Source organism: Pelophylax lessonae, assembly GCF_965119305.1.
Source record: "Pelophylax lessonae genome assembly, chromosome: 7".
In the NCBI taxonomy this organism is placed as follows: Eukaryota; Metazoa; Chordata; class Amphibia; order Anura; family Ranidae; genus Pelophylax; species Pelophylax lessonae.
Window position 1 is genome coordinate 257672537 of NC_138774.1, and position 144179 is coordinate 257816715.

A 144179-nucleotide genomic window follows, 5' to 3' on the forward strand; every position below is an offset into this window, starting at 1 on the left:
CGCATGTAACGAAGGAGCAGTGTGCTCCGAATTAAATGCGATCTCCGCAGCCGCACGAGTGTGAACGGGCACTTTAAAAGCTTTGAAATTACCTGGGAAACTGGCATTGTCTGAAACCGGAAGTGGCAAACCGGAAGTGACCTCCTTAAATCCGGAAGTGACATTAAAACACTTTTCTCCTTGACATTTTGGGCTTTAAAGTGTTGTTGTATCCGTTTTGGGGACTTTTGATCCCGTTTTGACACATTTTCTGCCTCCCTAAGCTTTTGGCCAAAGATGTGAACATTTTAAGGGCAAAACCCCCAAAATATGCAAAATTTAATTTTGGGACCATTTTACCTGTGTTTGCTTCCTTTTACCAAGAAATGACCAGAGAGATGAAAAATGACTGGATTTCAGTCTTAGGCTCGGTTCACACTTGTGCGATGCGGGAACGCTGCCAATATGCAGCGTGTTACCGCATCGCATCCACACATCTGGCAGTTCCCCCTGCCATATGCGATACGCAGGGGGTGTCAATTAAACGTTAACGACACCCCCAGTTTGATTGCATATCGCAGTGCGATCTGCAAGTACGCACAGAATCGCATCGCACAAGTGTGAACCACTGTGCGATTTGATTTTGATGCGGCTCAAAAAATGCCTCCTGTGCGTCTTTGGTGCGGATGCAGTGCGAATTCAGCCATACAAAGTGTATGGCTGAAATTCGCACCGCGCATGAGATCGCATGTAATCAAGGAGCAGTGCGCTCCGAATTAAATGCGATCTCCGCAGCCGCACAAGTGTGAACCAGCACTTAAAAAGCTTTGAAATTACCTGGGAAACTGGCATTTTCTGAACCCGTAAGTGGCAAACCGGAAGTGACCTCCTTAAAACCGGAAGTGGCATTAAAACACTTTTCTCCTTGACATTTTGGGCTTTAAAGTGTTGTTGTATCCGTTTTGGGGACTTTTGATCCCGTTTTGACACATTTTCTGCCTCCCTAAGCCTTTGGCCAAAGATGTGAACATTTTAAGGGCAAAACCCCCAAAATATGCAAAATTTAATTTTGGGACCATTTTACCTGTGTTTTCTTCCTTTTACCAAGAAATGACCAGAGAGATGAAAAATGACTGGATTTCAGTCTTAGGCTCGGTTCACACTTGTGCAATGCGGGAACGCTGCCAATATGCAGCGTGTTACCGCATCGCATCAACGCATCTAGCAGTTCCCACTGCCATATGCTATACGCAGGGGGTGTCAATTAAAAGTTAACGACACCCCCAGTTTGATTGCATATCGCAGTGCGATCTGCAAGTAAGCACAGAATCGGATCGCACAAGTGTGAGCCACTGTGCGATTTGATTTTGATGCGACTCAAAAAATGCCTCCTGTGCGTCTTTGGTGCGGATGCAGTGCGAATTTAGCCATACAAAGTGTATGGCTGAAATTCGCACCGCACATGAGATCGCATGTAATGAAGGAGCAGTGCGCTCCGAATTAAATGCGATCTCCGCAGCCGCATGAGTGTGAACGGGCACTTAAAAAGCTTTGAAATTACCTGGGAAACTGGCATTGTCTGAAACCGGAAATGGCAAACCGGAAGTGACCTCCTTAAAACCGGAAGTGGCATTAAAACACTTTTATCCTTGACATTTTGGGCTTTAAATTGTTGTTGTATCCGTTTTGGGGACTTTTGATCCCGTTTTGACACATTTTCTGCCTCCCTAAGCCTTTGGCCAAAGATGTGAACATTTTAAGGGCAAAACCCCCAAAATATGCAAAATTTAATTTTGGGACCATTTTACCTGTGTTTGCTTCCTTTTACCAAGAAATGACCAGAGAGATGAAAAATGACTGGATTTCAGTCTTAGGCTCGGTTCACACTTGTGCGATGCGGGAACGCTGCCAATATGCAGCGTGTTACCGCATCGCATCCACACATCTGGCAGTTCCCACTGCCATATGCGATACGCAGGGGGTGTCAATTAAACGTTAACGACACCCCCAGTTTGATTGCATATCGCAGTGCGATCTGCAAGTACGCACAGAATCGCATCGCACAAGTGTGAACCACTGTGTGCGATTTGATTTTGATGCGACTCAAAAAATGCCTCCTGTGCGTCTTTGGTGCGGATGCAGTGCGAATTTAGCCATAGAAAGTGTATGGCTGAAATTCGCACCGCACATGAGATCGCATGTAACGAAGGAGCAGTGTGCTCCGAATTAAATGCGATCTCCGCAGCCGCACGAGTGTGAATGGGCACTTTAAAAGCTTTGAAATTACCTGGGAAACTGGCATTGTCTGAAACCGGAAGTGGCAAACCGGAAGTGACCTCCTTAAAACCGGAAGTGACATTAAAACACTTTTCTCCTTGACATTTTGGGCTTTAAAGTGTTGTTGTATCCGTTTTGGGGACTTTTGATCCCGTTTTGACACATTTTCTGCCTCCCTAAGCCTTTGGCCAAAGATGTGAACATTTTAAGTGCAAAACCCCCAAAATATGCAAAATTTAATTTTGGGACCATTTTACCTGTGTTTGCTTCCTTTTACCAAGAAATGACCAGAGATGAAAAATGACTGGATTTCAGTCTTAGGCTCGGTTCCCACTTGTGCGATGCGGGAACGCTGCGAATATGCAGCGTGTTACCGCATCGCATCCACACATCTGGCAGTTCCCACTGCCATATGCGATACGCAGGGGGTGTCAATTAAACGTTAACGACACCCCCAGTTTGATTGCATTTTGCAGTGCGATCTGAGAGTACGCACAGAATCGCATCGCACAAGTGTGAACCACTGTGCGATTTGATTTTGATGCGGCTCAAAAAATGCCTCCTGTGCGTCTTTGGTGCGGATGCAGTGCGAATTCAGCCATACAAAGTGTATGGCTGAAATTAGCACCGCACATGAGATCGCATGTAATGAAGGAGCAGTGCGCTCCGAATTAAATGCGATCTCCGCAGCCGCACGAGTGTGAACGGGCACTTAAAAAGCTTTGAAATTACCTGGGAAACTGGCATTGTCTGAAACCGGAAATGGCAAACCGGATGTGACCTCCTTAAAACCGGAAGTGACATTAAAACACTTTTCTCCTTGACATTTTGGGCTTTAAAGTGTTGTTGTATCCGTTTTGGGGACTTTTGATCCCGTTTTGACACATTTTCTGCCTCCCTAAGCTTTTGGCCAAAGATGTGAATATTTTAAGGGCAAAACCCCCAAAATATGCAAAATTTAATTTTGGGACCATTTTACCTGTGTTTTCTTCCTTTTACCAAGAAATGACCAGAGAGATGAAAAATGACTGGATTTCAGTCTTAGGCTCGGTTCACACTTGTGCAATGCGGGAACGCTGCGAATATGCAGCGTGTTACCGCATCGCATCCACACATCTGGCAGTTCCCACTGCCATAAGCGATACGCAGGGGGTGTCAATTAAACGTTAACGACACCCCCAGTTTGATTGCATTTTGCAGTGCGATCTGCAAGTACGCACAGAATCGCATCGCACAAGTGTGAACCACTGTGCGATTTGATATTGATGCGGCTCAAAAAATGCCTCCTGTGCGTCTTTGGTGCGGATGCAGTGCGAATTCAGCCATAGAAAGTGTATGGCTGAAATTCGCACCGCACATGAGATCGCATGTAACGAAGGAGCAGTGTGCTCCGAATTAAATGCGATCTCCGCAGCCGCACGAGTGTGAACGGGCACTTTAAAAGCTTTGAAATTACCTGGGAAACTGGCATTGTCTGAAACCGGAAGTGGCAAACCGGAAGTGACCTCCTTAAAACCGGAAGTGACATTAAAACACTTTTCTCCTTGACATTTTGGGCTTTAAAGTGTTGTTGTATCCGTTTTGGGGACTTTTGATCCCGTTTTGACACATTTTCTGCCTCCCTAAGCTTTTGGCCAAAGATGTGAATATTTTAAGGGCAAAACCACCAAAATATGCAAAATTTAATTTTGGGACCATTTTACCTGTGTTTGCTTCCTTTTACCAAGAAATGACCAGAGAGATGAAAAATGACTGGATTTCAGTCTTAGGCTCGGTTCACACTTGTGCGATGCGGGAACGCTGCCAATATGCAGCGTGTTACCGCATCGCATCCACACATCTGGCAGTTCCCCCTGCCATATGCGATACGCAGGGGGTGTCAATTAAACGTTAACGACACCCCCAGTTTGATTGCATATCGCAGTGCGATCTGCAAGTACGCACAGAATCGCATCGCACAAGTGTGAACCACTGTGCGATTTGATTTTGATGCGGCTCAAAAAATGCCTCCTGTGCGTCTTTGGTGCGGATGCAGTGCGAATTCAGCCATACAAAGTGTATGGCTGAAATTCGCACCGCACATGAGATCGCATGTAATGAAGGAGCAGTGCGCTCCGAATTAAATGCGATCTCCGCAGCCGCACAAGTGTGAACCAGCACTTAAAAAGCTTTGAAATTACCTGGGAAACTGGCATTGTCTGAAACCGGAAGTGGCAAACCGGAAGTGACCTCCTTAAAACCGGAAGTGGCATTAAAACACTTTTCTCCTTGACATTTTGGGCTTTAAAGTGTTGTTGTATCCGTTTTGGGGACTTTTGATCCCGTTTTGACACATTTTCTGCCTCCCTAAGCCTTTGGCCAAAGATGTGAACATTTTAAGGGCAAAACCCCCAAAATATGCAAAATTTAATTTTGGGACCATTTTACCTGTGTTTTCTTCCTTTTACCAAGAAATGACCAGAGAGATGAAAAATGACTGGATTTCAGTCTTAGGCTCGGTTCACACTTGTGCAATGCGGGAACGCTGCGAATATGCAGCGTGTTACCGCATCGCATCCACACATCTGGCAGTTCCCACTGCCATATGCGATACGCAGGGGGTGTCAATTAAACGTTAACGACACCCCCAGTTTGATTGCATTTTGCAGTGCGATCTGCAAGTACGCACAGAATCGCATCGCACAAGTGTGAACCACTGTGCGATTTGATATTGATGCGGCTCAAAAAATGCCTCCTGTGCGTCTTTGGTGCGGATGCAGTGCGAATTCAGCCATAGAAAGTGTATGGCTGAAATTCGCACCGCACATGAGATCGCATGTAACGAAGGAGCAGTGTGCTCCGAATTAAATGCGATCTCCGCAGCCGCACGAGTGTGAACGGGCACTTTAAAAGCTTTGAAATTACCTGGGAAACTGGCATTGTCTGAAACCGGAAGTGGCAAACCGGAAGTGACCTCCTTAAAACCGGAAGTGACATTAAAACACTTTTCTCCTTGACATTTTGGGCTTTAAAGTGTTGTTGTATCCGTTTTGGGGACTTTTGATCCCGTTTTGACACATTTTCTGCCTCCCTAAGCCTTTGGCCAAAGATGTGAACATTTTAAGTGCAAAACCCCCAAAATATGCAAAATTTAATTTTGGGACCATTTTACCTGTGTTTGCTTCCTTTTACCAAGAAATGACCAGAGATGAAAAATGACTGGATTTCAGTCTTAGGCTCGGTTCCCACTTGTGCGATGCGGGAACGCTGCGAATATGCAGCGTGTTACCGCATCGCATCCACACATCTGGCAGTTCCCACTGCCATATGCGATACGCAGGGGGTGTCAATTAAACGTTAACGACACCCCCAGTTTGATTGCATTTTGCAGTGCGATCTGAGAGTACGCACAGAATCGCATCGCACAAGTGTGAACCACTGTGCGATTTGATTTTGATGCGCCTCAAAAAATGCCTCCTGTGCGTCTTTGGTGCGGATGCAGTGCGAATTCAGCCATACAAAGTGTATGGCTGAAATTCGCACCACACATGAGATCGCATGTAATGAAGGAGCAGTGCGCTCCGAATTAAATGCGATCTCCGCAGCCGCACGAGTGTGAACGGGCACTTAAAAAGCTTTGAAATTACCTGGGAAACTGGCATTGTCTGAAACCGGAAATGGCAAACCGGAAGTTACCTCCTTAAAACCGGAAGTGACATTAAAACACTTTTCTCCTTGACATTTTGGGCTTTAAAGTGTTGTTGTTTCCGTTTTGGGGACTTTTGATCCCGTTTTGACACATTTTCTGCCTCCCTAAGCTTTTGGCCAAAGATGTGAACATTTTAAGGGCAAAACCCCCAAAATATGCAAAATTTAATTTTGGGACCATTTTACCTGTGTTTGCTTCCTTTTACCAAGAAATGACCAGAGAGATGAAAAATGACTGGATTTCAGTCTTAGGCTCGGTTCACACTTGTGCGATGCGGGAACGCTGCCAATATGCAGCTTGTTACCGCATCGCATCCACACATCTGGCAGTTCCCCCTGCCATATGCGATACGCAGGGGGTGTCAATTAAACGTTAACGACACCCCCAGTTTGATTGCATATCGCAGTGCGATCTGCAAGTACGCACAGAATCGCATCGCACAAGTGTGAACCACTGTGCGATTTGATTTTGATGCGGCTCAAAAAATGCCTCCTGTGCGTCTTTGGTGCGGATGCAGTGCGAATTCAGCCATACAAAGTGTATGGCTGAAATTCGCACCGCACATGAGATCGCATGTAATGAAGGAGCAGTGCGCTCCGAATTAAATGCGATCTCCGCAGCCGCACAAGTGTGAACCAGCACTTAAAAAGCTTTGAAATTACCTGGGAAACTGGCATTGTCTGAAACCGGAAGTGGCAAACCGGAAGTGACCTCCTTAAAACCGGAAGTGGCATTAAAACACTTTTCTCCTTGACATTTTGGGCTTTAAAGTGTTGTTGTTTCCGTTTTGGGGACTTTTGATCCCGTTTTGACACATGTTCTGCCTCCCTAAGCTTTTGGCCAAAGATGTGAACATTTTAAGGGCAAAACCCCCAAAATATGCAAAATTTTATTTTGGGACCATTTTACCTGTGTTTGCTTCCTTTTACCAAGAAATGACCAGAGAGATGAAAAATGACTGGATTTCAGTCTTAGGCTCGTTACCCACTTGTGCGATGCGGGAACGCTGCCAATATGCAGCGTGTTACCGCATCGCATCCACACATCTGGCAGTTCCCCCTGCCATATGCGATACGCAGGGGGTGTCAATTAAACGTTAACGACACCCCCAGTTTGATTGCATATCGCAGTGCGATCTGCAAGTACGCACAGAATCGCATCGCACAAGTGTGAACCACTGTGCGATTTGATTTTGATGCGGCTCAAAAAATGCCTCCTGTGCGTCTTTGGTGCGGATGCAGTGCGAATTCAGCCATACAAAGTGTATGGCTGAAATTAGCACCGCACATGAGATCGCATGTAATGAAGGAGCAGTGCGCTCCGAATTAAATGTGATCTCCGCAGCCGCACGAGTGTGAACGGGCACTTAAAAAGCTTTGAAATCACCTGGGAAACTGGCATTGTCTGAGACCGGAAATGGCAAACCGGAAGTGACCTCCTTAAAACCGGAAGTGACATTAAAACACTTTTCTCCTTGACATTTTGGGCTTGAAAGTGTTGTTGTTTCCGTTTTGGGGAGTTTTGTTCCCGTTTTGACACATTTTCTGCCTCCCTAAGCCTTTGGCCAAAGATGTGAACATTTTAAGTGCAAAACCCCCAAAATATGCAAAATTTAATTTTGGGACCATTTTACCTGTGTTTGCTTCCTTTTACCAAGAAATGACCAGAGATGAAAAATGACTGGATTTCAGTCTTAGGCTCGGTTCCCACTTGTGCGATGCGGGAACGCTGCGAATATGCAGCGTGTTACCGCATCGCATCCACACATCTGGCAGTTCCCACTGCCATATGCGATACGCAGGGGGTGTCAATTAAACGTTAACGACACCCCCAGTTTGATTGCATTTTGCAGTGCGATCTGAGAGTACGCACAGAATCGCATCGCACAAGTGTGAACCACTGTGCGATTTGATTTTGATGCGGCTCAAAAAATGCCTCCTGTACGTCTTTGGTGCGGATGCAGTGCGAATTCAGCCATACAAAGTGTATGGCTGAAATTAGCACCGCACATGAGATCGCATGTAATGAAGGAGCAGTGCGCTCCGAATTAAATGCGATCTCCGCAGCCGCACGAGTGTGAACGGGCACTTAAAAAGCTTTGAAATTACCTGGGAAACTGGCATTGTCTGAAACCGGAAATGGCAAACCGGAAGTGACCTCCTTAAAACCGGAAGTGACATTAAAACACTTTTCTCCTTGACATTTTGGGCTTGAAAGTGTTGTTGTATCCGTTTTGGGGAGTTTTGTTCCCGTTTTGACACATTTTCTGCCTCCCTAAGCCTTTGGCCAAAGATGTGAACATTTTAAGTGCAAAACCCCCAAAATATGCAAAATTTAATTTTGGGACCATTTTACCTGTGTTTGCTTCCTTTTACCAAGAAATGACCAGAGATGAAAAATGACTGGATTTCAGTCTTAGGCTCGGTTCCCACTTGTGCGATGCGGGAACGCTGCGAATATGCAGCGTGTTACCGCATCGCATCCACACATCTGGCAGTTCCCACTGCCATATGCGATACGCAGGGGGTGTCAATTAAACGTTAACGACACCCCCAGTTTGATTGCATTTTGCAGTGCGATCTGAGAGTACGCACAGAATCGCATCGCACAAGTGTGAACCACTGTGCGATTTGATTTTGATGCGGCTCAAAAAATGCCTCCTGTGCGTCTTTGGTGCGGATGCAGTGCGAATTCAGCCATACAAAGTGTATGGCTGAAATTAGCACCGCACATGAGATCGCATGTAATGAAGGAGCAGTGCGCTCCGAATTAAATGCGATCTCCGCAGCCGCACGAGTGTGAACGGGCACTTAAAAAGCTTTGAAATTACCTGGGAAACTGGCATTGTCTGAAACCGGAAATGGCAAACCGGAAGTGACCTCCTTAAAACCGGAAGTGACATTAAAACACTTTTCTCCTTGACATTTTGGGCTTTAAAGTGTTGTTGTATCCGTTTTGGGGACTTTTGATCCCGTTTTGACACATTTTCTGCCTCCCTAAGCTTTTGGCCAAAGATGTGAATATTTTAAGGGCAAAACCACCAAAATATGCAAAATTTAATTTTGGGACCATTTTACCTGTGTTTGCTTCCTTTTACCAAGAAATGACCAGAGAGATGAAAAATGACTGGATTTCAGTCTTAGGCTCGGTTCACACTTGTGCGATGCGGGAACGCTGCCAATATGCAGCGTGTTACCGCATCGCATCCACACATCTGGCAGTTCCCCCTGCCATATGCGATACGCAGGGGGTGTCAATTAAACGTTAACGACACCCCCAGTTTGATTGCATATCGCAGTGCGATCTGCAAGTACGCACAGAATCGCATCGCACAAGTGTGAACCACTGTGCGATTTGATTTTGATGCGGCTCAAAAAATGCCTCCTGTGCGTCTTTGGTGCGGATGCAGTGCGAATTCAGCCATACAAAGTGTATGGCTGAAATTCGCACCGCACATGAGATCGCATGTAATGAAGGAGCAGTGCGCTCCGAATTAAATGCGATCTCCGCAGCCGCACAAGTGTGAACCAGCACTTAAAAAGCTTTGAAATTACCTGGGAAACTGGCATTGTCTGAAACCGGAAGTGGCAAACCGGAAGTGACCTCCTTAAAACCGGAAGTGGCATTAAAACACTTTTCTCCTTGACATTTTGGGCTTTAAAGTGTTGTTGTATCCGTTTTGGGGACTTTTGATCCCGTTTTGACACATTTTCTGCCTCCCTAAGCCTTTGGCCAAAGATGTGAACATTTTAAGGGCAAAACCCCCAAAATATGCAAAATTTAATTTTGGGACCATTTTACCTGTGTTTTCTTCCTTTTACCAAGAAATGACCAGAGAGATGAAAAATGACTGGATTTCAGTCTTAGGCTCGGTTCACACTTGTGCAATGCGGGAACGCTGCCAATATGCAGCGTGTTACCGCATCGCATCAACGCATCTAGCAGTTCCCACTGCCATATGCGATACGCAGGGGGTGTCAATTAAAAGTTAACGACACCCCCAGTTTGATTGCATATCGCAGTGCGATCTGCAAGTAAGCACAGAATCGGATCGCACAAGTGTGAGCCACTGTGCGATTTGATTTTGATGCGACTCAAAAAATGCCTCCTGTGCGTCTTTGGTGCGGATGCAGTGCGAATTTAGCCATACAAAGTGTATGGCTGAAATTCGCACCGCACATAAGATCGCATGTAATGAAGGAGCAGTGCGCTCCGAATTAAATGCGATCTCCGCAGCTGCACGAGTGTGAACGGCACTTAAAAAGCTTTGAAATTACCTGGGAAAGTGGCATTGTCTGAAACCGGAAATGGCAAACCGGAAGTGACCTCCTTAAAACCGGAAGTGGCATTAAAACACTTTTCTCCTTGACATTTTGGGCTTTAAAGTGTTGTTGTATCCGTTTTGGGGACTTTTGATCCCGTTTTGACACATTTTGTGCCTCCCTAAGCTTTTGGCCAAAGATGTGAACATTTTAAGGGCAAAACCCCCAAAATATGCAAAATTTTATTTTAGGACCATTTTACCTGTGTTTGCTTCCTTTTACCAAGAAATGACCAGAGAGATGAAAAATGACTGGATTTCAGTCTTAGGCTCGGTTCACACTTGTGCGATGCGGGAACGCTGCCAATATGCAGCGTGTTACCGCATCGCATCCACACATCTGGCAGTTCCCACTGCCATATGCGATACGCAGGGGGTGTCAATTAAACGTTAACGACACCCCCAGTTTGATTGCATATCGCAGTGCGATCTGCAAGTACGCACAGAATCGCATCGCACAAGTGTGAACCACTGTGCGATTTGATTTTGATGCGACTCAAAAAATGCCTCCTGTGCGTCTTTGGTGCGGATGCAGTGCGAATTTAGCCATACAAAGTGTATGGCTGAAATTCGCACCGCACATAAGATCGCATGTAATGAAGGAGCAGTGCGCTCCAAATTAAATGCGATCTCCGCAGCCGCACAAGTGTGAACCGCCACATAAAAAGCTTTGAAATTACCTGGGAAACTGGCATTGTCTGAAACCGGAAGTGGCAAACCGGAAGTGACCTCCTTAAAACCGGAAGTGGCATTAAAACACTTTTCTCCTTGACATTTTGGGCTTTAAAGTGTTGTTGTATCCGTTTTGGGGACTTTTGATCCCGTTTTGACACATTTTCTGCCTCCCTAAGCCTTTGGCCAAAGATGTGAACATTTTAAGTGCAAAACCCCCAAAATATGCAAAATTTAATTTTGGGACCATTTTACCTGTGTTTGCTTCCTTTTACCAAGAAATGACCAGAGATGAAAAATGACTGGATTTCAGTCTTAGGCTCGGTTCCCACTTGTGCGATGCGGGAACGCTGCGAATATGCAGCGTGTTACCGCATCGCATCCACACATCTGGCAGTTCCCACTGCCATATGCGATACGCAGGGGGTGTCAATTAAACGTTAACGACACCCCCAGTTTGATTGCATTTTGCAGTGCGATCTGAGAGTACGCACAGAATCGCATCGCACAAGTGTGAACCACTGTGCGATTTGATTTTGATGCGGCTCAAAAAATGCCTCCTGTACGTCTTTGGTGCGGATGCAGTGCGAATTCAGCCATACAAAGTGTATGGCTGAAATTAGCACCGCACATGAGATCGCATGTAATGAAGGAGCAGTGCGCTCCGAATTAAATGCGATCTCCGCAGCCGCACGAGTGTGAACGGGCACTTAAAAAGCTTTGAAATTACCTGGGAAACTGGCATTGTCTGAAACCGGAAATGGCAAACCGGAAGTGACCTCCTTAAAACCGGAAGTGACATTAAAACACTTTTCTCCTTGACATTTTGGGCTTGAAAGTGTTGTTGTATCCGTTTTGGGGAGTTTTGTTCCCGTTTTGACACATTTTCTGCCTCCCTAAGCCTTTGGCCAAAGATGTGAACATTTTAAGTGCAAAACCCCCAAAATATGCAAAATTTAATTTTGGGACCATTTTACCTGTGTTTGCTTCCTTTTACCAAGAAATGACCAGAGATGAAAAATGACTGGATTTCAGTCTTAGGCTCGGTTCCCACTTGTGCGATGCGGGAACGCTGCGAATATGCAGCGTGTTACCGCATCGCATCCACACATCTGGCAGTTCCCACTGCCATATGCGATACGCAGGGGGTGTCAATTAAACGTTAACGACACCCCCAGTTTGATTGCATTTTGCAGTGCGATCTGAGAGTACGCACAGAATCGCATCGCACAAGTGTGAACCACTGTGCGATTTGATTTTGATGCGACTCAAAAAATGCCTCCTGTGCGTCTTTGGTGCGGATGCAGTGCGAATTCAGCCATACAAAGTGTATGGCTGAAATTAGCACCGCACATGAGATCGCATGTAATGAAGGAGCAGTGCGCTCCGAATTAAATGCGATCTCCGCAGCCGCACGAGTGTGAACGGGCACTTAAAAAGCTTTGAAATTACCTGGGAAACTGGCATTGTCTGAAACCGGAAATGGCAAACCGGAAGTGACCTCCTTAAAACCGGAAGTGACATTAAAACACTTTTCTCCTTGACATTTTGGGCTTTAAAGTGTTGTTGTATCCGTTTTGGGGACTTTTGATCCCGTTTTGACACATTTTCTGCCTCCCTAAGCTTTTGGCCAAAGATGTGAATATTTTAAGGGCAAAACCACCAAAATATGCAAAATTTAATTTTGGGACCATTTTACCTGTGTTTGCTTCCTTTTACCAAGAAATGACCAGAGAGATGAAAAATGACTGGATTTCAGTCTTAGGCTCGGTTCACACTTGTGCGATGCGGGAACGCTGCCAATATGCAGCGTGTTACCGCATCGCATCCACACATCTGGCAGTTCCCCCTGCCATATGCGATACGCAGGGGGTGTCAATTAAACGTTAACGACACCCCCAGTTTGATTGCATATCGCAGTGCGATCTGCAAGTACGCACAGAATCGCATCGCACAAGTGTGAACCACTGTGCGATTTGATTTTGATGCGGCTCAAAAAATGCCTCCTGTGCGTCTTTGGTGCGGATGCAGTGCGAATTCAGCCATACAAAGTGTATGGCTGAAATTCGCACCGCACATGAGATCGCATGTAATGAAGGAGCAGTGCGCTCCGAATTAAATGCGATCTCCGCAGCCGCACAAGTGTGAACCAGCACTTAAAAAGCTTTGAAATTACCTGGGAAACTGGCATTGTCTGAAACCGGAAGTGGCAAACCGGAAGTGACCTCCTTAAAACCGGAAGTGGCATTAAAACACTTTTCTCCTTGACATTTTGGGCTTTAAAGTGTTGTTGTATCCGTTTTGGGGACTTTTGATCCCGTTTTGACACATTTTCTGCCTCCCTAAGCCTTTGGCCAAAGATGTGAACATTTTAAGGGCAAAACCCCCAAAATATGCAAAATTTAATTTTGGGACCATTTTACCTGTGTTTTCTTCCTTTTACCAAGAAATGACCAGAGAGATGAAAAATGACTGGATTTCAGTCTTAGGCTCGGTTCACACTTGTGCAATGCGGGAACGCTGCCAATATGCAGCGTGTTACCGCATCGCATCAACGCATCTAGCAGTTCCCACTGCCATATGCGATACGCAGGGGGTGTCAATTAAACGTTAACGACACCCCCAGTTTGATTGCATATCGCAGTGCGATCTGCAAGTAAGCACAGAATCGGATCGCACAAGTGTGAGCCACTGTGCGATTTGATTTTGATGCGACTCAAAAAATGCCTCCTGTGCGTCTTTGGTGCGGATGCAGTGCGAATTTAGCCATACAAAGTGTATGGCTGAAATTCGCACCGCACATAAGATCGCATGTAATGAAGGAGCAGTGCGCTCCGAATTAAATGCGATCTCCGCAGCTGCACGAGTGTGAACGGCACTTAAAAAGCTTTGAAATTACCTGGGAAAGTGGCATTGTCTGAAACCGGAAATGGCAAACCGGAAGTGACCTCCTTAAAACCGGAAGTGGCATTAAAACACTTTTCTCCTTGACATTTTGGGCTTTAAAGTGTTGTTGTATCCGTTTTGGGGACTTTTGATCCCGTTTTGACACATTTTGTGCCTCCCTAAGCTTTTGGCCAAAGATGTGAACATTTTAAGGGCAAAACCCCCAAAATATGCAAAATTTTATTTTAGGACCATTTTACCTGTGTTTGCTTCCTTTTACCAAGAAATGACCAGAGAGATGAAAAATGACTGGATTTCAGTCTTAGGCTCGGTTCACACTTGTGCGATGCGGGAACGCTGCCAATATGCAGCGTGTTACCGCATCGCATCCACACATCTGGCAGTTCCCACTGCCATATGCGATACGCAGGGGGTGTCAATTAAACGTTAACGACACCCCCAGTTTGATTGCATATCGCAGTGCGATCTGCAAGTACGCACAGAATCGCATCGCACAAGTGTGAACCACTGTGCGATTTGATTTTGATGCGACTCAAAAAATGCCTCCTGTGCGTCTTTGGTGCGGATGCAGTGCGAATTTAGCCATACAAAGTGTATGGCTGAAATTCGCACCGCACATAAGATCGCATGTAATGAAGGAGCAGTGCGCTCCAAATTAAATGCGATCTCCGCAGCCGCACAAGTGTGAACCGCCACATAAAAAGCTTTGAAATTACCTGGGAAACTGGCATTGTCTGAAACCGGAAGTGGCAAACCGGAAGTGACCTCCTTAAAACCGGAAGTGGCATTAAAACACTTTTCTCCTTGACATTTTGGGCTTTAAAGTGTTGTTGTATCCGTTTTGGGGACTTTTGATCCCGTTTTGACACATTTTCTGCCTCCCTAAGCCTTTGGCCAAAGATGTGAACATTTTAAGGGCAAAACCCCCAAAATATGCAAAATTTAATTTTGGGACCATTTTACCTGTGTTTGCTTCCTTTTACCAAGAAATGACCAGAGAGATGAAAAATGACTGGATTTCAGTCTTAGGCTCGGTTCACACTTGTGCGATGCGGGAACGCTGCCAATATGCAGCGTGTTACCGCATCGCATCCACACATCTGGCAGTTCCCACTGCCATATGCGATACGCAGGGGGTGTCAATTAAACGTTAACGACACCCCCAGTTTGATTGCATATCGCAGTGCGATCTGCAAGTACGCACAGAATCGCATCGCACAAGTGTGAACCACTGTGCGATTTGATTTTGATGCGGCTCAAAAAATGCCTCCTGTGCGTCTTTGGTGCGGATGCAGTGCGAATTCAGCCATACAAAGTGTATGGCTGAAATTCGCACCGCACATGAGATCGCATGTAATGAAGGAGCAGTGCGCTCCGAATTAAATGCGATCTCCGCAGCCGCACAAGTGTGAACCAGCACTTAAAAAGCTTTGAAATTACCTGGGAAACTGGCATTGTCTGAAACCGGAAGTGGCAAACCGGAAGTGACCTCCTTAAAACCGGAAGTGGCATTAAAACACTTTTCTCCTTGACATTTTGGGCTTTAAAGTGTTGTTGTATCCGTTTTGGGGACTTTTGATCCCGTTTTGACACATTTTCTGCCTCCCTAAGCCTTTGGCCAAAAATGTGAACATTTTAAGGGCAAAACCCCCAAAATATGCAACATTTTATTTTGGGACCATTTTACCTGTGTTTGCTTCCTTTTACCAAGAAATGACCAGAGAGATGAAAAATGACTGGATTTCAGTCTTAGGCTCGGTTCCCACTTGTGCGATGCGGGAACGCTGCCAATATGCAGCGTGTTACCGCATCGCATCCACACATCTGGCAGTTCCCACTGCCATATGCGATACGCAGGGGGTGTCAATTAAACGTTAACGACACCCCCAGTTTGATTGCATATCGCAGTGCGATCTGCAAGTAAGCACAGAATCGGATCGCACAAGTGTGAGCCACTGTGCGATTTGATTTTGATGCGACTCAAAAAATGCCTCCTGTGCGTCTTTGGTGCGGATGCAGTGCGAATTTAGCCATACAAAGTGTATGGCTGAAATTCGCACCGCACATAAGATCGCATGTAATGAAGGAGCAGTGCGCTCCGAATTAAATGCGATCTCCGCAGCTGCACGAGTGTGAACGGCACTTAAAAAGCTTTGAAATTACCTGGGAAAGTGGCATTGTCTGAAACCGGAAATGGCAAACCGGAAGTGACCTCCTTAAAACCGGAAGTGGCATTAAAACACTTTTCTCCTTGACATTTTGGGCTTTAAAGTGTTGTATCCGTTTTGGGGACTTTTGATCCCGTTTTGACACATTTTGTGCCTCCCTAAGCTTTTGGCCAAAGATGTGAACATTTTAAGGGCAAAACCCCCAAAATATGCAAAATTTTATTTTAGGACCATTTTACCTGTGTTTGCTTCCTTTTACCAAGAAATGACCAGAGAGTTGAAAAATGACTGGATTTCAGTCTTAGGCTCGGTTCACACTTGTGCGATGCGGGAACGCTGCCAATATGCAGCGTGTTACCGCATCGCATCCACACATCTGGCAGTTCCCACTGCCATATGCGATACGCAGGGGGTGTCAATTAAACGTTAACGACACCCCCAGTTTGATTGCATATCGCAGTGCGATCTGCAAGTACGCACAGAATCGCATCGCACAAGTGTGAACCACTGTGCGATTTGATTTTGATGCGACTCAAAAAATGCCTCCTGTGCGTCTTTGGTGCGGATGCAGTGCGAATTTAGCCATACAAAGTGTATGGCTGAAATTCGCACCGCACATAAGATCGCATGTAATGAAGGAGCAGTGCGCTCCAAATTAAATGCGATCTCCGCAGCCGCACAAGTGTGAACCGCCACATAAAAAGCTTTGAAATTACCTGGGAAACTGGCATTGTCTGAAACCGGAAGTGGCAAACAGGAAGTGACCTCCTTAAAACCGGAAGTGGCATTAAAACACTTTTCTCCTTGACATTTTGGGCTTTAAAGTGTTGTTGTATCCGTTTTGGGGACTTTTGATCCCGTTTTGACACATTTTCTGCCTCCCTAAGCCTTTGGCCAAAGATGTGAACATTTTAAGGGCAAAACCCCCAAAATATGCAAAATTTAATTTTGGGACCATTTTACCTGTGTTTGCTTCCTTTTACCAAGAAATGACCAGAGAGATGAAAAATGACTGGATTTCAGTCTTAGGCTCGGTTCACACTTGTGCGATGCGGGAACGCTGCCAATATGCAGCGTGTTACCGCATCGCATCCACACATCTGGCAGTTCCCACTGCCATATGCGATACGCAGGGGGTGTCAATTAAACGTTAACGACACCCCCAGTTTGATTGCATATCGCAGTGCGATCTGCAAGTACGCACAGAATCGCATCGCACAAGTGTGAACCACTGTGCGATTTGATTTTGATGCGACTCAAAAAATGCCTCCTGTGCGTCTTTGGTGCGGATGCAGTGCGAATTTAGCCATAGAAAGTGTATGGCTGAAATTCGCACCGCACATGAGATCGCATGTAACGAAGGAGCAGTGTGCTCCGAATTAAATGCGATCTCCGCAGCCGCACGAGTGTGAACGGGCACTTTAAAAGCTTTGAAATTACCTGGGAAACTGGCATTGTCTGAAACCGGAAGTGGCAAACCGGAAGTTACCTCCTTAAAACCGGAAGTGACATTAAAACACTTTTCTCCTTGACATTTTGGGCTTTAAAGTGTTGTTGTATCCGTTTTGGGGACTTTTGATCCCGTTTTGACACATTTTCTGCCTCCCTAAGCCTTTGGCCAAAGATGTGAACATTTTAAGTGCAAAACCCCCAAAATATGCAAAATTTAATTTTGGGACCATTTTACCTGTGTTTGCTTCCTTTTACCAAGAAATGACCAGAGATGAAAAATGACTGGATTTCAGTCTTAGGCTCGGTTCCCACTTGTGCGATGCGGGAACGCTGCGAATATGCAGCGTGTTACCGCATCGCATCCACACATCTGGCAGTTCCCACTGCCATATGCGATACGCAGGGGGTGTCAATTAAACGTTAACGACACCCCCAGTTTGATTGCATTTTGCAGTGCGATCTGAGAGTACGCACAGAATCGCATCGCACAAGTGTGAACCACTGTGCGATTTGATTTTGATGCGGCTCAAAAAATGCCTCCTGTGCGTCTTTGGTGCGGATGCAGTGCGAATTCAGCCATACAAAGTGTATGGCTGAAATTCGCACCGCACATGAGATCGCATGTAATGAAGGAGCAGTGCGCTCCGAATTAAATGCGATCTCCGCAGCCGCACAAGTGTGAACCAGCACTTAAAAAGCTTTGAAATTACCTGGGAAACTGGCATTGTCTGAAACCGGAAGTGGCAAACCGGAAGTGACCTCCTTAAAACCGGAAGTGGCATTAAAACACTTTTCTCCTTGACATTTTGGGCTTTAAAGTGTTGTTGTATCCGTTTTGGGGACTTTTGATCCCGTTTTGACACATTTTCTGCCTCCCTAAGCCTTTGGCCAAAGATGTGAACATTTTAAGGGCAAAACCCCCAAAATATGCAACATTTTATTTTGGGACCATTTTACCTGTGTTTGCTTCCTTTTACCAAGAAATGACCAGAGAGATGAAAAATGACTGGATTTCAGTCTTAGGCTCGGTTCCCACTTGTGCGATGCGGGAACGCTGCCAATATGCAGCGTGTTACCGCATCGCATCCACACATCTGGCAGTTCCCACTGCCATATGCGATACGCAGGGGGTGTCAATTAAACGTTAACGACACCCCCAGTTTGATTGCATATCGCAGTGCGATCTGCAAGTACGCACAGAATCGCATCGCACAAGTGTGAACCACTGTGCGATTTGATTTTGATGCGGCTCAAAAAATGCCTCCTGTGCGTCTTTGGTGCGGATGCAGTGCGAATTCAGCCATACAAAGTGTATGGCTGAAATTCGCACCGCACATGAGATCGCATGTAATGAAGGAGCAGTGCGCTCCGAATTAAATGTGATCCCCGCAGCCGCACGAGTGTGAACGGGCACTTAAAAAGCTTTGAAATCACCTGGGAAACTGGCATTGTCTGAAACCGGAAATGGCAAACCGGAAGTGACCTCCTTAAAACCGGAAGTGACATTAAAACACTTTTCTCCTTGACATTTTGGGCTTTAAAGTGTTGTTGTATCCGTTTTGGGGACTTTTGATCCCGTTTTGACACATTTTCTGCCTCCCTAAGCTTTTGGCCAAAGATGTGAACATTTTAAGGGCAAAACCCCCAAAATATGCAAAATTTAATTTTGGGACCATTTTACCTGTGTTTGCTTCCTTTTACCAAGAAATGACCAGAGAGATGAAAAATGACTGGATTTCAGTCTTAGGCTCGGTTCACACTTGTGCGATGCGGGAACGCTGCCAATATGCAGCTTGTTACCGCATCGCATCCACACATCTGGCAGTTCCCCCTGCCATATGCGATACGCAGGGGGTGTCAATTAAACGTTAACGAGACCCCCAGTTTGATTGCATATCGCAGTGCGATCTGCAAGTAAGCACAGAATCGGATCGCACAAGTGTGAGCCACTGTGCGATTTGATTTTGATGCGACTCAAAAAATGCCTCCTGTGCGTCTTTGGTGCGGATGCAGTGCGAATTTAGCCATACAAAGTGTATGGCTGAAATTCGCACCGCACATAAGATCGCATGTAATGAAGGAGCAGTGCGCTCCGAATTAAATGCGATCTCCGCAGCTGCACGAGTGTGAACGGCACTTAAAAAGCTTTGAAATTACCTGGGAAAGTGGCATTGTCTGAAACCGGAAATGGCAAACCGGAAGTGACCTCCTTAAAACCGGAAGTGGCATTAAAACACTTTTCTCCTTGACATTTTGGGCTTTAAAGTGTTGTATCCGTTTTGGGGACTTTTGATCCCGTTTTGACACATTTTGTGCCTCCCTAAGCTTTTGGCCAAAGATGTGAACATTTTAAGGGCAAAACCCCCAAAATATGCAAAATTTTATTTTAGGACCATTTTACCTGTGTTTGCTTCCTTTTACCAAGAAATGACCAGAGAGTTGAAAAATGACTGGATTTCAGTCTTAGGCTCGGTTCACACTTGTGCGATGCGGGAACGCTGCCAATATGCAGCGTGTTACCGCATCGCATCCACACATCTGGCAGTTCCCACTGCCATATGCGATACGCAGGGGGTGTCAATTAAACGTTAACGACACCCCCAGTTTGATTGCATATCGCAGTGCGATCTGCAAGTACGCACAGAATCGCATCGCACAAGTGTGAACCACTGTGCGATTTGATTTTGATGCGACTCAAAAAATGCCTCCTGTGCGTCTTTGGTGCGGATGCAGTGCGAATTTAGCCATACAAAGTGTATGGCTGAAATTCGCACCGCACATAAGATCGCATGTAATGAAGGAGCAGTGCGCTCCAAATTAAATGCGATCTCCGCAGCCGCACAAGTGTGAACCGCCACATAAAAAGCTTTGAAATTACCTGGGAAACTGGCATTGTCTGAAACCGGAAGTGGCAAACAGGAAGTGACCTCCTTAAAACCGGAAGTGGCATTAAAACACTTTTCTCCTTGACATTTTGGGCTTTAAAGTGTTGTTGTATCCGTTTTGGGGACTTTTGATCCCGTTTTGACACATTTTCTGCCTCCCTAAGCCTTTGGCCAAAGATGTGAACATTTTAAGGGCAAAACCCCCAAAATATGCAAAATTTAATTTTGGGACCATTTTACCTGTGTTTGCTTCCTTTTACCAAGAAATGACCAGAGAGATGAAAAATGACTGGATTTCAGTCTTAGGCTCGGTTCACACTTGTGCGATGCGGGAACGCTGCCAATATGCAGCGTGTTACCGCATCGCATCCACACATCTGGCAGTTCCCACTGCCATATGCGATACGCAGGGGGTGTCAATTAAACGTTAACGACACCCCCAGTTTGATTGCATATCGCAGTGCGATCTGCAAGTACGCACAGAATCGCATCGCACAAGTGTGAACCACTGTGCGATTTGATTTTGATGCGACTCAAAAAATGCCTCCTGTGCGTCTTTGGTGCGGATGCAGTGCGAATTTAGCCATAGAAAGTGTATGGCTGAAATTCGCACCGCACATGAGATCGCATGTAACGAAGGAGCAGTGTGCTCCGAATTAAATGCGATCTCCGCAGCCGCACGAGTGTGAACGGGCACTTTAAAAGCTTTGAAATTACCTGGGAAACTGGCATTGTCTGAAACCGGAAGTGGCAAACCGGAAGTTACCTCCTTAAAACCGGAAGTGACATTAAAACACTTTTCTCCTTGACATTTTGGGCTTTAAAGTGTTGTTGTATCCGTTTTGGGGACTTTTGATCCCGTTTTGACACATTTTCTGCCTCCCTAAGCCTTTGGCCAAAGATGTGAACATTTTGAGTGCAAAACCCCCAAAATATGCAAAATTTAATTTTGGGACCATTTTACCTGTGTTTGCTTCCTTTTACCAAGAAATGACCAGAGATGAAAAATGACTGGATTTCAGTCTTAGGCTCGGTTCCCACTTGTGCGATGCGGGAACGCTGCGAATATGCAGCGTGTTACCGCATCGCATCCACACATCTGGCAGTTCCCACTGCCATATGCGATACGCAGGGGGTGTCAATTAAACGTTAACAACACCCCCAGTTTGATTGCATTTTGCAGTGCGATCTGAGAGTACGCACAGAATCGCATCGCACAAGTGTGAACCACTGTGCGATTTGATTTTGATGCGGCTCAAAAAATGCCTCCTGTGCGTCTTTGGTGCGGATGCAGTGCGAATTCAGCCATACAAAGTGTATGGCTGAAATTCGCACCGCACATGAGATCGCATGTAATGAAGGAGCAGTGCGCTCCGAATTAAATGCGATCTCCGCAGCCGCACAAGTGTGAACCAGCACTTAAAAAGCTTTGAAATTACCTGGGAAACTGGCATTGTCTGAAACCGGAAGTGGCAAACCGGAAGTGACCTCCTTAAAACCGGAAGTGGCATTAAAACACTTTTCTCCTTGACATTTTGGGCTTTAAAGTGTTGTTGTATCCGTTTTGGGGACTTTTGATCCCGTTTTGACACATTTTCTGCCTCCCTAAGCCTTTGGCCAAAGATGTGAACATTTTAAGGGCAAAACCCCCAAAATATGCAACATTTTATTTTGGGACCATTTTACCTGTGTTTGCTTCCTTTTACCAAGAAATGACCAGAGAGATGAAAAATGACTGGATTTCAGTCTTAGGCTCGGTTCCCACTTGTGCGATGCGGGAACGCTGCCAATATGCAGCGTGTTACCGCATCGCATCCACACATCTGGCAGTTCCCACTGCCATATGCGATACGCAGGGGGTGTCAATTAAACGTTAACGACACCCCCAGTTTGATTGCATATCGCAGTGCGATCTGCAAGTACGCACAGAATCGCATCGCACAAGTGTGAACCACTGTGCGATTTGATTTTGATGCGGCTCAAAAAATGCCTCCTGTGCGTCTTTGGTGCGGATGCAGTGCGAATTCAGCCATACAAAGTGTATGGCTGAAATTAGCACCGCACATGAGATCGCATGTAATGAAGGAGCAGTGCGCTCCGAATTAAATGCGATCTCCGCAGCCGCACGAGTGTGAACGGGCACTTAAAAAGCTTTGAAATTACCTGGGAAACTGGCATTGTCTGAAACCGGAAATGGCAAACCGGAAGTGACCTCCTTAAAACCGGAAGTGACATTAAAACACTTTTCTCCTTGACATTTTGGGCTTTAAAGTGTTGTTGTATCCGTTTTGGGGACTTTTGATCCCGTTTTGACACATTTTCTGCCTCCCTAAGCTTTTGGCCAAAGATGTGAATATTTTAAGGGCAAAACCACCAAAATATGCAAAATTTAATTTTGGGACCATTTTACCTGTGTTTGCTTCCTTTTACCAAGAAATGACCAGAGAGATGAAAAATGACTGGATTTCAGTCTTAGGCTCGGTTCACACTTGTGCGATGCGGGAACGCTGCCAATATGCAGCGTGTTACCGCATCGCATCCACACATCTGGCAGTTCCCCCTGCCATATGCGATACGCAGGGGGTGTCAATTAAACGTTAACGACACCCCCAGTTTGATTGCATATCGCAGTGCGATCTGCAAGTACGCACAGAATCGCATCGCACAAGTGTGAACCACTGTGCGATTTGATTTTGATGCGGCTCAAAAAATGCCTCCTGTGCGTCTTTGGTGCGGATGCAGTGCGAATTCAGCCATACAAAGTGTATGGCTGAAATTCGCACCGCACATGAGATCGCATGTAATGAAGGAGCAGTGCGCTCCGAATTAAATGCGATCTCCGCAGCCGCACAAGTGTGAACCAGCACTTAAAAAGCTTTGAAATTACCTGGGAAACTGGCATTGTCTGAAACCGGAAATGGCAAACCGGAAGTGACCTCCTTAAAACCGGAAGTGACATTAAAACACTTTTCTCCTTGACATTTTGGGCTTTAAAGTGTTGTTGTTTCCGTTTTGGGGACTTTTGATCCCGTTTTGACACATGTTCTGCCTCCCTAAGCTTTTGGCCAAAGATGTGAACATTTTAAGGGCAAAACCCCCAAAATATGCAAAATTTTATTTTGGGACCATTTTACCTGTGTTTGCTTCCTTTTACCAAGAAATGACCAGAGAGATGAAAAATGACTGGATTTCAGTCTTAGGCTCGGTTCCCACTTGTGCGATGCGGGAACGCTGCGAATATGCAGCGTGTTACCGCATCGCATCCACACATCTGGCAGTTCCCACTGCCATATGCGATACGCAGGGGGTGTCAATTAAACGTTAACGACACCCCCAGTTTGATTGCATTTTGCAGTGCGATCTGCAAGTACGCACAGAATCGCATCGCACAAGTGTGAACCACTGTGCGATTTGATATTGATGCGGCTCAAAAAATGCCTCCTGTGCGTCTTTGGTGCGGATGCAGTGCGAATTCAGCCATAGAAAGTGTATGGCTGAAATTCGCACCGCACATGAGATCGCATGTAACGAAGGAGCAGTGTGCTCCGAATTAAATGCGATCTCCGCAGCCGCACGAGTGTGAACGGGCACTTTAAAAGCTTTGAAATTACCTGGGAAACTGGCATTGTCTGAAACCGGAAATGGCAAACCGGAAGTGACCTCCTTAAATCCGGAAGTGACATTAAAACACTTTTCTCCTTGACATTTTGGGCTTTAAAGTGTTGTTGTATCCGTTTTGGGGACTTTTGATCCCGTTTTGACACATTTTCTGCCTCCCTAAGCTTTTGGCCAAAGATGTGAACATTTTAAGGGCAAAACCCCCAAAATATGCAAAATTTAATTTTGGGACCATTTTACCTGTGTTTGCTTCCTTTTACCAAGAAATGACCAGAGAGATGAAAAATGACTGGATTTCAGTCTTAGGCTCGGTTCACACTTGTGCGATGCGGGAACGCTGCCAATATGCAGCTTGTTACCGCATCGCATCCACACATCTGGCAGTTCCCCCTGCCATATGCGATACGCAGGGGGTGTCAATTAAACGTTAACGACACCCCCAGTTTGATTGCATATCGCAGTGCGATCTGCAAGTACGCACAGAATCGCATCGCACAAGTGTGAACCACTGTGCGATTTGATTTTGATGCGGCTCAAAAAATGCCTCCTGTGCGTCTTTGGTGCGGATGCAGTGCGAATTTAGCCATACAAAGTGTATGGCTGAAATTCGCACCGCACATAAGATCGCATGTAATGAAGGAGCAGTGCGCTCCGAATTAAATGCGATCTCCGCAGCTGCACGAGTGTGAACGGCACTTAAAAAGCTTTGAAATCACCTGGGAAACTGGCATTGTCTGAGACCGGAAATGGCAAACCGGAAGTGACCTCCTTAAAACCGGAAGTGACATTAAAACACTTTTCTCCTTGACATTTTGGGCTTGAAAGTGTTGTTGTATCCGTTTTGGGGACTTTTGTTCCCGTTTTGACACATTTTCTGCCTCCCTAAGCCTTTGGCCAAAGATGTGAACATTTTAAGTGCAAAACCCCCAAAATATGCAAAATTTAATTTTGGGACCATTTTACCTGTGTTTGCTTCCTTTTACCAAGAAATGACCAGAGATGAATAATGACTGGATTTCAGTCTTAGGCTCGGTTCCCACTTGTGCGATGCGGGAACGCTGCGAATATGCAGCGTGTTACCGCATCGCATCCACACATCTGGCAGTTCCCACTGCCATATGCGATACGCAGGGGGTGTCAATTAAACGTTAACGACACCCCCAGTTTGATTGCATTTTGCAGTGCGATCTGAGAGTACGCACAGAATCGCATCGCACAAGTGTGAACCACTGTGCGATTTGATTTTGATGCGGCTCAAAAAATGCCTCCTGTGCGTCTTTGGTGCGGATGCAGTGCGAATTCAGCCATACAAAGTGTATGGCTGAAATTCGCACCACACATGAGATCGCATGTAATGAAGGAGCAGTGCGCTCCGAATTAAATGCGATCTCCGCAGCCGCACGAGTGTGAACGGGCACTTAAAAAGCTTTGAAATTACCTGGGAAACTGGCATTGTCTGAAACCGGAAATGGCAAACCGGAAGTGACCTCCTTAAAACCGGAAGTGACATTAAAACACTTTTCTCCTTGACATTTTGGGCTTTAAAGTGTTGTTGTATCCGTTTTGGGGACTTTTGATCCCGTTTTGACACATTTTCTGCCTCCCTAAGCTTTTGGCCAAAGATGTGAACATTTTAAGGGCAAAACCCCCAAAATATGCAAAATTTAATTTTGGGACCATTTTACCTGTGTTTGCTTCCTTTTACCAAGAAATGACCAGAGAGATGAAAAATGACTGGATTTCAGTCTTAGGCTCGGTTCACACTTGTGCAATGCGGGAACGCTGCCAATATGCAGCGTGTTACCGCATCGCATCAACGCATCTAGCAGTTCCCACTCTCATATGCGATACGCAGGGGGTGTCAATTAAACGTTAACGACACCCCCAGTTTGATTGCATATCGCAGTGCGATCTGCAAGTAAGCACAGAATCGGATCGCACAAGTGTGAGCCACTGTGCGATTTGATTTTGATGCGACTCAAAAAATGCCTCCTGTGCGTCTTTGGTGCGGATGCAGTGCGAATTTAGCCATACAAAGTGTATGGCTGAAATTCGCACCGCACATAAGATCGCATGTAATGAAGGAGCAGTGCGCTCCGAATTAAATGCGATCTCCGCAGCTGCACGAGTGTGAACGGCACTTAAAAAGCTTTGAAATTACCTGGGAAAGTGGCATTGTCTGAAACCGGAAATGGCAAACCGGAAGTGACCTCCTTAAAACCGGAAGTGGCATTAAAACACTTTTCTCCTTGACATTTTGGGCTTTAAAGTGTTGTTGTATCCGTTTTGGGGACTTTTGATCCCGTTTTGACACATTTTGTGCCTCCCTAAGCTTTTGGCCAAAGATGTGAACATTTTAAGGGCAAAACCCCCAAAATATGCAAAATTTTATTTTAGGACCATTTTACCTGTGTTTGCTTCCTTTTACCAAGAAATGACCAGAGAGATGAAAAATGACTGGATTTCAGTCTTAGGCTCGGTTCACACTTGTGCGATGCGGGAACGCTGCCAATATGCAGCGTGTTACCGCATCGCATCCACACATCTGGCAGTTCCCACTGCCATATGCGATACGCAGGGGGTGTCAATTAAACGTTAACGACACCCCCAGTTTGATTGCATATCGCAGTGCGATCTGCAAGTACGCACAGAATCGCATCGCACAAGTGTGAACCACTGTGCGATTTGATTTTGATGCGACTCAAAAAATGCCTCCTGTGCGTCTTTGGTGCGGATGCAGTGCGAATTTAGCCATACAAAGTGTATGGCTGAAATTCGCACCGCACATAAGATCGCATGTAATGAAGGAGCAGTGCGCTCCAAATTAAATGCGATCTCCGCAGCCGCACAAGTGTGAACCGCCACATAAAAAGCTTTGAAATTACCTGGGAAACTGGCATTGTCTGAAACCGGAAGTGGCAAACCGGAAGTGACCTCCTTAAAACCGGAAGTGGCATTAAAACACTTTTCTCCTTGACATTTTGGGCTTTAAAGTGTTGTTGTATCCGTTTTGGGGACTTTTGATCCCGTTTTGACACATTTTCTGCCTCCCTAAGCCTTTGGCCAAAGATGTGAACATTTTAAGGGCAAAACCCCCAAAATATGCAAAATTTAATTTTGGGACCATTTTACCTGTGTTTGCTTCCTTTTACCAAGAAATGACCAGAGAGATGAAAAATGACTGGATTTCAGTCTTAGGCTCGGTTCACACTTGTGCGATGCGGGAACGCTGCCAATATGCAGCGTGTTACCGCATCGCATCCACACATCTGGCAGTTCCCACTGCCATATGCGATACGCAGGGGGTGTCAATTAAACGTTAACGACACCCCCAGTTTGATTGCATATCGCAGTGCGATCTGCAAGTACGCACAGAATCGCATCGCACAAGTGTGAACCACTGTGCGATTTGATTTTGATGCGGCTCAAAAAATGCCTCCTGTGCGTCTTTGGTGCGGATGCAGTGCGAATTCAGCCATACAAAGTGTATGGCTGAAATTCGCACCGCACATGAGATCGCATGTAATGAAGGAGCAGTGCGCTCCGAATTAAATGCGATCTCCGCAGCCGCACAAGTGTGAACCAGCACTTAAAAAGCTTTGAAATTACCTGGGAAACTGGCATTGTCTGAAACCGGAAGTGGCAAACCGGAAGTGACCTCCTTAAAACCGGAAGTGGCATTAAAACACTTTTCTCCTTGACATTTTGGGCTTTAAAGTGTTGTTGTATCCGTTTTGGGGACTTTTGATCCCGTTTTGACACATTTTCTGCCTCCCTAAGCCTTTGGCCAAAGATGTGAACATTTTAAGGGCAAAACCCCCAAAATATGCAACATTTTATTTTGGGACCATTTTACCTGTGTTTGCTTCCTTTTACCAAGAAATGACCAGAGAGATGAAAAATGACTGGATTTCAGTCTTAGGCTCGGTTCCCACTTGTGCGATGCGGGAACGCTGCCAATATGCAGCGTGTTACCGCATCGCATCCACACATCTGGCAGTTCCCACTGCCATATGCGATACGCAGGGGGTGTCAATTAAACGTTAACGACACCCCCAGTTTGATTGCATATCGCAGTGCGATCTGCAAGTACGCACAGAATCGCATCGCACAAGTGTGAACCACTGTGCGATTTGATTTTGATGCGGCTCAAAAAATGCCTCCTGTGCGTCTTTGGTGCGGATGCAGTGCGAATTCAGCCATACAAAGTGTATGGCTAAAATTCGCACCGCACATGAGATCGCATGTAATGAAGGAGCAGTGCGCTCCGAATTAAATGTGATCCCCGCAGCCGCACGAGTGTGAACGGGCACTTAAAAAGCTTTGAAATCACCTGGGAAACTGGCATTGTCTGAAACCGGAAATGGCAAACCGGAAGTGACCTCCTTAAAACCGGAAGTGACATTAAAACACTTTTCTCCTTGACATTTTGGGCTTTAAAGTGTTGTTGTATCCGTTTTGGGGACTTTTGATCCCGTTTTGACACATTTTCTGCCTCCCTAAGCCTTTGGCCAAAGATGTGAACATTTTAAGGGCAAAACCCCCAAAATATGCAAAATTTAATTTTGGGACCATTTTACCTGTGTTTGCTTCCTTTTACCAAGAAATGACCAGAGAGATGAAAAATGACTGGATTTCAGTCTTAGGCTCGGTTCACACTTGTGCGATGCGGGAACGCTGCCAATATGCAGCGTGTTACCGCATCGCATCCACACATCTGGCAGTTCCCACTGCCATATGCGATACGCAGGGGGTGTCAATTAAACGTTAACGACACCCCCAGTTTGATTGCATATCGCAGTGCGATCTGCAAGTACGCACAGAATCGCATCGCACAAGTGTGAACCACTGTGCGATTTGATTTTGATGCGACTCAAAAAATGCCTCCTGTGCGTCTTTGGTGCGGATGCAGTGCGAATTTAGCCATAGAAAGTGTATGGCTGAAATTCGCACCGCACATGAGATCGCATGTAACGAAGGAGCAGTGTGCTCCGAATTAAATGCGATCTCCGCAGCCGCACGAGTGTGAACGGGCACTTTAAAAGCTTTGAAATTACCTGGGAAACTGGCATTGTCTGAAACCGGAAGTGGCAAACCGGAAGTTACCTCCTTAAAACCGGAAGTGACATTAAAACACTTTTCTCCTTGACATTTTGGGCTTTAAAGTGTTGTTGTATCCGTTTTGGGGACTTTTGATCCCGTTTTGACACATTTTCTGCCTCCCTAAGCCTTTGGCCAAAGATGTGAACATTTTGAGTGCAAAACCCCCAAAATATGCAAAATTTAATTTTGGGACCATTTTACCTGTGTTTGCTTCCTTTTACCAAGAAATGACCAGAGATGAAAAATGACTGGATTTCAGTCTTAGGCTCGGTTCCCACTTGTGCGATGCGGGAACGCTGCGAATATGCAGCGTGTTACCGCATCGCATCCACACATCTGGCAGTTCCCACTGCCATATGCGATACGCAGGGGGTGTCAATTAAACGTTAACGACACCCCCAGTTTGATTGCATTTTTCAGTGCGATCTGAGAGTACGCACAGAATCGCATCGCACAAGTGTGAACCACTGTGCGATTTGATTTTGATGCGGCTCAAAAAATGCCTCCTGTGCGTCTTTGGTGCGGATGCAGTGCGAATTCAGCCATACAAAGTGTATGGCTGAAATTCGCACCGCACATGAGATCGCATGTAATGAAGGAGCAGTGCGCTCCGAATTAAATGCGATCTCCGCAGCCGCACAAGTGTGAACCAGCACTTAAAAAGCTTTGAAATTACCTGGGAAACTGGCATTGTCTGAAACCGGAAGTGGCAAACCGGAAGTGACCTCCTTAAAACCGGAAGTGGCATTAAAACACTTTTCTCCTTGACATTTTGGGCTTTAAAGTGTTGTTGTATCCGTTTTGGGGACTTTTGATCCCGTTTTGACACATTTTCTGCCTCCCTAAGCCTTTGGCCAAAGATGTGAACATTTTAAGGGCAAAACCCCCAAAATATGCAACATTTTATTTTGGGACCATTTTACCTGTGTTTGCTTCCTTTTACCAAGAAATGACCAGAGAGATGAAAAATGACTGGATTTCAGTCTTAGGCTCGGTTCCCACTTGTGCGATGCGGGAACGCTGCCAATATGCAGCGTGTTACCGCATCGCATCCACACATCTGGCAGTTCCCACTGCCATATGCGATACGCAGGGGGTGTCAATTAAACGTTAACGACACCCCCAGTTTGATTGCATATCGCAGTGCGATCTGCAAGTACGCACAGAATCGCATCGCACAAGTGTGAACCACTGTGCGATTTGATTTTGATGCGGCTCAAAAAATGCCTCCTGTGCGTCTTTGGTGCGGATGCAGTGCGAATTCAGCCATACAAAGTGTATGGCTGAAATTAGCACCGCACATGAGATCGCATGTAATGAAGGAGCAGTGCGCTCCGAATTAAATGCGATCTCCGCAGCCGCACGAGTGTGAACGGGCACTTAAAAAGCTTTGAAATTACCTGGGAAACTGGCATTGTCTGAAACCGGAAATGGCAAACCGGAAGTGACCTCCTTAAAACCGGAAGTGACATTAAAACACTTTTCTCCTTGACATTTTGGGCTTTAAAGTGTTGTTGTATCCGTTTTGGGGACTTTTGATCCCGTTTTGACACATTTTCTGCCTCCCTAAGCTTTTGGCCAAAGATGTGAATATTTTAAGGGCAAAACCACCAAAATATGCAAAATTTAATTTTGGGACCATTTTACCTGTGTTTGCTTCCTTTTACCAAGAAATGACCAGAGAGATGAAAAATGACTGGATTTCAGTCTTAGGCTCGGTTCACACTTGTGCGATGCGGGAACGCTGCCAATATGCAGCGTGTTACCGCATCGCATCCACACATCTGGCAGTTCCCCCTGCCATATGCGATACGCAGGGGGTGTCAATTAAACGTTAACGACACCCCCAGTTTGATTGCATATCGCAGTGCGATCTGCAAGTACGCACAGAATCGCATCGCACAAGTGTGAACCACTGTGCGATTTGATTTTGATGCGGCTCAAAAAATGCCTCCTGTGCGTCTTTGGTGCGGATGCAGTGCGAATTCAGCCATACAAAGTGTATGGCTGAAATTCGCACCGCACATGAGATCGCATGTAATGAAGGAGCAGTGCGCTCCGAATTAAATGCGATCTCCGCAGCCGCACAAGTGTGAACCAGCACTTAAAAAGCTTTGAAATTACCTGGGAAACTGGCATTGTCTGAAACCGGAAATGGCAAACCGGAAGTGACCTCCTTAAAACCGGAAGTGACATTAAAACACTTTTCTCCTTGACATTTTGGGCTTTAAAGTGTTGTTGTATCCGTTTTGGGGACTTTTGATCCCGTTTTGACACATTTTCTGCCTCCCTAAGCTTTTGGCCAAAGATGTGAACATTTTAAGGGCAAAACCCCCAAAATATGCAAAATTTAATTTTGGGACCATTTTACCTGTGTTTGCTTCCTTTTACCAAGAAATGACCAGAGAGATGAAAAATGACTGGATTTCAGTCTTAGGCTCGGTTCACACTTGTGCGATGCGGGAACGCTGCCAATATGCAGCTTGTTACCGCATCGCATCCACACATCTGGCAGTTCCCCCTGCCATATGCGATACGCAGGGGGTGTCAATTAAACGTTAACGACACCCCCAGTTTGATTGCATATCGCAGTGCGATCTGCAAGTACGCACAGAATCGCATCGCACAAGTGTGAACCACTGTGCGATTTGATTTTGATGCGGCTCAAAAAATGCCTCCTGTGCGTCTTTGGTGCGGATGCAGTGCGAATTTAGCCATACAAAGTGTATGGCTGAAATTCGCACCGCACATAAGATCGCATGTAATGAAGGAGCAGTGCGCTCCGAATTAAATGCGATCTCCGCAGCTGCACGAGTGTGAACGGCACTTAAAAAGCTTTGAAATCACCTGGGAAACTGGCATTGTCTGAGACCGGAAATGGCAAACCGGAAGTGACCTCCTTAAAACCGGAAGTGACATTAAAACACTTTTCTCCTTGACATTTTGGGCTTGAAAGTGTTGTTGTATCCGTTTTGGGGACTTTTGTTCCCGTTTTGACACATTTTCTGCCTCCCTAAGCCTTTGGCCAAAGATGTGAACATTTTAAGTGCAAAACCCCCAAAATATGCAAAATTTAATTTTGGGACCATTTTACCTGTGTTTGCTTCCTTTTACCAAGAAATGACCAGAGATGAATAATGACTGGATTTCAGTCTTAGGCTCGGTTCCCACTTGTGCGATGCGGGAACGCTGCGAATATGCAGCGTGTTACCGCATCGCATCCACACATCTGGCAGTTCCCACTGCCATATGCGATACGCAGGGGGTGTCAATTAAACGTTAACGACACCCCCAGTTTGATTGCATTTTGCAGTGCGATCTGAGAGTACGCACAGAATCGCATCGCACAAGTGTGAACCACTGTGCGATTTGATTTTGATGCGGCTCAAAAAATGCCTCCTGTGCGTCTTTGGTGCGGATGCAGTGCGAATTCAGCCATACAAAGTGTATGGCTGAAATTCGCACCACACATGAGATCGCATGTAATGAAGGAGCAGTGCGCTCCGAATTAAATGCGATCTCCGCAGCCGCACGAGTGTGAACGGGCACTTAAAAAGCTTTGAAATTACCTGGGAAACTGGCATTGTCTGAAACCGGAAATGGCAAACCGGAAGTGACCTCCTTAAAACCGGAAGTGACATTAAAACACTTTTCTCCTTGACATTTTGGGCTTTAAAGTGTTGTTGTATCCGTTTTGGGGACTTTTGATCCCGTTTTGACACATTTTCTGCCTCCCTAAGCTTTTGGCCAAAGATGTGAACATTTTAAGGGCAAAACCCCCAAAATATGCAAAATTTAATTTTGGGACCATTTTACCTGTGTTTGCTTCCTTTTACCAAGAAATGACCAGAGAGATGAAAAATGACTGGATTTCAGTCTTAGGCTCGGTTCACACTTGTGCAATGCGGGAACGCTGCCAATATGCAGCGTGTTACCGCATCGCATCAACGCATCTAGCAGTTCCCACTCTCATATGCGATACGCAGGGGGTGTCAATTAAACGTTAACGACACCCCCAGTTTGATTGCATATCGCAGTGCGATCTGCAAGTACGCACAGAATCGCATCGCACAAGTGTGAGCCACTGTGCGATTTGATTTTGATGCGACTCAAAAAATGCCTCCTGTGCGTCTTTGGTGCGGATGCAGTGCGAATTTAGCCATACAAAGTGTATGGCTGAAATTCGCACCGCACATAAGATCGCATGTAATGAAGGAGCAGTGCGCTCCGAATTAAATGCGATCTCCGCAGCTGCACGAGTGTGAACGGCACTTAAAAAGCTTTGAAATTACCTGGGAAAGTGGCATTGTCTGAAACCGGAAATGGCAAACCGGAAGTGACCTCCTTAAAACCGGAAGTGGCATTAAAACACTTTTCTCCTTGACATTTTGGGCTTTAAAGTGTTGTTGTATCCGTTTTGGGGACTTTTGATCCCGTTTTGACACATTTTGTGCCTCCCTAAGCTTTTGGCCAAAGATGTGAACATTTTAAGGGCAAAACCCCCAAAATATGCAAAATTTTATTTTAGGACCATTTTACCTGTGTTTGCTTCCTTTTACCAAGAAATGACCAGAGAGATGAAAAATGACTGGATTTCAGTCTTAGGCTCGGTTCACACTTGTGCGATGCGGGAACGCTGCCAATATGCAGCGTGTTACCGCATCGCATCCACACATCTGGCAGTTCCCACTGCCATATGCGATACGCAGGGGGTGTCAATTAAACGTTAACGACACCCCCAGTTTGATTGCATATCGCAGTGCGATCTGCAAGTACGCACAGAATCGCATCGCACAAGTGTGAACCACTGTGCGATTTGATTTTGATGCGACTCAAAAAATGCCTCCTGTGCGTCTTTGGTGCGGATGCAGTGCGAATTTAGCCATACAAAGTGTATGGCTGAAATTCGCACCGCACATAAGATCGCATGTAATGAAGGAGCAGTGCGCTCCAAATTAAATGCGATCTCCGCAGCCGCACAAGTGTGAACCGCCACATAAAAAGCTTTGAAATTACCTGGGAAACTGGCATTGTCTGAAACCGGAAGTGGCAAACCGGAAGTGACCTCCTTAAAACCGGAAGTGGCATTAAAACACTTTTCTCCTTGACATTTTGGGCTTTAAAGTGTTGTTGTATCCGTTTTGGGGACTTTTGATCCCGTTTTGACACATTTTCTGCCTCCCTAAGCCTTTGGCCAAAGATGTGAACATTTTAAGGGCAAAACCCCCAAAATATGCAAAATTTAATTTTGGGACCATTTTACCTGTGTTTGCTTCCTTTTACCAAGAAATGACCAGAGAGATGAAAAATGACTGGATTTCAGTCTTAGGCTCGGTTCACACTTGTGCGATGCGGGAACGCTGCCAATATGCAGCGTGTTACCGCATCGCATCCACACATCTGGCAGTTCCCACTGCCATATGCGATACGCAGGGGGTGTCAATTAAACGTTAACGACACCCCCAGTTTGATTGCATATCGCAGTGCGATCTGCAAGTACGCACAGAATCGCATCGCACAAGTGTGAACCACTGTGCGATTTGATTTTGATGCGGCTCAAAAAATGCCTCCTGTGCGTCTTTGGTGCGGATGCAGTGCGAATTCAGCCATACAAAGTGTATGGCTGAAATTCGCACCGCACATGAGATCGCATGTAATGAAGGAGCAGTGCGCTCCGAATTAAATGCGATCTCCGCAGCCGCACAAGTGTGAACCAGCACTTAAAAAGCTTTGAAATTACCTGGGAAACTGGCATTGTCTGAAACCGGAAGTGGCAAACCGGAAGTGACCTCCTTAAAACCGGAAGTGGCATTAAAACACTTTTCTCCTTGACATTTTGGGCTTTAAAGTGTTGTTGTATCCGTTTTGGGGACTTTTGATCCCGTTTTGACACATTTTCTGCCTCCCTAAGCCTTTGGCCAAAGATGTGAACATTTTAAGGGCAAAACCCCCAAAATATGCAACATTTTATTTTGGGACCATTTTACCTGTGTTTGCTTCCTTTTACCAAGAAATGACCAGAGAGATGAAAAATGACTGGATTTCAGTCTTAGGCTCGGTTCCCACTTGTGCGATGCGGGAACGCTGCCAATATGCAGCGTGTTACCGCATCGCATCCACACATCTGGCAGTTCCCACTGCCATATGCGATACGCAGGGGGTGTCAATTAAACGTTAACGACACCCCCAGTTTGATTGCATATCGCAGTGCGATCTGCAAGTACGCACAGAATCGCATCGCACAAGTGTGAACCACTGTGCGATTTGATTTTGATGCGGCTCAAAAAATGCCTCCTGTGCGTCTTTGGTGCGGATGCAGTGCGAATTCAGCCATACAAAGTGTATGGCTGAAATTCGCACCGCACATGAGATCGCATGTAATGAAGGAGCAGTGCGCTCCGAATTAAATGTGATCCCCGCAGCCGCACGAGTGTGAACGGGCACTTAAAAAGCTTTGAAATCACCTGGGAAACTGGCATTGTCTGAAACCGGAAATGGCAAACCGGAAGTGACCTCCTTAAAACCGGAAGTGACATTAAAACACTTTTCTCCTTGACATTTTGGGCTTTAAAGTGTTGTTGTATCCGTTTTGGGGACTTTTGATCCCGTTTTGACACATTTTCTGCCTCCCTAAGCTTTTGGCCAAAGATGTGAACATTTTAAGGGCAAAACCCCCAAAATATGCAAAATTTAATTTTGGGACCATTTTACCTGTGTTTGCTTCCTTTTACCAAGAAATGACCAGAGAGATGAAAAATGACTGGATTTCAGTCTTAGGCTCGGTTCACACTTGTGCGATGCGGGAACGCTGCCAATATGCAGCTTGTTACCGCATCGCATCCACACATCTGGCAGTTCCCCCTGCCATATGCGATACGCAGGGGGTGTCAATTAAACGTTAACGACACCCCCAGTTTGATTGCATATCGCAGTGCGATCTGCAAGTAAGCACAGAATCGGATCGCACAAGTGTGAGCCACTGTGCGATTTGATTTTGATGCGACTCAAAAAATGCCTCCTGTGCGTCTTTGGTGCGGATGCAGTGCGAATTTAGCCATACAAAGTGTATGGCTGAAATTCGCACCGCACATAAGATCGCATGTAATGAAGGAGCAGTGCGCTCCGAATTAAATGCGATCTCCGCAGCTGCACGAGTGTGAACGGCACTTAAAAAGCTTTGAAATTACCTGGGAAAGTGGCATTGTCTGAAACCGGAAATGGCAAACCGGAAGTGACCTCCTTAAAACCGGAAGTGGCATTAAAACACTTTTCTCCTTGACATTTTGGGCTTTAAAGTGTTGTTGTATCCGTTTTGGGGACTTTTGATCCCGTTTTGACACATTTTGTGCCTCCCTAAGCTTTTGGCCAAAGATGTGAACATTTTAAGGGCAAAACCCCCAAAATATGCAAAATTTTATTTTAGGACCATTTTACCTGTGTTTGCTTCCTTTTACCAAGAAATGACCAGAGAGATGAAAAATGACTGGATTTCAGTCTTAGGCTCGGTTCACACTTGTGCGATGCGGGAACGCTGCCAATATGCAGCGTGTTACCGCATCGCATCCACACATCTGGCAGTTCCCACTGCCATATGCGATACGCAGGGGGTGTCAATTAAACGTTAACGACACCCCCAGTTTGATTGCATATCGCAGTGCGATCTGCAAGTACGCACAGAATCGCATCGCACAAGTGTGAACCACTGTGCGATTTGATTTTGATGCGACTCAAAAAATGCCTCCTGTGCGTCTTTGGTGCGGATGCAGTGCGAATTTAGCCATACAAAGTGTATGGCTGAAATTCGCACCGCACATAAGATCGCATGTAATGAAGGAGCAGTGCGCTCCAAATTAAATGCGATCTCCGCAGCCGCACAAGTGTGAACCGCCACATAAAAAGCTTTGAAATTACCTGGGAAACTGGCATTGTCTGAAACCGGAAGTGGCAAACAGGAAGTGACCTCCTTAAAACCGGAAGTGGCATTAAAACACTTTTCTCCTTGACATTTTGGGCTTTAAAGTGTTGTTGTATCCGTTTTGGGGACTTTTGATCCCGTTTTGACACATTTTCTGCCTCCCTAAGCCTTTGGCCAAAGATGTGAACATTTTAAGGGCAAAACCCCCAAAATATGCAAAATTTAATTTTGGGACCATTTTACCTGTGTTTGCTTCCTTTTACCAAGAAATGACCAGAGAGATGAAAAATGACTGGATTTCAGTCTTAGGCTCGGTTCACACTTGTGCGATGCGGGAACGCTGCCAATATGCAGCGTGTTACCGCATCGCATCCACACATCTGGCAGTTCCCACTGCCATATGCGATACGCAGGGGGTGTCAATTAAACGTTAACGACACCCCCAGTTTGATTGCATATCGCAGTGCGATCTGCAAGTACGCACAGAATCGCATCGCACAAGTGTGAACCACTGTGCGATTTGATTTTGATGCGACTCAAAAAATGCCTCCTGTGCGTCTTTGGTGCGGATGCAGTGCGAATTTAGCCATAGAAAGTGTATGGCTGAAATTCGCACCGCACATGAGATCGCATGTAACGAAGGAGCAGTGTGCTCCGAATTAAATGCGATCTCCGCAGCCGCACGAGTGTGAACGGGCACTTTAAAAGCTTTGAAATTACCTGGGAAACTGGCATTGTCTGAAACCGGAAGTGGCAAACCGGAAGTTACCTCCTTAAAACCGGAAGTGACATTAAAACACTTTTCTCCTTGACATTTTGGGCTTTAAAGTGTTGTTGTATCCGTTTTGGGGACTTTTGATCCCGTTTTGACACATTTTCTGCCTCCCTAAGCCTTTGGCCAAAGATGTGAACATTTTAAGTGCAAAACCCCCAAAATATGCAAAATTTAATTTTGGGACCATTTTACCTGTGTTTGCTTCCTTTTACCAAGAAATGACCAGAGATGAAAAATGACTGGATTTCAGTCTTAGGCTCGGTTCCCACTTGTGCGATGCGGGAACGCTGCGAATATGCAGCGTGTTACCGCATCGCATCCACACATCTGGCAGTTCCCACTGCCATATGCGATACGCAGGGGGTGTCAATTAAACGTTAACGACACCCCCAGTTTGATTGCATTTTGCAGTGCGATCTGAGAGTACGCACAGAATCGCATCGCACAAGTGTGAACCACTGTGCGATTTGATTTTGATGCGGCTCAAAAAATGCCTCCTGTGCGTCTTTGGTGCGGATGCAGTGCGAATTCAGCCATACAAAGTGTATGGCTGAAATTCGCACCGCACATGAGATCGCATGTAATGAAGGAGCAGTGCGCTCCGAATTAAATGCGATCTCCGCAGCCGCACAAGTGTGAACCAGCACTTAAAAAGCTTTGAAATTACCTGGGAAACTGGCATTGTCTGAAACCGGAAGTGGCAAACCGGAAGTGACCTCCTTAAAACCGGAAGTGGCATTAAAACACTTTTCTCCTTGACATTTTGGGCTTTAAAGTGTTGTTGTATCCGTTTTGGGGACTTTTGATCCCGTTTTGACACATTTTCTGCCTCCCTAAGCCTTTGGCCAAAGATGTGAACATTTTAAGGGCAAAACCCCCAAAATATGCAACATTTTATTTTGGGACCATTTTACCTGTGTTTGCTTCCTTTTACCAAGAAATGACCAGAGAGATGAAAAATGACTGGATTTCAGTCTTAGGCTCGGTTCCCACTTGTGCGATGCGGGAACGCTGCCAATATGCAGCGTGTTACCGCATCGCATCCACACATCTGGCAGTTCCCACTGCCATATGCGATACGCAGGGGGTGTCAATTAAACGTTAACGACACCCCCAGTTTGATTGCATATCGCAGTGCGATCTGCAAGTACGCACAGAATCGCATCGCACAAGTGTGAACCACTGTGCGATTTGATTTTGATGCGGCTCAAAAAATGCCTCCTGTGCGTCTTTGGTGCGGATGCAGTGCGAATTCAGCCATACAAAGTGTATGGCTAAAATTCGCACCGCACATGAGATCGCATGTAATGAAGGAGCAGTGCGCTCCGAATTAAATGTGATCCCCGCAGCCGCACGAGTGTGAACGGGCACTTAAAAAGCTTTGAAATCACCTGGGAAACTGGCATTGTCTGAAACCGGAAATGGCAAACCGGAAGTGACCTCCTTAAAACCGGAAGTGACATTAAAACACTTTTCTCCTTGACATTTTGGGCTTTAAAGTGTTGTTGTATCCGTTTTGGGGACTTTTGATCCCGTTTTGACACATTTTCTGCCTCCCTAAGCCTTTGGCCAAAGATGTGAACATTTTAAGGGCAAAACCCCCAAAATATGCAAAATTTAATTTTGGGACCATTTTACCTGTGTTTGCTTCCTTTTACCAAGAAATGACCAGAGAGATGAAAAATGACTGGATTTCAGTCTTAGGCTCGGTTCACACTTGTGCGATGCGGGAACGCTGCCAATATGCAGCGTGTTACCGCATCGCATCCACACATCTGGCAGTTCCCACTGCCATATGCGATACGCAGGGGGTGTCAATTAAACGTTAACGACACCCCCAGTTTGATTGCATATCGCAGTGCGATCTGCAAGTACGCACAGAATCGCATCGCACAAGTGTGAACCACTGTGCGATTTGATTTTGATGCGACTCAAAAAATGCCTCCTGTGCGTCTTTGGTGCGGATGCAGTGCGAATTTAGCCATAGAAAGTGTATGGCTGAAATTCGCACCGCACATGAGATCGCATGTAACGAAGGAGCAGTGTGCTCCGAATTAAATGCGATCTCCGCAGCCGCACGAGTGTGAACGGGCACTTTAAAAGCTTTGAAATTACCTGGGAAACTGGCATTGTCTGAAACCGGAAGTGGCAAACCGGAAGTTACCTCCTTAAAACCGGAAGTGACATTAAAACACTTTTCTCCTTGACATTTTGGGCTTTAAAGTGTTGTTGTATCCGTTTTGGGGACTTTTGATCCCGTTTTGACACATTTTCTGCCTCCCTAAGCCTTTGGCCAAAGATGTGAACATTTTGAGTGCAAAACCCCCAAAATATGCAAAATTTAATTTTGGGACCATTTTACCTGTGTTTGCTTCCTTTTACCAAGAAATGACCAGAGATGAAAAATGACTGGATTTCAGTCTTAGGCTCGGTTCCCACTTGTGCGATGCGGGAACGCTGCGAATATGCAGCGTGTTACCGCATCGCATCCACACATCTGGCAGTTCCCACTGCCATATGCGATACGCAGGGGGTGTCAATTAAACGTTAACGACACCCCCAGTTTGATTGCATTTTTCAGTGCGATCTGAGAGTACGCACAGAATCGCATCGCACAAGTGTGAACCACTGTGCGATTTGATTTTGATGCGGCTCAAAAAATGCCTCCTGTGCGTCTTTGGTGCGGATGCAGTGCGAATTCAGCCATACAAAGTGTATGGCTGAAATTCGCACCGCACATGAGATCGCATGTAATGAAGGAGCAGTGCGCTCCGAATTAAATGCGATCTCCGCAGCCGCACAAGTGTGAACCAGCACTTAAAAAGCTTTGAAATTACCTGGGAAACTGGCATTGTCTGAAACCGGAAGTGGCAAACCGGAAGTGACCTCCTTAAAACCGGAAGTGGCATTAAAACACTTTTCTCCTTGACATTTTGGGCTTTAAAGTGTTGTTGTATCCGTTTTGGGGACTTTTGATCCCGTTTTGACACATTTTCTGCCTCCCTAAGCCTTTGGCCAAAGATGTGAACATTTTAAGGGCAAAACCCCCAAAATATGCAACATTTTATTTTGGGACCATTTTACCTGTGTTTGCTTCCTTTTACCAAGAAATGACCAGAGAGATGAAAAATGACTGGATTTCAGTCTTAGGCTCGGTTCCCACTTGTGCGATGCGGGAACGCTGCCAATATGCAGCGTGTTACCGCATCGCATCCACACATCTGGCAGTTCCCACTGCCATATGCGATACGCAGGGGGTGTCAATTAAACGTTAACGACACCCCCAGTTTGATTGCATATCGCAGTGCGATCTGCAAGTACGCACAGAATCGCATCGCACAAGTGTGAACCACTGTGCGATTTGATTTTGATGCGGCTCAAAAAATGCCTCCTGTGCGTCTTTGGTGCGGATGCAGTGCGAATTCAGCCATACAAAGTGTATGGCTGAAATTAGCACCGCACATGAGATCGCATGTAATGAAGGAGCAGTGCGCTCCGAATTAAATGCGATCTCCGCAGCCGCACGAGTGTGAACGGGCACTTAAAAAGCTTTGAAATTACCTGGGAAACTGGCATTGTCTGAAACCGGAAATGGCAAACCGGAAGTGACCTCCTTAAAACCGGAAGTGACATTAAAACACTTTTCTCCTTGACATTTTGGGCTTTAAAGTGTTGTTGTATCCGTTTTGGGGACTTTTGATCCCGTTTTGACACATTTTCTGCCTCCCTAAGCTTTTGGCCAAAGATGTGAATATTTTAAGGGCAAAACCACCAAAATATGCAAAATTTAATTTTGGGACCATTTTACCTGTGTTTGCTTCCTTTTACCAAGAAATGACCAGAGAGATGAAAAATGACTGGATTTCAGTCTTAGGCTCGGTTCACACTTGTGCGATGCGGGAACGCTGCCAATATGCAGCGTGTTACCGCATCGCATCCACACATCTGGCAGTTCCCCCTGCCATATGCGATACGCAGGGGGTGTCAATTAAACGTTAACGACACCCCCAGTTTGATTGCATATCGCAGTGCGATCTGCAAGTACGCACAGAATCGCATCGCACAAGTGTGAACCACTGTGCGATTTGATTTTGATGCGGCTCAAAAAATGCCTCCTGTGCGTCTTTGGTGCGGATGCAGTGCGAATTCAGCCATACAAAGTGTATGGCTGAAATTCGCACCGCACATGAGATCGCATGTAATGAAGGAGCAGTGCGCTCCGAATTAAATGCGATCTCCGCAGCCGCACAAGTGTGAACCAGCACTTAAAAAGCTTTGAAATTACCTGGGAAACTGGCATTGTCTGAAACCGGAAATGGCAAACCGGAAGTGACCTCCTTAAAACCGGAAGTGACATTAAAACACTTTTCTCCTTGACATTTTGGGCTTTAAAGTGTTGTTGTATCCGTTTTGGGGACTTTTGATCCCGTTTTGACACATTTTCTGCCTCCCTAAGCTTTTGGCCAAAGATGTGAACATTTTAAGGGCAAAACCCCCAAAATATGCAAAATTTAATTTTGGGACCATTTTACCTGTGTTTGCTTCCTTTTACCAAGAAATGACCAGAGAGATGAAAAATGACTGGATTTCAGTCTTAGGCTCGGTTCACACTTGTGCGATGCGGGAACGCTGCCAATATGCAGCTTGTTACCGCATCGCATCCACACATCTGGCAGTTCCCCCTGCCATATGCGATACGCAGGGGGTGTCAATTAAACGTTAACGACACCCCCAGTTTGATTGCATATCGCAGTGCGATCTGCAAGTACGCACAGAATCGCATCGCACAAGTGTGAACCACTGTGCGATTTGATTTTGATGCGGCTCAAAAAATGCCTCCTGTGCGTCTTTGGTGCGGATGCAGTGCGAATTTAGCCATACAAAGTGTATGGCTGAAATTCGCACCGCACATAAGATCGCATGTAATGAAGGAGCAGTGCGCTCCGAATTAAATGCGATCTCCGCAGCTGCACGAGTGTGAACGGCACTTAAAAAGCTTTGAAATCACCTGGGAAACTGGCATTGTCTGAGACCGGAAATGGCAAACCGGAAGTGACCTCCTTAAAACCGGAAGTGACATTAAAACACTTTTCTCCTTGACATTTTGGGCTTGAAAGTGTTGTTGTATCCGTTTTGGGGACTTTTGTTCCCGTTTTGACACATTTTCTGCCTCCCTAAGCCTTTGGCCAAAGATGTGAACATTTTAAGTGCAAAACCCCCAAAATATGCAAAATTTAATTTTGGGACCATTTTACCTGTGTTTGCTTCCTTTTACCAAGAAATGACCAGAGATGAATAATGACTGGATTTCAGTCTTAGGCTCGGTTCCCACTTGTGCGATGCGGGAACGCTGCGAATATGCAGCGTGTTACCGCATCGCATCCACACATCTGGCAGTTCCCACTGCCATATGCGATACGCAGGGGGTGTCAATTAAACGTTAACGACACCCCCAGTTTGATTGCATTTTGCAGTGCGATCTGAGAGTACGCACAGAATCGCATCGCACAAGTGTGAACCACTGTGCGATTTGATTTTGATGCGGCTCAAAAAATGCCTCCTGTGCGTCTTTGGTGCGGATGCAGTGCGAATTCAGCCATACAAAGTGTATGGCTGAAATTCGCACCACACATGAGATCGCATGTAATGAAGGAGCAGTGCGCTCCGAATTAAATGCGATCTCCGCAGCCGCACGAGTGTGAACGGGCACTTAAAAAGCTTTGAAATTACCTGGGAAACTGGCATTGTCTGAAACCGGAAATGGCAAACCGGAAGTGACCTCCTTAAAACCGGAAGTGACATTAAAACACTTTTCTCCTTGACATTTTGGGCTTTAAAGTGTTGTTGTATCCGTTTTGGGGACTTTTGATCCCGTTTTGACACATTTTCTGCCTCCCTAAGCTTTTGGCCAAAGATGTGAACATTTTAAGGGCAAAACCCCCAAAATATGCAAAATTTAATTTTGGGACCATTTTACCTGTGTTTGCTTCCTTTTACCAAGAAATGACCAGAGAGATGAAAAATGACTGGATTTCAGTCTTAGGCTCGGTTCACACTTGTGCAATGCGGGAACGCTGCCAATATGCAGCGTGTTACCGCATCGCATCAACGCATCTAGCAGTTCCCACTCTCATATGCGATACGCAGGGGGTGTCAATTAAACGTTAACGACACCCCCAGTTTGATTGCATATCGCAGTGCGATCTGCAAGTACGCACAGAATCGCATCGCACAAGTGTGAGCCACTGTGCGATTTGATTTTGATGCGACTCAAAAAATGCCTCCTGTGCGTCTTTGGTGCGGATGCAGTGCGAATTTAGCCATACAAAGTGTATGGCTGAAATTCGCACCGCACATAAGATCGCATGTAATGAAGGAGCAGTGCGCTCCGAATTAAATGCGATCTCCGCAGCTGCACGAGTGTGAACGGCACTTAAAAAGCTTTGAAATTACCTGGGAAAGTGGCATTGTCTGAAACCGGAAATGGCAAACCGGAAGTGACCTCCTTAAAACCGGAAGTGGCATTAAAACACTTTTCTCCTTGACATTTTGGGCTTTAAAGTGTTGTTGTATCCGTTTTGGGGACTTTTGATCCCGTTTTGACACATTTTGTGCCTCCCTAAGCTTTTGGCCAAAGATGTGAACATTTTAAGGGCAAAACCCCCAAAATATGCAAAATTTTATTTTAGGACCATTTTACCTGTGTTTGCTTCCTTTTACCAAGAAATGACCAGAGAGATGAAAAATGACTGGATTTCAGTCTTAGGCTCGGTTCACACTTGTGCGATGCGGGAACGCTGCCAATATGCAGCGTGTTACCGCATCGCATCCACACATCTGGCAGTTCCCACTGCCATATGCGATACGCAGGGGGTGTCAATTAAACGTTAACGACACCCCCAGTTTGATTGCATATCGCAGTGCGATCTGCAAGTACGCACAGAATCGCATCGCACAAGTGTGAACCACTGTGCGATTTGATTTTGATGCGACTCAAAAAATGCCTCCTGTGCGTCTTTGGTGCGGATGCAGTGCGAATTTAGCCATACAAAGTGTATGGCTGAAATTCGCACCGCACATAAGATCGCATGTAATGAAGGAGCAGTGCGCTCCAAATTAAATGCGATCTCCGCAGCCGCACAAGTGTGAACCGCCACATAAAAAGCTTTGAAATTACCTGGGAAACTGGCATTGTCTGAAACCGGAAGTGGCAAACCGGAAGTGACCTCCTTAAAACCGGAAGTGGCATTAAAACACTTTTCTCCTTGACATTTTGGGCTTTAAAGTGTTGTTGTATCCGTTTTGGGGACTTTTGATCCCGTTTTGACACATTTTCTGCCTCCCTAAGCCTTTGGCCAAAGATGTGAACATTTTAAGGGCAAAACCCCCAAAATATGCAAAATTTAATTTTGGGACCATTTTACCTGTGTTTGCTTCCTTTTACCAAGAAATGACCAGAGAGATGAAAAATGACTGGATTTCAGTCTTAGGCTCGGTTCACACTTGTGCGATGCGGGAACGCTGCCAATATGCAGCGTGTTACCGCATCGCATCCACACATCTGGCAGTTCCCACTGCCATATGCGATACGCAGGGGGTGTCAATTAAACGTTAACGACACCCCCAGTTTGATTGCATATCGCAGTGCGATCTGCAAGTACGCACAGAATCGCATCGCACAAGTGTGAACCACTGTGCGATTTGATTTTGATGCGGCTCAAAAAATGCCTCCTGTGCGTCTTTGGTGCGGATGCAGTGCGAATTCAGCCATACAAAGTGTATGGCTGAAATTCGCACCGCACATGAGATCGCATGTAATGAAGGAGCAGTGCGCTCCGAATTAAATGCGATCTCCGCAGCCGCACAAGTGTGAACCAGCACTTAAAAAGCTTTGAAATTACCTGGGAAACTGGCATTGTCTGAAACCGGAAGTGGCAAACCGGAAGTGACCTCCTTAAAACCGGAAGTGGCATTAAAACACTTTTCTCCTTGACATTTTGGGCTTTAAAGTGTTGTTGTATCCGTTTTGGGGACTTTTGATCCCGTTTTGACACATTTTCTGCCTCCCTAAGCCTTTGGCCAAAGATGTGAACATTTTAAGGGCAAAACCCCCAAAATATGCAACATTTTATTTTGGGACCATTTTACCTGTGTTTGCTTCCTTTTACCAAGAAATGACCAGAGAGATGAAAAATGACTGGATTTCAGTCTTAGGCTCGGTTCCCACTTGTGCGATGCGGGAACGCTGCCAATATGCAGCGTGTTACCGCATCGCATCCACACATCTGGCAGTTCCCACTGCCATATGCGATACGCAGGGGGTGTCAATTAAACGTTAACGACACCCCCAGTTTGATTGCATATCGCAGTGCGATCTGCAAGTACGCACAGAATCGCATCGCACAAGTGTGAACCACTGTGCGATTTGATTTTGATGCGGCTCAAAAAATGCCTCCTGTGCGTCTTTGGTGCGGATGCAGTGCGAATTCAGCCATACAAAGTGTATGGCTGAAATTCGCACCGCACATGAGATCGCATGTAATGAAGGAGCAGTGCGCTCCGAATTAAATGTGATCCCCGCAGCCGCACGAGTGTGAACGGGCACTTAAAAAGCTTTGAAATCACCTGGGAAACTGGCATTGTCTGAAACCGGAAATGGCAAACCGGAAGTGACCTCCTTAAAACCGGAAGTGACATTAAAACACTTTTCTCCTTGACATTTTGGGCTTTAAAGTGTTGTTGTATCCGTTTTGGGGACTTTTGATCCCGTTTTGACACATTTTCTGCCTCCCTAAGCTTTTGGCCAAAGATGTGAACATTTTAAGGGCAAAACCCCCAAAATATGCAAAATTTAATTTTGGGACCATTTTACCTGTGTTTGCTTCCTTTTACCAAGAAATGACCAGAGAGATGAAAAATGACTGGATTTCAGTCTTAGGCTCGGTTCACACTTGTGCGATGCGGGAACGCTGCCAATATGCAGCTTGTTACCGCATCGCATCCACACATCTGGCAGTTCCCCCTGCCATATGCGATACGCAGGGGGTGTCAATTAAACGTTAACGACACCCCCAGTTTGATTGCATATCGCAGTGCGATCTGCAAGTAAGCACAGAATCGGATCGCACAAGTGTGAGCCACTGTGCGATTTGATTTTGATGCGACTCAAAAAATGCCTCCTGTGCGTCTTTGGTGCGGATGCAGTGCGAATTTAGCCATACAAAGTGTATGGCTGAAATTCGCACCGCACATAAGATCGCATGTAATGAAGGAGCAGTGCGCTCCGAATTAAATGCGATCTCCGCAGCTGCACGAGTGTGAACGGCACTTAAAAAGCTTTGAAATTACCTGGGAAAGTGGCATTGTCTGAAACCGGAAATGGCAAACCGGAAGTGACCTCCTTAAAACCGGAAGTGGCATTAAAACACTTTTCTCCTTGACATTTTGGGCTTTAAAGTGTTGTTGTATCCGTTTTGGGGACTTTTGATCCCGTTTTGACACATTTTGTGCCTCCCTAAGCTTTTGGCCAAAGATGTGAACATTTTAAGGGCAAAACCCCCAAAATATGCAAAATTTTATTTTAGGACCATTTTACCTGTGTTTGCTTCCTTTTACCAAGAAATGACCAGAGAGATGAAAAATGACTGGATTTCAGTCTTAGGCTCGGTTCACACTTGTGCGATGCGGGAACGCTGCCAATATGCAGCGTGTTACCGCATCGCATCCACACATCTGGCAGTTCCCACTGCCATATGCGATACGCAGGGGGTGTCAATTAAACGTTAACGACACCCCCAGTTTGATTGCATATCGCAGTGCGATCTGCAAGTACGCACAGAATCGCATCGCACAAGTGTGAACCACTGTGCGATTTGATTTTGATGCGACTCAAAAAATGCCTCCTGTGCGTCTTTGGTGCGGATGCAGTGCGAATTTAGCCATACAAAGTGTATGGCTGAAATTCGCACCGCACATAAGATCGCATGTAATGAAGGAGCAGTGCGCTCCAAATTAAATGCGATCTCCGCAGCCGCACAAGTGTGAACCGCCACATAAAAAGCTTTGAAATTACCTGGGAAACTGGCATTGTCTGAAACCGGAAGTGGCAAACAGGAAGTGACCTCCTTAAAACCGGAAGTGGCATTAAAACACTTTTCTCCTTGACATTTTGGGCTTTAAAGTGTTGTTGTATCCGTTTTGGGGACTTTTGATCCCGTTTTGACACATTTTCTGCCTCCCTAAGCCTTTGGCCAAAGATGTGAACATTTTAAGGGCAAAACCCCCAAAATATGCAAAATTTAATTTTGGGACCATTTTACCTGTGTTTGCTTCCTTTTACCAAGAAATGACCAGAGAGATGAAAAATGACTGGATTTCAGTCTTAGGCTCGGTTCACACTTGTGCGATGCGGGAACGCTGCCAATATGCAGCGTGTTACCGCATCGCATCCACACATCTGGCAGTTCCCACTGCCATATGCGATACGCAGGGGGTGTCAATTAAACGTTAACGACACCCCCAGTTTGATTGCATATCGCAGTGCGATCTGCAAGTACGCACAGAATCGCATCGCACAAGTGTGAACCACTGTGCGATTTGATTTTGATGCGACTCAAAAAATGCCTCCTGTGCGTCTTTGGTGCGGATGCAGTGCGAATTTAGCCATAGAAAGTGTATGGCTGAAATTCGCACCGCACATGAGATCGCATGTAACGAAGGAGCAGTGTGCTCCGAATTAAATGCGATCTCCGCAGCCGCACGAGTGTGAACGGGCACTTTAAAAGCTTTGAAATTACCTGGGAAACTGGCATTGTCTGAAACCGGAAGTGGCAAACCGGAAGTTACCTCCTTAAAACCGGAAGTGACATTAAAACACTTTTCTCCTTGACATTTTGGGCTTTAAAGTGTTGTTGTATCCGTTTTGGGGACTTTTGATCCCGTTTTGACACATTTTCTGCCTCCCTAAGCCTTTGGCCAAAGATGTGAACATTTTAAGTGCAAAACCCCCAAAATATGCAAAATTTAATTTTGGGACCATTTTACCTGTGTTTGCTTCCTTTTACCAAGAAATGACCAGAGATGAAAAATGACTGGATTTCAGTCTTAGGCTCGGTTCCCACTTGTGCGATGCGGGAACGCTGCGAATATGCAGCGTGTTACCGCATCGCATCCACACATCTGGCAGTTCCCACTGCCATATGCGATACGCAGGGGGTGTCAATTAAACGTTAACGACACCCCCAGTTTGATTGCATTTTGCAGTGCGATCTGAGAGTACGCACAGAATCGCATCGCACAAGTGTGAACCACTGTGCGATTTGATTTTGATGCGGCTCAAAAAATGCCTCCTGTGCGTCTTTGGTGCGGATGCAGTGCGAATTCAGCCATACAAAGTGTATGGCTGAAATTCGCACCGCACATGAGATCGCATGTAATGAAGGAGCAGTGCGCTCCGAATTAAATGCGATCTCCGCAGCCGCACAAGTGTGAACCAGCACTTAAAAAGCTTTGAAATTACCTGGGAAACTGGCATTGTCTGAAACCGGAAGTGGCAAACCGGAAGTGACCTCCTTAAAACCGGAAGTGGCATTAAAACACTTTTCTCCTTGACATTTTGGGCTTTAAAGTGTTGTTGTATCCGTTTTGGGGACTTTTGATCCCGTTTTGACACATTTTCTGCCTCCCTAAGCCTTTGGCCAAAGATGTGAACATTTTAAGGGCAAAACCCCCAAAATATGCAACATTTTATTTTGGGACCATTTTACCTGTGTTTGCTTCCTTTTACCAAGAAATGACCAGAGAGATGAAAAATGACTGGATTTCAGTCTTAGGCTCGGTTCCCACTTGTGCGATGCGGGAACGCTGCCAATATGCAGCGTGTTACCGCATCGCATCCACACATCTGGCAGTTCCCACTGCCATATGCGATACGCAGGGGGTGTCAATTAAACGTTAACGACACCCCCAGTTTGATTGCATATCGCAGTGCGATCTGCAAGTACGCACAGAATCGCATCGCACAAGTGTGAACCACTGTGCGATTTGATTTTGATGCGGCTCAAAAAATGCCTCCTGTGCGTCTTTGGTGCGGATGCAGTGCGAATTCAGCCATACAAAGTGTATGGCTGAAATTCGCACCGCACATGAGATCGCATGTAATGAAGGAGCAGTGCGCTCCGAATTAAATGTGATCCCCGCAGCCGCACGAGTGTGAACGGGCACTTAAAAAGCTTTGAAATCACCTGGGAAACTGGCATTGTCTGAAACCGGAAATGGCAAACCGGAAGTGACCTCCTTAAAACCGGAAGTGACATTAAAACACTTTTCTCCTTGACATTTTGGGCTTTAAAGTGTTGTTGTATCCGTTTTGGGGACTTTTGATCCCGTTTTGACACATTTTCTGCCTCCCTAAGCTTTTGGCCAAAGATGTGAACATTTTAAGGGCAAAACCCCCAAAATATGCAAAATTTAATTTTGGGACCATTTTACCTGTGTTTGCTTCCTTTTACCAAGAAATGACCAGAGAGATGAAAAATGACTGGATTTCAGTCTTAGGCTCGGTTCACACTTGTGCGATGCGGGAACGCTGCCAATATGCAGCTTGTTACCGCATCGCATCCACACATCTGGCAGTTCCCCCTGCCATATGCGATACGCAGGGGGTGTCAATTAAACGTTAACGACACCCCCAGTTTGATTGCATATCGCAGTGCGATCTGCAAGTACGCACAGAATCGCATCGCACAAGTGTGAACCACTGTGCGATTTGATTTTGATGCGGCTCAAAAAATGCCTCCTGTGCGTCTTTGGTGCGGATGCAGTGCGAATTCAGCCATACAAAGTGTATGGCTGAAATTCGCACCGCACATGAGATCGCATGTAATGAAGGAGCAGTGCGCTCCGAATTAAATGTGATCTCCGCAGCCGCACGAGTGTGAACGGGCACTTAAAAAGCTTTGAAATCACCTGGGAAACTGGCATTGTCTGAGACCGGAAATGGCAAACCGGAAGTGACCTCCTTAAAACCGGAAGTGACATTAAAACACTTTTCTCCTTGACATTTTGGGCTTGAAAGTGTTGTTGTATCCGTTTTGGGGACTTTTGTTCCCGTTTTGACACATTTTCTGCCTCCCTAAGCCTTTGGCCAAAGATGTGAACATTTTAAGTGCAAAACCCCCAAAATATGCAAAATTTAATTTTGGGACCATTTTACCTGTGTTTGCTTCCTTTTACCAAGAAATGACCAGAGATGAAAAATGACTGGATTTCAGTCTTAGGCTCGGTTCCCACTTGTGCGATGCGGGAACGCTGCGAATATGCAGCGTGTTACCGCATCGCATCCACACATCTGGCAGTTCCCACTGCCATATGCGATACGCAGGGGGTGTCAATTAAACGTTAACGACACCCCCAGTTTGATTGCATTTTGCAGTGCGATCTGAGAGTACGCACAGAATCGCATCGCACAAGTGTGAACCACTGTGCGATTTGATTTTGATGCGGCTCAAAAAATGCCTCCTGTGCGTCTTTGGTGCGGATGCAGTGCGAATTCAGCCATACAAAGTGTATGGCTGAAATTAGCACCGCACATGAGATCGCATGTAATGAAGGAGCAGTGCGCTCCGAATTAAATGCGATCTCCGCAGCCGCACGAGTGTGAACGGGCACTTAAAAAGCTTTGAAATTACCTGGGAAACTGGCATTGTCTGAAACCGGAAATGGCAAACCGGAAGTGACCTCCTTAAAACCGGAAGTGACATTAAAACACTTTTCTCCTTGACATTTTGGGCTTTAAAGTGTTGTTGTATCCGTTTTGGGGACTTTTGATCCCGTTTTGACACATTTTCTGCCTCCCTAAGCCTTTGGCCAAAGATGTGAACATTTTAAGGGCAAAACCCCCAAAATATGCAAAATTTAATTTTGGGACCATTTTACCTGTGTTTTCTTCCTTTTACCAAGAAATGACCAGAGAGATGAAAAATGACTGGATTTCAGTCTTAGGCTCGGTTCACACTTGTGCAATGCGGGAACGCTGCCAATATGCAGCGTGTTACCGCATCGCATCAACGCATCTAGCAGTTCCCACTGCCATATGCGATACGCAGGGGGTGTCAATTAAAAGTTAACGACACCCCCAGTTTGATTGCATATCGCAGTGCGATCTGCAAGTAAGCACAGAATCGGATCGCACAAGTGTGAGCCACTGTGCGATTTGATTTTGATGCGACTCAAAAAATGCCTCCTGTGCGTCTTTGGTGCGGATGCAGTGCGAATTTAGCCATACAAAGTGTATGGCTGAAATTCGCACCGCACATGAGATCGCATGTAATGAAGGAGCAGTGCGCTCCGAATTAAATGCGATCTCCGCAGCCGCATGAGTGTGAACGGGCACTTAAAAAGCTTTGAAATTACCTGGGAAACTGGCATTGTCTGAAACCGGAAATGGCAAACCGGAAGTGACCTCCTTAAAACCGGAAGTGACATTAAAACACTTTTCTCCTTGACATTTTGGGCTTTAAAGTGTTGTTGTTTCCGTTTTGGGGACTTTTGATCCCGTTTTGACACATGTTCTGCCTCCCTAAGCTTTTGGCCAAAGATGTGAACATTTTAAGGGCAAAACCCCCAAAATATGCAAAATTTTATTTTGGGACCATTTTACCTGTGTTTGCTTCCTTTTACCAAGAAATGACCAGAGAGATGAAAAATGACTGGATTTCAGTCTTAGGCTCGGTTCCCACTTGTGCGATGCGGGAACGCTGCGAATATGCAGCGTGTTACCGCATCGCATCCACACATCTGGCAGTTCCCACTGCCATATGCGATACGCAGGGGGTGTCAATTAAACGTTAACGACACCCCCAGTTTGATTGCATTTTGCAGTGCGATCTGCAAGTACGCACAGAATCGCATCGCACAAGTGTGAACCACTGTGCGATTTGATATTGATGCGGCTCAAAAAATGCCTCCTGTGCGTCTTTGGTGCGGATGCAGTGCGAATTCAGCCATAGAAAGTGTATGGCTGAAATTCGCACCGCACATGAGATCGCATGTAACGAAGGAGCAGTGTGCTCCGAATTAAATGCGATCTCCGCAGCCGCACGAGTGTGAACGGGCACTTAAAAAGCTTTGAAATTACCTGGGAAACTGGCATTGTCTGAAACCGGAAATGGCAAACCGGAAGTGACCTCCTTAAAACCGGAAGTGACATTAAAACACTTTTCTCCTTGACATTTTGGGCTTTAAAGTGTTGTTGTATCCGTTTTGGGGACTTTTGATCCCGTTTTGACACATTTTCTGCCTCCCTAAGCTTTTGGCCAAAGATGTGAACATTTTAAGGGCAAAACCCCCAAAATATGCAAAATTTAATTTTGGGACCATTTTACCTGTGTTTGCTTCCTTTTACCAAGAAATGACCAGAGAGATGAAAAATGACTGGATTTCAGTCTTAGGCTCGGTTCACACTTGTGCGATGCGGGAACGCTGCGAATATGCAGCGTGTTACCGCATCGCATCCACACATCTGGCAGTTCCCACTGCCATATGCGATACGCAGGGGGTGTCAATTAAACGTTAACGACACCCCCAGTTTGATTGCATTTTGCAGTGCGATCTGAGAGTACGCACAGAATCGCATCGCACAAGTGTGAACCACTGTGCGATTTGATTTTGATGCGGCTCAAAAAATGCCTCCTGTGCGTCTTTGGTGCGGATGCAGTGCGAATTCAGCCATACAAAGTGTATGGCTGAAATTCGCACCACACATGAGATCGCATGTAATGAAGGAGCAGTGCGCTCCGAATTAAATGCGATCTCCGCAGCCGCACGAGTGTGAACGGGCACTTAAAAAGCTTTGAAATTACCTGGGAAACTGGCATTGTCTGAAACCGGAAATGGCAAACCGGAAGTGACCTCCTTAAAACCGGAAGTGACATTAAAACACTTTTCTCCTTGACATTTTGGGCTTTAAAGTGTTGTTGTTTCCGTTTTGGGGACTTTTGATCCCGTTTTGACACATGTTCTGCCTCCCTAAGCTTTTGGCCAAAGATGTGAACATTTTAAGGGCAAAACCCCCAAAATATGCAAAATTTTATTTTGGGACCATTTTACCTGTGTTTGCTTCCTTTTACCAAGAAATGACCAGAGAGATGAAAAATGACTGGATTTCAGTCTTAGGCTCGGTTCCCACTTGTGCGATGCGGGAACGCTGCGAATATGCAGCGTGTTACCGCATCGCATCCACACATCTGGCAGTTCCCACTGCCATATGCGATACGCAGGGGGTGTCAATTAAACGTTAACGACACCCCCAGTTTGATTGCATTTTGCAGTGCGATCTGCAAGTACGCACAGAATCGCATCGCACAAGTGTGAACCACTGTGCGATTTGATATTGATGCGGCTCAAAAAATGCCTCCTGTGCGTCTTTGGTGCGGATGCAGTGCGAATTCAGCCATAGAAAGTGTATGGCTGAAATTCGCACCGCACATGAGATCGCATGTAACGAAGGAGCAGTGTGCTCCGAATTAAATGCGATCTCCGCAGCCGCACGAGTGTGAACGGGCACTTAAAAAGCTTTGAAATTACCTGGGAAACTGGCATTGTCTGAAACCGGAAATGGCAAACCGGAAGTGACCTCCTTAAAACCGGAAGTGACATTAAAACACTTTTCTCCTTGACATTTTGGGCTTTAAAGTGTTGTTGTATCCGTTTTGGGGACTTTTGATCCCGTTTTGACACATTTTCTGCCTCCCTAAGCTTTTGGCCAAAGATGTGAACAATTTAAGGGCAAAACCCCCAAAATATGCAAAATTTTATTTTGGGACCATTTTACCTGTGTTTGCTTCCTTTTACCAAGAAATGACCAGAGAGATGAAAAATGACTGGATTTCAGTCTTAGGCTCGGTTCCCACTTGTGCGATGCGGGAACGCTGCGAATATGCAGCGTGTTACCGCATCGCATCCACACATCTGGCAGTTCCCACTGCCATATGCGATACGCAGGGGGTGTCAATTAAACGTTAACGACACCCCCAGTTTGATTGCATTTTGCAGTGCGATCTGCAAGTACGCACAGAATCGCATCGCACAAGTGTGAACCACTGTGCGATTTGATATTGATGCGGCTCAAAAAATGCCTCCTGTGCGTCTTTGGTGCGGATGCAGTGCGAATTCAGCCATAGAAAGTGTATGGCTGAAATTCGCACCGCACATGAGATCGCATGTAACGAAGGAGCAGTGTGCTCCGAATTAAATGCGATCTCCGCAGCCGCACGAGTGTGAACGGGCACTTTAAAAGCTTTGAAATTACCTGGGAAACTGGCATTGTCTGAAACCGGAAATGGCAAACCGGAAGTGACCTCCTTAAAACCGGAAGTGACATTAAAACACTTTTCTCCTTGACATTTTGGGCTTTAAAGTGTTGTTGTATCCGTTTTGGGGACTTTTGATCCCGTTTTGACACATTTTCTGCCTCCCTAAGCTTTTGGCCAAAGATGTGAACATTTTAAGTGCAAAACCCCCAAAATATGCAAAATTTAATTTTGGGACCATTTTACCTGTGTTTGCTTCCTTTTACCAAGAAATGACCAGAGATGAAAAATGACTGGATTTCAGTCTTAGGCTCGGTTCCCACTTGTGCGATGCGGGAACGCTGCGAATATGCAGCGTGTTACCGCATCGCATCCACACATCTGGCAGTTCCCACTGCCATATGCGATACGCAGGGGGTGTCAATTAAACGTTAACGACACCCCCAGTTTGATTGCATTTTGCAGTGCGATCTGAGAGTACGCACAGAATCGCATCGCACAAGTGTGAACCACTGTGCGATTTGATTTTGATGCGGCTCAAAAAATGCCTCCTGTGCGTCTTTGGTGCGGATGCAGTGCGAATTCAGCCATACAAAGTGTATGGCTGAAATTAGCACCGCACATGAGATCGCATGTAATGAAGGAGCAGTGCGCTCCGAATTAAATGCGATCTCCGCAGCCGCACGAGTGTGAACGGGCACTTAAAAAGCTTTGAAATTACCTGGGAAACTGGCATTGTCTGAAACCGGAAATGGCAAACCGGAAGTGACCTCCTTAAAACCGGAAGTGACATTAAAACACTTTTCTCCTTGACATTTTGGGCTTTAAAGTGTTGTTGTATCCGTTTTGGGGACTTTTGATCCCGTTTTGACACATTTTCTGCCTCCCTAAGCCTTTGGCCAAAGATGTGAACATTTTAAGGGCAAAACCCCCAAAATATGCAAAATTTAATTTTGGGACCATTTTACCTGTGTTTTCTTCCTTTTACCAAGAAATGACCAGAGAGATGAAAAATGACTGGATTTCAGTCTTAGGCTCGGTTCACACTTGTGCAATGCGGGAACGCTGCCAATATGCAGCGTGTTACCGCATCGCATCAACGCATCTAGCAGTTCCCACTGCCATATGCGATACGCAGGGGGTGTCAATTAAAAGTTAACGACACCCCCAGTTTGATTGCATATCGCAGTGCGATCTGCAAGTAAGCACAGAATCGGATCGCACAAGTGTGAGCCACTGTGCGATTTGATTTTGATGCGACTCAAAAAATGCCTCCTGTGCGTCTTTGGTGCGGATGCAGTGCGAATTTAGCCATACAAAGTGTATGGCTGAAATTCGCACCGCACATGAGATCGCATGTAATGAAGGAGCAGTGCGCTCCGAATTAAATGCGATCTCCGCAGCCGCATGAGTGTGAACGGGCACTTAAAAAGCTTTGAAATTACCTGGGAAACTGGCATTGTCTGAAACCGGAAATGGCAAACCGGAAGTGACCTCCTTAAAACCGGAAGTGACATTAAAACACTTTTCTCCTTGACATTTTGGGCTTTAAAGTGTTGTTGTTTCCGTTTTGGGGACTTTTGATCCCGTTTTGACACATGTTCTGCCTCCCTAAGCTTTTGGCCAAAGATGTGAACATTTTAAGGGCAAAACCCCCAAAATATGCAAAATTTTATTTTGGGACCATTTTACCTGTGTTTGCTTCCTTTTACCAAGAAATGACCAGAGAGATGAAAAATGACTGGATTTCAGTCTTAGGCTCGGTTCCCACTTGTGCGATGCGGGAACGCTGCGAATATGCAGCGTGTTACCGCATCGCATCCACACATCTGGCAGTTCCCACTGCCATATGCGATACGCAGGGGGTGTCAATTAAACGTTAACGACACCCCCAGTTTGATTGCATTTTGCAGTGCGATCTGCAAGTACGCACAGAATCGCATCGCACAAGTGTGAACCACTGTGCGATTTGATATTGATGCGGCTCAAAAAATGCCTCCTGTGCGTCTTTGGTGCGGATGCAGTGCGAATTCAGCCATAGAAAGTGTATGGCTGAAATTCGCACCGCACATGAGATCGCATGTAACGAAGGAGCAGTGTGCTCCGAATTAAATGCGATCTCCGCAGCCGCACGAGTGTGAACGGGCACTTAAAAAGCTTTGAAATTACCTGGGAAACTGGCATTGTCTGAAACCGGAAATGGCAAACCGGAAGTGACCTCCTTAAAACCGGAAGTGACATTAAAACACTTTTCTCCTTGACATTTTGGGCTTTAAAGTGTTGTTGTATCCGTTTTGGGGACTTTTGATCCCGTTTTGACACATTTTCTGCCTCCCTAAGCTTTTGGCCAAAGATGTGAACATTTTAAGGGCAAAACCCCCAAAATATGCAAAATTTAATTTTGGGACCATTTTACCTGTGTTTGCTTCCTTTTACCAAGAAATGACCAGAGAGATGAAAAATGACTGGATTTCAGTCTTAGGCTCGGTTCACACTTGTGCGATGCGGGAACGCTGCGAATATGCAGCGTGTTACCGCATCGCATCCACACATCTGGCAGTTCCCACTGCCATATGCGATACGCAGGGGGTGTCAATTAAACGTTAACGACACCCCCAGTTTGATTGCATTTTGCAGTGCGATCTGAGAGTACGCACAGAATCGCATCGCACAAGTGTGAACCACTGTGCGATTTGATTTTGATGCGGCTCAAAAAATGCCTCCTGTGCGTCTTTGGTGCGGATGCAGTGCGAATTCAGCCATACAAAGTGTATGGCTGAAATTCGCACCACACATGAGATCGCATGTAATGAAGGAGCAGTGCGCTCCGAATTAAATGCGATCTCCGCAGCCGCACGAGTGTGAACGGGCACTTAAAAAGCTTTGAAATTACCTGGGAAACTGGCATTGTCTGAAACCGGAAATGGCAAACCGGAAGTGACCTCCTTAAAACCGGAAGTGACATTAAAACACTTTTCTCCTTGACATTTTGGGCTTTAAAGTGTTGTTGTTTCCGTTTTGGGGACTTTTGATCCCGTTTTGACACATGTTCTGCCTCCCTAAGCTTTTGGCCAAAGATGTGAACATTTTAAGGGCAAAACCCCCAAAATATGCAAAATTTTATTTTGGGACCATTTTACCTGTGTTTGCTTCCTTTTACCAAGAAATGACCAGAGAGATGAAAAATGACTGGATTTCAGTCTTAGGCTCGGTTCCCACTTGTGCGATGCGGGAACGCTGCGAATATGCAGCGTGTTACCGCATCGCATCCACACATCTGGCAGTTCCCACTGCCATATGCGATACGCAGGGGGTGTCAATTAAACGTTAACGACACCCCCAGTTTGATTGCATTTTGCAGTGCGATCTGCAAGTACGCACAGAATCGCATCGCACAAGTGTGAACCACTGTGCGATTTGATATTGATGCGGCTCAAAAAATGCCTCCTGTGCGTCTTTGGTGCGGATGCAGTGCGAATTCAGCCATAGAAAGTGTATGGCTGAAATTCGCACCGCACATGAGATCGCATGTAACGAAGGAGCAGTGTGCTCCGAATTAAATGCGATCTCCGCAGCCGCACGAGTGTGAACGGGCACTTAAAAAGCTTTGAAATTACCTGGGAAACTGGCATTGTCTGAAACCGGAAATGGCAAACCGGAAGTGACCTCCTTAAAACCGGAAGTGACATTAAAACACTTTTCTCCTTGACATTTTGGGCTTTAAAGTGTTGTTGTATCCGTTTTGGGGACTTTTGATCCCGTTTTGACACATTTTCTGCCTCCCTAAGCTTTTGGCCAAAGATGTGAACATTTTAAGGGCAAAACCCCCAAAATATGCAAAATTTTATTTTGGGACCATTTTACCTGTGTTTGCTTCCTTTTACCAAGAAATGACCAGAGAGATGAAAAATGACTGGATTTCAGTCTTAGGCTCGGTTCCCACTTGTGCGATGCGGGAACGCTGCGAATATGCAGCGTGTTACCGCATCGCATCCACACATCTGGCAGTTCCCACTGCCATATGCGATACGCAGGGGGTGTCAATTAAACGTTAACGACACCCCCAGTTTGATTGCATTTTGCAGTGCGATCTGCAAGTACGCACAGAATCGCATCGCACAAGTGTGAACCACTGTGCGATTTGATATTGATGCGGCTCAAAAAATGCCTCCTGTGCGTCTTTGGTGCGGATGCAGTGCGAATTCAGCCATAGAAAGTGTATGGCTGAAATTCGCACCGCACATGAGATCGCATGTAACGAAGGAGCAGTGTGCTCCGAATTAAATGCGATCTCCGCAGCCGCACGAGTGTGAACGGGCACTTTAAAAGCTTTGAAATTACCTGGGAAACTGGCATTGTCTGAAACCGGAAATGGCAAACCGGAAGTGACCTCCTTAAAACCGGAAGTGACATTAAAACACTTTTCTCCTTGACATTTTGGGCTTTAAAGTGTTGTTGTATCCGTTTTGGGGACTTTTGATCCCGTTTTGACACATTTTCTGCCTCCCTAAGCTTTTGGCCAAAGATGTGAACATTTTAAGGGCAAAACCCCCAAAATATGCAAAATTTAATTTTGGGACCATTTTACCTGTGTTTGCTTCCTTTTACCAAGAAATGACCAGAGAGATGAAAAATGACTGGATTTCAGTCTTAGGCTCGGTTCCCACTTGTGCGATGCGGGAACGCTGCGAATATGCAGCGTGTTACCGCATCGCATCCACACATCTGGCAGTTCCCACTGCCATATGCGATACGCAGGGGGTGTCAATTAAACGTTAACGACACCCCCAGTTTGATTGCATTTTGCAGTGCGATCTGCAAGTACGCACAGAATCGCATCGCACAAGTGTGAACCACTGTGCGATTTGATATTGATGCGGCTCAAAAAATGCCTCCTGTGCGTCTTTGGTGCGGATGCAGTGCGAATTCAGCCATAGAAAGTGTATGGCTGAAATTCGCACCGCACATGAGATCGCATGTAACGAAGGAGCAGTGTGCTCCGAATTAAATGCGATCTCCGCAGCCGCACGAGTGTGAACGGGCACTTTAAAAGCTTTGAAATTACCTGGGAAACTGGCATTGTCTGAAACCGGAAATGGCAAACCGGAAGTGACCTCCTTAAAACCGGAAGTGACATTAAAACACTTTTCTCCTTGACATTTTGGGCTTTAAAGTGTTGTTGTATCCGTTTTGGGGACTTTTGATCCCGTTTTGACACATTTTCTGCCTCCCTAAGCTTTTGGCCAAAGATGTGAACATTTTAAGGGCAAAACCCCCAAAATATGCAAAATTTAATTTTGGGACCATTTTACCTGTGTTTGCTTCCTTTTACCAAGAAATGACCAGAGAGATGAAAAATGACTGGATTTCAGTCTTAGGCTCGGTTCACACTTGTGCGATGCGGGAACGCTGCCAATATGCAGCTTGTTACCGCATCGCATCCACACATCTGGCAGTTCCCCCTGCCATATGCGATACGCAGGGGGTGTCAATTAAACGTTAACGACACCCCCAGTTTGATTGCATATCGCAGTGCGATCTGCAAGTACGCACAGAATCGCATCGCACAAGTGTGAACCACTGTGCGATTTGATTTTGATGCGGCTCAAAAAATGCCTCCTGTGCGTCTTTGGTGCGGATGCAGTGCGAATTTAGCCATACAAAGTGTATGGCTGAAATTCGCACCGCACATAAGATCGCATGTAATGAAGGAGCAGTGCGCTCCGAATTAAATGCGATCTCCGCAGCTGCACGAGTGTGAACGGCACTTAAAAAGCTTTGAAATCACCTGGGAAACTGGCATTGTCTGAGACCGGAAATGGCAAACCGGAAGTGACCTCCTTAAAACCGGAAGTGACATTAAAACACTTTTCTCCTTGACATTTTGGGCTTGAAAGTGTTGTTGTATCCGTTTTGGGGACTTTTGTTCCCGTTTTGACACATTTTCTGCCTCCCTAAGCCTTTGGCCAAAGATGTGAACATTTTAAGTGCAAAACCCCCAAAATATGCAAAATTTAATTTTGGGACCATTTTACCTGTGTTTGCTTCCTTTTACCAAGAAATGACCAGAGATGAATAATGACTGGATTTCAGTCTTAGGCTCGGTTCCCACTTGTGCGATGCGGGAACGCTGCGAATATGCAGCGTGTTACCGCATCGCATCCACACATCTGGCAGTTCCCACTGCCATATGCGATACGCAGGGGGTGTCAATTAAACGTTAACGACACCCCCAGTTTGATTGCATTTTGCAGTGCGATCTGAGAGTACGCACAGAATCGCATCGCACAAGTGTGAACCACTGTGCGATTTGATTTTGATGCGGCTCAAAAAATGCCTCCTGTGCGTCTTTGGTGCGGATGCAGTGCGAATTCAGCCATACAAAGTGTATGGCTGAAATTCGCACCACACATGAGATCGCATGTAATGAAGGAGCAGTGCGCTCCGAATTAAATGCGATCTCCGCAGCCGCACGAGTGTGAACGGGCACTTAAAAAGCTTTGAAATTACCTGGGAAACTGGCATTGTCTGAAACCGGAAATGGCAAACCGGAAGTGACCTCCTTAAAACCGGAAGTGACATTAAAACACTTTTCTCCTTGACATTTTGGGCTTTAAAGTGTTGTTGTATCCGTTTTGGGGACTTTTGATCCCGTTTTGACACATTTTCTGCCTCCCTAAGCTTTTGGCCAAAGATGTGAACATTTTAAGGGCAAAACCCCCAAAATATGCAAAATTTAATTTTGGGACCATTTTACCTGTGTTTGCTTCCTTTTACCAAGAAATGACCAGAGAGATGAAAAATGACTGGATTTCAGTCTTAGGCTCGGTTCACACTTGTGCAATGCGGGAACGCTGCCAATATGCAGCGTGTTACCGCATCGCATCAACGCATCTAGCAGTTCCCACTCTCATATGCGATACGCAGGGGGTGTCAATTAAACGTTAACGACACCCCCAGTTTGATTGCATATCGCAGTGCGATCTGCAAGTAAGCACAGAATCGGATCGCACAAGTGTGAGCCACTGTGCGATTTGATTTTGATGCGACTCAAAAAATGCCTCCTGTGCGTCTTTGGTGCGGATGCAGTGCGAATTTAGCCATACAAAGTGTATGGCTGAAATTCGCACCGCACATAAGATCGCATGTAATGAAGGAGCAGTGCGCTCCGAATTAAATGCGATCTCCGCAGCTGCACGAGTGTGAACGGCACTTAAAAAGCTTTGAAATTACCTGGGAAAGTGGCATTGTCTGAAACCGGAAATGGCAAACCGGAAGTGACCTCCTTAAAACCGGAAGTGGCATTAAAACACTTTTCTCCTTGACATTTTGGGCTTTAAAGTGTTGTTGTATCCGTTTTGGGGACTTTTGATCCCGTTTTGACACATTTTGTGCCTCCCTAAGCTTTTGGCCAAAGATGTGAACATTTTAAGGGCAAAACCCCCAAAATATGCAAAATTTTATTTTAGGACCATTTTACCTGTGTTTGCTTCCTTTTACCAAGAAATGACCAGAGAGATGAAAAATGACTGGATTTCAGTCTTAGGCTCGGTTCACACTTGTGCGATGCGGGAACGCTGCCAATATGCAGCGTGTTACCGCATCGCATCCACACATCTGGCAGTTCCCACTGCCATATGCGATACGCAGGGGGTGTCAATTAAACGTTAACGACACCCCCAGTTTGATTGCATATCGCAGTGCGATCTGCAAGTACGCACAGAATCGCATCGCACAAGTGTGAACCACTGTGCGATTTGATTTTGATGCGACTCAAAAAATGCCTCCTGTGCGTCTTTGGTGCGGATGCAGTGCGAATTTAGCCATACAAAGTGTATGGCTGAAATTCGCACCGCACATAAGATCGCATGTAATGAAGGAGCAGTGCGCTCCAAATTAAATGCGATCTCCGCAGCCGCACAAGTGTGAACCGCCACATAAAAAGCTTTGAAATTACCTGGGAAACTGGCATTGTCTGAAACCGGAAGTGGCAAACCGGAAGTGACCTCCTTAAAACCGGAAGTGGCATTAAAACACTTTTCTCCTTGACATTTTGGGCTTTAAAGTGTTGTTGTATCCGTTTTGGGGACTTTTGATCCCGTTTTGACACATTTTCTGCCTCCCTAAGCCTTTGGCCAAAGATGTGAACATTTTAAGGGCAAAACCCCCAAAATATGCAAAATTTAATTTTGGGACCATTTTACCTGTGTTTGCTTCCTTTTACCAAGAAATGACCAGAGAGATGAAAAATGACTGGATTTCAGTCTTAGGCTCGGTTCACACTTGTGCGATGCGGGAACGCTGCCAATATGCAGCGTGTTACCGCATCGCATCCACACATCTGGCAGTTCCCACTGCCATATGCGATACGCAGGGGGTGTCAATTAAACGTTAACGACACCCCCAGTTTGATTGCATATCGCAGTGCGATCTGCAAGTACGCACAGAATCGCATCGCACAATTGTGAACCACTGTGCGATTTGATTTTGATGCGGCTCAAAAAATGCCTCCTGTGCGTCTTTGGTGCGGATGCAGTGCGAATTCAGCCATACAAAGTGTATGGCTGAAATTCGCACCGCACATGAGATCGCATGTAATGAAGGAGCAGTGCGCTCCGAATTAAATGCGATCTCCGCAGCCGCACAAGTGTGAACCAGCACTTAAAAAGCTTTGAAATTACCTGGGAAACTGGCATTGTCTGAAACCGTAAGTGGCAAACCGGAAGTGACCTCCTTAAAACCAGAAGTGGCATTAAAACACTTTTCTCCTTGACATTTTGGGCTTTAAAGTGTTGTTGTATCCGTTTTGGGGACTTTTGATCCCGTTTTGACACATTTTCTGCCTCCCTAAGCCTTTGGCCAAAGATGTGAACATTTTAAGGGCAAAACCCCCAAAATATGCAACATTTTATTTTGGGACCATTTTACCTGTGTTTGCTTCCTTTTACCAAGAAATGACCAGAGAGATGAAAAATGACTGGATTTCAGTCTTAGGCTCGGTTCCCACTTGTGCGATGCGGGAACGCTGCCAATATGCAGCGTGTTACCGCATCGCATCCACACATCTGGCAGTTCCCACTGCCATATGCGATACGCAGGGGGTGTCAATTAAACGTTAACGACACCCCCAGTTTGATTGCATATCGCAGTGCGATCTGCAAGTACGCACAGAATCGCATCGCACAAGTGTGAACCACTGTGCGATTTGATTTTGATGCGGCTCAAAAAATGCCTCCTGTGCGTCTTTGGTGCGGATGCAGTGCGAATTCAGCCATACAAAGTGTATGGCTGAAATTCGCACCGCACATGAGATCGCATGTAATGAAGGAGCAGTGCGCTCCGAATTAAATGTGATCCCCGCAGCCGCACGAGTGTGAACGGGCACTTAAAAAGCTTTGAAATCACCTGGGAAACTGGCATTGTCTGAAACCGGAAATGGCAAACCGGAAGTGACCTCCTTAAAACCGGAAGTGACATTAAAACACTTTTCTCCTTGACATTTTGGGCTTTAAAGTGTTGTTGTATCCGTTTTGGGGACTTTTGATCCCGTTTTGACACATTTTCTGCCTCCCTAAGCTTTTGGCCAAAGATGTGAACATTTTAAGGGCAAAACCCCCAAAATATGCAAAATTTAATTTTGGGACCATTTTACCTGTGTTTGCTTCCTTTTACCAAGAAATGACCAGAGAGATGAAAAATGACTGGATTTCAGTCTTAGGCTCGGTTCACACTTGTGCGATGCGGGAACGCTGCCAATATGCAGCTTGTTACCGCATCGCATCCACACATCTGGCAGTTCCCCCTGCCATATGCGATACGCAGGGGGTGTCAATTAAACGTTAACGACACCCCCAGTTTGATTGCATATCGCAGTGCGATCTGCAAGTAAGCACAGAATCGGATCGCACAAGTGTGAGCCACTGTGCGATTTGATTTTGATGCGACTCAAAAAATGCCTCCTGTGCGTCTTTGGTGCGGATGCAGTGCGAATTTAGCCATACAAAGTGTATGGCTGAAATTCGCACCGCACATAAGATCGCATGTAATGAAGTAGCAGTGCGCTCCGAATTAAATGCGATCTCCGCAGCTGCACGAGTGTGAACGGCACTTAAAAAGCTTTGAAATTACCTGGGAAAGTGGCATTGTCTGAAACCGGAAATGGCAAACCGGAAGTGACCTCCTTAAAACCGGAAGTGGCATTAAAACACTTTTCTCCTTGACATTTTGGGCTTTAAAGTGTTGTTGTATCCGTTTTGGGGACTTTTGATCCCGTTTTGACACATTTTGTGCCTCCCTAAGCTTTTGGCCAAGATGTGAACATTTTAAGGGCAAAACCCCCAAAATATGCAAAATTTTATTTTAGGACCATTTTACCTGTGTTTGCTTCCTTTTACCAAGAAATGACCAGAGAGATGAAAAATGACTGGATTTCAGTCTTAGGCTCGGTTCACACTTGTGCGATGCGGGAACGCTGCCAATATGCAGCGTGTTACCGCATCGCATCCACACATCTGGCAGTTCCCACTGCCATATGCGATACGCAGGGGGTGTCAATTAAACGTTAACGACACCCCCAGTTTGATTGCATATCGCAGTGCGATCTGCAAGTACGCACAGAATCGCATCGCACAAGTGTGAACCACTGTGCGATTTGATTTTGATGCGACTCAAAAAATGCCTCCTGTGCGTCTTTGGTGCGGATGCAGTGCGAATTTAGCCATACAAAGTGTATGGCTGAAATTCGCACCGCACATAAGATCGCATGTAATGAAGGAGCAGTGCGCTCCAAATTAAATGCGATCTCCGCAGCCGCACAAGTGTGAACCGCCACATAAAAAGCTTTGAAATTACCTGGGAAACTGGCATTGTCTGAAACCGGAAGTGGCAAACAGGAAGTGACCTCCTTAAAACCGGAAGTGGCATTAAAACACTTTTCTCCTTGACATTTTGGGCTTTAAAGTGTTGTTGTATCCGTTTTGGGGACTTTTGATCCCGTTTTGACACATTTTCTGCCTCCCTAAGCCTTTGGCCAAAGATGTGAACATTTTAAGGGCAAAACCCCCAAAATATGCAAAATTTAATTTTGGGACCATTTTACCTGTGTTTGCTTCCTTTTACCAAGAAATGACCAGAGAGATGAAAAATGACTGGATTTCAGTCTTAGGCTCGGTTCACACTTGTGCGATGCGGGAACGCTGCCAATATGCAGCGTGTTACCGCATCGCATCCACACATCTGGCAGTTCCCACTGCCATATGCGATACGCAGGGGGTGTCAATTAAACGTTAACGACACCCCCAGTTTGATTGCATATCGCAGTGCGATCTGCAAGTACGCACAGAATCGCATCGCACAAGTGTGAACCACTGTGCGATTTGATTTTGATGCGACTCAAAAAATGCCTCCTGTGCGTCTTTGGTGCGGATGCAGTGCAAATTTAGCCATAGAAAGTGTATGGCTGAAATTCGCACCGCACATGAGATCGCATGTAACGAAGGAGCAGTGTGCTCCGAATTAAATGCGATCTCCGCAGCCGCACGAGTGTGAACGGGCACTTTAAAAGCTTTGAAATTACCTGGGAAACTGGCATTGTCTGAAACCGGAAGTGGCAAACCGGAAGTTACCTCCTTAAAACCGGAAGTGACATTAAAACACTTTTCTCCTTGACATTTTGGGCTTTAAAGTGTTGTTGTATCCGTTTTGGGGACTTTTGATCCCGTTTTGACACATTTTCTGCCTCCCTAAGCCTTTGGCCAAAGATGTGAACATTTTAAGTGCAAAACCCCCAAAATATGCAAAATTTAATTTTGGGACCATTTTACCTGTGTTTGCTTCCTTTTACCAAGAAATGACCAGAGATGAAAAATGACTGGATTTCAGTCTTAGGCTCGGTTCCCACTTGTGCGATGCGGGAACGCTGCGAATATGCAGCGTGTTACCGCATCGCATCCACACATCTGGCAGTTCCCACTGCCATATGCGATACGCAGGGGGTGTCAATTAAACGTTAACGACACCCCCAGTTTGATTGCATTTTGCAGTGCGATCTGAGAGTACGCACAGAATCGCATCGCACAAGTGTGAACCACTGTGCGATTTGATTTTGATGCGGCTCAAAAAATGCCTCCTGTGCGTCTTTGGTGCGGATGCAGTGCGAATTCAGCCATACAAAGTGTATGGCTGAAATTCGCACCGCACATGAGATCGCATGTAATGAAGGAGCAGTGCGCTCCGAATTAAATGCGATCTCCGCAGCCGCACAAGTGTGAACCAGCACTTAAAAAGCTTTGAAATTACCTGGGAAACTGGCATTGTCTGAAACCGGAAGTGGCAAACCGGAAGTGACCTCCTTAAAACCGGAAGTGGCATTAAAACACTTTTCTCCTTGACATTTTGGGCTTTAAAGTGTTGTTGTATCCGTTTTGGGGACTTTTGATCCCGTTTTGACACATTTTCTGCCTCCCTAAGCCTTTGGCCAAAGATGTGAACATTTTAAGGGCAAAACCCCCAAAATATGCAACATTTTATTTTGGGACCATTTTACCTGTGTTTGCTTCCTTTTACCAAGAAATGACCAGAGAGATGAAAAATGACTGGATTTCAGTCTTAGGCTCGGTTCCCACTTGTGCGATGCGGGAACGCTGCCAATATGCAGCGTGTTACCGCATCGCATCCACACATCTGGCAGTTCCCACTGCCATATGCGATACGCAGGGGGTGTCAATTAAACGTTAACGACACCCCCAGTTTGATTGCATATCGCAGTGCGATCTGCAAGTACGCACAGAATCGCATCGCACAAGTGTGAACCACTGTGCGATTTGATTTTGATGCGGCTCAAAAAATGCCTCCTGTGCGTCTTTGGTGCGGATGCAGTGCGAATTCAGCCATACAAAGTGTATGGCTGAAATTCGCACCGCACATGAGATCGCATGTAATGAAGGAGCAGTGCGCTCCGAATTAAATGTGATCCCCGCAGCCGCACGAGTGTGAACGGGCACTTAAAAAGCTTTGAAATCACCTGGGAAACTGGCATTGTCTGAAACCGGAAATGGCAAACCGGAAGTGACCTCCTTAAAACCGGAAGTGACATTAAAACACTTTTCTCCTTGACATTTTGGGCTTTAAAGTGTTGTTGTATCCGTTTTGGGGACTTTTGATCCCGTTTTGACACATTTTCTGCCTCCCTAAGCTTTTGGCCAAAGATGTGAACATTTTAAGGGCAAAACCCCCAAAATATGCAAAATTTAATTTTGGGACCATTTTACCTGTGTTTGCTTCCTTTTACCAAGAAATGACCAGAGAGATGAAAAATGACTGGATTTCAGTCTTAGGCTCGGTTCACACTTGTGCGATGCGGGAACGCTGCCAATATGCAGCTTGTTACCGCATCGCATCCACACATCTGGCAGTTCCCCCTGCCATATGCGATACGCAGGGGGTGTCAATTAAACGTTAACGACACCCCCAGTTTGATTGCATATCGCAGTGCGATCTGCAAGTACGCACAGAATCGCATCGCACAAGTGTGAACCACTGTGCGATTTGATTTTGATGCGGCTCAAAAAATGCCTCCTGTGCGTCTTTGGTGCGGATGCAGTGCGAATTCAGCCATACAAAGTGTATGGCTGAAATTCGCACCGCACATGAGATCGCATGTAATGAAGGAGCAGTGCGCTCCGAATTAAATGTGATCTCCGCAGCCGCACGAGTGTGAACGGGCACTTAAAAAGCTTTGAAATCACCTGGGAAACTGGCATTGTCTGAGACCGGAAATGGCAAACCGGAAGTGACCTCCTTAAAACCGGAAGTGACATTAAAACACTTTTCTCCTTGACATTTTGGGCTTTAAAGTGTTGTTGTATCCGTTTTGGGGACTTTTGTTCCCGTTTTGACACATTTTCTGCCTCCCTAAGCCTTTGGCCAAAGATGTGAACATTTTAAGTGCAAAACCCCCAAAATATGCAAAATTTAATTTTGGGACCATTTTACCTGTGTTTGCTTCCTTTTACCAAGAAATGACCAGAGATGAAAAATGACTGGATTTCAGTCTTAGGCTCGGTTCCCACTTGTGCGATTCGGGAACGCTGCGAATATGCAGCGTGTTACCGCATCGCATCCACACATCTGGCAGTTCCCACTGCCATATGCGATACGCAGGGGGTGTCAATTAAACGTTAACGACACCCCCAGTTTGATTGCATTTTGCAGTGCGATCTGAGAGTACGCACAGAATCGCATCGCACAAGTGTGAACCACTGTGCGATTTGATTTTGATGCGGCTCAAAAAATGCCTCCTGTGCGTCTTTGGTGCGGATGCAGTGCGAATTCAGCCATACAAAGTGTATGGCTGAAATTAGCACCGCACATGAGATCGCATGTAATGAAGGAGCAGTGCGCTCCGAATTAAATGCGATCTCCGCAGCCGCACGAGTGTGAACGGGCACTTAAAAAGCTTTGAAATTACCTGGGAAACTGGCATTGTCTGAAACCGGAAATGGCAAACCGGAAGTGACCTCCTTAAAACCGGAAGTGACATTAAAACACTTTTCTCCTTGACATTTTGGGCTTTAAAGTGTTGTTGTATCCGTTTTGGGGACTTTTGATCCCGTTTTGACACATTTTCTGCCTCCCTAAGCTTTTGGCCAAAGATGTGAACATTTTAAGGGCAAAACCCCCAAAATATGCAAAATTTAATTTTGGGACCATTTTACCTGTGTTTGCTTCCTTTTACCAAGAAATGACCAGAGAGATGAAAAATGACTGGATTTCAGTCTTAGGCTCGGTTCCCACTTGTGCGATGCGGGAACGCTGCGAATATGCAGCGTGTTACCGCATCGCATCCACACATCTGGCAGTTCCCACTGCCATATGCGATACGCAGGGGGTGTCAATTAAACGTTAACGACACCCCCAGTTTGATTGCATTTTGCAGTGCGATCTGCAAGTACGCACAGAATCGCATCGCACAAGTGTGAACCACTGTGCGATTTGATATTGATGCGGCTCAAAAAATGCCTCCTGTGCGTCTTTGGTGCGGATGCAGTGCGAATTCAGCCATAGAAAGTGTATGGCTGAAATTCGCACCGCACATGAGATCGCATGTAACGAAGGAGCAGTGTGCTCCGAATTAAATGCGATCTCCGCAGCCGCACGAGTGTGAACGGGCACTTTAAAAGCTTTGAAATTACCTGGGAAACTGGCATTGTCTGAAACCGGAAATGGCAAACCGGAAGTGACCTCCTTAAAACCGGAAGTGACATTAAAACACTTTTCTCCTTGACATTTTGGGCTTTAAAGTGTTGTTGTATCCGTTTTGGGGACTTTTGATCCCGTTTTGACACATTTTCTGCCTCCCTAAGCTTTTGGCCAAAGATGTGAACATTTTAAGGGCAAAACCCCCAAAATATGCAAAATTTAATTTTGGGACCATTTTACCTGTGTTTGCTTCCTTTTACCAAGAAATGACCAGAGAGATGAAAAATGACTGGATTTCAGTCTTAGGCTCGGTTCACACTTGTGCGATGCGGGAACGCTGCCAATATGCAGCTTGTTACCGCATCGCATCCACACATCTGGCAGTTCCCCCTGCCATATGCGATACGCAGGGGGTGTCAATTAAACGTTAACGACACCCCCAGTTTGATTGCATATCGCAGTGCGATCTGCAAGTACGCACAGAATCGCATCGCACAAGTGTGAACCACTGTGCGATTTGATTTTGATGCGGCTCAAAAAATGCCTCCTGTGCGTCTTTGGTGCGGATGCAGTGCGAATTTAGCCATACAAAGTGTATGGCTGAAATTCGCACCGCACATAAGATCGCATGTAATGAAGGAGCAGTGCGCTCCGAATTAAATGCGATCTCCGCAGCTGCACGAGTGTGAACGGCACTTAAAAAGCTTTGAAATCACCTGGGAAACTGGCATTGTCTGAGACCGGAAATGGCAAACCGGAAGTGACCTCCTTAAAACCGGAAGTGACATTAAAACACTTTTCTCCTTGACATTTTGGGCTTGAAAGTGTTGTTGTATCCGTTTTGGGGACTTTTGTTCCCGTTTTGACACATTTTCTGCCTCCCTAAGCCTTTGGCCAAAGATGTGAACATTTTAAGTGCAAAACCCCCAAAATATGCAAAATTTAATTTTGGGACCATTTTACCTGTGTTTGCTTCCTTTTACCAAGAAATGACCAGAGATGAATAATGACTGGATTTCAGTCTTAGGCTCGGTTCCCACTTGTGCGATGCGGGAACGCTGCGAATATGCAGCGTGTTACCGCATCGCATCCACACATCTGGCAGTTCCCACTGCCATATGCGATACGCAGGGGGTGTCAATTAAACGTTAACGACACCCCCAGTTTGATTGCATTTTGCAGTGCGATCTGAGAGTACGCACAGAATCGCATCGCACAAGTGTGAACCACTGTGCGATTTGATTTTGATGCGGCTCAAAAAATGCCTCCTGTGCGTCTTTGGTGCGGATGCAGTGCGAATTCAGCCATACAAAGTGTATGGCTGAAATTCGCACCACACATGAGATCGCATGTAATGAAGGAGCAGTGCGCTCCGAATTAAATGCGATCTCCGCAGCCGCACGAGTGTGAACGGGCACTTAAAAAGCTTTGAAATTACCTGGGAAACTGGCATTGTCTGAAACCGGAAATGGCAAACCGGAAGTGACCTCCTTAAAACCGGAAGTGACATTAAAACACTTTTCTCCTTGACATTTTGGGCTTTAAAGTGTTGTTGTATCCGTTTTGGGGACTTTTGATCCCGTTTTGACACATTTTCTGCCTCCCTAAGCTTTTGGCCAAAGATGTGAACATTTTAAGGGCAAAACCCCCAAAATATGCAAAATTTAATTTTGGGACCATTTTACCTGTGTTTGCTTCCTTTTACCAAGAAATGACCAGAGAGATGAAAAATGACTGGATTTCAGTCTTAGGCTCGGTTCACACTTGTGCAATGCGGGAACGCTGCCAATATGCAGCGTGTTACCGCATCGCATCAACGCATCTAGCAGTTCCCACTCTCATATGCGATACGCAGGGGGTGTCAATTAAACGTTAACGACACCCCCAGTTTGATTGCATATCGCAGTGCGATCTGCAAGTAAGCACAGAATCGGATCGCACAAGTGTGAGCCACTGTGCGATTTGATTTTGATGCGACTCAAAAAATGCCTCCTGTGCGTCTTTGGTGCGGATGCAGTGCGAATTTAGCCATACAAAGTGTATGGCTGAAATTCGCACCGCACATAAGATCGCATGTAATGAAGGAGCAGTGCGCTCCGAATTAAATGCGATCTCCGCAGCTGCACGAGTGTGAACGGCACTTAAAAAGCTTTGAAATCACCTGGGAAACTGGCATTGTCTGAGACCGGAAATGGCAAACCGGAAGTGACCTCCTTAAAACCGGAAGTGACATTAAAACACTTTTCTCCTTGACATTTTGGGCTTGAAAGTGTTGTTGTATCCGTTTTGGGGACTTTTGTTCCCGTTTTGACACATTTTCTGCCTCCCTAAGCCTTTGGCCAAAGATGTGAACATTTTAAGTGCAAAACCCCCAAAATATGCAAAATTTAATTTTGGGACCATTTTACCTGTGTTTGCTTCCTTTTACCAAGAAATGACCAGAGATGAATAATGACTGGATTTCAGTCTTAGGCTCGGTTCCCACTTGTGCGATGCGGGAACGCTGCGAATATGCAGCGTGTTACCGCATCGCATCCACACATCTGGCAGTTCCCACTGCCATATGCGATACGCAGGGGGTGTCAATTAAACGTTAACGACACCCCCAGTTTGATTGCATTTTGCAGTGCGATCTGAGAGTACGCACAGAATCGCATCGCACAAGTGTGAACCACTGTGCGATTTGATTTTGATGCGGCTCAAAAAATGCCTCCTGTGCGTCTTTGGTGCGGATGCAGTGCGAATTCAGCCATACAAAGTGTATGGCTGAAATTCGCACCACACATGAGATCGCATGTAATGAAGGAGCAGTGCGCTCCGAATTAAATGCGATCTCCGCAGCCGCACGAGTGTGAACGGGCACTTAAAAAGCTTTGAAATTACCTGGGAAACTGGCATTGTCTGAAACCGGAAATGGCAAACCGGAAGTGACCTCCTTAAAACCGGAAGTGACATTAAAACACTTTTCTCCTTGACATTTTGGGCTTTAAAGTGTTGTTGTATCCGTTTTGGGGACTTTTGATCCCGTTTTGACACATTTTCTGCCTCCCTAAGCTTTTGGCCAAAGATGTGAACATTTTAAGGGCAAAACCCCCAAAATATGCAAAATTTAATTTTGGGACCATTTTACCTGTGTTTGCTTCCTTTTACCAAGAAATGACCAGAGAGATGAAAAATGACTGGATTTCAGTCTTAGGCTCGGTTCACACTTGTGCAATGCGGGAACGCTGCCAATATGCAGCGTGTTACCGCATCGCATCAACGCATCTAGCAGTTCCCACTCTCATATGCGATACGCAGGGGGTGTCAATTAAACGTTAACGACACCCCCAGTTTGATTGCATATCGCAGTGCGATCTGCAAGTAAGCACAGAATCGGATCGCACAAGTGTGAGCCACTGTGCGATTTGATTTTGATGCGACTCAAAAAATGCCTCCTGTGCGTCTTTGGTGCGGATGCAGTGCGAATTTAGCCATACAAAGTGTATGGCTGAAATTCGCACCGCACATAAGATCGCATGTAATGAAGGAGCAGTGCGCTCCGAATTAAATGCGATCTCCGCAGCTGCACGAGTGTGAACGGCACTTAAAAAGCTTTGAAATTACCTGGGAAAGTGGCATTGTCTGAAACCGGAAATGGCAAACCGGAAGTGACCTCCTTAAAACCGGAAGTGGCATTAAAACACTTTTCTCCTTGACATTTTGGGCTTTAAAGTGTTGTTGTATCCGTTTTGGGGACTTTTGATCCCGTTTTGACACATTTTGTGCCTCCCTAAGCTTTTGGCCAAAGATGTGAACATTTTAAGGGCAAAACCCCCAAAATATGCAAAATTTTATTTTAGGACCATTTTACCTGTGTTTGCTTCCTTTTACCAAGAAATGACCAGAGAGATGAAAAATGACTGGATTTCAGTCTTAGGCTCGGTTCACACTTGTGCGATGCGGGAACGCTGCCAATATGCAGCGTGTTACCGCATCGCATCCACACATCTGGCAGTTCCCACTGCCATATGCGATACGCAGGGGGTGTCAATTAAACGTTAACGACACCCCCAGTTTGATTGCATATCGCAGTGCGATCTGCAAGTACGCACAGAATCGCATCGCACAAGTGTGAACCACTGTGCGATTTGATTTTGATGCGACTCAAAAAATGCCTCCTGTGCGTCTTTGGTGCGGATGCAGTGCGAATTTAGCCATACAAAGTGTATGGCTGAAATTCGCACCGCACATAAGATCGCATGTAATGAAGGAGCAGTGCGCTCCAAATTAAATGCGATCTCCGCAGCCGCACAAGTGTGAACCGCCACATAAAAAGCTTTGAAATTACCTGGGAAACTGGCATTGTCTGAAACCGGAAGTGGCAAACCGGAAGTGACCTCCTTAAAACCGGAAGTGGCATTAAAACACTTTTCTCCTTGACATTTTGGGCTTTAAAGTGTTGTTGTATCCGTTTTGGGGACTTTTGATCCCGTTTTGACACATTTTCTGCCTCCCTAAGCCTTTGGCCAAAGATGTGAACATTTTAAGGGCAAAACCCCCAAAATATGCAAAATTTAATTTTGGGACCATTTTACCTGTGTTTGCTTCCTTTTACCAAGAAATGACCAGAGAGATGAAAAATGACTGGATTTCAGTCTTAGGCTCGGTTCACACTTGTGCGATGCGGGAACGCTGCCAATATGCAGCGTGTTACCGCATCGCATCCACACATCTGGCAGTTCCCACTGCCATATGCGATACGCAGGGGGTGTCAATTAAACGTTAACGACACCCCCAGTTTGATTGCATATCGCAGTGCGATCTGCAAGTACGCACAGAATCGCATCGCACAATTGTGAACCACTGTGCGATTTGATTTTGATGCGGCTCAAAAAATGCCTCCTGTGCGTCTTTGGTGCGGATGCAGTGCGAATTCAGCCATACAAAGTGTATGGCTGAAATTCGCACCGCACATGAGATCGCATGTAATGAAGGAGCAGTGCGCTCCGAATTAAATGCGATCTCCGCAGCCGCACAAGTGTGAACCAGCACTTAAAAAGCTTTGAAATTACCTGGGAAACTGGCATTGTCTGAAACCGTAAGTGGCAAACCGGAAGTGACCTCCTTAAAACCAGAAGTGGCATTAAAACACTTTTCTCCTTGACATTTTGGGCTTTAAAGTGTTGTTGTATCCGTTTTGGGGACTTTTGATCCCGTTTTGACACATTTTCTGCCTCCCTAAGCCTTTGGCCAAAGATGTGAACATTTTAAGGGCAAAACCCCCAAAATATGCAACATTTTATTTTGGGACCATTTTACCTGTGTTTGCTTCCTTTTACCAAGAAATGACCAGAGAGATGAAAAATGACTGGATTTCAGTCTTAGGCTCGGTTCCCACTTGTGCGATGCGGGAACGCTGCCAATATGCAGCGTGTTACCGCATCGCATCCACACATCTGGCAGTTCCCACTGCCATATGCGATACGCAGGGGGTGTCAATTAAACGTTAACGACACCCCCAGTTTGATTGCATATCGCAGTGCGATCTGCAAGTACGCACAGAATCGCATCGCACAAGTGTGAACCACTGTGCGATTTGATTTTGATGCGGCTCAAAAAATGCCTCCTGTGCGTCTTTGGTGCGGATGCAGTGCGAATTCAGCCATACAAAGTGTATGGCTGAAATTCGCACCGCACATGAGATCGCATGTAATGAAGGAGCAGTGCGCTCCGAATTAAATGTGATCCCCGCAGCCGCACGAGTGTGAACGGGCACTTAAAAAGCTTTGAAATCACCTGGGAAACTGGCATTGTCTGAAACCGGAAATGGCAAACCGGAAGTGACCTCCTTAAAACCGGAAGTGACATTAAAACACTTTTCTCCTTGACATTTTGGGCTTTAAAGTGTTGTTGTATCCGTTTTGGGGACTTTTGATCCCGTTTTGACACATTTTCTGCCTCCCTAAGCTTTTGGCCAAAGATGTGAACATTTTAAGGGCAAAACCCCCAAAATATGCAAAATTTAATTTTGGGACCATTTTACCTGTGTTTGCTTCCTTTTACCAAGAAATGACCAGAGAGATGAAAAATGACTGGATTTCAGTCTTAGGCTCGGTTCACACTTGTGCGATGCGGGAACGCTGCCAATATGCAGCTTGTTACCGCATCGCATCCACACATCTGGCAGTTCCCCCTGCCATATGCGATACGCAGGGGGTGTCAATTAAACGTTAACGACACCCCCAGTTTGATTGCATATCGCAGTGCGATCTGCAAGTAAGCACAGAATCGGATCGCACAAGTGTGAGCCACTGTGCGATTTGATTTTGATGCGACTCAAAAAATGCCTCCTGTGCGTCTTTGGTGCGGATGCAGTGCGAATTTAGCCATACAAAGTGTATGGCTGAAATTCGCACCGCACATAAGATCGCATGTAATGAAGTAGCAGTGCGCTCCGAATTAAATGCGATCTCCGCAGCTGCACGAGTGTGAACGGCACTTAAAAAGCTTTGAAATTACCTGGGAAAGTGGCATTGTCTGAAACCGGAAATGGCAAACCGGAAGTGACCTCCTTAAAACCGGAAGTGGCATTAAAACACTTTTCTCCTTGACATTTTGGGCTTTAAAGTGTTGTTGTATCCGTTTTGGGGACTTTTGATCCCGTTTTGACACATTTTGTGCCTCCCTAAGCTTTTGGCCAAGATGTGAACATTTTAAGGGCAAAACCCCCAAAATATGCAAAATTTTATTTTAGGACCATTTTACCTGTGTTTGCTTCCTTTTACCAAGAAATGACCAGAGAGATGAAAAATGACTGGATTTCAGTCTTAGGCTCGGTTCACACTTGTGCGATGCGGGAACGCTGCCAATATGCAGCGTGTTACCGCATCGCATCCACACATCTGGCAGTTCCCACTGCCATATGCGATACGCAGGGGGTGTCAATTAAACGTTAACGACACCCCCAGTTTGATTGCATATCGCAGTGCGATCTGCAAGTACGCACAGAATCGCATCGCACAAGTGTGAACCACTGTGCGATTTGATTTTGATGCGACTCAAAAAATGCCTCCTGTGCGTCTTTGGTGCGGATGCAGTGCGAATTTAGCCATACAAAGTGTATGGCTGAAATTCGCACCGCACATAAGATCGCATGTAATGAAGGAGCAGTGCGCTCCAAATTAAATGCGATCTCCGCAGCCGCACAAGTGTGAACCGCCACATAAAAAGCTTTGAAATTACCTGGGAAACTGGCATTGTCTGAAACCGGAAGTGGCAAACAGGAAGTGACCTCCTTAAAACCGGAAGTGGCATTAAAACACTTTTCTCCTTGACATTTTGGGCTTTAAAGTGTTGTTGTATCCGTTTTGGGGACTTTTGATCCCGTTTTGACACATTTTCTGCCTCCCTAAGCCTTTGGCCAAAGATGTGAACATTTTAAGGGCAAAACCCCCAAAATATGCAAAATTTAATTTTGGGACCATTTTACCTGTGTTTGCTTCCTTTTACCAAGAAATGACCAGAGAGATGAAAAATGACTGGATTTCAGTCTTAGGCTCGGTTCACACTTGTGCGATGCGGGAACGCTGCCAATATGCAGCGTGTTACCGCATCGCATCCACACATCTGGCAGTTCCCACTGCCATATGCGATACGCAGGGGGTGTCAATTAAACGTTAACGACACCCCCAGTTTGATTGCATATCGCAGTGCGATCTGCAAGTACGCACAGAATCGCATCGCACAAGTGTGAACCACTGTGCGATTTGATTTTGATGCGACTCAAAAAATGCCTCCTGTGCGTCTTTGGTGCGGATGCAGTGCGAATTTAGCCATAGAAAGTGTATGGCTGAAATTCGCACCGCACATGAGATCGCATGTAACGAAGGAGCAGTGTGCTCCGAATTAAATGCGATCTCCGCAGCCGCACGAGTGTGAACGGGCACTTTAAAAGCTTTGAAATTACCTGGGAAACTGGCATTGTCTGAAACCGGAAGTGGCAAACCGGAAGTTACCTCCTTAAAACCGGAAGTGACATTAAAACACTTTTCTCCTTGACATTTTGGGCTTTAAAGTGTTGTTGTATCCGTTTTGGGGACTTTTGATCCCGTTTTGACACATTTTCTGCCTCCCTAAGCCTTTGGCCAAAGATGTGAACATTTTAAGTGCAAAACCCCCAAAATATGCAAAATTTAATTTTGGGACCATTTTACCTGTGTTTGCTTCCTTTTACCAAGAAATGACCAGAGATGAAAAATGACTGGATTTCAGTCTTAGGCTCGGTTCCCACTTGTGCGATGCGGGAACGCTGCGAATATGCAGCGTGTTACCGCATCGCATCCACACATCTGGCAGTTCCCACTGCCATATGCGATACGCAGGGGGTGTCAATTAAACGTTAACGACACCCCCAGTTTGATTGCATTTTGCAGTGCGATCTGAGAGTACGCACAGAATCGCATCGCACAAGTGTGAACCACTGTGCGATTTGATTTTGATGCGGCTCAAAAAATGCCTCCTGTGCGTCTTTGGTGCGGATGCAGTGCGAATTCAGCCATACAAAGTGTATGGCTGAAATTCGCACCGCACATGAGATCGCATGTAATGAAGGAGCAGTGCGCTCCGAATTAAATGCGATCTCCGCAGCCGCACAAGTGTGAACCAGCACTTAAAAAGCTTTGAAATTACCTGGGAAACTGGCATTGTCTGAAACCGGAAGTGGCAAACCGGAAGTGACCTCCTTAAAACCGGAAGTGGCATTAAAACACTTTTCTCCTTGACATTTTGGGCTTTAAAGTGTTGTTGTATCCGTTTTGGGGACTTTTGATCCCGTTTTGACACATTTTCTGCCTCCCTAAGCCTTTGGCCAAAGATGTGAACATTTTAAGGGCAAAACCCCCAAAATATGCAACATTTTATTTTGGGACCATTTTACCTGTGTTTGCTTCCTTTTACCAAGAAATGACCAGAGAGATGAAAAATGACTGGATTTCAGTCTTAGGCTCGGTTCCCACTTGTGCGATGCGGGAACGCTGCCAATATGCAGCGTGTTACCGCATCGCATCCACACATCTGGCAGTTCCCACTGCCATATGCGATACGCAGGGGGTGTCAATTAAACGTTAACGACACCCCCAGTTTGATTGCATATCGCAGTGCGATCTGCAAGTACGCACAGAATCGCATCGCACAAGTGTGAACCACTGTGCGATTTGATTTTGATGCGGCTCAAAAAATGCCTCCTGTGCGTCTTTGGTGCGGATGCAGTGCGAATTCAGCCATACAAAGTGTATGGCTGAAATTCGCACCGCACATGAGATCGCATGTAATGAAGGAGCAGTGCGCTCCGAATTAAATGTGATCCCCGCAGCCGCACGAGTGTGAACGGGCACTTAAAAAGCTTTGAAATCACCTGGGAAACTGGCATTGTCTGAAACCGGAAATGGCAAACCGGAAGTGACCTCCTTAAAACCGGAAGTGACATTAAAACACTTTTCTCCTTGACATTTTGGGCTTTAAAGTGTTGTTGTATCCGTTTTGGGGACTTTTGATCCCGTTTTGACACATTTTCTGCCTCCCTAAGCTTTTGGCCAAAGATGTGAACATTTTAAGGGCAAAACCCCCAAAATATGCAAAATTTAATTTTGGGACCATTTTACCTGTGTTTGCTTCCTTTTACCAAGAAATGACCAGAGAGATGAAAAATGACTGGATTTCAGTCTTAGGCTCGGTTCACACTTGTGCGATGCGGGAACGCTGCCAATATGCAGCTTGTTACCGCATCGCATCCACACATCTGGCAGTTCCCCCTGCCATATGCGATACGCAGGGGGTGTCAATTAAACGTTAACGACACCCCCAGTTTGATTGCATATCGCAGTGCGATCTGCAAGTACGCACAGAATCGCATCGCACAAGTGTGAACCACTGTGCGATTTGATTTTGATGCGGCTCAAAAAATGCCTCCTGTGCGTCTTTGGTGCGGATGCAGTGCGAATTCAGCCATACAAAGTGTATGGCTGAAATTCGCACCGCACATGAGATCGCATGTAATGAAGGAGCAGTGCGCTCCGAATTAAATGTGATCTCCGCAGCCGCACGAGTGTGAACGGGCACTTAAAAAGCTTTGAAATCACCTGGGAAACTGGCATTGTCTGAGACCGGAAATGGCAAACCGGAAGTGACCTCCTTAAAACCGGAAGTGACATTAAAACACTTTTCTCCTTGACATTTTGGGCTTTAAAGTGTTGTTGTATCCGTTTTGGGGACTTTTGTTCCCGTTTTGACACATTTTCTGCCTCCCTAAGCCTTTGGCCAAAGATGTGAACATTTTAAGTGCAAAACCCCCAAAATATGCAAAATTTAATTTTGGGACCATTTTACCTGTGTTTGCTTCCTTTTACCAAGAAATGACCAGAGATGAAAAATGACTGGATTTCAGTCTTAGGCTCGGTTCCCACTTGTGCGATGCGGGAACGCTGCGAATATGCAGCGTGTTACCGCATCGCATCCACACATCTGGCAGTTCCCACTGCCATATGCGATACGCAGGGGGTGTCAATTAAACGTTAACGACACCCCCAGTTTGATTGCATTTTGCAGTGCGATCTGAGAGTACGCACAGAATCGCATCGCACAAGTGTGAACCACTGTGCGATTTGATTTTGATGCGGCTCAAAAAATGCCTCCTGTGCGTCTTTGGTGCGGATGCAGTGCGAATTCAGCCATACAAAGTGTATGGCTGAAATTAGCACCGCACATGAGATCGCATGTAATGAAGGAGCAGTGCGCTCCGAATTAAATGCGATCTCCGCAGCCGCACGAGTGTGAACGGGCACTTAAAAAGCTTTGAAATTACCTGGGAAACTGGCATTGTCTGAAACCGGAAATGGCAAACCGGAAGTGACCTCCTTAAAACCGGAAGTGACATTAAAACACTTTTCTCCTTGACATTTTGGGCTTTAAAGTGTTGTTGTATCCGTTTTGGGGACTTTTGATCCCGTTTTGACACATTTTCTGCCTCCCTAAGCCTTTGGCCAAAGATGTGAACATTTTAAGGGCAAAACCCCCAAAATATGCAAAATTTAATTTTGGGACCATTTTGCCTGTGTTTTCTTCCTTTTACCAAGAAATGACCAGAGAGATGAAAAATGACTGGATTTCAGTCTTAGGCTCGGTTCACACTTGTGCAATGCGGGAACGCTGCCAATATGCAGCGTGTTACCGCATCGCATCAACGCATCTAGCAGTTCCCACTGCCATATGCGATACGCAGGGGGTGTCAATTAAAAGTTAACGACACCCCCAGTTTGATTGCATATCGCAGTGCGATCTGCAAGTAAGCACAGAATCGGATCGCACAAGTGTGAGCCACTGTGCGATTTGATTTTGATGCGACTCAAAAAATGCCTCCTGTGCGTCTTTGGTGCGGATGCAGTGCGAATTTAGCCATACAAAGTGTATGGCTGAAATTCGCACCGCACATGAGATCGCATGTAATGAAGGAGCAGTGCGCTCCGAATTAAATGCGATCTCCGCAGCCGCATGAGTGTGAACGGGCACTTAAAAAGCTTTGAAATTACCTGGGAAACTGGCATTGTCTGAAACCGGAAATGGCAAACCGGAAGTGACCTCCTTAAAACCGGAAGTGACATTAAAACACTTTTCTCCTTGACATTTTGGGCTTTAAAGTGTTGTTGTTTCCGTTTTGGGGACTTTTGATCCCGTTTTGACACATGTTCTGCCTCCCTAAGCTTTTGGCCAAAGATGTGAACATTTTAAGGGCAAAACCCCCAAAATATGCAAAATTTTATTTTGGGACCATTTTACCTGTGTTTGCTTCCTTTTACCAAGAAATGACCAGAGAGATGAAAAATGACTGGATTTCAGTCTTAGGCTCGGTTCCCACTTGTGCGATGCGGGAACGCTGCGAATATGCAGCGTGTTACCGCATCGCATCCACACATCTGGCAGTTCCCACTGCCATATGCGATACGCAGGGGGTGTCAATTAAACGTTAACGACACCCCCAGTTTGATTGCATTTTGCAGTGCGATCTGCAAGTACGCACAGAATCGCATCGCACAAGTGTGAACCACTGTGCGATTTGATATTGATGCGGCTCAAAAAATGCCTCCTGTGCGTCTTTGGTGCGGATGCAGTGCGAATTCAGCCATAGAAAGTGTATGGCTGAAATTCGCACCGCACATGAGATCGCATGTAACGAAGGAGCAGTGTGCTCCGAATTAAATGCGATCTCCGCAGCCGCACGAGTGTGAACGGGCACTTAAAAAGCTTTGAAATTACCTGGGAAACTGGCATTGTCTGAAACCGGAAATGGCAAACCGGAAGTGACCTCCTTAAAACCGGAAGTGACATTAAAACACTTTTCTCCTTGACATTTTGGGCTTTAAAGTGTTGTTGTATCCGTTTTGGGGACTTTTGATCCCGTTTTGACACATTTTCTGCCTCCCTAAGCTTTTGGCCAAAGATGTGAACATTTTAAGGGCAAAACCCCCAAAATATGCAAAATTTAATTTTGGGACCATTTTACCTGTGTTTGCTTCCTTTTACCAAGAAATGACCAGAGAGATGAAAAATGACTGGATTTCAGTCTTAGGCTCGGTTCACACTTGTGCGATGCGGGAACGCTGCGAATATGCAGCGTGTTACCGCATGGCATCCACACATCTGGCAGTTCCCACTGCCATATGCGATACGCAGGGGGTGTCAATTAAACGTTAACGACACCCCCAGTTTGATTGCATTTTGCAGTGCGATCTGAGAGTACGCACAGAATCGCATCGCACAAGTGTGAACCACTGTGCGATTTGATTTTGATGCGGCTCAAAAAATGCCTCCTGTGCGTCTTTGGTGCGGATGCAGTGCGAATTCAGCCATACAAAGTGTATGGCTGAAATTCGCACCACACATGAGATCGCATGTAATGAAGGAGCAGTGCGCTCCGAATTAAATGCGATCTCCGCAGCCGCACGAGTGTGAACGGGCACTTAAAAAGCTTTGAAATTACCTGGGAAACTGGCATTGTCTGAAACCGGAAATGGCAAACCGGAAGTGACCTCCTTAAAACCGGAAGTGACATTAAAACACTTTTCTCCTTGACATTTTGGGCTTTAAAGTGTTGTTGTTTCCGTTTTGGGGACTTTTGATCCCGTTTTGACACATGTTCTGCCTCCCTAAGCTTTTGGCCAAAGATGTGAACATTTTAAGGGCAAAACCCCCAAAATATGCAAAATTTTATTTTGGGACCATTTTACCTGTGTTTGCTTCCTTTTACCAAGAAATGACCAGAGAGATGAAAAATGACTGGATTTCAGTCTTAGGCTCGGTTCACACTTGTGCGATGCGGGAACGCTGCCAATATGCAGCTTTTTACCGCATCGCATCCACACATCTGGCAGTTCCCCCTGCCATATGCGATACGCAGGGGGTGTCAATTAAACGTTAACGACACCCCCAGTTTGATTGCATATCGCAGTGCGATCTGCAAGTACGCACAGAATCGCATCGCACAAGTGTGAACCACTGTGCGATTTGATTTTGATGCGGCTCAAAAAATGCCTCCTGTGCGTCTTTGGTGCGGATGCAGTGCGAATTCAGCCATACAAAGTGTATGGCTGAAATTCGCACCGCACATGAGATCGCATGTAATGAAGGAGCAGTGCGCTCCGAATTAAATGTGATCTCCGCAGCCGCACGAGTGTGAACGGGCACTTAAAAAGCTTTGAAATCACCTGGGAAACTGGCATTGTCTGAGACCGGAAATGGCAAACCGGAAGTGACCTCCTTAAAACCGGAAGTGACATTAAAACACTTTTCTCCTTGACATTTTGGGCTTGAAAGTGTTGTTGTATCCGTTTTGGGGACTTTTGTTCCCGTTTTGACACATTTTCTGCCTCCCTAAGCCTTTGGCCAAAGATGTGAACATTTTAAGTGCAAAACCCCCAAAATATGCAAAATTTAATTTTGGGACCATTTTACCTGTGTTTGCTTCCTTTTACCAAGAAATGACCAGAGATGAAAAATGACTGGATTTCAGTCTTAGGCTCGGTTCCCACTTGTGCGATGCGGGAACGCTGCCAATATGCAGCGTGTTACCGCATCGCATCCACACATCTGGCAGTTCCCACTGCCATATGCGATACGCAGGGGGTGTCAATTAAACGTTAACGACACCCCCAGTTTGATTGCATTTTGCAGTGCGATCTGAGAGTACGCACAGAATCGCATCGCACAAGTGTGAACCACTGTGCGATTTGATTTTGATGCGGCTCAAAAAATGCCTCCTGTGCGTCTTTGGTGCGGATGCAGTGCGAATTCAGCCATACAAAGTGTATGGCTGAAATTAGCACCGCACATGAGATCGCATGTAATGAAGGAGCAGTGCGCTCCGAATTAAATGCGATCTCCGCAGCCGCACGAGTGTGAACGGGCACTTAAAAAGCTTTGAAATTACCTGGGAAACTGGCATTGTCTGAAACCGGAAATGGCAAACCGGAAGTGACCTCCTTAAAACCGGAAGTGACATTAAAACACTTTTCTCCTTGACATTTTGGGCTTTAAAGTGTTGTTGTATCCGTTTTGGGGACTTTTGATCCCGTTTTGACACATTTTCTGCCTCCCTAAGCCTTTGGCCAAAGATGTGAACATTTTAAGGGCAAAACCCCCAAAATATGCAAAATTTAATTTTGGGACCATTTTACCTGTGTTTTCTTCCTTTTACCAAGAAATGACCAGAGAGATGAAAAATGACTGGATTTCAGTCTTAGGCTCGGTTCACACTTGTGCAATGCGGGAACGCTGCCAATATGCAGCGTGTTACCGCATCGCATCAACGCATCTAGCAGTTCCCACTGCCATATGCGATACGCAGGGGGTGTCAATTAAAAGTTAACGACACCCCCAGTTTGATTGCATATCGCAGTGCGATCTGCAAGTAAGCACAGAATCGGATCGCACAAGTGTGAGCCACTGTGCGATTTGATTTTGATGCGACTCAAAAAATGCCTCCTGTGCGTCTTTGGTGCGGATGCAGTGCGAATTTAGCCATACAAAGTGTATGGCTGAAATTCGCACCGCACATGAGATCGCATGTAATGAAGGAGCAGTGCGCTCCGAATTAAATGCGATCTCCGCAGCCGCATGAGTGTGAACGGGCACTTAAAAAGCTTTGAAATTACCTGGGAAACTGGCATTGTCTGAAACCGGAAATGGCAAACCGGAAGTGACCTCCTTAAAACCGGAAGTGACATTAAAACACTTTTCTCCTTGACATTTTGGGCTTTAAAGTGTTGTTGTTTCCGTTTTGGGGACTTTTGATCCCGTTTTGACACATGTTCTGCCTCCCTAAGCTTTTGGCCAAAGATGTGAACATTTTAAGGGCAAAACCCCCAAAATATGCAAAATTTTATTTTGGGACCATTTTACCTGTGTTTGCTTCCTTTTACCAAGAAATGACCAGAGAGATGAAAAATGACTGGATTTCAGTCTTAGGCTCGGTTCCCACTTGTGCGATGCGGGAACGCTGCGAATATGCAGCGTGTTACCGCATCGCATCCACACATCTGGCAGTTCCCACTGCCATATGCGATACGCAGGGGGTGTCAATTAAACGTTAACGACACCCCCAGTTTGATTGCATTTTGCAGTGCGATCTGCAAGTACGCACAGAATCGCATCGCACAAGTGTGAACCACTGTGCGATTTGATATTGATGCGGCTCAAAAAATGCCTCCTGTGCGTCTTTGGTGCGGATGCAGTGCGAATTCAGCCATAGAAAGTGTATGGCTGAAATTCGCACCGCACATGAGATCGCATGTAACGAAGGAGCAGTGTGCTCCGAATTAAATGCGATCTCCGCAGCCGCACGAGTGTGAACGGGCACTTAAAAAGCTTTGAAATTACCTGGGAAACTGGCATTGTCTGAAACCGGAAATGGCAAACCGGAAGTGACCTCCTTAAAACCGGAAGTGACATTAAAACACTTTTCTCCTTGACATTTTGGGCTTTAAAGTGTTGTTGTATCCGTTTTGGGGACTTTTGATCCCGTTTTGACACATTTTCTGCCTCCCTAAGCTTTTGGCCAAAGATGTGAACATTTTAAGGGCAAAACCCCCAAAATATGCAAAATTTAATTTTGGGACCATTTTACCTGTGTTTGCTTCCTTTTACCAAGAAATGACCAGAGAGATGAAAAATGACTGGATTTCAGTCTTAGGCTCGGTTCACACTTGTGCGATGCGGGAACGCTGCGAATATGCAGCGTGTTACCGCATCGCATCCACACATCTGGCAGTTCCCACTGCCATATGCGATACGCAGGGGGTGTCAATTAAACGTTAACGACACCCCCAGTTTGATTGCATTTTGCAGTGCGATCTGAGAGTACGCACAGAATCGCATCGCACAAGTGTGAACCACTGTGCGATTTGATTTTGATGCGGCTCAAAAAATGCCTCCTGTGCGTCTTTGGTGCGGATGCAGTGCGAATTCAGCCATACAAAGTGTATGGCTGAAATTCGCACCGCACATGAGATCGCATGTAATGAAGGAGCAGTGCGCTCCGAATTAAATGCGATCTCCGCAGCCGCACGAGTGTGAACGGGCACTTAAAAAGCTTTGAAATTACCTGGGAAACTGGCATTGTCTGAAACCGGAAATGGCAAACCGGAAGTGACCTCCTTAAAACCGGAAGTGACATTAAAACACTTTTCTCCTTGACATTTTGGGCTTTAAAGTGTTGTTGTTTCCGTTTTGGGGACTTTTGATCCCGTTTTGACACATGTTCTGCCTCCCTAAGCTTTTGGCCAAAGATGTGAACATTTTAAGGGCAAAACCCCCAAAATATGCAAAATTTTATTTTGGGACCATTTTACCTGTGTTTGCTTCCTTTTACCAAGAAATGACCAGAGAGATGAAAAATGACTGGATTTCAGTCTTAGGCTCGGTTCCCACTTGTGCGATGCGGGAACGCTGCGAATATGCAGCGTGTTACCGCATCGCATCCACACATCTGGCAGTTCCCACTGCCATATGCGATACGCAGGGGGTGTCAATTAAACGTTAACGACACCCCCAGTTTGATTGCATTTTGCAGTGCGATCTGCAAGTACGCACAGAATCGCATCGCACAAGTGTGAACCACTGTGCGATTTGATATTGATGCGGCTCAAAAAATGCCTCCTGTGCGTCTTTGGTGCGGATGCAGTGCGAATTCAGCCATAGAAAGTGTATGGCTGAAATTCGCACCGCACATGAGATCGCATGTAACGAAGGAGCAGTGTGCTCCGAATTAAATGCGATCTCCGCAGCCGCACGAGTGTGAACGGGCACTTAAAAAGCTTTGAAATTACCTGGGAAACTGGCATTGTCTGAAACCGGAAATGGCAAACCGGAAGTGACCTCCTTAAAACCGGAAGTGACATTAAAACACTTTTCTCCTTGACATTTTGGGCTTTAAAGTGTTGTTGTATCCGTTTTGGGGACTTTTGATCCCGTTTTGACACATTTTCTGCCTCCCTAAGCTTTTGGCCAAAGATGTGAACATTTTAAGGGCAAAACCCCCAAAATATGCAAAATTTTATTTTGGGACCATTTTACCTGTGTTTGCTTCCTTTTACCAAGAAATGACCAGAGAGATGAAAAATGACTGGATTTCAGTCTTAGGCTCGGTTCCCACTTGTGCGATGCGGGAACGCTGCGAATATGCAGCGTGTTACCGCATCGCATCCACACATCTGGCAGTTCCCACTGCCATATGCGATACGCAGGGGGTGTCAATTAAACGTTAACGACACCCCCAGTTTGATTGCATTTTGCAGTGCGATCTGCAAGTACGCACAGAATCGCATCGCACAAGTGTGAACCACTGTGCGATTTGATATTGATGCGGCTCAAAAAATGCCTCCTGTGCGTCTTTGGTGCGGATGCAGTGCGAATTCAGCCATAGAAAGTGTATGGCTGAAATTCGCACCGCACATGAGATCGCATGTAACGAAGGAGCAGTGTGCTCCGAATTAAATGCGATCTCCGCAGCCGCACGAGTGTGAACGGGCACTTAAAAAGCTTTGAAATTACCTGGGAAACTGGCATTGTCTGAAACCGGAAATGGCAAACCGGAAGTGACCTCCTTAAAACCGGAAGTGACATTAAAACACTTTTCTCCTTGACATTTTGGGCTTTAAAGTGTTGTTGTATCCGTTTTGGGGACTTTTGATCCCGTTTTGACACATTTTCTGCCTCCCTAAGCTTTTGGCCAAAGATGTGAACATTTTAAGGGCAAAACCCCCAAAATATGCAAAATTTAATTTTGGGACCATTTTACCTGTGTTTGCTTCCTTTTACCAAGAAATGACCAGAGAGATGAAAAATGACTGGATTTCAGTCTTAGGCTCGGTTCACACTTGTGCGATGCGGGAACGCTGCCAATATGCAGCTTGTTACCGCATCGCATCCACACATCTGGCAGTTCCCCCTGCCATATGCGATACGCAGGGGGTGTCAATTAAACGTTAACGACACCCCCAGTTTGATTGCATATCGCAGTGCGATCTGCAAGTACGCACAGAATCGCATCGCACAAGTGTGAACCACTGTGCGATTTGATTTTGATGCGGCTCAAAAAATGCCTCCTGTGCGTCTTTGGTGCGGATGCAGTGCGAATTCAGCCATACAAAGTGTATGGCTGAAATTCGCACCGCACATGAGATCGCATGTAATGAAGGAGCAGTGCGCTCCGAATTAAATGTGATCTCCGCAGCCGCATGAGTGTGAACGGGCACTTAAAAAGCTTTGAAATCACCTGGGAAACTGGCATTGTCTGAGACCGGAAATGGCAAACCGGAAGTGACCTCCTTAAAACCGGAAGTGACATTAAAACACTTTTCTCCTTGACATTTTGGGCTTGAAAGTGTTGTTGTATCCGTTTTGGGGACTTTTGTTCCCGTTTTGACACATTTTCTGCCTCCCTAAGCCTTTGGCCAAAGATGTGAACATTTTAAGTGCAAAACCCCCAAAATATGCAAAATTTAATTTTGGGACCATTTTACCTGTGTTTGCTTCCTTTTACCAAGAAATGACCAGAGATGAAAAATGACTGGATTTCAGTCTTAGGCTCGGTTCCCACTTGTGCGATGCGGGAACGCTGCGAATATGCAGCGTGTTACCGCATCGCATCCACACATCTGGCAGTTCCCACTGCCATATGCGATACGCAGGGGGTGTCAATTAAACGTTAACGACACCCCCAGTTTGATTGCATTTTGCAGTGCGATCTGAGAGTACGCACAGAATCGCATCGCACAAGTGTGAACCACTGTGCGATTTGATTTTGATGCGGCTCAAAAAATGCCTCCTGTGCGTCTTTGGTGCGGATGCAGTGCGAATTCAGCCATACAAAGTGTATGGCTGAAATTAGCACCGCACATGAGATCGCATGTAATGAAGGAGCAGTGCGCTCCGAATTAAATGCGATCTCCGCAGCCGCACGAGTGTGAACGGGCACTTAAAAAGCTTTGAAATTACCTGGGAAACTGGCATTGTCTGAAACCGGAAGTGGCAAACCGGAAGTGACCTCCTTAAAACCGGAAGTGACATTAAAACACTTTTCTCCTTGACATTTTGGGCTTTAAAGTGTTGTTGTATCCGTTTTGGGGACTTTTGATCCCGTTTTGACACATTTTCTGCCTCCCTAAGCCTTTGGCCAAAGATGTGAACATTTTAAGGGCAAAACCCCCAAAATATGCAAAATTTAATTTTGGGACCATTTTACCTGTGTTTTCTTCCTTTTACCAAGAAATGACCAGAGAGATGAAAAATGACTGGATTTCAGTCTTAGGCTCGGTTCACACTTGTGCAATGCGGGAACGCTGCCAATATGCAGCGTGTTACCGCATCGCATCAACGCATCTAGCAGTTCCCACTGCCATATGCGATACGCAGGGGGTGTCAATTAAAAGTTAACGACACCCCCAGTTTGATTGCATATCGCAGTGCGATCTGCAAGTAAGCACAGAATCGGATCGCACAAGTGTGAGCCACTGTGCGATTTGATTTTGATGCGACTCAAAAAATGCCTCCTGTGCGTCTTTGGTGCGGATGCAGTGCGAATTTAGCCATACAAAGTGTATGGCTGAAATTCGCACCGCACATGAGATCGCATGTAATGAAGGAGCAGTGCGCTCCGAATTAAATGCGATCTCCGCAGCCGCATGAGTGTGAACGGGCACTTAAAAAGCTTTGAAATTACCTGGGAAACTGGCATTGTCTGAAACCGGAAATGGCAAACCGGAAGTGACCTCCTTAAAACCGGAAGTGACATTAAAACACTTTTCTCCTTGACATTTTGGGCTTTAAAGTGTTGTTGTTTCCGTTTTGGGGACTTTTGATCCCGTTTTGACACATGTTCTGCCTCCCTAAGCTTTTGGCCAAAGATGTGAACATTTTAAGGGCAAAACCCCCAAAATATGCAAAATTTTATTTTGGGACCATTTTACCTGTGTTTGCTTCCTTTTACCAAGAAATGACCAGAGAGATGAAAAATGACTGGATTTCAGTCTTAGGCTCGGTTCCCACTTGTGCGATGCGGGAACGCTGCGAATATGCAGCGTGTTACCGCATCGCATCCACACATCTGGCAGTTCCCACTGCCATATGCGATACGCAGGGGGTGTCAATTAAACGTTAACGACACCCCCAGTTTGATTGCATTTTGCAGTGCGATCTGCAAGTACGCACAGAATCGCATCGCACAAGTGTGAACCACTGTGCGATTTGATATTGATGCGGCTCAAAAAATGCCTCCTGTGCGTCTTTGGTGCGGATGCAGTGCGAATTCAGCCATAGAAAGTGTATGGCTGAAATTCGCACCGCACATGAGATCGCATGTAACGAAGGAGCAGTGTGCTCCGAATTAAATGCGATCTCCGCAGCCGCACGAGTGTGAACGGGCACTTAAAAAGCTTTGAAATTACCTGGGAAACTGGCATTGTCTGAAACCGGAAATGGCAAACCGGAAGTGACCTCCTTAAAACCGGAAGTGACATTAAAACACTTTTCTCCTTGACATTTTGGGCTTTAAAGTGTTGTTGTATCCGTTTTGGGGACTTTTGATCCCGTTTTGACACATTTTCTGCCTCCCTAAGCTTTTGGCCAAAGATGTGAACATTTTAAGGGCAAAACCCCCAAAATATGCAAAATTTAATTTTGGGACCATTTTACCTGTGTTTGCTTCCTTTTACCAAGAAATGACCAGAGAGATGAAAAATGACTGGATTTCAGTCTTAGGCTCGGTTCACACTTGTGCGATGCGGGAACGCTGCGAATATGCAGCGTGTTACCGCATCGCATCCACACATCTGGCAGTTCCCACTGCCATATGCGATACGCAGGGGGTGTCAATTAAACGTTAACGACACCCCCAGTTTGATTGCATTTTGCAGTGCGATCTGAGAGTACGCACAGAATCGCATCGCACAAGTGTGAACCACTGTGCGATTTGATTTTGATGCGGCTCAAAAAATGCCTCCTGTGCGTCTTTGGTGCGGATGCAGTGCGAATTCAGCCATACAAAGTGTATGGCTGAAATTCGCACCGCACATGAGATCGCATGTAATGAAGGAGCAGTGCGCTCCGAATTAAATGCGATCTCCGCAGCCGCACGAGTGTGAACGGGCACTTAAAAAGCTTTGAAATTACCTGGGAAACTGGCATTGTCTGAAACCGGAAATGGCAAACCGGAAGTGACCTCCTTAAAACCGGAAGTGACATTAAAACACTTTTCTCCTTGACATTTTGGGCTTTAAAGTGTTGTTGTTTCCGTTTTGGGGACTTTTGATCCCGTTTTGACACATGTTCTGCCTCCCTAAGCTTTTGGCCAAAGATGTGAACATTTTAAGGGCAAAACCCCCAAAATATGCAAAATTTTATTTTGGGACCATTTTACCTGTGTTTGCTTCCTTTTACCAAGAAATGACCAGAGAGATGAAAAATGACTGGATTTCAGTCTTAGGCTCGGTTCCCACTTGTGCGATGCGGGAACGCTGCGAATATGCAGCGTGTTACCGCATCGCATCCACACATCTGGCAGTTCCCACTGCCATATGCGATACGCAGGGGGTGTCAATTAAACGTTAACGACACCCCCAGTTTGATTGCATTTTGCAGTGCGATCTGCAAGTACGCACAGAATCGCATCGCACAAGTGTGAACCACTGTGCGATTTGATATTGATGCGGCTCAAAAAATGCCTCCTGTGCGTCTTTGGTGCGGATGCAGTGCGAATTCAGCCATAGAAAGTGTATGGCTGAAATTCGCACCGCACATGAGATCGCATGTAACGAAGGAGCAGTGTGCTCCGAATTAAATGCGATCTCCGCAGCCGCACGAGTGTGAACGGGCACTTAAAAAGCTTTGAAATTACCTGGGAAACTGGCATTGTCTGAAACCGGAAATGGCAAACCGGAAGTGACCTCCTTAAAACCGGAAGTGGCATTAAAACACTTTTCTCCTTGACATTTTGGGCTTTAAAGTGTTGTTGTATCCGTTTTGGGGACTTTTGATCCCGTTTTGACACATTTTCTGCCTCCCTAAGCTTTTGGCCAAAGATGTGAACATTTTAAGGGCAAAACCCCCAAAATATGCAAAATTTTATTTTGGGACCATTTTACCTGTGTTTGCTTCCTTTTACCAAGAAATGACCAGAGAGATGAAAAATGACTGGATTTCAGTCTTAGGCTCGGTTCCCACTTGTGCGATGCGGGAACGCTGCGAATATGCAGCGTGTTACCGCATCGCATCCACACATCTGGCAGTTCCCACTGCCATATGCGATACGCAGGGGGTGTCAATTAAACGTTAACGACACCCCCAGTTTGATTGCATTTTGCAGTGCGATCTGCAAGTACGCACAGAATCGCATCGCACAAGTGTGAACCACTGTGCGATTTGATATTGATGCGGCTCAAAAAATGCCTCCTGTGCGTCTTTGGTGCGGATGCAGTGCGAATTCAGCCATAGAAAGTGTATGGCTGAAATTCGCACCGCACATGAGATCGCATGTAACGAAGGAGCAGTGTGCTCCGAATTAAATGCGATCTCCGCAGCCGCACGAGTGTGAACGGGCACTTAAAAAGCTTTGAAATTACCTGGGAAACTGGCATTGTCTGAAACCGGAAATGGCAAACCGGAAGTGACCTCCTTAAAACCGGAAGTGACATTAAAACACTTTTCTCCTTGACATTTTGGGCTTTAAAGTGTTGTTGTATCCGTTTTGGGGACTTTTGATCCCGTTTTGACACATTTTCTGCCTCCCTAAGCTTTTGGCCAAAGATGTGAACATTTTAAGGGCAAAACCCCCAAAATATGCAAAATTTAATTTTGGGACCATTTTACCTGTGTTTGCTTCCTTTTACCAAGAAATGACCAGAGAGATGAAAAATGACTGGATTTCAGTCTTAGGCTCGGTTCACACTTGTGCGATGCGGGAACGCTGCCAATATGCAGCTTGTTACCGCATCGCATCCACACATCTGGCAGTTCCCCCTGCCATATGCGATACGCAGGGGGTGTCAATTAAACGTTAACGACACCCCCAGTTTGATTGCATATCGCAGTGCGATCTGCAAGTACGCACAGAATCGCATCGCACAAGTGTGAACCACTGTGCGATTTGATTTTGATGCGGCTCAAAAAATGCCTCCTGTGCGTCTTTGGTGCGGATGCAGTGCGAATTCAGCCATACAAAGTGTATGGCTGAAATTCGCACCGCACATGAGATCGCATGTAATGAAGGAGCAGTGCGCTCCGAATTAAATGTGATCTCCGCAGCCGCATGAGTGTGAACGGGCACTTAAAAAGCTTTGAAATCACCTGGGAAACTGGCATTGTCTGAGACCGGAAATGGCAAACCGGAAGTGACCTCCTTAAAACCGGAAGTGACATTAAAACACTTTTCTCCTTGACATTTTGGGCTTGAAAGTGTTGTTGTATCCGTTTTGGGGACTTTTGTTCCCGTTTTGACACATTTTCTGCCTCCCTAAGCCTTTGGCCAAAGATGTGAACATTTTAAGTGCAAAACCCCCAAAATATGCAAAATTTAATTTTGGGACCATTTTACCTGTGTTTGCTTCCTTTTACCAAGAAATGACCAGAGATGAAAAATGACTGGATTTCAGTCTTAGGCTCGGTTCCCACTTGTGCGATGCGGGAACGCTGCGAATATGCAGCGTGTTACCGCATCGCATCCACACATCTGGCAGTTCCCACTGCCATATGCGATACGCAGGGGGTGTCAATTAAACGTTAACGACACCCCCAGTTTGATTGCATTTTGCAGTGCGATCTGAGAGTACGCACAGAATCGCATCGCACAAGTGTGAACCACTGTGCGATTTGATTTTGATGCGGCTCAAAAAATGCCTCCTGTGCGTCTTTGGTGCGGATGCAGTGCGAATTCAGCCATACAAAGTGTATGGCTGAAATTAGCACCGCACATGAGATCGCATGTAATGAAGGAGCAGTGCGCTCCGAATTAAATGCGATCTCCGCAGCCGCACGAGTGTGAACGGGCACTTAAAAAGCTTTGAAATTACCTGGGAAACTGGCATTGTCTGAAACCGGAAATGGCAAACCGGAAGTGACCTCCTTAAAACCGGAAGTGACATTAAAACACTTTTCTCCTTGACATTTTGGGCTTTAAAGTGTTGTTGTATCCGTTTTGGGGACTTTTGATCCCGTTTTGACACATTTTCTGCCTCCCTAAGCCTTTGGCCAAAGATGTGAACATTTTAAGGGCAAAACCCCCAAAATATGCAAAATTTAATTTTGGGACCATTTTACCTGTGTTTTCTTCCTTTTACCAAGAAATGACCAGAGAGATGAAAAATGACTGGATTTCAGTCTTAGGCTCGGTTCACACTTGTGCAATGCGGGAACGCTGCCAATATGCAGCGTGTTACCGCATCGCATCAACGCATCTAGCAGTTCCCACTGCCATATGCGATACGCAGGGGGTGTCAATTAAAAGTTAACGACACCCCCAGTTTGATTGCATATCGCAGTGCGATCTGCAAGTAAGCACAGAATCGGATCGCACAAGTGTGAGCCACTGTGCGATTTGATTTTGATGCGACTCAAAAAATGCCTCCTGTGCGTCTTTGGTGCGGATGCAGTGCGAATTTAGCCATACAAAGTGTATGGCTGAAATTCGCACCGCACATGAGATCGCATGTAACGAAGGAGCAGTGTGCTCCGAATTAAATGCGATCTCCGCAGCCGCACGAGTGTGAACGGGCACTTAAAAAGCTTTGAAATTACCTGGGAAACTGGCATTGTCTGAAACCGGAAATGGCAAACCGGAAGTGACCTCCTTAAAACCGGAAGTGACATTAAAACACTTTTCTCCTTGACATTTTGGGCTTTAAAGTGTTGTTGTTTCCGTTTTGGGGACTTTTGATCCCGTTTTGACACATGTTCTGCCTCCCTAAGCTTTTGGCCAAAGATGTGAACATTTTAAGGGCAAAACCCCCAAAATATGCAAAATTTTATTTTGGGACCATTTTACCTGTGTTTTCTTCCTTTTACCAAGAAATGACCAGAGAGATGAAAAATGACTGGATTTCAGTCTTAGGCTCGGTTCCCACTTGTGCGATGCGGGAACGCTGCGAATATGCAGCGTGTTACCGCATCGCATCCACACATCTGGCAGTTCCCACTGCCATATGCGATACGCAGGGGGTGTCAATTAAACGTTAACGACACCCCCAGTTTGATTGCATTTTGCAGTGCGATCTGCAAGTACGCACAGAATCGCATCGCACAAGTGTGAACCACTGTGCGATTTGATATTGATGCGGCTCAAAAAATGCCTCCTGTGCGTCTTTGGTGCGGATGCAGTGCGAATTCAGCCATAGAAAGTGTATGGCTGAAATTCGCACCGCACATGAGATCGCATGTAACGAAGGAGCAGTGTGCTCCGAATTAAATGCGATCTCCGCAGCCGCACGAGTGTGAACGGGCACTTAAAAAGCTTTGAAATTACCTGGGAAACTGGCATTGTCTGAAACCGGAAATGGCAAACCGGAAGTGACCTCCTTAAAACCGGAAGTGACATTAAAACACTTTTCTCCTTGACATTTTGGGCTTTAAAGTGTTGTTGTATCCGTTTTGGGGACTTTTGATCCCGTTTTGACACATTTTCTGCCTCCCTAAGCTTTTGGCCAAAGATGTGAACATTTTAAGGGCAAAACCCCCAAAATATGCAAAATTTTATTTTGGGACCATTTTACCTGTGTTTGCTTCCTTTTACCAAGAAATGACCAGAGAGATGAAAAATGACTGGATTTCAGTCTTAGGCTCGGTTCACACTTGTGCGATGCGGGAACGCTGCGAATATGCAGCGTGTTACCGCATCGCATCCACACATCTGGCAGTTCCCACTGCCATATGCGATACGCAGGGGGTGTCAATTAAACGTTAACGACACCCCCAGTTTGATTGCATTTTGCAGTGCGATCTGAGAGTACGCACAGAATCGCATCGCACAAGTGTGAACCACTGTGCGATTTGATTTTGATGCGGCTCAAAAAATGCCTCCTGTGCGTCTTTGGTGCGGATGCAGTGCGAATTCAGCCATACAAAGTGTATGGCTGAAATTCGCACCACACATGAGATCGCATGTAATGAAGGAGCAGTGCGCTCCGAATTAAATGCGATCTCCGCAGCCGCACGAGTGTGAACGGGCACTTAAAAAGCTTTGAAATTACCTGGGAAACTGGCATTGTCTGAAACCGGAAATGGCAAACCGGAAGTGACCTCCTTAAAACCGGAAGTGACATTAAAACACTTTTCTCCTTGACATTTTGGGCTTTAAAGTGTTGTTTCCGTTTTGGGGACTTTTGATCCCGTTTTGACACATGTTCTGCCTCCCTAAGCTTTTGGCCAAAGATGTGAACATTTTAAGGGCAAAACCCCCAAAATATGCAAAATTTTATTTTGGGACCATTTTACCTGTGTTTGCTTCCTTTTACCAAGAAATGACCAGAGAGATGAAAAATGACTGGATTTCAGTCTTAGGCTCGGTTCCCACTTGTGCGATGCGGGAACGCTGCGAATATGCAGCGTGTTACCGCATCGCATCCACACATCTGGCAGTTCCCACTGCCATATGCGATACGCAGGGGGTGTCAATTAAACGTTAACGACACCCCCAGTTTGATTGCATTTTGCAGTGCGATCTGCAAGTACGCACAGAATCGCATCGCACAAGTGTGAACCACTGTGCGATTTGATATTGATGCGGCTCAAAAAATGCCTCCTGTGCGTCTTTGGTGCGGATGCAGTGCGAATTCAGCCATAGAAAGTGTATGGCTGAAATTCGCACCGCACATGAGATCGCATGTAACGAAGGAGCAGTGTGCTCCGAATTAAATGCGATCTCCGCAGCCGCACGAGTGTGAACGGGCACTTAAAAAGCTTTGAAATTACCTGGGAAACTGGCATTGTCTGAAACCGGAAATGGCAAACCGGAAGTGACCTCCTTAAAACCGGAAGTGGCATTAAAACACTTTTCTCCTTGACATTTTGGGCTTTAAAGTGTTGTTGTATCCGTTTTGGGGACTTTTGATCCCGTTTTGACACATTTTCTGCCTCCCTAAGCTTTTGGCCAAAGATGTGAACATTTTAAGGGCAAAACCCCCAAAATATGCAAAATTTTATTTTGGGACCATTTTACCTGTGTTTGCTTCCTTTTACCAAGAAATGACCAGAGAGATGAAAAATGACTGGATTTCAGTCTTAGGCTCGGTTCCCACTTGTGCGATGCGGGAACGCTGCGAATATGCAGCGTGTTACCGCATCGCATCCACACATCTGGCAGTTCCCACTGCCATATGCGATACGCAGGGGGTGTCAATTAAACGTTAACGACACCCCCAGTTTGATTGCATTTTGCAGTGCGATCTGCAAGTACGCACAGAATCGCATCGCACAAGTGTGAACCACTGTGCGATTTGATATTGATGCGGCTCAAAAAATGCCTCCTGTGCGTCTTTGGTGCGGATGCAGTGCGAATTCAGCCATAGAAAGTGTATGGCTGAAATTCGCACCGCACATGAGATCGCATGTAACGAAGGAGCAGTGTGCTCCGAATTAAATGCGATCTCCGCAGCCGCACGAGTGTGAACGGGCACTTAAAAAGCTTTGAAATTACCTGGGAAACTGGCATTGTCTGAAACCGGAAATGGCAAACCGGAAGTGACCTCCTTAAAACCGGAAGTGACATTAAAACACTTTTCTCCTTGACATTTTGGGCTTTAAAGTGTTGTTGTATCCGTTTTGGGGACTTTTGATCCCGTTTTGACACATTTTCTGCCTCCCTAAGCTTTTGGCCAAAGATGTGAACATTTTAAGGGCAAAACCCCCAAAATATGCAAAATTTAATTTTGGGACCATTTTACCTGTGTTTGCTTCCTTTTACCAAGAAATGACCAGAGAGATGAAAAATGACTGGATTTCAGTCTTAGGCTCGGTTCACACTTGTGCGATGCGGGAACGCTGCCAATATGCAGCTTGTTACCGCATCGCATCCACACATCTGGCAGTTCCCCCTGCCATATGCGATACGCAGGGGGTGTCAATTAAACGTTAACGACACCCCCAGTTTGATTGCATATCGCAGTGCGATCTGCAAGTACGCACAGAATCGCATCGCACAAGTGTGAACCACTGTGCGATTTGATTTTGATGCGGCTCAAAAAATGCCTCCTGTGCGTCTTTGGTGCGGATGCAGTGCGAATTCAGCCATACAAAGTGTATGGCTGAAATTCGCACCGCACATGAGATCGCATGTAATGAAGGAGCAGTGCGCTCCGAATTAAATGTGATCTCCGCAGCCGCACGAGTGTGAACGGGCACTTAAAAAGCTTTGAAATCACCTGGGAAACTGGCATTGTCTGAGACCGGAAATGGCAAACCGGAAGTGACCTCCTTAAAACCGGAAGTGACATTAAAACACTTTTCTCCTTGACATTTTGGGCTTGAAAGTGTTGTTGTATCCGTTTTGGGGACTTTTGTTCCCGTTTTGACACATTTTCTGCCTCCCTAAGCCTTTGGCCAAAGATGTGAACATTTTAAGTGCAAAACCCCCAAAATATGCAAAATTTAATTTTGGGACCATTTTACCTGTGTTTGCTTCCTTTTACCAAGAAATGACCAGAGATGAATAATGACTGGATTTCAGTCTTAGGCTCGGTTCCCACTTGTGCGATGCGGGAACGCTGCGAATATGCAGCGTGTTACCGCATCGCATCCACACATCTGGCAGTTCCCACTGCCATATGCGATACGCAGGGGGTGTCAATTAAACGTTAACGACACCCCCAGTTTGATTGCATTTTGCAGTGCGATCTGAGAGTACGCACAGAATCGCATCGCACAAGTGTGAACCACTGTGCGATTTGATTTTGATGCGGCTCAAAAAATGCCTCCTGTGCGTCTTTGGTGCGGATGCAGTGCGAATTCAGCCATACAAAGTGTATGGCTGAAATTCGCACCACACATGAGATCGCATGTAATGAAGGAGCAGTGCGCTCCGAATTAAATGCGATCTCCGCAGCCGCACGAGTGTGAACGGGCACTTAAAAAGCTTTGAAATTACCTGGGAAACTGGCATTGTCTGAAACCGGAAATGGCAAACCGGAAGTGACCTCCTTAAAACCGGAAGTGACATTAAAACACTTTTCTCCTTGACATTTTGGGCTTTAAAGTGTTGTTGTATCCGTTTTGGGGACTTTTGATCCCGTTTTGACACATTTTCTGCCTCCCTATGCTTTTGGCCAAAGATGTGAACATTTTAAGGGCAAAACCCCCAAAATATGCAAAATTTAATTTTGGGACCATTTTACCTGTGTTTGCTTCCTTTTACCAAGAAATGACCAGAGAGATGAAAAATGACTGGATTTCAGTCTTAGGCTCGGTTCACACTTGTGCAATGCGGGAACGCTGCCAATATGCAGCGTGTTACCGCATCGCATCAACGCATCTAGCAGTTCCCACTCTCATATGCGATACGCAGGGGGTGTCAATTAAACGTTAACGACACCCCCAGTTTGATTGCATATCGCAGTGCGATCTGCAAGTAAGCACAGAATCGGATCGCACAAGTGTGAGCCACTGTGCGATTTGATTTTGATGCGACTCAAAAAATGCCTCCTGTGCGTCTTTGGTGCGGATGCAGTGCGAATTTAGCCATACAAAGTGTATGGCTGAAATTCGCACCGCACATAAGATCGCATGTAATGAAGGAGCAGTGCGCTCCGAATTAAATGCGATCTCCGCAGCTGCACGAGTGTGAACGGCACTTAAAAAGCTTTGAAATTACCTGGGAAAGTGGCATTGTCTGAAACCGGAAATGGCAAACCGGAAGTGACCTCCTTAAAACCGGAAGTGGCATTAAAACACTTTTCTCCTTGACATTTTGGGCTTTAAAGTGTTGTTGTATCCGTTTTGGGGACTTTTGATCCCGTTTTGACACATTTTGTGCCTCCCTAAGCTTTTGGCCAAAGATGTGAACATTTTAAGGGCAAAACCCCCAAAATATGCAAAATTTTATTTTAGGACCATTTTACCTGTGTTTGCTTCCTTTTACCAAGAAATGACCAGAGAGATGAAAAATGACTGGATTTCAGTCTTAGGCTCGGTTCACACTTGTGCGATGCGGGAACGCTGCCAATAGGCAGCGTGTTACCGCATCGCATCCACACATCTGGCAGTTCCCACTGCCATATGCGATACGCAGGGGGTGTCAATTAAACGTTAACGACACCCCCAGTTTGATTGCATATCGCAGTGCGATCTGCAAGTACGCACAGAATCGCATCGCACAAGTGTGAACCACTGTGCGATTTGATTTTGATGCGACTCAAAAAATGCCTCCTGTGCGTCTTTGGTGCGGATGCAGTGCGAATTTAGCCATACAAAGTGTATGGCTGAAATTCGCACCGCACATAAGATCGCATGTAATGAAGGAGCAGTGCGCTCCAAATTAAATGCGATCTCCGCAGCCGCACAAGTGTGAACCGCCACATAAAAAGCTTTGAAATTACCTGGGAAACTGGCATTGTCTGAAACCGGAAGTGGCAAACCGGAAGTGACCTCCTTAAAACCGGAAGTGGCATTAAAACACTTTTCTCCTTGACATTTTGGGCTTTAAAGTGTTGTTGTATCCGTTTTGGGGACTTTTGATCCCGTTTTGACACATTTTCTGCCTCCCTAAGCCTTTGGCCAAAGATGTGAACATTTTAAGGGCAAAACCCCCAAAATATGCAAAATTTAATTTTGGGACCATTTTACCTGTGTTTGCTTCCTTTTACCAAGAAATGACCAGAGAGATGAAAAATGACTGGATTTCAGTCTTAGGCTCGGTTCACACTTGTGCGATGCGGGAACGCTGCCAATATGCAGCGTGTTACCGCATCGCATCCACACATCTGGCAGTTCCCACTGCCATATGCGATACGCAGGGGGTGTCAATTAAACGTTAACGACACCCCCAGTTTGATTGTATATCGCAGTGCGATCTGCAAGTACGCACAGAATCGCATTGCACAAGTGTGAACCACTGTGCGATTTGATTTTGATGCGGCTCAAAAAATGCCTCCTGTGCGTCTTTGGTGCGGATGCAGTGCGAATTCAGCCATACAAAGTGTATGGCTGAAATTCGCACCGCACATGAGATCGCATGTAATGAAGGAGCAGTGCGCTCCGAATTAAATGCGATCTCCGCAGCCGCACAAGTGTGAACCAGCACTTAAAAAGCTTTGAAATTACCTGGGAAACTGGCATTGTCTGAAACCGGAAGTGGCAAACCGGAAGTGACCTCCTTAAAACCGGAAGTGGCATTAAAACACTTTTCTCCTTGACATTTTGGGCTTTAAAGTGTTGTTGTATCCGTTTTGGGGACTTTTGATCCCGTTTTGACACATTTTCTGCCTCCCTAAGCCTTTGGCCAAAGATGTGAACATTTTAAGGGCAAAACCCCCAAAATATGCAACATTTTATTTTGGGACCATTTTACCTGTGTTTGCTTCCTTTTACCAAGAAATGACCAGAGAGATGAAAAATGACTGGATTTCAGTCTTAGGCTCGGTTCCCACTTGTGCGATGCGGGAACGCTGGCAATATGCAGCGTGTTACCGCATCGCATCCACACATCTGGCAGTTCCCACTGCCATATGCGATACGCAGGGGGTGTCAATTAAACGTTAACGACACCCCCAGTTTGATTGCATATCGCAGTGCGATCTGCAAGTACGCACAGAATCGCATCGCACAAGTGTGAACCACTGTGCGATTTGATTTTGATGCGGCTCAAAAAATGCCTCCTGTGCATCTTTGGTGCGGATGCAGTGCGAATTTAGCCATACAAAGTGTATGGCTGAAATTCGCACCGCACATAAGATCGCATGTAATGAAGGAGCAGTGCGCTCCGAATTAAATGCGATCTCCGCAGCTGCACGAGTGTGAACGGCACTTAAAAAGCTTTGAAATTACCTGGGAAAGTGGCATTGTCTGAAACCGGAAATGGCAAACCGGAAGTGACCTCCTTAAAACCGGAAGTGGCATTAAAACACTTTTCTCCTTGACATTTTGGGCTTTAAAGTGTTGTTGTATCCGTTTTGGGGACTTTTGATCCCGTTTTGACACATTTTGTGCCTCCCTAAGCTTTTGGCCAAAGATGTGAACATTTTAAGGGCAAAACCCCCAAAATATGCAAAATTTTATTTTAGGACCATTTTACCTGTGTTTGCTTCCTTTTACCAAGAAATGACCAGAGAGATGAAAAATGACTGGATTTCAGTCTTAGGCTCGGTTCACACTTGTGCGATGCGGGAACGCTGCCAATATGCAGCGTGTTACCGCATCGCATCCACACATCTGGCAGTTCCCACTGCCATATGCGATACGCAGGGGGTGTCAATTAAACGTTAACGACACCCCCAGTTTGATTGCATATCGCAGTGCGATCTGCAAGTACGCACAGAATCGCATCGCACAAGTGTGAACCACTGTGCGATTTGATTTTGATGCGACTCAAAAAATGCCTCCTGTGCGTCTTTGGTGCGGATGCAGTGCGAATTTAGCCATACAAAGTGTATGGCTGAAATTCGCACCGCACATAAGATCGCATGTAATGAAGGAGCAGTGCGCTCCAAATTAAATGCGATCTCCGCAGCCGCACAAGTGTGAACCGCCACATAAAAAGCTTTGAAATTACCTGGGAAACTGGCATTGTCTGAAACCGGAAGTGGCAAACAGGAAGTGACCTCCTGAAAACCGGAAGTGGCATTAAAACACTTTTCTCCTTGACATTTTGGGCTTTAAAGTGTTGTTGTATCCGTTTTGGGGACTTTTGATCCCGTTTTGACACATTTTCTGCCTCCCTAAGCCTTTGGCCAAAGATGTGAACATTTTAAGGGCAAAACCCCCAAAATATGCAAAATTTAATTTTGGGACCATTTTACCTGTGTTTGCTTCCTTTTACCAAGAAATGACCAGAGAGATGAAAAATGACTGGATTTCAGTCTTAGGCTCGGTTCACACTTGTGCGATGCGGGAACGCTGCCAATATGCAGCGTGTTACCGCATCGCATCCACACATCTGGCAGTTCCCACTGCCATATGCGATACGCAGGGGGTGTCAATTAAACGTTAACGACACCCCCAGTTTGATTGCATATCGCAGTGCGATCTGCAAGTACGCACAGAATCGCATCGCACAAGTGTGAACCACTGTGCGATTTGATTTTGATGCGACTCAAAAAATGCCTCCTGTGCGTCTTTGGTGCGGATGCAGTGCGAATTTAGCCATAGAAAGTGTATGGCTGAAATTCGCACCGCACATGAGATCGCATGTAACGAAGGAGCAGTGTGCTCCGAATTAAATGCGATCTCCGCAGCCGCACGAGTGTGAACGGGCACTTTAAAAGCTTTGAAATTACCTGGGAAACTGGCATTGTCTGAAACCGGAAGTGGCAAACCGGAAGTTACCTCCTTAAAACCGGAAGTGACATTAAAACACTTTTCTCCTTGACATTTTGGGCTTTAAAGTGTTGTTGTATCCGTTTTGGGGACTTTTGATCCCGTTTTGACACATTTTCTGCCTCCCTAAGCTTTTGGCCAAAGATGTGAACATTTTAAGGGCAAAACCCCCAAAATATGCAAAATTTAATTTTGGGACCATTTTACCTGTGTTTGCTTCCTTTTACCAAGAAATGACCAGAGAGATGAAAAATGACTGGATTTCAGTCTTAGGCTCGGTTCACACTTGTGCGATGCGGGAACGCTGCCAATATGCAGCTTGTTACCGCATCGCATCCACACATCTGGCAGTTCCCCCTGCCATATGCGATACGCAGGGGGTGTCAATTAAACGTTAACGACACCCCCAGTTTGATTGCATATCGCAGTGCGATCTGCAAGTAAGCACAGAATCGGATCGCACAAGTGTGAGCCACTGTGCGATTTGATTTTGATGCGACTCAAAAAATGCCTCCTGTGCGTCTTTGGTGCGGATGCAGTGCGAATTTAGCCATACAAAGTGTATGGCTGAAATTCGCACCGCACATAAGATCGCATGTAATGAAGGAGCAGTGCGCTCCGAATTAAATGCGATCTCCGCAGCTGCACGAGTGTGAACGGCACTTAAAAAGCTTTGAAATTACCTGGGAAAGTGGCATTGTCTGAAACCGGAAATGGCAAACCGGAAGTGACCTCCTTAAAACCGGAAGTGGCATTAAAACACTTTTCTCCTTGACATTTTGGGCTTTAAAGTGTTGTTGTATCCGTTTTGGGGACTTTTGATCCCGTTTTGACACATTTTGTGCCTCCCTAAGCTTTTGGCCAAAGATGTGAACATTTTAAGGGCAAAACCCCCAAAATATGCAAAATTTTATTTTAGGACCATTTTACCTGTGTTTGCTTCCTTTTACCAAGAAATGACCAGAGAGATGAAAAATGACTGGATTTCAGTCTTAGGCTCGGTTCACACTTGTGCGATGCGGGAACGCTGCCAATATGCAGCGTGTTACCGCATCGCATCCACACATCTGGCAGTTCCCACTGCCATATGCGATACGCAGGGGGTGTCAATTAAACGTTAACGACACCCCCAGTTTGATTGCATATCGCAGTGCGATCTGCAAGTACGCACAGAATCGCATCGCACAAGTGTGAACCACTGTGCGATTTGATTTTGATGCGACTCAAAAAATGCCTCCTGTGCGTCTTTGGTGCGGATGCAGTGCGAATTTAGCCATACAAAGTGTATGGCTGAAATTCGCACCGCACATAAGATCGCATGTAATGAAGGAGCAGTGCGCTCCAAATTAAATGCGATCTCCGCAGCCGCACAAGTGTGAACCGCCACATAAAAAGCTTTGAAATTACCTGGGAAACTGGCATTGTCTGAAACCGGAAGTGGCAAACAGGAAGTGACCTCCTTAAAACCGGAAGTGGCATTAAAACACTTTTCTCCTTGACATTTTGGGCTTTAAAGTGTTGTTGTATCCGTTTTGGGGACTTTTGATCCCGTTTTGACACATTTTCTGCCTCCCTAAGCCTTTGGCCAAAGATGTGAACATTTTAAGGGCAAAACCCCCAAAATATGCAAAATTTAATTTTGGGACCATTTTACCTGTGTTTGCTTCCTTTTACCAAGAAATGACCAGAGAGATGAAAAATGACTGGATTTCAGTCTTAGGCTCGGTTCACACTTGTGCGATGCGGGAACGCTGCCAATATGCAGCGTGTTACCGCATCGCATCCACACATCTGGCAGTTCCCACTGCCATATGCGATACGCAGGGGGTGTCAATTAAACGTTAACGACACCCCCAGTTTGATTGCATATCGCAGTGCGATCTGCAAGTACGCACAGAATCGCATCGCACAAGTGTGAACCACTGTGCGATTTGATTTTGATGCGACTCAAAAAATGCCTCCTGTGCGTCTTTGGTGCGGATGCAGTGCGAATTTAGCCATAGAAAGTGTATGGCTGAAATTCGCACCGCACATGAGATCGCATGTAACGAAGGAGCAGTGTGCTCCGAATTAAATGCGATCCCCGCAGCCGCACGAGTGTGAACGGGCACTTTAAAAGCTTTGAAATTACCTGGGAAACTGGCATTGTCTGAAACCGGAAGTGGCAAACCGGAAGTTACCTCCTTAAAACCGGAAGTGACATTAAAACACTTTTCTCCTTGACATTTTGGGCTTTAAAGTGTTGTTGTATCCGTTTTGGGGACTTTTGATCCCGTTTTGACACATTTTCTGCCTCCCTAAGCCTTTGGCCAAAGATGTGAACATTTTAAGTGCAAAACCCCCAAAATATGCAAAATTTAATTTTGGGACCATTTTACCTGTGTTTGCTTCCTTTTACCAAGAAATGACCAGAGATGAAAAATGACTGGATTTCAGTCTTAGGCTCGGTTCCCACTTGTGCGATGCGGGAACGCTGCGAATATGCAGCGTGTTACCGCATCGCATCCACACATCTGGCAGTTCCCACTGCCATATGCGATACGCAGGGGGTGTCAATTAAACGTTAACGACACCCCCAGTTTGATTGCATTTTGCAGTGCGATCTGAGAGTACGCACAGAATCGCATCGCACAAGTGTGAACCACTGTGCGATTTGATTTTGATGCGGCTCAAAAAATGCCTCCTGTGCGTCTTTGGTGCGGATGCAGTGCGAATTCAGCCATACAAAGTGTATGGCTGAAATTCGCACCGCACATGAGATCGCATGTAATGAAGGAGCAGTGCGCTCCGAATTAAATGCGATCTCCGCAGCCGCACAAGTGTGAACCAGCACTAAAAAAGCTTTGAAATTACCTGGGAAACTGGCATTGTCTGAAACCGGAAGTGGCAAACCGGAAGTGACCTCCTTAAAACCGGAAGTGGCATTAAAACACTTTTCTCCTTGACATTTTGGGCTTTAAAGTGTTGTTGTATCCGTTTTGGGGACTTTTGATCCCGTTTTGACACATTTTCTGCCTCCCTAAGCCTTTGGCCAAAGATGTGAACATTTTAAGGGCAAAACCCCCAAAATATGCAACATTTTATTTTGGGACCATTTTACCTGTGTTTGCTTCCTTTTACCAAGAAATGACCAGAGAGATGAAAAATGACTGGATTTCAGTCTTAGGCTCGGTTCACACTTGTGCGATGCGGGAACGCTGCCAATATGCAGCGTGTTACCGCATCGCATCCACACATCTGGCAGTTCCCACTGCCATATGCGATACGCAGGGGGTGTCAATTAAACGTTAACGACACCCCCAGTTTGATTGCATATCGCAGTGCGATCTGCAAGTACGCACAGAATCGCATCGCACAAGTGTGAACCACTGTGCGATTTGATTTTGATGCGACTCAAAAAATGCCTCCTGTGCGTCTTTGGTGCGGATGCAGTGCGAATTTAGCCATAGAAAGTGTATGGCTGAAATTCGCACCGCACATGAGATCGCATGTAACGAAGGAGCAGTGTGCTCCGAATTAAATGCGATCTCCGCAGCCGCACGAGTGTGAACGGGCACTTAAAAAGCTTTGAAATCACCTGGGAAACTGGCATTGTCTGAGACCGGAAATGGCAAACCGGAAGTGACCTCCTTAAAACCGGAAGTGACATTAAAACACTTTTCTCCTTGACATTTTGGGCTTGAAAGTGTTGTTGTATCCGTTTTGGGGACTTTTGTTCCCGTTTTGACACATTTTCTGCCTCCCTAAGCCTTTGGCCAAAGATGTGAACATTTTAAGTGCAAAACCCCCAAAATATGCAAAATTTAATTTTGGGACCATTTTACCTGTGTTTGCTTCCTTTTACCAAGAAATGACCAGAGATGAAAAATGACTGGATTTCAGTCTTAGGCTCGGTTCCCACTTGTGCGATGCGGGAACGCTGCGAATATGCAGCGTGTTACCGCATCGCATCCACACATCTGGCAGTTCCCACTGCCATATGCGATACGCAGGGGGTGTCAATTAAACGTTAACGACACCCCCAGTTTGATTGCATTTTGCAGTGCGATCTGAGAGTACGCACAGAATCGCATCGCACAAGTGTGAACCACTGTGCGATTTGATTTTGATGCGGCTCAAAAAATGCCTCCTGTGCGTCTTTGGTGCGGATGCAGTGCGAATTCAGCCATACAAAGTGTATGGCTGAAATTAGCACCGCACATGAGATCGCATGTAATGAAGGAGCAGTGCGCTCCGAATTAAATGCGATCTCCGCAGCCGCACGAGTGTGAACGGGCACTTAAAAAGCTTTGAAATTACCTGGGAAACTGGCATTGTCTGAAACCGGAAATGGCAAACCGGAAGTGACCTCCTTAAAACCGGAAGTGACATTAAAACACTTTTCTCCTTGACATTTTGGGCTTTAAAGTGTTGTTGTATCCGTTTTGGGGACTTTTGATCCCGTTTTGACACATTTTCTGCCTCCCTAAGCCTTTGGCCAAAGATGTGAACATTTTAAGGGCAAAACCCCCAAAATATGCAAAATTTAATTTTGGGACCATTTTACCTGTGTTTGCTTCCTTTTACCAAGAAATGACCAGAGAGATGAAAAATGACTGGATTTCAGTCTTAGGCTCGGTTCACACTTGTGCAATGCGGGAACGCTGCCAATATGCAGCGTGTTACCGCATCGCATCAACGCATCTAGCAGTTCCCACTGCCATATGCGATATGCAGGGGGTGTCAATTAAAAGTTAACGACACCCCCAGTTTGATTGCATATCGCAGTGCGATCTGCAAGTAAGCACAGAATCGGATCGCACAAGTGTGAGCCACTGTGCGATTTGATTTTGATGCGACTCAAAAAATGCCTCCTGTGCGTCTTTGGTGCGGATGCAGTGCGAATTTAGCCATACAAAGTGTATGGCTGAAATTCGCACCGCACATAAGATCGCATGTAATGAAGGAGCAGTGCGCTCCGAATTAAATGCGATCTCCGCAGCTGCACGAGTGTGAACGGCACTTAAAAAGCTTTGAAATTACCTGGGAAAGTGGCATTGTCTGAAACCGGAAATGGCAAACCGGAAGTGACCTCCTTAAAACCGGAAGTGGCATTAAAACACTTTTCTCCTTGACATTTTGGGCTTTAAAGTGTTGTTGTATCCGTTTTGGGGACTTTTGATCCCGTTTTGACACATTTTGTGCCTCCCTAAGCTTTTGGCCAAAGATGTGAACATTTTAAGGGCAAAACCCCCAAAATATGCAAAATTTTATTTTAGGACCATTTTACCTGTGTTTGCTTCCTTTTACCAAGAAATGACCAGAGAGATGAAAAATGACTGGATTTCAGTCTTAGGCTCGGTTCACACTTGTGCGATGCGGGAACGCTGCCAATATGCAGCGTGTTACCGCATCGCATCCACACATCTGGCAGTTCCCACTGCCATATGCGATACGCAGGGGGTGTCAATTAAACGTTAACGACACCCCCAGTTTGATTGCATATCGCAGTGCGATCTGCAAGTACGCACAGAATCGCATCGCACAAGTGTGAACCACTGTGCGATTTGATTTTGATGCGACTCAAAAAATGCCTCCTGTGCGTCTTTGGTGCGGATGCAGTGCGAATTTAGCCATACAAAGTGTATGGCTGAAATTCGCACCGCACATAAGATCGCATGTAATGAAGGAGCAGTGCGCTCCAAATTAAATGCGATCTCCGCAGCCGCACAAGTGTGAACCGCCACATAAAAAGCTTTGAAATTACCTGGGAAACTGGCATTGTCTGAAACCGGAAGTGGCAAACAGGAAGTGACCTCCTGAAAACCGGAAGTGGCATTAAAACACTTTTCTCCTTGACATTTTGGGCTTTAAAGTGTTGTTGTATCCGTTTTGGGGACTTTTGATCCCGTTTTGACACATTTTCTGCCTCCCTAAGCCTTTGGCCAAAGATGTGAACATTTTAAGGGCAAAACCCCCAAAATATGCAAAATTTAATTTTGGGACCATTTTACCTGTGTTTGCTTCCTTTTACCAAGAAATGACCAGAGAGATGAAAAATGACTGGATTTCAGTCTTAGGCTCGGTTCACACTTGTGCGATGCGGGAACGCTGCCAATATGCAGCGTGTTACCGCATCGCATCCACACATCTGGCAGTTCCCACTGCCATATGCGATACGCAGGGGGTGTCAATTAAACGTTAACGACACCCCCAGTTTGATTGCATATCGCAGTGCGATCTGCAAGTACGCACAGAATCGCATCGCACAAGTGTGAACCACTGTGCGATTTGATTTTGATGCGGCTCAAAAAATGCCTCCTGTGCGTCTTTGGTGCGGATGCAGTGCGAATTCAGCCATACAAAGTGTATGGCTGAAATTCGCACCGCACATGAGATCGCATGTAATGAAGGAGCAGTGCGCTCCGAATTAAATGTGATCTCCGCAGCCGCACGAGTGTGAACGGGCACTTAAAAAGCTTTGAAATCACCTGGGAAACTGGCATTGTCTGAGACCGGAAATGGCAAACCGGAAGTGACCTCCTTAAAACCGGAAGTGACATTAAAACACTTTTCTCCTTGACATTTTGGGCTTGAAAGTGTTGTTGTATCCGTTTTGGGGACTTTTGTTCCCGTTTTGACACATTTTCTGCCTCCCTAAGCCTTTGGCCAAAGATGTGAACATTTTAAGTGCAAAACCCCCAAAATATGCAAAATTTAATTTTGGGACCATTTTACCTGTGTTTGCTTCCTTTTACCAAGAAATGACCAGAGATGAAAAATGACTGGATTTCAGTCTTAGGCTCGGTTCCCACTTGTGCGATGCGGGAACGCTGCGAATATGCAGCGTGTTACCGCATCGCATCCACACATCTGGCAGTTCCCACTGCCATATGCGATACGCAGGGGGTGTCAATTAAACGTTAACGACACCCCCAGTTTGATTGCATTTTGCAGTGCGATCTGAGAGTACGCACAGAATCGCATCGCACAAGTGTGAACCACTGTGCGATTTGATTTTGATGCGGCTCAAAAAATGCCTCCTGTGCGTCTTTGGTGCGGATGCAGTGCGAATTCAGCCATACAAAGTGTATGGCTGAAATTAGCACCGCACATGAGATCGCATGTAATGAAGGAGCAGTGCGCTCCGAATTAAATGCGATCTCCGCAGCCGCACGAGTGTGAACGGGCACTTAAAAAGCTTTGAAATTACCTGGGAAACTGGCATTGTCTGAAACCGGAAATGGCAAACCGGAAGTGACCTCCTTAAAACCGGAAGTGACATTAAAACACTTTTCTCCTTGACATTTTGGGCTTTAAAGTGTTGTTGTATCCGTTTTGGGGACTTTTGATCCCGTTTTGACACATTTTCTGCCTCCCTAAGCCTTTGGCCAAAGATGTGAACATTTTAAGGGCAAAACCCCCAAAATATGCAAAATTTAATTTTGGGACCATTTTACCTGTGTTTGCTTCCTTTTACCAAGAAATGACCAGAGAGATGAAAAATGACTGGATTTCAGTCTTAGGCTCGGTTCACACTTGTGCAATGCGGGAACGCTGCCAATATGCAGCGTGTTACCGCATCGCATCAACGCATCTAGCAGTTCCCACTGCCATATGCGATATGCAGGGGGTGTCAATTAAAAGTTAACGACACCCCCAGTTTGATTGCATATCGCAGTGCGATCTGCAAGTAAGCACAGAATCGGATCGCACAAGTGTGAGCCACTGTGCGATTTGATTTTGATGCGACTCAAAAAATGCCTCCTGTGCGTCTTTGGTGCGGATGCAGTGCGAATTTAGCCATACAAAGTGTATGGCTGAAATTCGCACCGCACATGAGATCGCATGTAATGAAGGAGCAGTGCGCTCCGAATTAAATGCGATCTCCGCAGCCGCATGAGTGTGAACGGGCACTTAAAAAGCTTTGAAATTACCTGGGAAACTGGCATTGTCTGAAACCGGAAATGGCAAACCGGAAGTGACCTCCTTAAAACCGGAAGTGACATTAAAACACTTTTCTCCTTGACATTTTGGGCTTTAAAGTGTTGTTGTTTCCGTTTTGGGGACTTTTGATCCCGTTTTGACACATGTTCTGCCTCCCTAAGCTTTTGGCCAAAGATGTGAACATTTTAAGGGCAAAACCCCCAAAATATGCAAAATTTTATTTTGGGACCATTTTACCTGTGTTTGCTTCCTTTTACCAAGAAATGACCAGAGAGATGAAAAATGACTGGATTTCAGTCTTAGGCTCGGTTCCCACTTGTGCGATGCGGGAACGCTGCGAATATGCAGCGTGTTACCGCATCGCATCCACACATCTGGCAGTTCCCACTGCCATATGCGATACGCAGGGGGTGTCAATTAAACGTTAACGACACCCCCAGTTTGATTGCATATCGCAGTGCGATCTGCAAGTACGCACAGAATCGCATCGCACAAGTGTGAACCACTGTGCGATTTGATTTTGATGCGACTCAAAAAATGCCTCCTGTGCGTCTTTGGTGCGGATGCAGTGCGAATTTAGCCATAGAAAGTGTATGGCTGAAATTCGCACCGCACATGAGATCGCATGTAACGAAGGAGCAGTGTGCTCCGAATTAAATGCGATCCCCGCAGCCGCACGAGTGTGAACGGGCACTTTAAAAGCTTTGAAATTACCTGGGAAACTGGCATTGTCTGAAACCGGAAGTGGCAAACCGGAAGTTACCTCCTTAAAACCGGAAGTGACATTAAAACACTTTTCTCCTTGACATTTTGGGCTTTAAAGTGTTGTTGTATCCGTTTTGGGGACTTTTGATCCCGTTTTGACACATTTTCTGCCTCCCTAAGCCTTTGGCCAAAGATGTGAACATTTTAAGTGCAAAACCCCCAAAATATGCAAAATTTAATTTTGGGACCATTTTACCTGTGTTTGCTTCCTTTTACCAAGAAATGACCAGAGATGAAAAATGACTGGATTTCAGTCTTAGGCTCGGTTCCCACTTGTGCGATGCGGGAACGCTGCGAATATGCAGCGTGTTACCGCATCGCATCCACACATCTGGCAGTTCCCACTGCCATATGCGATACGCAGGGGGTGTCAATTAAACGTTAACGACACCCCCAGTTTGATTGCATTTTGCAGTGCGATCTGAGAGTACGCACAGAATCGCATCGCACAAGTGTGAACCACTGTGCGATTTGATTTTGATGCGGCTCAAAAAATGCCTCCTGTGCCTCTTTGGTGCGGATGCAGTGCGAATTCAGCCATACAAAGTGTATGGCTGAAATTCGCACCGCACATGAGATCGCATGTAATGAAGGAGCAGTGCGCTCCGAATTAAATGCGATCTCCGCAGCCGCACAAGTGTGAACCAGCACTAAAAAAGCTTTGAAATTACCTGGGAAACTGGCATTGTCTGAAACCGGAAGTGGCAAACCGGAAGTGACCTCCTTAAAACCGGAAGTGGCATTAAAACACTTTTCTCCTTGACATTTTGGGCTTTAAAGTGTTGTTGTATCCGTTTTGGGGACTTTTGATCCCGTTTTGACACATTTTCTGCCTCCCTAAGCCTTTGGCCAAAGATGTGAACATTTTAAGGGCAAAACCCCCAAAATATGCAACATTTTATTTTGGGACCATTTTACCTGTGTTTGCTTCCTTTTACCAAGAAATGACCAGAGAGATGAAAAATGACTGGATTTCAGTCTTAGGCTCGGTTCACACTTGTGCGATGCGGGAACGCTGCCAATATGCAGCGTGTTACCGCATCGCATCCACACATCTGGCAGTTCCCACTGCCATATGCGATACGCAGGGGGTGTCAATTAAACGTTAACGACACCCCCAGTTTGATTGCATGTCGCAGTGCGATCTGCAAGTACGCACAGAATCGCATCGCACAAGTGTGAACCACTGTGCGATTTGATTTTGATGCGACTCAAAAAATGCCTCCTGTGCGTCTTTGGTGCGGATGCAGTGCGAATTTAGCCATAGAAAGTGTATGGCTGAAATTCGCACCGCACATGAGATCGCATGTAACGAAGGAGCAGTGTGCTCCGAATTAAATGTGATCTCCGCAGCCGCACGAGTGTGAACGGGCACTTAAAAAGCTTTGAAATCACCTGGGAAACTGGCATTGTCTGAGACCGGAAATGGCAAACCGGAAGTGACCTCCTTAAAACCGGAAGTGACATTAAAACACTTTTCTCCTTGACATTTTGGGCTTGAAAGTGTTGTTGTATCCGTTTTGGGGACTTTTGTTCCCGTTTTGACACATTTTCTGCCTCCCTAAGCCTTTGGCCAAAGATGTGAACATTTTAAGTGCAAAACCCCCAAAATATGCAAAATTTAATTTTGGGACCATTTTACCTGTGTTTGCTTCCTTTTACCAAGAAATGACCAGAGATGAAAAATGACTGGATTTCAGTCTTAGGCTCGGTTCCCACTTGTGCGATGCGGGAACGCTGCGAATATGCAGCGTGTTACCGCATCGCATCCACACATCTGGCAGTTCCCACTGCCATATGCGATACGCAGGGGGTGTCAATTAAACGTTAACGACACCCCCAGTTTGATTGCATTTTGCAGTGCGATCTGAGAGTACGCACAGAATCGCATCGCACAAGTGTGAACCACTGTGCGATTTGATTTTGATGCGGCTCAAAAAATGCCTCCTGTGCGTCTTTGGTGCGGATGCAGTGCGAATTCAGCCATACAAAGTGTATGGCTGAAATTAGCACCGCACATGAGATCGCATGTAATGAAGGAGCAGTGCGCTCCGAATTAAATGCGATCTCCGCAGCCGCACGAGTGTGAACGGGCACTTAAAAAGCTTTGAAATTACCTGGGAAACTGGCATTGTCTGAAACCGGAAATGGCAAACCGGAAGTGACCTCCTTAAAACCGGAAGTGACATTAAAACACTTTTCTCCTTGACATTTTGGGCTTTAAAGTGTTGTTGTATCCGTTTTGGGGACTTTTGATCCCGTTTTGACACATTTTCTGCCTCCCTAAGCCTTTGGCCAAAGATGTGAACATTTTAAGGGCAAAACCCCCAAAATATGCAAAATTTAATTTTGGGACCATTTTACCTGTGTTTGCTTCCTTTTACCAAGAAATGACCAGAGAGATGAAAAATGACTGGATTTCAGTCTTAGGCTCGGTTCACACTTGTGCAATGCGGGAACGCTGCCAATATGCAGCGTGTTACCGCATCGCATCAACGCATCTAGCAGTTCCCACTGCCATATGCGATATGCAGGGGGTGTCAATTAAAAGTTAACGACACCCCCAGTTTGATTGCATATCGCAGTGCGATCTGCAAGTAAGCACAGAATCGGATCGCACAAGTGTGAGCCACTGTGCGATTTGATTTTGATGCGACTCAAAAAATGCCTCCTGTGCGTCTTTGGTGCGGATGCAGTGCGAATTTAGCCATACAAAGTGTATGGCTGAAATTCGCACCGCACATAAGATCGCATGTAATGAAGGAGCAGTGCGCTCCGAATTAAATGCGATCTCCGCAGCTGCACGAGTGTGAACGGCACTTAAAAAGCTTTGAAATTACCTGGGAAAGTGGCATTGTCTGAAACCGGAAATGGCAAACCGGAAGTGACCTCCTTAAAACCGGAAGTGGCATTAAAACACTTTTCTCCTTGACATTTTGGGCTTTAAAGTGTTGTTGTATCCGTTTTGGGGACTTTTGATCCCGTTTTGACACATTTTGTGCCTCCCTAAGCTTTTGGCCAAAGATGTGAACATTTTAAGGGCAAAACCCCCAAAATATGCAAAATTTTATTTTAGGACCATTTTACCTGTGTTTGCTTCCTTTTACCAAGAAATGACCAGAGAGATGAAAAATGACTGGATTTCAGTCTTAGGCTCGGTTCACACTTGTGCGATGCGGGAACGCTGCCAATATGCAGCGTGTTACCGCATCGCATCCACACATCTGGCAGTTCCCACTGCCATATGCGATACGCAGGGGGTGTCAATTAAACGTTAACGACACCCCCAGTTTGATTGCATATCGCAGTGCGATCTGCAAGTACGCACAGAATCGCATCGCACAAGTGTGAACCACTGTGCGATTTTATTTTGATGCGACTCAAAAAATGCCTCCTGTGCGTCTTTGGTGCGGATGCAGTGCGAATTTAGCCATACAAAGTGTATGGCTGAAATTCGCACCGCACATAAGATCGCATGTAATGAAGGAGCAGTGCGCTCCAAATTAAATGCGATCTCCGCAGCCGCACAAGTGTGAACCGCCACATAAAAAGCTTTGAAATTACCTGGGAAACTGGCATTGTCTGAAACCGGAAGTGGCAAACAGGAAGTGACCTCCTGAAAACCGGAAGTGGCATTAAAACACTTTTCTCCTTGACATTTTGGGCTTTAAAGTGTTGTTGTATCCGTTTTGGGGACTTTTGATCCCGTTTTGACACATTTTCTGCCTCCCTAAGCCTTTGGCCAAAGATGTGAACATTTTAAGGGCAAAACCCCCAAAATATGCAAAATTTAATTTTGGGACCATTTTACCTGTGTTTGCTTCCTTTTACCAAGAAATGACCAGAGAGATGAAAAATGACTGGATTTCAGTCTTAGGCTCGGTTCACACTTGTGCGATGCGGGAACGCTGCCAATATGCAGCGTGTTACCGCATCGCATCCACACATCTGGCAGTTCCCACTGCCATATGCGATACGCAGGGGGTGTCAATTAAACGTTAACGACACCCCCAGTTTGATTGCATATCGCAGTGCGATCTGCAAGTACGCACAGAATCGCATCGCACAAGTGTGAACCACTGTGCGATTTGATTTTGATGCGACTCAAAAAATGCCTCCTGTGCGTCTTTGGTGCGGATGCAGTGCGAATTTAGCCATAGAAAGTGTATGGCTGAAATTCGCACCGCACATGAGATCGCATGTAACGAAGGAGCAGTGTGCTCCGAATTAAATGCGATCTCCGCAGCCGCACGAGTGTGAACGGGCACTTTAAAAGCTTTGAAATTACCTGGGAAACTGGCATTGTCTGAAACCGGAAGTGGCAAACCGGAAGTTACCTCCTTAAAACCGGAAGTGACATTAAAACACTTTTCTCCTTGACATTTTGGGCTTTAAAGTGTTGTTGTATCCGTTTTGGGGACTTTTGATCCCGTTTTGACACATTTTCTGCCTCCCTAAGCCTTTGGCCAAAGATGTGAACATTTTAAGTGCAAAACCCCCAAAATATGCAAAATTTAATTTTGGGACCATTTTACCTGTGTTTGCTTCCTTTTACCAAGAAATGACCAGAGATGAAAAATGACTGGATTTCAGTCTTAGGCTCGGTTCCCACTTGTGCGATGCGGGAACGCTGCGAATATGCAGCGTGTTACCGCATCGCATCCACACATCTGGCAGTTCCCACTGCCATATGCGATACGCAGGGGGTGTCAATTAAACGTTAACGACACCCCCAGTTTGATTGCATTTTGCAGTGCGATCTGAGAGTACGCACAGAATCGCATCGCACAAGTGTGAACCACTGTGCGATTTGATTTTGATGCGGCTCAAAAAATGCCTCCTGTGCGTCTTTGGTGCGGATGCAGTGCGAATTCAGCCATACAAAGTGTATGGCTGAAATTCGCACCGCACATGAGATCGCATGTAATGAAGGAGCAGTGCGCTCCGAATTAAATGCGATCTCCGCAGCCGCACAAGTGTGAACCAGCACTTAAAAAGCTTTGAAATTACCTGGGAAACTGGCATTGTCTGAAACCGGAAGTGGCAAACCGGAAGTGACCTCCTTAAAACCGGAAGTGGCATTAAAACACTTTTCTCCTTGACATTTTGGGCTTTAAAGTGTTGTTGTATCCGTTTTGGGGACTTTTGATCCCGTTTTGACACATTTTCTGCCTCCCTAAGCCTTTGGCCAATGATGTGAACATTTTAAGGGCAAAACCCCCAAAATATGCAACATTTTATTTTGGGACCATTTTACCTGTGTTTGCTTCCTTTTACCAAGAAATGACCAGAGAGATGAAAAATGACTGGATTTCAGTCTTAGGCTCGGTTCCCACTTGTGCGATGCGGGAACGCTGCCAATATGCAGCGTGTTACCGCATCGCATCCACACATCTGGCAGTTCCCACTGCCATATGCGATACGCAGGGGGTGTCAATTAAACGTTAACGACACCCCCAGTTTGATTGCATTTTGCAGTGCGATCTGCAAGTACGCACAGAATCGCATCGCACAAGTGTGAACCACTGTGCGATTTGATATTGATGCGGCTCAAAAAATGCCTCCTGTGCGTCTTTGGTGCGGATGCAGTGCGAATTCAGCCATAGAAAGTGTATGGCTGAAATTCGCACCGCACATGAGATCGCATGTAACGAAGGAGCAGTGTGCTCCGAATTAAATGCGATCTCCGCAGCCGCACGAGTGTGAACGGGCACTTAAAAAGCTTTGAAATTACCTGGGAAACTGGCATTGTCTGAAACCGGAAATGGCAAACCGGAAGTGACCTCCTTAAAACCGGAAGTGACATTAAAACACTTTTCTCCTTGACATTTTGGGCTTTAAAGTGTTGTTGTATCCGTTTTGGGGACTTTTGATCCCGTTTTGACACATTTTCTGCCTCCCTAAGCTTTTGGCCAAAGATGTGAACATTTTAAGGGCAAAACCCCCAAAATATGCAAAATTTTATTTTGGGACCATTTTACCTGTGTTTGCTTCCTTTTACCAAGAAATGACCAGAGAGATGAAAAATGACTGGATTTCAGTCTTAGGCTCGGTTCCCACTTGTGCGATGCGGGAACGCTGCGAATATGCAGCGTGTTACCGCATCGCATCCACACATCTGGCAGTTCCCACTGCCATATGCGATACGCAGGGGGTGTCAATTAAACGTTAACGACACCCCCAGTTTGATTGCATTTTGCAGTGCGATCTGCAAGTACGCACAGAATCGCATCGCACAAGTGTGAACCACTGTGCGATTTGATATTGATGCGGCTCAAAAAATGCCTCCTGTGCGTCTTTGGTGCGGATGCAGTGCGAATTCAGCCATAGAAAGTGTATGGCTGAAATTCGCACCGCACATGAGATCGCATGTAACGAAGGAGCAGTGTGCTCCGAATTAAATGCGATCTCCGCAGCCGCACGAGTGTGAACGGGCACTTAAAAAGCTTTGAAATTACCTGGGAAACTGGCATTGTCTGAAACCGGAAATGGCAAACCGGAAGTGACCTCCTTAAAACCGGAAGTGACATTAAAACACTTTTCTCCTTGACATTTTGGGCTTTAAAGTGTTGTTGTATCCGTTTTGGGGACTTTTGATCCCGTTTTGACACATTTTCTGCCTCCCTAAGCTTTTGGCCAAAGATGTGAACATTTTAAGGGCAAAACCCCCAAAATATGCAAAATTTAATTTTGGGACCATTTTACCTGTGTTTGCTTCCTTTTACCAAGAAATGACCAGAGAGATGAAAAATGACTGGATTTCAGTCTTAGGCTCGGTTCACACTTGTGCGATGCGGGAACGCTGCCAATATGCAGCTTGTTACCGCATCGCATCCACACATCTGGCAGTTCCCCCTGCCATATGCGATACGCAGGGGGTGTCAATTAAACGTTAACGACACCCCCAGTTTGATTGCATATCGCAGTGCGATCTGCAAGTACGCACAGAATCGCATCGCACAAGTGTGAACCACTGTGCGATTTGATTTTGATGCGGCTCAAAAAATGCCTCCTGTGCGTCTTTGGTGCGGATGCAGTGCGAATTCAGCCATACAAAGTGTATGGCTGAAATTCGCACCGCACATGAGATCGCATGTAATGAAGGAGCAGTGCGCTCCGAATTAAATGTGATCTCCGCAGCCGCACGAGTGTGAACGGGCACTTAAAAAGCTTTGAAATCACCTGGGAAACTGGCATTGTCTGAGACCGGAAATGGCAAACCGGAAGTGACCTCCTTAAAACCGGAAGTGACATTAAAACACTTTTCTCCTTGACATTTTGGGCTTGAAAGTGTTGTTGTATCCGTTTTGGGGACTTTTGTTCCCGTTTTGACACATTTTCTGCCTCCCTAAGCCTTTGGCCAAAGATGTGAACATTTTAAGTGCAAAACCCCCAAAATATGCAAAATTTAATTTTGGGACCATTTTACCTGTGTTTGCTTCCTTTTACCAAGAAATGACCAGAGATGAAAAATGACTGGATTTCAGTCTTAGGCTCGGTTCCCACTTGTGCGATGCGGGAACGCTGCGAATATGCAGCGTGTTACCGCATCGCATCCACACATCTGGCAGTTCCCACTGCCATATGCGATACGCAGGGGGTGTCAATTAAACGTTAACGACACCCCCAGTTTGATTGCATTTTGCAGTGCGATCTGAGAGTACGCACAGAATCGCATCGCACAAGTGTGAACCACTGTGCGATTTGATTTTGATGCGGCTCAAAAAATGCCTCCTGTGCGTCTTTGGTGCGGATGCAGTGCGAATTCAGCCATACAAAGTGTATGGCTGAAATTAGCACCGCACATGAGATCGCATGTAATGAAGGAGCAGTGCGCTCCGAATTAAATGCGATCTCCGCAGCCGCACGAGTGTGAACGGGCACTTAAAAAGCTTTGAAATTACCTGGGAAACTGGCATTGTCTGAAACCGGAAATGGCAAACCGGAAGTGACCTCCTTAAAACCGGAAGTGACATTAAAACACTTTTCTCCTTGACATTTTGGGCTTTAAAGTGTTGTTGTATCCGTTTTGGGGACTTTTGATCCCGTTTTGACACATTTTCTGCCTCCCTAAGCCTTTGGCCAAAGATGTGAACATTTTAAGGGCAAAACCCCCAAAATATGCAAAATTTAATTTTGGGACCATTTTACCTGTGTTTGCTTCCTTTTACCAAGAAATGACCAGAGAGATGAAAAATGACTGGATTTCAGTCTTAGGCTCGGTTCACACTTGTGCAATGCGGGAACGCTGCCAATATGCAGCGTGTTACCGCATCGCATCAACGCATCTAGCAGTTCCCACTGCCATATGCGATATGCAGGGGGTGTCAATTAAAAGTTAACGACACCCCCAGTTTGATTGCATATCGCAGTGCGATCTGCAAGTAAGCACAGAATCGGATCGCACAAGTGTGAGCCACTGTGCGATTTGATTTTGATGCGACTCAAAAAATGCCTCCTGTGCGTCTTTGGTGCGGATGCAGTGCGAATTTAGCCATACAAAGTGTATGGCTGAAATTCGCACCGCACATGAGATCGCATGTAATGAAGGAGCAGTGCGCTCCGAATTAAATGCGATCTCCGCAGCCGCATGAGTGTGAACGGGCACTTAAAAAGCTTTGAAATTACCTGGGAAACTGGCATTGTCTGAAACCGGAAATGGCAAACCGGAAGTGACCTCCTTAAAACCGGAAGTGACATTAAAACACTTTTCTCCTTGACATTTTGGGCTTTAAAGTGTTGTTGTTTCCGTTTTGGGGACTTTTGATCCCGTTTTGACACATGTTCTGCCTCCCTAAGCTTTTGGCCAAAGATGTGAACATTTTAAGGGCAAAACCCCCAAAATATGCAAAATTTTATTTTGGGACCATTTTACCTGTGTTTGCTTCCTTTTACCAAGAAATGACCAGAGAGATGAAAAATGACTGGATTTCAGTCTTAGGCTCGGTTCCCACTTGTGCGATGCGGGAACGCTGCGAATATGCAGCGTGTTACCGCATCGCATCCACACATCTGGCAGTTCCCACTGCCATATGCGATACGCAGGGGGTGTCAATTAAACGTTAACGACACCCCCAGTTTGATTGCATTTTGCAGTGCGATCTGCAAGTACGCACAGAATCGCATCGCACAAGTGTGAACCACTGTGCGATTTGATATTGATGCGGCTCAAAAAATGCCTCCTGTGCGTCTTTGGTGCGGATGCAGTGCGAATTCAGCCATAGAAAGTGTATGGCTGAAATTCGCACCGCACATGAGATCGCATGTAACGAAGGAGCAGTGTGCTCCGAATTAAATGCGATCTCCGCAGCCGCACGAGTGTGAACGGGCACTTAAAAAGCTTTGAAATTACCTGGGAAACTGGCATTGTCTGAAACCGGAAATGGCAAACCGGAAGTGACCTCCTTAAAACCGGAAGTGACATTAAAACACTTTTCTCCTTGACATTTTGGGCTTTAAAGTGTTGTTGTATCCGTTTTGGGGACTTTTGATCCCGTTTTGACACATTTTCTGCCTCCCTAAGCTTTTGGCCAAAGATGTGAACATTTTAAGGGCAAAACCCCCAAAATATGCAAAATTTAAGTTTGGGACCATTTTACCTGTGTTTGCTTCCTTTTACCAAGAAATGACCAGAGAGATGAAAAATGACTGGATTTCAGTCTTAGGCTCGGTTCCCACTTGTGCGATGCGGGAACGCTGCGAATATGCAGCGTGTTACCGCATCGCATCCACACATCTGGCAGTTCCCACTGCCATATGCGATACGCAGGGGGTGTCAATTAAACGTTAACGACACCCCCAGTTTGATTGCATTTTGCAGTGCGATCTGAGAGTACGCACAGAATCGCATCGCACAAGTGTGAACCACTGTGCGATTTGATTTTGATGCGGCTCAAAAAATGCCTCCTGTGCGTCTTTGGTGCGGATGCAGTGCGAATTCAGCCATACAAAGTGTATGGCTGAAATTCGCACCGCACATGAGATCGCATGTAACGAAGGAGCAGTGTGCTCCGAATTAAATGCGATCTCCGCAGCCGCACGAGTGTGAACGGGCACTTAAAAAGCTTTGAAATTACCTGGGAAACTGGCATTGTCTGAAACCGGAAATGGCAAACCGGAAGTGACCTCCTTAAAACCGGAAGTGACATTAAAACACTTTTCTCCTTGACATTTTGGGCTTTAAAGTGTTGTTGTATCCGTTTTGGGGACTTTTGATCCCGTTTTGACACATTTTCTGCCTCCCTAAGCTTTTGGCCAAAGATGTGAACATTTTAAGGGCAAAACCCCCAAAATATGCAAAATTTAATTTTGGGACCATTTTACCTGTGTTTGCTTCCTTTTACCAAGAAATGACCAGAGAGATGAAAAATGACTGGATTTCAGTCTTAGGCTCGGTTCCCACTTGTGCGATGCGGGAACGCTGCGAATATGCAGCGTGTTACCGCATCGCATCCACACATCTGGCAGTTCCCACTGCCATATGCGATACGCAGGGGGTGTCAATTAAACGTTAACGACACCCCCAGTTTGATTGCATTTTGCAGTGCGATCTGAGAGTACGCACAGAATCGCATCGCACAAGTGTGAACCACTGTGCGATTTGATTTTGATGCGGCTCAAAAAATGCCTCCTGTGCGTCTTTGGTGCGGATGCAGTGCGAATTCAGCCATACAAAGTGTATGGCTGAAATTCGCACCACACATGAGATCGCATGTAACGAAGGAGCAGTGCGCTCCGAATTAAATGCGATCTCCGCAGCCGCACGAGTGTGAACGGGCACTTAAAAAGCTTTGAAATTACCTGGGAAACTGGCATTGTCTGAAACCGGAAATGGCAAACCGGAAGTGACCTCCTTAAAACCGGAAGTGACATTAAAACACTTTTCTCCTTGACATTTTGGGCTTTAAAGTGTTGTTGTTTCCGTTTTGGGGACTTTTGATCCCGTTTTGACACATGTTCTGCCTCCCTAAGCTTTTGGCCAAAGATGTGAACATTTTAAGGGCAAAACCCCCAAAATATGCAAAATTTTATTTTGGGACCATTTTACCTGTGTTTGCTTCCTTTTACCAAGAAATGACCAGAGAGATGAAAAATGACTGGATTTCAGTCTTAGGCTCGGTTCCCACTTGTGCGATGCGGGAACGCTGCAAATATGCAGCGTGTTACCGCATCGCATCCACACATCTGGCAGTTCCCACTGCCATATGCGATACGCAGGGGGTGTCAATTAAACGTTAACGACACCCCCAGTTTGATTGCATTTTGCAGTGCGATCTGCAAGTACGCACAGAATCGCATCGCACAAGTGTGAACCACTGTGCGATTTGATATTGATGCGGCTCAAAAAATGCCTCCTGTGCGTCTTTGGTGCGGATGCAGTGCGAATTCAGCCATAGAAAGTGTATGGCTGAAATTCGCACCGCACATGAGATCGCATGTAACGAAGGAGCAGTGTGCTCCGAATTAAATGCGATCTCCGCAGCCGCACGAGTGTGAACGGGCACTTAAAAAGCTTTGAAATTACCTGGGAAACTGGCATTGTCTGAAACCGGAAATGGCAAACCGGAAGTGACCTCCTTAAAACCGGAAGTGACATTAAAACACTTTTCTCCTTGACATTTTGGGCTTTAAAGTGTTGTTGTATCCGTTTTGGGGACTTTTGATCCCGTTTTGACACATTTTCTGCCTCCCTAAGCTTTTGGCCAAAGATGTGAACATTTTAAGGGCAAAACCCCCAAAATATGCAAAATTTAATTTTGGGACCATTTTACCTGTGTTTGCTTCCTTTTACCAAGAAATGACCAGAGAGATGAAAAATGACTGGATTTCAGTCTTAGGCTCGGTTCACACTTGTGCGATGCGGGAACGCTGCCAATATGCAGCTTGTTACCGCATCGCATCCACACATCTGGCAGTTCCCCCTGCCATATGCGATACGCAGGGGGTGTCAATTAAACGTTAACGACACCCCCAGTTTGATTGCATATCGCAGTGCGATCTGCAAGTACGCACAGAATCGCATCGCACAAGTGTGAACCACTGTGCGATTTGATTTTGATGCGGCTCAAAAAATGCCTCCTGTGCGTCTTTGGTGCGGATGCAGTGCGAATTCAGCCATACAAAGTGTATGGCTGAAATTCGCACCGCACATGAGATCGCATGTAATGAAGGAGCAGTGCGCTCCGAATTAAATGTGATCTCCGCAGCCGCACGAGTGTGAACGGGCACTTAAAAAGCTTTGAAATCACCTGGGAAACTGGCATTGTCTGAGACCGGAAATGGCAAACCGGAAGTGACCTCCTTAAAACCGGAAGTGACATTAAAACACTTTTCTCCTTGACATTTTGGGCTTGAAAGTGTTGTTGTATCCGTTTTGGGGACTTTTGTTCCCGTTTTGACACATTTTCTGCCTCCCTAAGCCTTTGGCCAAAGATGTGAACATTTTAAGTGCAAAACCCCCAAAATATGCAAAATTTAATTTTGGGACCATTTTACCTGTGTTTGCTTCCTTTTACCAAGAAATGACCAGAGATGAAAAATGACTGGATTTCAGTCTTAGGCTCGGTTCCCACTTGTGCGATGCGGGAACGCTGCGAATATGCAGCGTGTTACCGCATCGCATCCACACATCTGGCAGTTCCCACTGCCATATGCGATACGCAGGGGGTGTCAATTAAACGTTAACGACACCCCCAGTTTGATTGCATTTTGCAGTGCGATCTGAGAGTACGCACAGAATCGCATCGCACAAGTGTGAACCACTGTGCGATTTGATTTTGATGCGGCTCAAAAAATGCCTCCTGTGCGTCTTTGGTGCGGATGCAGTGCGAATTCAGCCATACAAAGTGTATGGCTGAAATTAGCACCGCACATGAGATCGCATGTAATGAAGGAGCAGTGCGCTCCGAATTAAATGCGATCTCCGCAGCCGCACGAGTGTGAACGGGCACTTAAAAAGCTTTGAAATTACCTGGGAAACTGGCATTGTCTGAAACCGGAAATGGCAAACCGGAAGTGACCTCCTTAAAACCGGAAGTGACATTAAAACACTTTTCTCCTTGACATTTTGGGCTTTAAAGTGTTGTTGTATCCGTTTTGGGGACTTTTGATCCCGTTTTGACACATTTTCTGCCTCCCTAAGCCTTTGGCCAAAGATGTGAACATTTTAAGGGCAAAACCCCCAAAATATGCAAAATTTAATTTTGGGACCATTTTACCTGTGTTTGCTTCCTTTTACCAAGAAATGACCAGAGAGATGAAAAATGACTGGATTTCAGTCTTAGGCTCGGTTCACACTTGTGCAATGCGGGAACGCTGCCAATATGCAGCGTGTTACCGCATCGCATCAACGCATCTAGCAGTTCCCACTGCCATATGCGATATGCAGGGGGTGTCAATTAAAAGTTAACGACACCCCCAGTTTGATTGCATATCGCAGTGCGATCTGCAAGTAAGCACAGAATCGGATCGCACAAGTGTGAGCCACTGTGCGATTTGATTTTGATGCGACTCAAAAAATGCCTCCTGTGCGTCTTTGGTGCGGATGCAGTGCGAATTTAGCCATACAAAGTGTATGGCTGAAATTCGCACCGCACATGAGATCGCATGTAATGAAGGAGCAGTGCGCTCCGAATTAAATGCGATCTCCGCAGCCGCATGAGTGTGAACGGGCACTTAAAAAGCTTTGAAATTACCTGGGAAACTGGCATTGTCTGAAACCGGAAATGGCAAACCGGAAGTGACCTCCTTAAAACCGGAAGTGACATTAAAACACTTTTCTCCTTGACATTTTGGGCTTTAAAGTGTTGTTGTTTCCGTTTTGGGGACTTTTGATCCCGTTTTGACACATGTTCTGCCTCCCTAAGCTTTTGGCCAAAGATGTGAACATTTTAAGGGCAAAACCCCCAAAATATGCAAAATTTTATTTTGGGACCATTTTACCTGTGTTTGCTTCCTTTTACCAAGAAATGACCAGAGAGATGAAAAATGACTGGATTTCAGTCTTAGGCTCGGTTCCCACTTGTGCGATGCGGGAACGCTGCGAATATGCAGCGTGTTACCGCATCGCATCCACACATCTGGCAGTTCCCACTGCCATATGCGATACGCAGGGGGTGTCAATTAAACGTTAACGACACCCCCAGTTTGATTGCATTTTGCAGTGCGATCTGCAAGTACGCACAGAATCGCATCGCACAAGTGTGAACCACTGTGCGATTTGATATTGATGCGGCTCAAAAAATGCCTCCTGTGCGTCTTTGGTGCGGATGCAGTGCGAATTCAGCCATAGAAAGTGTATGGCTGAAATTCGCACCGCACATGAGATCGCATGTAACGAAGGAGCAGTGTGCTCCGAATTAAATGCGATCTCCGCAGCCGCACGAGTGTGAACGGGCACTTAAAAAGCTTTGAAATTACCTGGGAAACTGGCATTGTCTGAAACCGGAAATGGCAAACCGGAAGTGACCTCCTTAAAACCGGAAGTGACATTAAAACACTTTTCTCCTTGACATTTTGGGCTTTAAAGTGTTGTTGTATCCGTTTTGGGGACTTTTGATCCCGTTTTGACACATTTTCTGCCTCCCTAAGCTTTTGGCCAAAGATGTGAACATTTTAAGGGCAAAACCCCCAAAATATGCAAAATTTAATTTTGGGACCATTTTACCTGTGTTTGCTTCCTTTTACCAAGAAATGACCAGAGAGATGAAAAATGACTGGATTTCAGTCTTAGGCTCGGTTCCCACTTGTGCGATGCGGGAACGCTGCGAATATGCAGCGTGTTACCGCATCGCATCCACACATCTGGCAGTTCCCACTGCCATATGCGATACGCAGGGGGTGTCAATTAAACGTTAACGACACCCCCAGTTTGATTGCATTTTGCAGTGCGATCTGAGAGTACGCACAGAATCGCATCGCACAAGTGTGAACCACTGTGCGATTTGATTTTGATGCGGCTCAAAAAATGCCTCCTGTGCGTCTTTGGTGCGGATGCAGTGCGAATTCAGCCATACAAAGTGTATGGCTGAAATTCGCACCACACATGAGATCGCATGTAACGAAGGAGCAGTGCGCTCCGAATTAAATGCGATCTCCGCAGCCGCACGAGTGTGAACGGGCACTTAAAAAGCTTTGAAATTACCTGGGAAACTGGCATTGTCTGAAACCGGAAATGGCAAACCGGAAGTGACCTCCTTAAAACCGGAAGTGACATTAAAACACTTTTCTCCTTGACATTTTGGGCTTTAAAGTGTTGTTGTTTCCGTTTTGGGGACTTTTGATCCCGTTTTGACACATGTTCTGCCTCCCTAAGCTTTTGGCCAAAGATGTGAACATTTTAAGGGCAAAACCCCCAAAATATGCAAAATTTTATTTTGGGACCATTTTACCTGTGTTTGCTTCCTTTTACCAAGAAATGACCAGAGAGATGAAAAATGACTGGATTTCAGTCTTAGGCTCGGTTCCCACTTGTGCGATGCGGGAACGCTGCAAATATGCAGCGTGTTACCGCATCGCATCCACACATCTGGCAGTTCCCACTGCCATATGCGATACGCAGGGGGTGTCAATTAAACGTTAACGACACCCCCAGTTTGATTGCATTTTGCAGTGCGATCTGCAAGTACGCACAGAATCGCATCGCACAAGTGTGAACCACTGTGCGATTTGATATTGATGCGGCTCAAAAAATGCCTCCTGTGCGTCTTTGGTGCGGATGCAGTGCGAATTCAGCCATAGAAAGTGTATGGCTGAAATTCGCACCGCACATGAGATCGCATGTAACGAAGGAGCAGTGTGCTCCGAATTAAATGCGATCTCCGCAGCCGCACGAGTGTGAACGGGCACTTAAAAAGCTTTGAAATTACCTGGGAAACTGGCATTGTCTGAAACCGGAAATGGCAAACCGGAAGTGACCTCCTTAAAACCGGAAGTGACATTAAAACACTTTTCTCCTTGACATTTTGGGCTTTAAAGTGTTGTTGTATCCGTTTTGGGGACTTTTGATCCCGTTTTGACACATTTTCTGCCTCCCTAAGCTTTTGGCCAAAGATGTGAACATTTTAAGGGCAAAACCCCCAAAATATGCAAAATTTTATTTTGGGACCATTTTACCTGTGTTTGCTTCCTTTTACCAAGAAATGACCAGAGAGATGAAAAATGACTGGATTTCAGTCTTAGGCTCGGTTCACACTTGTGCGATGCGGGAACGCTGCCAATATGCAGCTTGTTACCGCATCGCATCCACACATCTGGCAGTTCCCCCTGCCATATGCGATACGCAGGGGGTGTCAATTAAACGTTAACGACACCCCCAGTTTGATTGCAAATCGCAGTGCGATCTGCAAGTACGCACAGAATCGCATCGCACAAGTGTGAACCACTGTGCGATTTGATTTTGATGCGGCTCAAAAAATGCCTCCTGTGCGTCTTTGGTGCGGATGCAGTGCGAATTCAGCCATACAAAGTGTATGGCTGAAATTCGCACCGCACATGAGATCGCATGTAATGAAGGAGCAGTGCGCTCCGAATTAAATGTGATCTCCGCAGCCGCACGAGTGTGAACGGGCACTTAAAAAGCTTTGAAATCACCTGGGAAACTGGCATTGTCTGAGACCGGAAATGGCAAACCGGAAGTGACCTCCTTAAAACCGGAAGTGACATTAAAACACTTTTCTCCTTGACATTTTGGGCTTGAAAGTGTTGTTGTATCCGTTTTGGGGACTTTTGTTCCCGTTTTGACACATTTTCTGCCTCCCTAAGCCTTTGGCCAAAGATGTGAACATTTTAAGTGCAAAACCCCCAAAATATGCAAAATTTAATTTTGGGACCATTTTACCTGTGTTTGCTTCCTTTTACCAAGAAATGACCAGAGATGAATAATGACTGGATTTCAGTCTTAGGCTCGGTTCCCACTTGTGCGATGCGGGAACGCTGCGAATATGCAGCGTGTTACCGCATCGCATCCACACATCTGGCAGTTCCCACTGCCATATGCGATACGCAGGGGGTGTCAATTAAACGTTAACGACACCCCCAGTTTGATTGCATTTTGCAGTGCGATCTGAGAGTACGCACAGAATCGCATCGCACAAGTGTGAACCACTGTGCGATTTGATTTTGATGCGGCTCAAAAAATGCCTCCTGTGCGTCTTTGGTGCGGATGCAGTGCGAATTCAGCCATACAAAGTGTATGGCTGAAATTCGCACCACACATGAGATCGCATGTAATGAAGGAGCAGTGCGCTCCGAATTAAATGCGATCTCCGCAGCCGCACGAGTGTGAACGGGCACTTAAAAAGCTTTGAAATTACCTGGGAAACTGGCATTGTCTGAAACCGGAAATGGCAAACCGGAAGTGACCTCCTTAAAACCGGAAGTGACATTAAAACACTTTTCTCCTTGACATTTTGGGCTTTAAAGTGTTGTTGTATCCGTTTTGGGGACTTTTGATCCCGTTTTGACACATTTTCTGCCTCCCTAAGCTTTTGGCCAAAGATGTGAACATTTTAAGGGCAAAACCCCCAAAATATGCAAAATTTAATTTTGGGACCATTTTACCTGTGTTTGCTTCCTTTTACCAAGAAATGACCAGAGAGATGAAAAATGACTGGATTTCAGTCTTAGGCTCGGTTCACACTTGTGCAATGCGGGAACGCTGCCAATATGCAGCGTGTTACCGCATCGCATCAACGCATCTAGCAGTTCCCACTCTCATATGCGATACGCAGGGGGTGTCAATTAAACGTTAACGACACCCCCAGTTTGATTGCATATCGCAGTGCGATCTGCAAGTAAGCACAGAATCGGATCGCACAAGTGTGAGCCACTGTGCGATTTGATTTTGATGCGACTCAAAAAATGCCTCCTGTGCGTCTTTGGTGCGGATGCAGTGCGAATTTAGCCATACAAAGTGTATGGCTGAAATTCGCACCGCACATAAGATCGCATGTAATGAAGGAGCAGTGCGCTCCGAATTAAATGCGATCTCCGCAGCTGCACGAGTGTGAACGGCACTTAAAAAGCTTTGAAATTACCTGGGAAAGTGGCATTGTCTGAAACCGGAAATGGCAAACCGGAAGTGACCTCCTTAAAACCGGAAGTGGCATTAAAACACTTTTCTCCTTGACATTTTGGGCTTTAAAGTGTTGTTGTATCCGTTTTGGGGACTTTTGATCCCGTTTTGACACATTTTGTGCCTCCCTAAGCTTTTGGCCAAAGATGTGAACATTTTAAGGGCAAAACCCCCAAAATATGCAAAATTTTATTTTAGGACCATTTTACCTGTGTTTGCTTCCTTTTACCAAGAAATGACCAGAGAGATGAAAAATGACTGGATTTCAGTCTTAGGCTCGGTTCACACTTGTGCGATGCGGGAACGCTGCCAATAGGCAGCGTGTTACCGCATCGCATCCACACATCTGGCAGTTCCCACTGCCATATGCGATACGCAGGGGGTGTCAATTAAACGTTAACGACACCCCCAGTTTGATTGCATATCGCAGTGCGATCTGCAAGTACGCACAGAATCGCATCGCACAAGTGTGAACCACTGTGCGATTTGATTTTGATGCGACTCAAAAAATGCCTCCTGTGCGTCTTTGGTGCGGATGCAGTGCGAATTTAGCCATACAAAGTGTATGGCTGAAATTCGCACCGCACATAAGATCGCATGTAATGAAGGAGCAGTGCGCTCCAAATTAAATACGATCTCCGCAGCCGCACAAGTGTGAACCGCCACATAAAAAGCTTTGAAATTACCTGGGAAACTGGCATTGTCTGAAACCGGAAGTGGCAAACCGGAAGTGACCTCCTTAAAACCGGAAGTGGCATTAAAACACTTTTCTCCTTGACATTTTGGGCTTTAAAGTGTTGTTGTATCCGTTTTGGGGACTTTTGATCCCGTTTTGACACATTTTCTGCCTCCCTAAGCCTTTGGCCAAAGATGTGAACATTTTAAGGGCAAAACCCCCAAAATATGCAAAATTTAATTTTGGGACCATTTTACCTGTGTTTGCTTCCTTTTACCAAGAAATGACCAGAGAGATGAAAAATGACTGGATTTCAGTCTTAGGCTCGGTTCACACTTGTGCGATGCGGGAACGCTGCCAATATGCAGCGTGTTACCGCATCGCATCCACACATCTGGCAGTTCCCACTGCCATATGCGATACGCAGGGGGTGTCAATTAAACGTTAACGACACCCCCAGTTTGATTGCATATCGCAGTGCGATCTGCAAGTACGCACAGAATCGCATCGCACAAGTGTGAACCACTGTGCGATTTGATTTTGATGCGGCTCAAAAAATGCCTCCTGTGCGTCTTTGGTGCGGATGCAGTGCGAATTCAGCCATACAAAGTGTATGGCTGAAATTCGCACCGCACATGAGATCGCATGTAATGAAGGAGCAGTGCGCTCCGAATTAAATGCGATCTCCGCAGCCGCACAAGTGTGAACCAGCACTTAAAAAGCTTTGAAATTACCTGGGAAACTGGCATTGTCTGAAACCGGAAGTGGCAAACCGGAAGTGACCTCCTTAAAACCGGAAGTGACATTAAAACACTTTTCTCCTTGACATTTTGGGCTTTAAAGTGTTGTTGTATCCGTTTTGGGGACTTTTGATCCCGTTTTGACACATTTTCTGCCTCCCTAAGCTTTTGGCCAAAGATGTGAACATTTTAAGGGCAAAACCCCCAAAATATGCAAAATTTAATTTTGGGACCATTTTACCTGTGTTTGCTTCCTTTTACCAAGAAATGACCAGAGAGATGAAAAATGACTGGATTTCAGTCTTAGGCTCGGTTCACACTTGTGCGATGCGGGAACGCTGCCAATATGCAGCTTGTTACCGCATCGCATCCACACATCTGGCAGTTCCCCCTGCCATATGCGATACGCAGGGGGTGTCAATTAAACGTTAACGACACCCCCAGTTTGATTGCATATCGCAGTGCGATCTGCAAGTAAGCACAGAATCGGATCGCACAAGTGTGAGCCACTGTGCGATTTGATTTTGATGCGACTCAAAAAATGCCTCCTGTGCGTCTTTGGTGCGGATGCAGTGCGAATTTAGCCATACAAAGTGTATGGCTGAAATTCGCACCGCACATAAGATCGCATGTAATGAAGGAGCAGTGCGCTCCGAATTAAATGCGATCTCCGCAGCTGCACGAGTGTGAACGGCACTTAAAAAGCTTTGAAATTACCTGGGAAAGTGGCATTGTCTGAAACCGGAAATGGCAAACCGGAAGTGACCTCCTTAAAACCGGAAGTGGCATTAAAACACTTTTCTCCTTGACATTTTGGGCTTTAAAGTGTTGTTGTATCCGTTTTGGGGACTTTTGATCCCGTTTTGACACATTTTGTGCCTCCCTAAGCTTTTGGCCAAAGATGTGAACATTTTAAGGGCAAAACCCCCAAAATATGCAAAATTTTATTTTAGGACCATTTTACCTGTGTTTGCTTCCTTTTACCAAGAAATGACCAGAGAGATGAAAAATGACTGGATTTCAGTCTTAGGCTCGGTTCACACTTGTGCGATGCGGGAACGCTGCCAATATGCAGCGTGTTACCGCATCGCATCCACACATCTGGCAGTTCCCACTGCCATATGCGATACGCAGGGGGTGTCAATTAAACGTTAACGACACCCCCAGTTTGATTGCATATCGCAGTGCGATCTGCAAGTACGCACAGAATCGCATCGCACAAGTGTGAACCACTGTGCGATTTGATTTTGATGCGACTCAAAAAATGCCTCCTGTGCGTCTTTGGTGCGGATGCAGTGCGAATTTAGCCATACAAAGTGTATGGCTGAAATTCGCACCGCACATAAGATCGCATGTAATGAAGGAGCAGTGCGCTCCAAATTAAATGCGATCTCCGCAGCCGCACAAGTGTGAACCGCCACATAAAAAGCTTTGAAATTACCTGGGAAACTGGCATTGTCTGAAACCGGAAGTGGCAAACCGGAAGTGACCTCCTTAAAACCGGAAGTGGCATTAAAACACTTTTCTCCTTGACATTTTGGGCTTTAAAGTGTTGTTGTATCCGTTTTGGGGACTTTTGATCCCGTTTTGACACATTTTCTGCCTCCCTAAGCCTTTGGCCAAAGATGTGAACATTTTAAGGGCAAAACCCCCAAAATATGCAAAATTTAATTTTGGGACCATTTTACCTGTGTTTGCTTCCTTTTACCAAGAAATGACCAGAGAGATGAAAAATGACTGGATTTCAGTCTTAGGCTCGGTTCACACTTGTGCGATGCGGGAACGCTGCCAATATGCAGCGTGTTACCGCATCGCATCCACACATCTGGCAGTTCCCACTGCCATATGCGATACGCAGGGGGTGTCAATTAAACGTTAACGACACCCCCAGTTTGATTGCATATCGCAGTGCGATCTGCAAGTACGCACAGAATCGCATCGCACAAGTGTGAACCACTGTGCGATTTGATTTTGATGCGGCTCAAAAAATGCCTCCTGTGCGTCTTTGGTGCGGATGCAGTGCGAATTCAGCCATACAAAGTGTATGGCTGAAATTCGCACCGCACATGAGATCGCATGTAATGAAGGAGCAGTGCGCTCCGAATTAAATGCGATCTCCGCAGCCGCACAAGTGTGAACCAGCACTTAAAAAGCTTTGAAATTACCTGGGAAACTGGCATTGTCTGAAACCGGAAGTGGCAAACCGGAAGTGACCTCCTTAAAACCGGAAGTGGCATTAAAACACTTTTCTCCTTGACATTTTGGGCTTTAAAGTGTTGTTGTATCCGTTTTGGGGACTTTTGATCCCGTTTTGACACATTTTCTGCCTCCCTAAGCCTTTGGCCAAAGATGTGAACATTTTAAGGGCAAAACCCCCAAAATATGCAACATTTTATTTTGGGACCATTTTACCTGTGTTTGCTTCCTTTTACCAAGAAATGACCAGAGAGATGAAAAATGACTGGATTTCAGTCTTAGGCTCGGTTCCCACTTGTGCGATGCGGGAACGCTGCCAATATGCAGCGTGTTACCGCATCGCATCCACACATCTGGCAGTTCCCACTGCCATATGCGATACGCAGGGGGTGTCAATTAAACGTTAACGACACCCCCAGTTTGATTGCATATCGCAGTGCGATCTGCAAGTACGCACAGAATCGCATCGCACAAGTGTGAACCACTGTGCGATTTGATTTTGATGCGGCTCAAAAAATGCCTCCTGTGCGTCTTTGGTGCGGATGCAGTGCGAATTCAGCCATACAAAGTGTATGGCTGAAATTCGCACCGCACATGAGATCGCATGTAATGAAGGAGCAGTGCGCTCCGAATTAAATGTGATCCCCGCAGCCGCACGAGTGTGAACGGGCACTTAAAAAGCTTTGAAATCACCTGGGAAACTGGCATTGTCTGAAACCGGAAATGGCAAACCGGAAGTGACCTCCTTAAAACCGGAAGTGACATTAAAACACTTTTCTCCTTGACATTTTGGGCTTTAAAGTGTTGTTGTATCCGTTTTGGGGACTTTTGATCCCGTTTTGACACATTTTCTGCCTCCCTAAGCTTTTGGCCAAAGATGTGAACATTTTAAGGGCAAAACCCCCAAAATATGCAAAATTTAATTTTGGGACCATTTTACCTGTGTTTGCTTCCTTTTACCAAGAAATGACCAGAGAGATGAAAAATGACTGGATTTCAGTCTTAGGCTCGGTTCACACTTGTGCGATGCGGGAACGCTGCCAATATGCAGCTTGTTACCGCATCGCATCCACACATCTGGCAGTTCCCCCTGCCATATGCGATACGCAGGGGGTGTCAATTAAACGTTAACGACACCCCCAGTTTGATTGCATATCGCAGTGCGATCTGCAAGTAAGCACAGAATCGGATCGCACAAGTGTGAGCCACTGTGCGATTTGATTTTGATGCGACTCAAAAAATGCCTCCTGTGCGTCTTTGGTGCGGATGCAGTGCGAATTTAGCCATACAAAGTGTATGGCTGAAATTCGCACCGCACATAAGATCGCATGTAATGAAGGAGCAGTGCGCTCCGAATTAAATGCGATCTCCGCAGCTGCACGAGTGTGAACGGCACTTAAAAAGCTTTGAAATTACCTGGGAAAGTGGCATTGTCTGAAACCGGAAATGGCAAACCGGAAGTGACCTCCTTAAAACCGGAAGTGGCATTAAAACACTTTTCTCCTTGACATTTTGGGCTTTAAAGTGTTGTTGTATCCGTTTTGGGGACTTTTGATCCCGTTTTGACACATTTTGTGCCTCCCTAAGCTTTTGGCCAAAGATGTGAACATTTTAAGGGCAAAACCCCCAAAATATGCAAAATTTTATTTTAGGACCATTTTACCTGTGTTTGCTTCCTTTTACCAAGAAATGACCAGAGAGATGAAAAATGACTGGATTTCAGTCTTAGGCTCGGTTCACACTTGTGCGATGCGGGAACGCTGCCAATATGCAGCGTGTTACCGCATCGCATCCACACATCTGGCAGTTCCCACTGCCATATGCGATACGCAGGGGGTGTCAATTAAACGTTAACGACACCCCCAGTTTGATTGCATATCGCAGTGCGATCTGCAAGTACGCACAGAATCGCATCGCACAAGTGTGAACCACTGTGCGATTTGATTTTGATGCGGCTCAAAAAATGCCTCCTGTGCGTCTTTGGTGCGGATGCAGTGCGAATTCAGCCATACAAAGTGTATGGCTGAAATTCGCACCGCACATGAGATCGCATGTAATGAAGGAGCAGTGCGCTCCGAATTAAATGTGATCCCCGCAGCCGCACGAGTGTGAACGGGCACTTAAAAAGCTTTGAAATCACCTGGGAAACTGGCATTGTCTGAAACCGGAAATGGCAAACCGGAAGTGACCTCCTTAAAACCGGAAGTGACATTAAAACACTTTTCTCCTTGACATTTTGGGCTTTAAAGTGTTGTTGTATCCGTTTTGGGGACTTTTGATCCCGTTTTGACACATTTTCTGCCTCCCTAAGCTTTTGGCCAAAGATGTGAACATTTTAAGGGCAAAACCCCCAAAATATGCAAAATTTAATTTTGGGACCATTTTACCTGTGTTTGCTTCCTTTTACCAAGAAATGACCAGAGAGATGAAAAATGACTGGATTTCAGTCTTAGGCTCGGTTCACACTTGTGCGATGCGGGAACGCTGCCAATATGCAGCTTGTTACCGCATCGCATCCACACATCTGGCAGTTCCCCCTGCCATATGCGATACGCAGGGGGTGTCAATTAAACGTTAACGACACCCCCAGTTTGATTGCATATCGCAGTGCGATCTGCAAGTAAGCACAGAATCGGATCGCACAAGTGTGAGCCACTGTGCGATTTGATTTTGATGCGACTCAAAAAATGCCTCCTGTGCGTCTTTGGTGCGGATGCAGTGCGAATTTAGCCATACAAAGTGTATGGCTGAAATTCGCACCGCACATAAGATCGCATGTAATGAAGGAGCAGTGCGCTCCGAATTAAATGCGATCTCCGCAGCTGCACGAGTGTGAACGGCACTTAAAAAGCTTTGAAATTACCTGGGAAAGTGGCATTGTCTGAAACCGGAAATGGCAAACCGGAAGTGACCTCCTTAAAACCGGAAGTGGCATTAAAACACTTTTCTCCTTGACATTTTGGGCTTTAAAGTGTTGTTGTATCCGTTTTGGGGACTTTTGATCCCGTTTTGACACATTTTGTGCCTCCCTAAGCTTTTGGCCAAAGATGTGAACATTTTAAGGGCAAAACCCCCAAAATATGCAAAATTTTATTTTAGGACCATTTTACCTGTGTTTGCTTCCTTTTACCAAGAAATGACCAGAGAGATGAAAAATGACTGGATTTCAGTCTTAGGCTCGGTTCACACTTGTGCGATGCGGGAACGCTGCCAATATGCAGCGTGTTACCGCATCGCATCCACACATCTGGCAGTTCCCACTGCCATATGCGATACGCAGGGGGTGTCAATTAAACGTTAACGACACCCCCAGTTTGATTGCATATCGCAGTGCGATCTGCAAGTACGCACAGAATCGCATCGCACAAGTGTGAACCACTGTGCGATTTGATTTTGATGCGACTCAAAAAATGCCTCCTGTGCGTCTTTGGTGCGGATGCAGTGCGAATTTAGCCATACAAAGTGTATGGCTGAAATTCGCACCGCACATAAGATCGCATGTAATGAAGGAGCAGTGCGCTCCAAATTAAATGCGATCTCCGCAGCCGCACAAGTGTGAACCGCCACATAAAAAGCTTTGAAATTACCTGGGAAACTGGCATTGTCTGAAACCGGAAGTGGCAAACCGGAAGTGACCTCCTTAAAACCGGAAGTGACATTAAAACACTTTTCTCCTTGACATTTTGGGCTTTAAAGTGTTGTTGTATCCGTTTTGGGGACTTTTGATCCCGTTTTGACACATTTTCTGCCTCCCTAAGCCTTTGGCCAAAGATGTGAACATTTTAAGGGCAAAACCCCCAAAATATGCAAAATTTAATTTTGGGACCATTTTACCTGTGTTTGCTTCCTTTTACCAAGAAATGACCAGAGAGATGAAAAATGACTGGATTTCAGTCTTAGGCTCGGTTCACACTTGTGCGATGCGGGAACGCTGCCAATATGCAGCGTGTTACCGCATCGCATCCACACATCTGGCAGTTCCCACTGCCATATGCGATACGCAGGGGGTGTCAATTAAACGTTAACGACACCCCCAGTTTGATTGCATATCGCAGTGCGATCTGCAAGTACGCACAGAATCGCATCGCACAAGTGTGAACCACTGTGCGATTTGATTTTGATGCGGCTCAAAAAATGCCTCCTGTGCGTCTTTGGTGCGGATGCAGTGCGAATTCAGCCATACAAAGTGTATGGCTGAAATTCGCACCGCACATGAGATCGCATGTAATGAAGGAGCAGTGCGCTCCGAATTAAATGCGATCTCCGCAGCCGCACAAGTGTGAACCAGCACTTAAAAAGCTTTGAAATTACCTGGGAAACTGGCATTGTCTGAAACCGGAAGTGGCAAACCGGAAGTGACCTCCTTAAAACCGGAAGTGGCATTAAAACACTTTTCTCCTTGACATTTTGGGCTTTAAAGTGTTGTTGTATCCGTTTTGGGGACTTTTGATCCCGTTTTGACACATTTTCTGCCTCCCTAAGCCTTTGGCCAAAGATGTGAACATTTTAAGGGCAAAACCCCCAAAATATGCAACATTTTATTTTGGGACCATTTTACCTGTGTTTGCTTCCTTTTACCAAGAAATGACCAGAGAGATGAAAAATGACTGGATTTCAGTCTTAGGCTCGGTTCCCACTTGTGCGATGCGGGAACGCTGCCAATATGCAGCGTGTTACCGCATCGCATCCACACATCTGGCAGTTCCCACTGCCATATGCGATACGCAGGGGGTGTCAATTAAACGTTAACGACACCCCCAGTTTGATTGCATATCGCAGTGCGATCTGCAAGTACGCACAGAATCGCATCGCACAAGTGTGAACCACTGTGCGATTTGATTTTGATGCGGCTCAAAAAATGCCTCCTGTGCGTCTTTGGTGCGGATGCAGTGCGAATTCAGCCATACAAAGTGTATGGCTGAAATTCGCACCGCACATGAGATCGCATGTAATGAAGGAGCAGTGCGCTCCGAATTAAATGTGATCCCCGCAGCCGCACGAGTGTGAACGGGCACTTAAAAAGCTTTGAAATCACCTGGGAAACTGGCATTGTCTGAAACCGGAAATGGCAAACCGGAAGTGACCTCCTTAAAACCGGAAGTGACATTAAAACACTTTTCTCCTTGACATTTTGGGCTTTAAAGTGTTGTTGTATCCGTTTTGGGGACTTTTGATCCCGTTTTGACACATTTTCTGCCTCCCTAAGCTTTTGGCCAAAGATGTGAACATTTTAAGGGCAAAACCCCCAAAATATGCAAAATTTAATTTTGGGACCATTTTACCTGTGTTTGCTTCCTTTTACCAAGAAATGACCAGAGAGATGAAAAATGACTGGATTTCAGTCTTAGGCTCGGTTCACACTTGTGCGATGCGGGAACGCTGCCAATATGCAGCTTGTTACCGCATCGCATCCACACATCTGGCAGTTCCCCCTGCCATATGCGATACGCAGGGGGTGTCAATTAAACGTTAACGACACCCCCAGTTTGATTGCATATCGCAGTGCGATCTGCAAGTAAGCACAGAATCGGATCGCACAAGTGTGAGCCACTGTGCGATTTGATTTTGATGCGACTCAAAAAATGCCTCCTGTGCGTCTTTGGTGCGGATGCAGTGCGAATTTAGCCATACAAAGTGTATGGCTGAAATTCGCACCGCACATAAGATCGCATGTAATGAAGGAGCAGTGCGCTCCGAATTAAATGCGATCTCCGCAGCTGCACGAGTGTGAACGGCACTTAAAAAGCTTTGAAATTACCTGGGAAAGTGGCATTGTCTGAAACCGGAAATGGCAAACCGGAAGTGACCTCCTTAAAACCGGAAGTGACATTAAAACACTTTTCTCCTTGACATTTTGGGCTTTAAAGTGTTGTTGTATCCGTTTTGGGGACTTTTGATCCCGTTTTGACACATTTTGTGCCTCCCTAAGCTTTTGGCCAAAGATGTGAACATTTTAAGGGCAAAACCCCCAAAATATGCAAAATTTTATTTTAGGACCATTTTACCTGTGTTTGCTTCCTTTTACCAAGAAATGACCAGAGAGATGAAAAATGACTGGATTTCAGTCTTAGGCTCGGTTCACACTTGTGCGATGCGGGAACGCTGCCAATATGCAGCGTGTTACCGCATCGCATCCACACATCTGGCAGTTCCCACTGCCATATGCGATACGCAGGGGGTGTCAATTAAACGTTAACGACACCCCCAGTTTGATTGCATATCGCAGTGCGATCTGCAAGTACGCACAGAATCGCATCGCACAAGTGTGAACCACTGTGCGATTTGATTTTGATGCGACTCAAAAAATGCCTCCTGTGCGTCTTTGGTGCGGATGCAGTGCGAATTTAGCCATACAAAGTGTATGGCTGAAATTCGCACCGCACATAAGATCGCATGTAATGAAGGAGCAGTGCGCTCCAAATTAAATGCGATCTCCGCAGCCGCACAAGTGTGAACCGCCACATAAAAAGCTTTGAAATTACCTGGGAAACTGGCATTGTCTGAAACCGGAAGTGGCAAACAGGAAGTGACCTCCTTAAAACCGGAAGTGGCATTAAAACACTTTTCTCCTTGACATTTTGGGCTTTAAAGTGTTGTTGTATCCGTTTTGGGGACTTTTGATCCCGTTTTGACACATTTTCTGCCTCCCTAAGCCTTTGGCCAAAGATGTGAACATTTTAAGGGCAAAACCCCCAAAATATGCAAAATTTAATTTTGGGACCATTTTACCTGTGTTTGCTTCCTTTTACCAAGAAATGACCAGAGAGATGAAAAATGACTGGATTTCAGTCTTAGGCTCGGTTCACACTTGTGCGATGCGGGAACGCTGCCAATATGCAGCGTGTTACCGCATCGCATCCACACATCTGGCAGTTCCCACTGCCATATGCGATACGCAGGGGGTGTCAATTAAACGTTAACGACACCCCCAGTTTGATTGCATATCGCAGTGCGATCTGCAAGTACGCACAGAATCGCATCGCACAAGTGTGAACCACTGTGCGATTTGATTTTGATGCGACTCAAAAAATGCCTCCTGTGCGTCTTTGGTGCGGATGCAGTGCGAATTTAGCCATAGAAAGTGTATGGCTGAAATTCGCACCGCACATGAGATCGCATGTAACGAAGGAGCAGTGTGCTCCGAATTAAATGCGATCTCCGCAGCCGCACGAGTGTGAACGGGCACTTTAAAAGCTTTGAAATTACCTGGGAAACTGGCATTGTCTGAAACCGGAAGTGGCAAACCGGAAGTTACCTCCTTAAAACCGGAAGTGACATTAAAACACTTTTCTCCTTGACATTTTGGGCTTTAAAGTGTTGTTGTATCCGTTTTGGGGACTTTTGATCCCGTTTTGACACATTTTCTGCCTCCCTAAGCCTTTGGCCAAAGATGTGAACATTTTAAGGGCAAAACCCCCAAAATATGCAACATTTTATTTTGGGACCATTTTACCTGTGTTTGCTTCCTTTTACCAAGAAATGACCAGAGAGATGAAAAATGACTGGATTTCAGTCTTAGGCTCGGTTCCCACTTGTGCGATGCGGGAACGCTGCCAATATGCAGCGTGTTACCGCATCGCATCCACACATCTGGCAGTTCCCACTGCCATATGCGATACGCAGGGGGTGTCAATTAAACGTTAACGACACCCCCAGTTTGATTGCATATCGCAGTGCGATCTGCAAGTAAGCACAGAATCGGATCGCACAAGTGTGAGCCACTGTGCGATTTGATTTTGATGCGACTCAAAAAATGCCTCCTGTGCGTCTTTGGTGCGGATGCAGTGCGAATTTAGCCATACAAAGTGTATGGCTGAAATTCGCACCGCACATAAGATCGCATGTAATGAAGGAGCAGTGCGCTCCGAATTAAATGCGATCTCCGCAGCTGCACGAGTGTGAACGGCACTTAAAAAGCTTTGAAATTACCTGGGAAAGTGGCATTGTCTGAAACCGGAAATGGCAAACCGGAAGTGACCTCCTTAAAACCGGAAGTGACATTAAAACACTTTTCTCCTTGACATTTTGGGCTTTAAAGTGTTGTTGTATCCGTTTTGGGGACTTTTGATCCCGTTTTGACACATTTTGTGCCTCCCTAAGCTTTTGGCCAAAGATGTGAACATTTTAAGGGCAAAACCCCCAAAATATGCAAAATTTTATTTTAGGACCATTTTACCTGTGTTTGCTTCCTTTTACCAAGAAATGACCAGAGAGATGAAAAATGACTGGATTTCAGTCTTAGGCTCGGTTCACACTTGTGCGATGCGGGAACGCTGCCAATATGCAGCGTGTTACCGCATCGCATCCACACATCTGGCAGTTCCCACTGCCATATGCGATACGCAGGGGGTGTCAATTAAACGTTAACGACACCCCCAGTTTGATTGCATATCGCAGTGCGATCTGCAAGTACGCACAGAATCGCATCGCACAAGTGTGAACCACTGTGCGATTTGATTTTGATGCGACTCAAAAAATGCCTCCTGTGCGTCTTTGGTGCGGATGCAGTGCGAATTTAGCCATACAAAGTGTATGGCTGAAATTCGCACCGCACATAAGATCGCATGTAATGAAGGAGCAGTGCGCTCCAAATTAAATGCGATCTCCGCAGCCGCACAAGTGTGAACCGCCACATAAAAAGCTTTGAAATTACCTGGGAAACTGGCATTGTCTGAAACCGGAAGTGGCAAACAGGAAGTGACCTCCTTAAAACCGGAAGTGGCATTAAAACACTTTTCTCCTTGACATTTTGGGCTTTAAAGTGTTGTTGTATCCGTTTTGGGGACTTTTGATCCCGTTTTGACACATTTTCTGCCTCCCTAAGCCTTTGGCCAAAGATGTGAACATTTTAAGGGCAAAACCCCCAAAATATGCAAAATTTAATTTTGGGACCATTTTACCTGTGTTTGCTTCCTTTTACCAAGAAATGACCAGAGAGATGAAAAATGACTGGATTTCAGTCTTAGGCTCGGTTCACACTTGTGCGATGCGGGAACGCTGCCAATATGCAGCGTGTTACCGCATCGCATCCACACATCTGGCAGTTCCCACTGCCATATGCGATACGCAGGGGGTGTCAATTAAACGTTAACGACACCCCCAGTTTGATTGCATATCGCAGTGCGATCTGCAAGTACGCACAGAATCGCATCGCACAAGTGTGAACCACTGTGCGATTTGATTTTGATGCGACTCAAAAAATGCCTCCTGTGCGTCTTTGGTGCGGATGCAGTGCGAATTTAGCCATAGAAAGTGTATGGCTGAAATTCGCACCGCACATGAGATCGCATGTAACGAAGGAGCAGTGTGCTCCGAATTAAATGCGATCTCCGCAGCCGCACGAGTGTGAACGGGCACTTTAAAAGCTTTGAAATTACCTGGGAAACTGGCATTGTCTGAAACCGGAAGTGGCAAACCGGAAGTTACCTCCTTAAAACCGGAAGTGACATTAAAACACTTTTCTCCTTGACATTTTGGGCTTTAAAGTGTTGTTGTATCCGT